The sequence below is a fragment of the Cajanus cajan genome, chromosome 4 (genome assembly GCF_000230855.2).
Source record: "Cajanus cajan strain Asha chromosome 4, NIPB_CcT2T_4, whole genome shotgun sequence".
Lineage (NCBI taxonomy): Eukaryota > Viridiplantae > Streptophyta > Magnoliopsida > Fabales > Fabaceae > Cajanus > Cajanus cajan.
This window is the reverse complement of record NC_138520.1, coordinates 76,847,187-76,985,479: the sequence shown is the minus strand read 5'-3', so window position 1 is coordinate 76,985,479 and position 138,293 is coordinate 76,847,187. Positions and strand designations below refer to the sequence as shown.

At 33.6% G+C, this 138,293-nt stretch overlaps 5 protein-coding genes, 2 long non-coding RNA genes and 1 other non-coding gene across 12 annotated transcripts; 4 read left to right on the top strand and 4 right to left on the bottom strand.

Moving 5' to 3' along the window:
• Positions 1 to 21,503: 21,503 nt before the first annotated feature.
• On the top strand, positions 21,504 to 23,610 carry LOC109803004 (transcription factor DICHOTOMA). The gene is made up of 2 exons (XM_020364450.3): positions 21,504 to 22,935; positions 23,043 to 23,610. Exons 1-2 carry the CDS (start codon positions 21,894 to 21,896, stop codon positions 23,096 to 23,098), a joined length of 1,098 nt encoding a protein of 365 aa, XP_020220039.1. The 5' UTR covers positions 21,504 to 21,893; the 3' UTR covers positions 23,099 to 23,610.
• Positions 23,611 to 35,435: 11,825 nt separating this feature from the next.
• On the bottom strand, positions 35,436 to 35,507 carry TRNAE-UUC (transfer RNA glutamic acid (anticodon UUC)). The gene has a single exon. It is a non-coding gene; the product is annotated as a tRNA-Glu (tRNA).
• A 336-nt stretch (positions 35,508 to 35,843) lies between these two features.
• LOC109801864 (uncharacterized) lies at positions 35,844 to 44,890 on the top strand. Its single transcript, XM_020363008.3, has 7 exons — positions 35,844 to 36,490; positions 39,922 to 40,068; positions 40,364 to 40,713; positions 42,857 to 43,601; positions 43,689 to 43,785; positions 43,870 to 43,924; positions 44,433 to 44,890. The coding sequence occupies exons 1-7, from the start codon at positions 36,049 to 36,051 to the stop codon at positions 44,493 to 44,495; spliced, it is 1,899 nt and encodes a 632-aa protein (XP_020218597.1). The 5' UTR covers positions 35,844 to 36,048; the 3' UTR covers positions 44,496 to 44,890.
• A 14,399-nt stretch (positions 44,891 to 59,289) lies between these two features.
• LINC1 (little nuclei1) lies at positions 59,290 to 66,243 on the top strand. Its single transcript, XM_083073131.1, has 8 exons — positions 59,290 to 59,763; positions 61,348 to 61,557; positions 61,675 to 61,928; positions 62,027 to 62,297; positions 62,389 to 62,472; positions 62,760 to 64,903; positions 65,019 to 65,184; positions 65,668 to 66,243. Exons 1-8 carry the CDS (start codon positions 59,563 to 59,565, stop codon positions 65,911 to 65,913), a joined length of 3,576 nt encoding a protein of 1,191 aa, XP_082929257.1. The 5' UTR covers positions 59,290 to 59,562; the 3' UTR covers positions 65,914 to 66,243.
• Positions 66,244 to 68,409: 2,166 nt separating this feature from the next.
• Positions 68,410 to 96,464, bottom strand: LOC109791223 (putative disease resistance protein At4g27220). 5 transcript variants are annotated; one of them, XM_083073134.1, is made up of 8 exons: positions 80,703 to 80,945; positions 79,922 to 79,976; positions 79,645 to 79,684; positions 78,459 to 78,715; positions 74,077 to 74,151; positions 72,027 to 72,104; positions 71,442 to 71,522; positions 68,410 to 71,155 (listed from the first exon to the last, which is right to left on the bottom strand). In XM_083073134.1, exons 4-8 carry the CDS (start codon positions 78,703 to 78,705, stop codon positions 68,523 to 68,525), a joined length of 3,114 nt encoding a protein of 1,037 aa, XP_082929260.1. In that variant the 5' UTR covers positions 78,706 to 78,715; positions 79,645 to 79,684; positions 79,922 to 79,976; positions 80,703 to 80,945; the 3' UTR covers positions 68,410 to 68,522. The 5 variants fall into 5 exon arrangements, with proteins under 5 accessions (XP_082929260.1, XP_082929262.1, XP_082929258.1 ...); XM_083073136.1 differs by lacking the exon at positions 79,645 to 79,684 and having other exon boundaries at positions 74,077 to 74,142; positions 80,703 to 80,944; XM_083073132.1 differs by lacking the exon at positions 79,645 to 79,684 and having other exon boundaries at positions 80,703 to 80,943.
• Positions 74,676 to 76,891, top strand: LOC114915301 (uncharacterized). Its single transcript, XR_014433421.1, has 2 exons — positions 74,676 to 74,994; positions 75,865 to 76,891. It is a non-coding gene; the product is annotated as an uncharacterized LOC114915301 (long non-coding RNA).
• LOC145956978 (uncharacterized) lies at positions 76,331 to 78,452 on the bottom strand. The gene is made up of 2 exons (XR_014433420.1): positions 76,633 to 78,452; positions 76,331 to 76,497 (listed from the first exon to the last, which is right to left on the bottom strand). It is a non-coding gene; the product is annotated as an uncharacterized LOC145956978 (long non-coding RNA).
• Positions 87,976 to 90,309, bottom strand: LOC145956977 (putative disease resistance protein At1g61300). The gene has a single exon (XM_083073137.1). The coding sequence runs from the start codon at positions 90,177 to 90,179 to the stop codon at positions 88,464 to 88,466; it is 1,716 nt and encodes a 571-aa protein (XP_082929263.1). The 5' UTR covers positions 90,180 to 90,309; the 3' UTR covers positions 87,976 to 88,463.
• Positions 96,465 to 138,293: the final 41,829 nt, after the last annotated feature.

Below are 138,293 nucleotides of genomic sequence, written 5' to 3'. Positions count from 1 at the left end.
TTTGTTCTTTTTTACCGTTTTATTCACCTTCTTGATTTGTCTCCTCTCACTCACTATTTCACAATGAATATCCCAATTTTTTAAATATATAATATATTCACACTCATTATTTTATTCTATTTCTTTCTTTATATAATATCATATCATCTATTATAGTTATAATTTTCTTTCTTTCTTTTTTCCTCTCACTAAGTGTTTAATAGCATTTTTAGTGTCTAGACATTATTTTTTATTTCATAAGACTTCCTCATTACATTTTTTTCTAAGAGTAATATTTTTAGATTTTTTTTTTGTTTTTTTTAACACTTCACCAATTAACACTTATTATTTATTTTATCTCATTCTTTTTAACATATTTACATTTTTATCTTGTCTCACCGGGTGTTAAATAGCATTTATTTGAGGTGTTTAAAAATCATTTATGTTTTATTAAATTCCTTGTGAATAGTTTTGTTACGGTATGTTCTAAATATTGTTACTGTGTGTGTTTGAACCCATGTCGAGACAGTGAAAAATTACATCCACTATAAGCTATGATATATAGGTAGCTTCTGCATTAACATGGCCTAAAGATGCGATTCTAAACATACTAACTGTTATTTTCATTTTTTTTTTTACCAGCATAAATTTGTCTTCGTTACTGTTGCCGTCTTTTACATAGGCTCTATCGTTAACTTTTTTCAGTTGCCAACAATAATTGAGACACTTTTTACAAGTAATGTATATATAATACGAAATGTATAGTATGAATTATTTCTAAGGACCAGCTACCGTAATATTTTACTCTATTGTATTTTTTTTTTAATAAAATAAACACGTGTAGCTCTATTCCTATTTTACACTATTCGAACATAGAGAACGTTTGCGTCGCCTAGGGCATGTTAAAAATATTTGTTAAAAAATAAATAAAGAAGGAGGAGTATTTATTGTGTAGTTCAAACTTTGGAGACATGAGGAAGCAACTTATCAAATTATTACAATGTTTTGGTGAGTTTAATAGACGATGTTATACCAACTATTGATAAGATTAGTGGGAGAGACAATTAATCTTATAAGTGTGTGTTTGTTATTACTAAATATAAGATCTACCTTTGTTCTTTAATTTTGCATAAAAAAAAAAAGTAAAAGACTGAACTACATTTATTAGACATATATTAGACATGAATTAAAATTGACGTGATTTAATTTTAAACACACTCTATTGTACTTTTTCTTTAAATCGTCATGATTAAGATAATTTTGTGATAAATTTCCTTAATTTAAAAATTAGTAACACAATTTGTAAAAATAAAAAAAATATAAAAAAACAATTGAAAGCAAACTTCGCAAGATTGTAAATTTAGCGACAAAAGTTGCAATTTTTCCTAAAATATCTTATTTAACATTTATAGATTTCCCCATTTGAAAATATTAATAATAAATAGTTTATAATTATTAAATATATATATATATATATATATATATATATATTAATATAAAATTAAAAAAAATTGATCATAGATAATAAATACAATCATTTACAATCTTTAAATTAACAATAACATATTATAAAAGAAAAAACTTATGAAAAAGAAAATAAATAAATGATACTTATTAAATATTTGGTCTAAATAGAGAGATAAATGCAGTTATTTTTACAATAAATATTAAAAAAATATTTATTTAAAAAATCACAATAAATATTGTACAAGATAATAAAATATTTTATAAAAAAGAACATATAACTTTTTTTGCCTGAAAAATAAATAAAACTTAAATATTACTAAAACTAAAAACTGTCCTAATTATTTTAATATTAAAATATATAATATATTATTTTTTAAAAATTACAAAAATTCATGGTGATGTCTCGTAAGAAATATACTTGTGGAAGAAAAAAATAATAGTGAGGTTATGTCTTTTACTTAAAATCATGCAAGAGTTACATAGGGTCTATTTGTTGTTTTTACTTTCATTTATAGTGATGGGATTTATCTGATCTTCATCAATAATTAAGACTCACATTTCAAACTGCCATGTAAAAAAATTAAATTAGCGTTAACCACTTAGTTAGCCTACATACTACTTATTATTCAAACAGAAGTAATACTTGACAACAAAGTTAGCTCTTCAGGGTTGAGAGTTGAGACATATATATTTGCTGTTAGAAAGGGTACTGACGACAGAATATGTTGAGCATTTGAGGTTCATTCTTTTTGTGTCTCTATTCTGAATATATGTTTCTGTATGAATATATGCATGTTTCAGATTATGTATGTTGTCTGTCAATCAATTCATGTTCGAATAAAAAATTAATAAATGTAACATATGCAGATCCATTAGAAAAATAATTAAGGACTACTTACAAACTTAGGGCTAAACAATGGGTGGAACGAGTTTTGTTTTGCTCGTCCACATCCAGTAAAACACAGGACGGATTTGAGTTTAAGTTTAACTAACTCGGACCAGTTTACATTTTTTAAAATTTATCTTCATTTTCATGAATTTTATTAGGTTCGGACAATTTCGAATAAATTTTTTATATTTTTATTATACTTTCATGTAAATTTAATATAACAAAAAATAATATATATATATATATATATATATATATATATATATATATAAAGATTGCATGAAGATAGGGACATAAACTTAAAAATGTGAAAAAAATTAAATCAATCTCAACTTATGATCAATTTTATCCAAATTAAAAGAATTTAATTCATTGTAAAAAAATTAAATTAATTCACTTTGTTAAAATCGTTTAATTACTCAATTAATTTTTACAGAGCAAATTGATTTAGTTTGGATAATTTTTTGAAAAAAAAATCTTATATAAATATAAAATAGATAATAATATCACGTTGAATCGTTTAAAAAATATTCATATTTTTAAAAAAAATCAAACTAATCTTAATAATCTACTTTAATAAAAATAAATTGATTAATTAATCTATTTTTATAAAATAAATTCATTTAATTCGTTTTGAATATTTTAAATATTCAATCTATAAATATGCTTGGATGAAACGAAAAAGAAAGTTACATCTTGTTTTCCGGTTTCACTGGCAAAAAAAAAAAATTAAACCCAGTTTGAACTGTATTTTTTTTATTTAAGTCAAATTTAAAATTAGATGGTTAATCATATATTTAAATATAATTACTTATGTATTTGAATATAATTATCATGTCCAATTATGATTTATAAAATATTAATGTTAATATGTGTTTGAGAATAAGTTATTCTAGCAGAAAAATAAAATATTTTTAATTATCTCAAGGATTTTAATTAATTTTTTAAAATAAACCATTTCATATGATAAAGGAAAACCTTAAAAAATTTCATTATGTGTGCATATTTTTATATTTTATATTGTACTTTATAAGAAATTAGGATCTTCAAAATAATCAATTACTGTTTTTAATGGTAAATATTTTATATTAATTTTATACATAAAGAATAAAAGTAACTAATTTGATGTTCGATTTGACATAAATTATAAACTATAATAAATTGGATTAACTCTAAAAAAGTTTAAATTAAATAAAAATTTCATTTTTTCCAAACTTTTATAGATTTTTGCAAAATAATTTTAAATTGAAAAATGACACTAGATTTTACCGACACTATATTGAAAATTTATAATAATTTAAATTTTAAATTTTAACAGACTTGAACTATCTTGAATTCCAAACTACTTTGTGATCTTTAAAACATTAAAGATTTAAGTTTAAAAATATATTTTTTTGTCTTTTTGTATAAAATGTAATTAAATTTATTTTTGTTTCTCAAATATAAATTAATTTTTAATTATTTATATAATTTGAAAAATAATATTTCAATTTTCCTATTCAAATATCATTAATCATCAAATCTGTCAAATAAAATTTATATATAACTAAATTATATAGAATAATTCATTATATTTTTATTAATAAAAATATTACATTAAATTTAGTTAATATCGTACAATTATCTCAATATAATTTAATTTCTTGTGAGAGATTAAAATAAAAATTTTAATTATAAAATTAAAAATGTTAATTTTAAAATTGAATAGTCAAAAATATATTTAATAAAATTTAAAAGATAAAAAAAATAATGCTTTCTAGACAGAAAAATCATCAAAAATAATTTTGTCTCTTTCACAATTTTTTTTTATGCGTATAACTAATTAAGAAAATATAGTTTGTTTGTTAATTCTTACATGTAACTAACAATGTTTTAAGTTAATTTTATGATAATCAGAATTAATTTTTAAAGGTATAAATTTATATTTAAATTATACTATAAATATATACATTTACATAATTCATAAATATATTTATATTTATACTTTAAAAATAATGACATTTTATTATTTTGAAAAGCATTTTAAATATAAAATAGCCATGTACTTTAATATTTTAAAATAATTCTATCTACTAATTTTTTATACAATTTAGAGTAAATATATCCTTATGTTCAACTTGGCTTAATATTTTATTATTTTGAAAAAATATTTAAAATATAAAATAGTCATTTACGTTAATATTTTAAAATAATTCAATCTTGTATCAAATAAGTTATTTTTTATACAATTTAAAGTTGAATTTGGCTTGTCTTTTCAAAATCACGTAACACGACAAGGTTGTATAGTATGAAAGTTGAAACACTCGTGCAGTCTAGTGCAGTGCGTGTGTATCAGAGATGGGTCAGATTTCAAACTTCAAACAGTACTATTTCTCTCACTGTTTCCTTTATTTTCATACCCTTTGAAGGAAAATCAAAAATATATATATATATTATTTTCAATATAAAAATATTTACATTTAAATTCTAATAAACTATAATTATATTTTTGTTGGCATAAAAAAAAATCATAATTTATCTGCAAAATAGAGAGAGAGAAATGTTGATGGAATGAAGAGAGGGAAGGTGATGATTCAGTGGAAAAAGGTTTGATTGGTCAAAGTGGCAGCTTTATGATGCACACATGCATCCCAAATCCAAATCCACATGCTTCACTCACACACCTTCACATTGACTCGTGGTCGCTTTCATCATTCCACACCCATTACTCTCTGTTTAGATGCTTTCACAATGGTCCCACTACTTAAAGATGTTGACCCCACTTCCATCTCCATCTCCATCTTCATTTCTCTAAAATCATGGACACTTTGCCTCACATTGCTTCTTCCTCCTTAAAACTACTTTTTCTGCATAAGATAAAACAGATAGTGAAAGTAAAATACCATCAAAGTATAAATCATAAATATTACATGCTTACATCAAAATATATAACCAATATTTAAAATATAATACTCTTACTCAATTCAAATAAAATTATCTCTATCATATAGATTAAAATGATATAAGACTCATTATAAAAAATTAGTTACAACTAATATGGTTGATAAAAGATTTCAAGAATACTAAGTAATACTCTCTTAGACTTTAACACATTTATTTTTGCCTTTAACATTTTATTTTATTGCTACACATTATTTACTAATAACTAATTTCTATCAATTATATATGAAAGATTTATTTTTAGAATATGTTTGATGAAAAAACACTTTTTCATGTCTTAAAATTAGAATTTCTAATAATCATGATTTATATAAATAATTAATTGATTGTAAATGTTTTTTTATTTTTTTTATTTTTGAGAACAAAAATTTTCACATTATTAAAAGTTTTAATGTTTAATATTTAAATAAAAATAATGGGATATTTTTGTTGTAGCAAAACAATTTTCTCAATTTGAAAAAATTATACTCTCACCTCTTCGTGAAAATGATTTTATGGAAAACACAAGTGAAGAAGCTTTTAGAAAACAATATTTATAGACAATATTATTTTTAAATAATAAAATAAATATAAAAATAAATATTCTAAATTTCAAGTTCTTGAAAAAATAAATACAATATTTTTAACACAAACATATAACTAGGTTTTAACCATATTAATATCAGAGTTTAACGAGAAAAATGAAAAATGATAGAGAAAAGTAAATAAAAAGGAAATATATAATTCGTTTTACCTGGAACATATATAAGGATAATGTTTCCACGCACACTGACATCCAATGTGGTATGTTAAAATGTCATTTATATATGGCTGAAAACTAATTGCAAATGATTGTAATCCACGATGATATCTTCATTTTCTTTTTATTTGTTTTGTGTTTAATCAAACGATTCAATGAATTATAATCACATGATATTTTATCAAAGAGGAAAAATGAAACAAGGAAAACAATGATAAAATATATATATATATATATATATAAAATCCATATCCATTGGTTATCATTATTCATTGGTTATATAGGGTTCTAAAAAACAAATTAATGATCAACATCAATGGTGGTAGGTTATCAAGAAATAGCTCCCTCTTGGAAAATTAAATGGAACACGACTGAAGGCCCAATAATCCTTCTCCCCTCCCAACCTCTTCCTGTATCTTATATGTATGCAAGCTCATTTATTTGCATAAACAAAAACAATCAATGATGCATATCAAAATTGAAACTCATTGTTAGATTGAAACTTCTTTTTCATGTAGGCAGCTACAAATCCGAAAAACTAACTATTTTTTATAAAATGAATTCTAAATTGTGGTTTTTATGTTTCTCATGTGATTAAATTTAATAATATAATAAATATACTAATAAAGTACAGGGCAAATAATTTAGAAAATCCAAATAAATAAACGAGACAGCAAAAGATGAGGAGGAAGATGACATTTCCTTTAACTAATAAATAAAATCACCAAATACCTCTATTATATCAAACTAACGTTAAAACTTAAAAATCTCAACAAAATAACCAAATCTACTATGCATACATAAATGAGTTGAAAAAAAATCCACATTTTAAACAAGTCTCATTTCACAAGAGCCGTATTAATTGACCAAGAATGAGATGTATTTTATATACCTAGCTCTATGACCACACAAACATGAAAAGAAAAAAAATACCGTACTCTTATCTTTTGGTAATAGTTGTCTCATTGAAATTACAAGTCTCTATCTAGTTGCGTAAGAATGAAAAAAAGCTATCTACAGTGAAAATGATTTATTGGTATGATACTTGCTCTAACCAGATTAGGATTTTTGGATCCTTGTACACCGTTAAGACTAGCCTAGGGTAGAAGATATGATTGGATCCATGGCGGTGCCTTCATTCTATTTTATTTGATGTTTTGATAATTATTATCTATTTTAATTTGATTGTTATTTTACATTATTAGTATTAATGTAGTATTATTTTTTTGATTATCTTAATTATTATTAATACATTTTTTAATTATTGATGAAAATTTAAAAGATTTAAAAGTATATTGATAAGTTACATAAATTATTTTATGAAATCAAATATATTAAATTTATTTTCTTAGATCCTATCAAATAAAATGAAATGAAAAGTGTATTATAATTCAGTACATAAGTAATTATTAGCCAAAATATACAAATTAGCTCACTTAAGTAATGTCATACAAATTAGTTCATTGTTTGAAACTAACAACTATTTCGATGATAATGGGCTTCGGTGTTTCGAACTGCTCTATTTTTTCTTGGTACATTAGCCCAAAGCACTTAAATGATAGTGTTTGATAGCATTAGTGGTCCCAATGGACCATATTTTTTCCTAGACTTGTGCAATATTGCCACTCTAAGTCAGTATAGTCAACAAGCCCAATCTCACCACCAAAATAATAATAATAATAATAATAATAATAATAATAATAATAATAATAATAATGGGTAATGTAACTTTACTTAATTTTTATACACAAAATTACTTTTAATTTAGTCCTAGTTAATGAAAATAGTATAGAAGCTAATAAAAATTATTATTAAGTTATAATGAAAAAATGCTATCAATGATTGTCGTTTTAAGAATTCAAAAGGAAATTTTTATTAAACTGCAGTTCATCTCTCAAAATTTAAATAATAAAAATTTAAATCTATCAAAATAATAAATTCAATGAACACATGGATTCTAAATAATAAATTCATAAGTAATTATATCAATTTTCATCAATCAAAATTTAAATCGATATCAAGGGATTACAACATCTCAGGTACCCTATCCAATCAATTAATTGTTAGATACTGTAGGTGGTAATGTTATTATTTTATATAATTCTCATTTTAAAAATTAACTTTTTCTTTTATTTTATAATTTTTAAGGAGACTTTATGCATAATTTTTAAATAAAAATTTAAAAATAATATTTTTTAAATAAAGAATTATAACTAAAAACATTGCTAAAATTATTTTTAAAATTTTTCTGTATTTTTTATTTGAAATTAAGAAAATATGAACTATTTTGTTTTTGCTGCGGCTAACATTGTTTCCGCTATAAGTTATAATCTTTGTTGTATATTGATATTTCAAGTTAAATTATTTCCTAAAATTTAATAAAATTACACTTTGACTCTGTTTTTATTTTTTTTATATAGATATCTTTCTATTCGTATTATAAAATAACAAGGTATATACTTTGTTAATGCAATTTCCCCTTCATTTCTTATGTTGTTACTTGAATTGAGGTTATTATTATAGTGTTGAAAAAGAGAGAAATATCAAGTATAGTTTAATTAAATTTGAAGAGGTAGTTGAATATTATTTATCATATGCTTAACTACAGATTGTCATCATTATTATTGTATGATCATATGGTTATCACAATAAATTTTTAAAAGAACTAATTAAGTGTTTTTTTAGTTGGTTCTTTAATTTTATTTTATTTTTACAGAAATTAATTCTTTATTTAGTGACTTAAATTTTCAATGATTTGCATTATAATTACGTCACCCTATTTTGAAATTGTCTACTACATTTTTTTTAACAACCAAAATGAAGATTATATATAAATATAAATAGTTACAAGAAATACCAAAAATCCTTTTACAGAAAATGATACCAAACATGAATAGTTATCGGCATTTCTAGTTTAAAGAGCACAAATATTTTGTACTAGATACAAAAATAATATATAAAAATTACATAAATATTAATAATTCAAAATTATTTGTTCATTCCCTATTTAACCTTATCTTTTGTTGAGTCCTATGCTTATCCAGAATTGTCTACTATATAGGAGACATTTGTTTATCAATGTCTTTATTAATTATTTTATTACATTTATTCCTAATTAGAAATATCATTAAATTAATATTTAGTAAAATGAAGTAATATAATTTATAAATAACTATATTCCTTAAATATATGTATGAAAAAATATTATTGTTGGGAGATATCAACTCTTTAAATAGATCTTTGTAAAATAATTGTGAAATGTGTATATTTCTAAATAATTTTAGACAATTATTGAGCATGTTTTGTGCTTTTGAATTTTTTTTATAAAATAATTAAAAATTAGTTTAAGTTGCTCAAACGTATTTTCTTAGTTTATTAGGTATTTTTAGTGGTTTTAGACACAATAAAAAAGGAAGAAAAAATGATAATAAAAAAGACCAAATTAGAAGATACAAGAGTTATTATCCTATGGACACTTACTCAAAAAAGTCACCAACATCCAAAGATTATGGACTCTTATTAAAGCGAGCCACATGACCAAGAGCAACATGTCAAGATCATGGACCCTTGCTCAAACGAGTCACCCTAATCACTTGCAAGAGCAACAAATGAATAAAAGCTATCGTGTATTTCTTAATGACTTTCTTCTTCATATTTATGTGATTCAATTAGTTATAAGTGACTAATTCACTTTAAGGATTGATGAAGTAGTTGATTCTAAATTTATATATCTCTTATTGATTATTCAATAAAGTTATTTAATTAAAAAATATTTTTCTATACTCTTAATGCTTTTTTGACTTAATCACTCATTATATGATTCCATAAAATCATCTAAGGTTAAAAAATTCAAATTAATTAGAATCAAATTAGATTAATTAATTATTTGTGATAATTTGTATGTTTACCAAATTTTATTATTTATTTATGATAATTTGTATACTTATCAAATTTTATAAGTGAGAATAATCTAATAGTGATAAAAAAAAATGTGTAATGAGACATATATGTAAAATCCTCTAAAATACTTGTATTTATAAGCAAAGAATAGTTTTTTTTCTCAAAATTATATAATACAAAGTAAACAAATCAAGAAGATAAGATAACAACTTTTAAATGACCATATAAAAAAAAGATAAAACTTAGTTAAAATACCAAATCAACAAGATAAAATTAATAAAAATAATTTTAATAAGTCATCAAAATAGTTTTAAATAATTTTTTAAATTACAATAAAATAAACATATTTATTTTTTAAAATATCACTCAAATATCCAAAAAAATATTAGTCTAATAGGAGATATGTTGACAAAAAAATAATATATTATATATATTTGTGATGGTGCAACATGGTAATTTATTATGGAAGTAGCCAGCCAGCTAGCATGAATGCGATGAAACAACCACCTGACAGTACCCAAAGTACCAAACTGTCTCCAGATCTTGAGAAATGCCTTTTCACTACACATGAACCTGTGTCTGATATATATATATATATGAGAGGTTTTCTGGTGTGGGGGGCATGCATGGTGATGGCAGTGGCATGGCAACAAAGAGATTAGCACAAGTTTCATTATGCATGGGACCTCTCATCCTAATATCTTTAGACCCTAGGCATGCACACATGACATGCAACTTACAAAACTGTGTTTCTTTGGCTTCTGTTCTGCATATTCTAAGATAGAAATTAAGAACTTCTTTCTTTCCTGTTAACACTGTCTACCACTTGTTTGAAGAACCAAAAGGTACCAGTCGCTTTCAACCAATGTCTCCATAGATCGGTCATGAATGACCAGTGGGACAACTTTCGTTTGGCATGGTTTGTATGATTGAAGTACACTTAGTTTAATTTTCTTACATTTGTAAATGTCTTCAAGACACCCAAGATATTTAACGTCTGTATTTATCAAGTGTGTTAATAATTGTTCATTTTGTCAAACTTATTGCATTGTATATGTATAACTGTAACATTAAAAAAATGGTTCATTTAATTTGGTCATAGAAAGAGACTACATAATACAGGAGAGCACGGTACCAAAATATATATATGTTTAATAAATATTCATGCTCCAAATTAATTGTACAATAAATCTAGTTGTTATCAAATAATTCTCAACCGAATCCTATATCTTTTAATTAGGAGCAATGCAAAGGCTAATCAACTTAATTAATTAATTGAAAAAAATTCTAAAATTTCTCGATCAATAATCTTTTAAAGCATTGACTATCTTTTATGTTAAGAAATTCAATATATTAAGTTTTATTATTTAGTACAAATTAATTATTAAAATTAGATCAACAAGATGTTATAAAACTTAATTCCATGGACAACTTCACTTTTGAATTTATCATCCTATTTAAATGTTGAGAATGTAATTTACTTCTTTATTTGGTAATATATTTGTTGGAAACGGTTATATTTTTTTCATTGCTGAATAGATAATATTAATTGATCTCGACCGATTATTTTCAACACGTGGGTGAGCATTATTGATTTAGAAGCTTCGGTCCATTGCATACGTGATGAGTTATCACTAGGACCAAATTAATCCTACACTTTTAATTGCTTAATTCATACTCTTTCTTTTTTGGTACATAAAGTCTGTGGTTATGTTCAATTTGTGTTTCGTTTGGTGTAATTGGTGTTTACTAAAAATGACAGATTCAATCTAGTTCATTCATAATAATAATAATAAGTACGTGTCATCAATTGATATTCAATCTAGTTCATTCATTTCGAATTCTTACAGATTCCAATTTCTCTTATATAAAATAATCTTAAAGTATTTAGTTGTCAATAATTAATTTTTTCTTTCTTTCTTGTAGTGGTTAGTTACATTCTACACAATAATCTTACCAGTCCGTATTTCATTATGAGTTTTTCTGTATGCCCTTCTCAGGCATTAGTTTTCTTCATCACTATTTTACGTATACCATCCGGTTTGGTTTTAGGTCAATGTTTTTTTTAATTTTTTATTCTAAATGAATCAAATTTTACAAGTTAGTTATTAAATTTAATTTCAATTTACTTTTATTATCATTCCTAAGCTCACAAACCACAATATTTTAAATGATTATTTATTATTAAAAAATATAATTTTAATTCATGTAAAATTTATCTTATAGATTTCGCATTCTAAAAAATATTAGCAGTCAAAAAAATAAATACAAAATCTAAAATATTAGTATGGAGAAGGGGTCTAGATGTTCGGATTGTACTGACTTTCCGTATATCTATAGAAGAGGAAAATGTTCTAATTAGTTAATTAATATTGTACATATTGTTAGGGTACATGTATGGCATCATGGACGGAAACAAAATTTATGAGAGGGATCCATACATGTATTTCATGGTTGGGTGCAAAGAAAGTGAAGGGGACAGAAAAATTTCAAATTGAAATTAAAAAAAAAAAAAGGAAAAAGAATGAATTTTTATTCCTAAAAACATTATTTTATAATTAAATAAAAGAAAAAAAATCCATATTCATATTGTTTTTCACTTTTTCTAACCAAACATATAGTTAAAGTACAATTTAGTGTTAAAGTAACGAACTTTTCAATGGTATTTTTTTAAAGCACATAAATTTTAAAATATCCATTTGTTAAAATAACTCATATCACCACACAATGATATGCATAATTATAGTATTAAATTAAAAAAAACACACACTTTTTGAAAATTTGAAGAGGAGTGGGCCTATCCTTGGCCCGTTGAATTTGGATCCGTCCCAATAAAGCTTTGGGCGGGCCACCTTAAGATTAGAGTTTGTTTAAAGAAAAGGTTCCATATTACTCACTTTAAAAAATAAAACATATAATTTAATTGAAAATTTTTATTATGCTACTCTCATGGTTCTTTATTAAATATTTAGCATGATGTATGAAAGAGCTGGAGTTCTCATGTATGCCAAACAATTTAAAATGCTCATTTAATCGTTTTGTACATCATTTATATAAATTTTTGAGACTTTTTCAAACTAATAGTACAATTTTATTTTTTTTATTCTAGCTCCAAACATTGTTTATTAAAATGTTATTTTTAGGTGGAATTTAAATTAAATTATCATCAAACCAATAAATTATTCTCTTTATTAAAAAATAAATATCGCTTTACAGATTTTAATTTTGTTTCAAAATCAGTTGTTATGTAAATTAGTAACTAATTAAGGTATTGATTCTTTTTTCTAATTTAAATTTTATATTTAGTATCTCTATCAAATAGAATGATAAAATATTCACAAATTAAGAATATAATATAATCAAATAAACTTTTTAATTAAAATAATGGACAACTTTCTTAATTTTTGTGCACAACTTTGAATGACAATTTTTTTTTTAATGAATAGAGTAATTAAAATATTTAATAACCCCTGCACTAGTGTGATTTTAATGGTAATATACTTTCATTAATATTAATATACCATTGTAAATAAGTAAAATTTGAATTTATTGAGCAATATAATATTGAAAGTAAAAATTGTAAATAAGAGAATTATACAAGTAGGTAATGGTGTTGTTCATAGTCATGACTCATGAAGTGATAGCGAGTGAATAGGTTGGTGTTACACTAATGAGTGATGGTTTTTCATTATACTAAAGGAAAGTTAAGAAAAGATAACAAGAAGAATTGCAAATATACCAATAAATAAGACTTATCTGGATCGTGTTATAAATATTTTGGCTAAACACATTGACAATCCAAAAGAAATTTTATGGTTGAAAAATTAATGAAATATAGGTTGGCTCAACATGTCAAATAATGCAATTGTGAGTGTTTATCAAAAAGTAGACATTTTTTTTTTGTTAAGAATCAAAAGACAATTATAAAAATTATCACAAGCAGTTTCAAGAGAAGGAAATAATTCTACTAAAATCTCGATGGTTACAGAGAAAAAAATGCAGTTTAAAAGTTTGTCATATGCTAAAAAAACTATTAATCAAAAGAAAAACGAAAACTCAAAGAAGGACATTATGATTGATGCATGTAAGATTCATTTTGAAGATGTAGGTGAAAAAATAAAATTTGAGCACACATGACGGTTGTTGAGAGATATGAATCAAAATGGAATGGAGAAATGATGGAAAATTCTTCAAATAAAAGAAAAAGATTGTCTACTTCTATAACATATTTATCATCTTTTAACACAGAGACACCAATTAATTTTGCAAAATATGACACATCACTAGTGGCCGACCCTATTGAATATAAGGTAATAAAAAGGAAGCTCAAAGGTAAAGGAACAAAAACGTCTTCTAACACTGTTGTTTTGACTAACGTGAACTTAAAATGCTATAAAGAAAATAATGTTATTATGGAAAAAATAATTGAGACAAAGGAGATAGAGAACATTTGAATGTTGTACAATGTCCTCATGAAGGAGACATTTAACATTTTTTAGACTCAAAAGAATGACCATGAATTGTGTTCTTATTAGTTAGGAAAGTAGGTGAATGTTATAAAACTAGTTATTACAAAAACATTCTTTATGAAATTAATCGTCATAAAACTAGCTCATTCGATTGCCATATGAAATTTTCGTGAATAATGTATTTATTATGTATCGGTGAAAAGGACATAAAATATCTTGCAATTTTATAAACCACAAGTTAGAAAATTAGGCCAATGTTATAAAACTAACCACTACAAAACTAGTCGATTAGTAATATATGTAAAATTAGTCGTTATAAAATTAACTATAGTAAAACTAGTCATGATGTAATAGTTATTACGAAAGTAACCATTATGAAAACTAATTGATATAAAATTGGCAAAGTCAAGAATTAATATAAAATTATGTAAAACAAACATTTAGAGTGTTTCTAACTTTTATTTGTAATTATACGTGGTTCAATACTTGTTTAATATGTAAGTAAAATGAAAAATGTAATATTCACTCATCATTTTGTATAACATGATTGTTGAAACTGAATGGGATACATATAATAGTAATCATGAATACAAACATATAGGTGATGACATTTAACCAATTGAAGTATCAAATGGTCTTTTTTCAAATATTTTGCTACAACATATATACTTACAATGAAAAGTATTTTTTTAGTGATAACCAAAACCACCACTAAATTCATGTAGATTTTGTTGAACATATATGGAAAGTTTTTGGACACGAAAATTGATTTTTTGTTATATATTTTTTATTATTGTGTGTTTGTCATTTATTTTAATATAATGTTATGCTTTTCCATTATTTTTAACTATACAACATTATTAGTTTGTCATTATTTTTAACTAATTATGATAAAAATTAATTTAAATATTAATATATTTTATTATATAACATTTTATATGATTTGATTAAAATTAGAATTAATATTTTAATTTCATACAGAATTAAGTACAAATAAAAAATATAAGTATCTTAATAATTACTTAATATTTTATTATTGGAGTAAAGTACAGTGAGTTGGTTATAGATTGTTTAAATGTGATATTATAATGTAAAATTTAAAAAATTAAGATACATAATTAAATAGCTTTTCATCAAGGTTAATTTTCTTGAGCCGACCTTATATATAACGATATAAAAAAAGTTTTTAAATATTAAAAGAAATGGTAAATTATGAAAAGGAAGAAGAAAATTGAAGGGCCCAGTCCGGCGGTACCGATAGTGAAATTGGATACATTTTGAACGCTATTGGGCCCTAGATAGAGATCCTACTAATTAATTGATGCTACTTTGGTTCAACATGCTTCAATAATCCAATTTGTATTACGTCCACTTATTTTCACGGGACCCAATCACCTTAATGCATTTTATAGGACCAATGCCTATTCATCTCCTTTTTTTTTACTTAAAAATTAAGAAAATTAAACTCAGTTTTTAGCTAAAATACTACATTTATTTTTTTAATTACAAAAAAATATTACATACAGTGACATATAAAAAATGTCACTTTAAATACAAAAAGTATATATATATATATATATATTTATTTATTTATTTAACATATATTTATATACAATTTTAATGTTTATTTTGATTAAGACTTGATATAATATAAATTGTATATCATTATAATATATACTTACGCTTTTTAATAATTATGAGAATATAATTTTAGATAAAAATAATTTTTAGTAACAAATATTTTATCACTATAAAACAATTTTATTTGTAGTGTCCCTAAAACTGTAAAACAAATAAATATGTTTTTATATACATTATTCAATTGAGTTAAACTCTCATAATAAATAAATTATAAAATATAAATAATTTGTTTTGATAAACTAAGAGAAAAAAATAAGAAGACAAATTAAATTTTTTCATAAACTAAAACTAACTTATACATAATTTAAATAACGTAAAGTTTTGGAGAAACTAATAAAATTGAGTTTTTACAAATTAATTTATTTATGTTAATTTTAATTTATAATGAAACTTATTCTATTTTTTCTTCTCATTTTTCTCTCATAAAAATGCTTCTAAAGAAGTTTACTTAAACATACCCAAAATCAATTTACATAATCAAGAATAAGGGTTGTTTACCAATAAAATCCTCCCTTTCTTAACATCCCATGTAATTCATGCATAAATAATATATAATTCCCACAGATAGCGTTGTGATGACCCAACGAGCGACAAAATAGATAATACGTTGGATACACAGTGATCCTGACGATGCTAGTAAACTTACAATAGAAATATTAACATTAAAAAAGGATCTAGACTATTCTTGTCCTTTAGCCTCAATTAGGGTTTGTTTCGATATGCTCAAAAGTCTTATATCGCTTAAAAATAAAAGTTAAAGTAATTTATAAATACTTTCATTCCTTAACTCACCAAAACACCTTTTTAAGAATAAAATCATGATAGTCCAACAAAAGTCAAAATATATAATACCTCAAACTAGATGATCTTAACCATATCAACGAATTTACAGCCAGAATATTACTAGGAGGAGTGTTAGGTTGCTCTTGTTCCTTAACCTTGATTGTGGGTTTATTTCGGTATGCTTAAAAGTCCATATCGCTTAAGTAAGCTTGCTCTTGCCCTTTAGCCTCAATTAGGGGATTTGTTCCAGCTTAAAAGTTTCATATCACTTAGATATTAAGGTTAAGGATAATTGACAAACACCCTTGATATGCCTTTTTAAGGTTAAAATCAAGACAACCTAATGAGCGTCAACATGTAAACTACACTACTTACATTATTGATGTCACATTTTTATAATTTATTATTTTCTGATATATTTTCTTCATGTAAACTATTTTATCTTTTTTTTTTATTGTATATAATGTATTACAAAAGGTAGAAGTCTCTCATCAATTAGTATTGTCTTTAAAGAATGGTTTATATATCAAGTTGTGTTATACAATACAAAAAAATTAGTAAGAATAGAGAGATCCTCGTGCGTGTACATGGTCTAGTGGGTCTGTCATAGTTGATTTGTCCCCTACGTTTAAGATACACAGGCTTCTCACAATTTTTACGACTTTTTATTTTTAAAGATTTTTGAAATTGAAGAGCTTATAATAGAGTAATGGTTTTAACATCTTCAAAAATTGATTACTCATAAAAATTTATGTAATGGTTTTTATATTCTGGCCATTGGTACTTTATTACTCTCTATTTCCTTTACTTTTTAATATGCATCTACCTCCAGCCTCCTTTATTTTTTTGAAGGAAAGACACATCGAGAAGCACTACTCTCCTCTCTATCTCTGCTTTGGATATTGAACTTTTCTTCTTGTTAGTTCTAAAATGTTCCTGTTGTATCTTGGAGGACGCTTATGTAGATATTATAGATAAGTCTTTTAAAACAGTTTTAATCACATCTTAAAAAATTCATGTGTTAACTATTTTTACTACATTATGTTTCTTTAAAATTATACAAATAGAATTTCTTTAATTACATTTTGAAGTAAATGAACCATTGCGCGTGCATGTAAAGTATGCAGCAAATAAAAAAAGCATGCCTTTCACCGTGAAGAGTGAATCGTAAAGTGAATGGTGAAATGCAGTACTAGATTATACTACAAATGGGAGGCAAAAGAATGAGGTCAAGAGACAGCTGTATTCCGCTTTTGGATGGCTAGCTTCGGAGAAACGAAACCTGAATTCTTCCATACCTTTATTCACAAAGGGTTTGTTAGGAAGAAAGTGGACAGATGGAGAGGAGATTTTCTTAAATGAAAATTGTTGCTTGCCACTGTATAATGTTGTGCACCATGTATTTTCACACACATGTCTTTGTATTTAATATTATGATTTTTTATCATCATCCAATTTTTTTTTTTTTTTGTATTAATGATACTTTATTTATATTTCGATCAATAATTTTTTTAAATAAATTATCATAGTTTAATTTTTCTTTAGCGAAATTTATCATTTCATTTCACAAGTATTAAATAGGACATGAAATATGGTCTCATTATTGTGAGAAAGACTTTCGATATAAGGAATTTCTCACTTAAATTTATCATTTTATATTGTTAAATACTTATTTAAGACAATCACTTAATTAAATCATTAGATTCTTCTAGGTATCCAGAGGTTCTGAAATACTTGTTTTCTCATTTATATGATATTGATCACTTTGTATCTAAGTCCTTATAAATTTATTTTTGATTATCACTTAAAGGGTCTTATATCGATAGAGACATTCACTTGCTTTAAAATCAATATTCTTCTTTTTATTTGAATGATGTGAGATTTTGTTTATATTTCAACATATATTTAAAATATCTTTATTTATATTTTTAAATTATAAGGTTACCAAGATAAATTGGTGTTTAAAATCTCTCACCTCTTCTTGTGAACCGAATAAGAAAGTAGAGCTACTCCTCTCATCTATTTCATTAAAATATCATGTTCTCTTAATCAAACATATTTGCTAACCTTTTTTCCTTTTCCTCCCCTCTCCTCCATTAAAATCTCTAGGGGTGTTCATGGATCAGTTTTTTCAAAAAACCGATCCAAACCGAACCGAACCGTTTTATAAAAGTGGATCGGTTAACCGATCCATTTTTTTTATAAAGTGGATCGGTTTGATTTTTTTAAAATATGGATCGGTTTTTTTGAAATTGGATCGGTTCGGTGCGGTGCAGTTATTCACTTTTTTACTCATATATGGATCGGTTTTTTTAGAAAACCAAACCGAACCGAACCGATCCACTTTGTAAAAATGGATCGGATAACTGAACCGGTTTTATAAAGTGGTTCGGTTTGGATTTTTTTTAAAAATGGATCGGATTTTTCAATATGGATCGGATCGGTTATGGATCGGTTCGGATCAATTTGGATTTTTTGCACACCCCTAAAAATCTCTCATTTTCCTTCATTTGAACCAAACAGATTCATAGGTAGTAAGAGTTAAGTGCATGTTTGGTTTGGATTATAATTAAAATTTGCAAATTTAAGTCAGAGTAATTTTTTATTTTTCAAATTAAATATGTAAAAATCATTAGAATTGATCAAGTGGTGATGATTGAGGTAATATGAATAAGTCCTAGGTTTTAATTTTGTTTTGTCCTTTTAATTCTTATTCATAAAAAAAAGTTTATAAAAGAAATTTTGAGCTTGGTTCTAAGAAACTAATTTCTCATGTAAAATATAAATGAACAATTGAATTTTTAAGATTTAATTTCCCTGATTGATACTTATATGTTTCACAATTTAACAAATTTTATGATTTAATTGATTAACATTTAACTTTGTATATCTTATTATTCAACTTTCAAAATTATATATATTAAGACAATTCGTTAATCTCTTATCAAACATCATTAATTAACTATTGATTTGTAACTTTAACTATTAACATGACACATTTTATCAATACTACGTTATCATTTATATGTTACATTATCATTTCATGCTTATGATTAATTTGAGTACATGTGTGTAATAGATTATTGTCTCACATCAATTGTCAATATATTATAATGTGGTCAACTAACAACACAATCATTTAAAAAAATGAAAAAATGTAAGAAATTTTCTAAAGTTAAATAACAAAATGTATACATCCAAAAGTTGAGTAATAGAATTTGTAAAATTATGAATGTGATAAAAATGTTTAAACATACTTTTAAAATAACTAAAACATGTCAGGAAAGTGAATTTGGAGGAATATCCAAACATATCCCAGGACAATGGTATGAAAGCCTTCGTATCCGCTCAAACAGATTCAAAATTTCTACCATTTACCAATGCACACGGCTGATTTCATGTTGGGATACAGAAGTGTTACTATGTATAATATATTTTCTTTCTGATCCCTTTGGTCGTGGAGGACAAAATCAATAACTAGCTTACTATCAAAGGCAAAGCCATCATCATAATATTCATTTCATTTCTTGTTGTGACTAACAGCTTGACCAGTAAAATATTCGAGATTTGTGTCAACTGCAAAAAAGAAGAGGCAACCCCCACCCCGCTGTGCAGTAAAGCAATGTGTGTCAGAAATTGAAAGACCTTTCTAGCTAAATTGAAAATGACAGTAGATGATACGGCGAGTCAAAATAACACAAACCTTTGCAATTTGTTGTTTGAATTGCATTAACAATGTGCTTGGATAAAAAATTTAAATAAAATATATATTTTTTATTTTAAATATTATTTAATATTAATTTTTAAAATTATTAAATATTTAAAATTTTCCTAATATTTAATTTTATAAAATTTAATCTAAAAATCTTAATATATATATATATATATTTAAAATTAATTTTATTCATATAAATCAAATTACTATATCTAAATTAAAAATTTAAGAAATTTGAATGACTTAGTCACCCAAACACACCATAAGATGATTTTAAACACACCAGCTTCATGAATGCAAAATTATATTCATGAATGTCAAGTAACAACTCTTTCGGTATGAGTTTATATTTCATAATTAATTAAATTAGAGATTTTTACACTACGTACTATCTATTAAGTAAAACTTATTATTTTACGTATTTTAAAAATAATTATTACAAATATTAATATTTTTAACATTCGTACATGATATACTAATGTAGAAGAAACTATTAAAGTCGGATTTTGTAAAGTTGAAATAATATGTACACAATCTTGAATTTAAATTTAAATTTTACCGTAAAAATTCTTACCGATAAAAAATATTAATTAATGTAAAAGAGAAATTTAATATAAATTAAAATGTATTCTGTATTGATTGTATGATCAATAGAAATGTTGCAAATGAACGTGTTTAACCTAAGTATTATTGTTTACGTAAATCTCCTTATAAGTTTTAGCTCCTATTTCTTCAAAGTCTCCCTCTTACATCCCAAGTTTAACCCTAAAATTAATCCAACTCTTCTACGCCAGAAAGTCACACCATAGTACGTATATTCATACATACATAATATATTAACGGGCTCTAAAGCTGAATGATTTGACTCTCCATTGCTTACGTTGCTTCCACATAATGTGGCACACAATCCACCAATTATGTGTGTCTTATCCTATGCGTTACTGATACCAACACACAACACTACTACTCTCTCTTTAACTCACTCTCTCTCCGGTCCCCACCCCTTTGGTACCAATGACCATGGTCCTGCACCAGCACACCCTGATAAATATATGAACCTGTATTCTCAGTCTAATGGAAAATGTGTAAACCAAATACCAGTTCCATCACCACTTTCTTTTTCTCCACCGATGCATGTGTTATGCTATTAACTTAGCAATTAGTTAATTAGTTTCTCTTGCACAGAGAAAAAAAAACTTTATAAAAAACAGATGTATTAATTCTTAGAGGTAAGGAAGCTAACTAGGGAGATAGATATATACATGGCATGGCATAGATAAGAAACCTCTTGTGTGTTTGGTGTGGTCCTCATTCCACAGAACCTGTCTAGGGTTTCTGTCCATTGGAAATTGCAAAATCTGCTTATGTAAAATGTTCCCTTCTTCTAATTACACCTCAGGCTCTTACCCTCGTTTCCCATCTTCTTCTTCTTCTTCGCAGTACCCTTCTTTTAGTTTCCTCCACCCTGAAAATTCTTCTGCCAGCAACACCTTCCTCCATGATCCACTTGCTGTTACTTACATCCCCTCTCATTACCACACTCCAATCCCTGAAACACTAGCCAATTGGGCAGTTGCAGACTGTGCTGCAATGCTGAACCAAGATCTCAGTGGTGGTGCCCTTTACGGCATCGCCAAGAAACCGGTGAAAAAAACCACCAAGAAAGACAGGCACAGCAAGATTCACACTTCTCAGGGTTTGAGGGACCGAAGGGTGAGGCTGTCCATCGAGATCGCCCGCAAGTTCTTTGATCTTCAAGACATGTTAGGGTTTGACAAAGCCAGCAACACCCTTGACTGGCTCTTCACCAAGTCCAAGAAGGCAATTAAGGAGCTAACTCTGAGCAAGCAAAGTGCTGATAGCTTCTCTTCATCTTCGGAGGGTGAAGTGGTTTCTATGATCCACCAAGACCTTCGACAACAACAGCGAAGGGTAGATTTGGAAGAAAGGATGTTGAAGGAGCCTGCTTATTGTGTCAAAGCAAAGATGAAGGAGTCAAGGGAAAAAGCAAGGGCAAGGGCAAGGGAAAGGACAAGTAGCAAGATGTGCAACATAAGTGGCGAAGGGAAGGTGCAAGAGTTGAAGAAAAAGTGCCCTGCAACTGAAAATCATCCTCAAATCCTGAACCAATTAAGGACACCCTCACCCCTTCAGCTTCATTCGCAAGATATGGGTGGTGAAGTGCCAAGAGATGATGAATTCAACGTTATTGAGGAATCCATTGTCATTAAGAGAAAGTTGAAACACGCCTTGATGTCTTCCATTCACCAAAACGTTGTGATCCCTAAGGAAGCAAGTGTAAGCAACAGTGACTACAACTCCTTCCCCAACTTGTGTCCAAATTGGGAAGCTAATAATGCTTCCACTGGACGCCCCGCCTTTTGTGCAATAGCAAGCATGAATCTATCTACAGGTAAGTTTTTCTTTTTCATGAACAAATAGCTGATTTTTATATTTTCTTCCCCCTTGAAATCGCTTGTGATCTATGTGATACTTACAATCCTATGGCTTGGTTTTTAGGGCTTCATATTTTTGGAAAATCTTGGGAGGAGTGCACCAATCCTCATCCAAGCTAATACGTTTTGTTTTCAGTATTATCTGATGATCCGAATGAACTTGTCTCTAGTGCTTTGCCAAGGAATCATGGTCATGGAGGCATCTTTCTGCGTTTTTCCACCTGTAACTTTGTCTGTCCTATATTTCCTTTCTGCAATGTACTGATTTTTTTGCTCTAGATCAGCCAAGGGCATGTGACAGTTGGCAAAAAAGGATGCTGCGTGTGTAATTTCTGACCAAGATTTGAAGTGTGGCTGATATTATATAAAGGCCAACTATATTTATCAAGAGCCATCCCTTCTTGCAACCAGATTCAATGTTTATATAATTAGTAATTATGATCAATATGTTGCATTGTTGGAAACTTTTAAAGTAGATATATCCTTTGGTCATAGTAAGGAGAAGGATGTACAGAAGAAAATTCAAGATCTTTTAGCTTTTGATTGCAGTACTGAACTATACATGTTTGGCATGCACCTGCTGATTTACATTATAATAATGATCTTGCTGGAAGAAAATTTCCATTTTGAAATTTTTCAGACAATAAATTCAGATAAAACTATTCTTACACACAGTATAACACTTAAATATACATGAAACAAACATGGAAGAATGTAAATTGTCCTTGTCCACCTTAAAATTTCACAACTGATACTAGAGAAATCGTACAAGAACCTTTGGACCAACAGTAATTTGAAAGGTAAGCTTCTGTTTATATATTTCTTTAATTTCGTACACTATTTTTTGCTTCATCTCAAACACTGTCTTTTATTCGAACATGTTCAAGTTAAAAGCATTTGAACATTCTTTTTGTTTCCCTTTTACATTGTAAGTTTGTTCATCTTAATCATTGTGTATTTATTTAGTATATGAAGGCTTGGCGGACTAAGCTAATTAGCAAAATGCAAACACTAGTTAAAATAATCAAGAAAGTTCAATCCTAATATAATTGTTGAACATTGCTAATTAACAAGTATCGTAAATATATTAGTAAAGAATCATTTTACACACTTAATCATAATGTTTTCAGTTACATAAAAAATAAGTATTAAATTATTTTTATATTTTTAATATAATAAATGGATTTATTTTTATCAAATATTTATTTATATTTTCTTTACTAAAGTCTTATCTGTGAATCATCTTATCTCCATGCTATTTGTATGTCTTCATTTTATATTGGTATGCTCTTTAATTAACTAAGATTTTGAAGTCGTCTTTGTCTCTTTTACAGAGTCCATATATGATAGAGATTTTCATGTTCATGTCAATATATAGATAATAGTTATTTTCCATTAACTAGATTTATAATATATCTATTGTGAGAGAATCGACAACAATATATATTTCTTGATGGCCACTGAGCAGGGTAAAGGATAATCTTCTACATATTAAAGGATCTTTTTAGTATTTTTTTTGTAAACATAACTTCATTAAGAAGAGTACTTAGGTACTAGAATCCGACTACATCAGTGTAACAAGCTAAATAAGAAATAAAAAAGACTATTAATTAGCAATTGTTTTTAAGCATAATTGTTTTCATCTTGGCAGCTTATGACTTGGTTCTATCAAGTACGTGATCATTGTAAAATCTCTTTCTCACAGAGTGAGCTGAATTTATGAACCTCTGTGATATATTGTCAGCTACATATTTTGTATTCTAACCAAATAATAATTAGGTTAGCACTTTGGAGTCCATTCACTCAAGACTTAACAATGATTTTGTCAGAACTTTTTAAAAATCACAGACGTTATGGATCGATAACAAGCTGCGGAGAAAATAAATATTATCATATTCAAACTTAATTATTACAACACCCATAACTGGCTGTTCACAATGTCCCAGAAAGCAATTAAAGATACTCAAGATGCAAGTATATTCAATCTTTATTATGTTAACTAGCAGTATGTAGCCATTCTGTTAACTCTCTTTTTTCTCTTCCAATCATTAATTATAGGTTTGTATCTTCAAGAAATGAAATGTACTTAGATTGCTTTAGCAGAATATTACAGATGTAGTTGTACTGATTATAGCTATATAGGCATTTGTATTTCATATTACAAAGACAATTTAATGTCTGACAGGTCAGGTAGACTACTTTCTATAATGCTGATTTTCTACCTACTGTCAGCAGAAACTGGTTTATTATGTTATGATTTTCTTATATAAAAGGAATTATAACCATTAATTGACTGTTGAATCTGGATCACATTCAAGAACTAATGTGAACTTTTAAATTTAATAGTTAAGTATTTGACCAAGGGTAACAAACTAATTAAGGTTTGGAGGTGATACAAGAAGTTGCATAAATTCTTTGGTCTTTGGGTCTAACTCTAAAAGATGGGAAGTTTACATAGAAAAGTCTATCCATTTGGTTTATGTGGATCTAACTAAAATGATTATATCAGTGGAAGCCTAATCTATCATTTTCTACCATCAATATTTCCTGTAATTAGTGTAGTTTGAGTTTGATGGAGAAATTAGGGCGTTTAATAAGCTCAGAGGCAGCGCTCAAATGATTCCTATACTTTTGTAGCCCTATATACACAATGTATTCTTCTATTTATTTGTTTTGGTAGAGTTAAAATATATTCATGCATCAGCAAAGAACACACAGACTGATGACTTATCTAAATGTATCTATAAAGTTGTTGGTTTCTGTAAGGAAATTATAAGAGAAATTTCATTAAAAAAAATTAATAAGTTGTATACATTAGAGGCGTTTGGTAGAGAAAATTATTTTTACCCTAAAAATCATGATTTTCAGACATAGTTAAAATCTATGTAGTTACCCATGAAGATTTTGGAATATATTCGTGTAAGATTTTTGAGAATTAAAGATTTTATATTTGATTACAATTATATATTTTTGTGTATTTAAATATATTTTTTTTTATAAAAATATCCTTTATTAAAATAATCTTACGTTACAATAAATGTTACATATAGTGACATAAAAAAGTGTCACTATAAGTATAATATATGTAAGTATATATCTATTTGGCATATAGCTACACATAATTTTAGTGTTGATTTTGAATGAGATATAACAACATATTTTATGTGTCACTATAGCTTATACCCACACTTTTTAACAATATACCAACATATATTATATTTATTATGTAGGTAAAAGTAATTTTTAGGGACACTTATTGTGTCACTATAGGATATGTATCACTATATGATAATTTTCTTGTAGTGTAATTATTATTATTATTATTATTATTAATATTAATATTATTATTATTATTATATATATATATATATATATATATATTCAAATTTTTTTATAAATATGACAATAAACTTTTTTTTTATGATCTTACTTTGTTGAAGATAATAAAAAATTAATTACATGTATGAACAAATGTTTTATATTATAATATTTGCATTTGATAAAACTTAAACTATTTTAAAAAGTTAAAAATTTATAATTAAGATTATTTAAATACAAAATTCAACAAAAGAAACAAATAAAAAATGTTATCTTATAATTAAGAAAAGTATAAAATACATGATTTCATTTCATTAAAATAAAAATAAAAAAAAGTGTTAACAAATATCATTAAACTGTAGAAATAAAATAAATTTTAATAATATTATTAAAATTGACAAAATAAAAAATAATAAGATATAAGAAAGAAATTAAAAAAGAGTGAGAGAGGGAGAAGGAGGAGGAGGAGAGAGAGAGTAAGAAAGAGGGAGATTGGGAAAGGGAGAGAGGGGGAGGGGGAGTGAGAGTGAGAGTGAGAGAGAACAATAGAGAGATAAAGAGAGAGAAAGAGAAATAGAAAGCAATGTATTAAAAATTGGATCGGACCGGTCGGTTAGACCGGTTGAACTGGGAACCAGTGGTCTAGCCAGTTCGAATCTTAAGTTATATTGGTTATGTATTTGGCTTATCTCAAATTGAATTGAACCAGTCAATTTTTTGATTCGAGCAGTGAACCGATGGGTTAAACTGGTTCAACTACAATTTTTTTAAGGGATCATAAACTACAAAAATAACAATGAAAATTGAATCTTTTAATGAAAGAGTAAAAAGTCTTATTAAATATAACAATAACTACTTATTCTAATATATTTGTTTGTAAAATATGCAACCTTAAATAACTTGTATAGTATATTAATTTTAAATTATATATTTAATAATATAATATCTATGTAGATATTACATATATTATTTTGTGATATCAACTACAAGCATATTATATATGTACATATTATTTATATTTTTAATTTGTATTAATATATAATTTAACATGTAATTTTTTTAATGTATTTTTTATATAAAATAAAAATAAAGATAATTTTAAATAAGATAGAAAATTGAAATTTAAAATAGGATATGAATTTATTGAAATTTATAAGTATAAAATATATTTAAGATGAATATATTTTAAAAAAATTTTAATAAAAATCGAGTCATGCGGTTCAATTAATGACCTTCTAGTTTAACCTTTGACCCACTAACCCAGTACCCTAACTGATTTGAAGACCGATCTAATTTTTAAAACTATGATAAAAAAAAGAGAAAAAATGAGCAAGAGTTGGATTTCTAACCCTTCTCATAAGAATTCTTTTTTTGGGAAAGTGAGATAAAAATGATTTTCAAAAAAATAATATTTTCTAAGAATCTTATTTTTTAAATTGATATCAAATATGAAAATTTAATATTTTTAATTTAAGATTCTCAAATAAACTAATAACTTCTTCTCTATCAAACACCTTTTACAATCATCTAAAAAAAATATAATAAAATCTTAGACAACCCTACAGCGATAGAACTTTAATGTCTAGTTTAGTTAGGTGGAATATATATAGAGAGAATCTAGTAGAAAGGTTTAGTACATAGGTAGAACTCATGTGAATGTATAGTATTCTTTGTTTGCAACTCAGAATTGTAGGACAGAACAATTCAAAACTGGATCTGAAATTTTATTTGTTGAAATCCACTAAGAGAAATATATCAACATTTAATTTATAGTAGTGGACCAAAACATAGAGGAAATTTAATTTTCAACAGAGATTGACTTATCAATAAATTGTACTATATTAATATGGTTAGAACCACATGTTAAAGTAAAGGCTTAAATCGTTAATTTATATATGATTATCACTTTATTATCAATACATTGTGATATAGAAATTTTCAAAGAATGATTGTTTGACACTCCAAAGAGTGTATACAACCTTGGTAGAAAATAAAAAGGAAAAACAATGATAAATTTAAGAAGAAGGAAAAAAGAGATAATAAAATAATGTGTATTAAAATTAGAATGCAAAAAAGATCAAGATATTTTTTTTACTCATATTCTTACAACTCCTCTCTCACTAATCTAATTCCCAGTAGTCGTCATTCCCGTTTCCTGAGGCATCCAAAACATAAATTCTCCCGGATTTGTATTTTCCATAGAAGTGATTTGGCAGGTATCAAAACAAATATCTTAGTCTGTTAATTCTATTCTAAGAGGTATATAACTATGAGTCTTCAAACAAGATAAAGGATTTTAGCAGTTCCAAAGCTGCGTGAATCTGCTAATTAAGGTCACTAACTATATTAGCAGTTCCATAACTATCCGCTAATATTGCCCTATGCGCTCAGTGTTTGAGATATTACTAATAATGTACGCGTGTTAAAAAAGTACTTTTCTGTAGTAGTTGTATATCTACCCCTATGCATGATTTTAGCTTTCGTACAGAAAAAAAGCTTCTTAGTTAGTAGTTTCTACTTTCGGTAATACACATAAAAACTCGTGCACGTTGGATTTAGTCCGTATAAGCTAAAATTCACTAATTCAGTGATTAATTCATGTTGTCAATTTGCTGATAGACGTTTGTCTTTACACACACACACACGAACTTCATGAAACAGAACGTTTGAGTGTGTTTTCATTTCAACCTTGAACATTCCCTGTGCCCTTTTATATATGTAAAATTTCCATTAACTTCGGATACTATAAAATGATTAAGGAAAAATATATTAATTAATACTCATTTAATTATTTAAAGTAATTATTAGACAACTCAATAAATTTTAATTTTATGACTATAATTATTGCACAACAACACTTTTACATTATCAACATATGCATTCCAAATAAATTCTATATATAGTATAAACAACTTTTAATCCAATAATCAAATTTTTCTTTGGTAAAACTAATAACCCCATTAAAGTTTATAAGTTATACACTAAGATATGAAAATGTAGCTGATTGAATTGAAATTATTTAGTCAAATTAACCGATAAGATAATTAGTAAATGTAAAATGACATATTACAACGTTTTAATTTTTTTAAATAATATTTACTTACTTACATTTATTAAAATATTATTACAAATTAAATTAATAAGTTATTGTTTCTCAAAATTAAAGTTTTACATCGAATAAAATAATAATAACTAGTTTAGAATGTCTTTACCCTACATCAAAGGACTTGCAAGCGTTATAAATTATAAGTGATAACACCATCACTACTAGATTTTAATTCTTTAACAACATTTTCTTTCTTATATTTGTCAAAATTTTACTATATATTGAATAAATATGTTATTTTGTAACATTTTTTTTGAAAAATGTCATTATAGATAGAGTGACATATTTTATTTCAATATTATTCTTTCTAATTGTTTTCAAAATTAAAGTCTCATATCGAGTAAAAAAAATGTCACATTGGTTATTTTGCAACATTTCTTTTGAAAAATATTACTATAATTACTTCTAAAATCAAAGTCTCACATCGAGTAAAAAATATATATTTCTCTCATATCTAATTGTTATCCATAATTAAAGTCTCTACATCGAATAGATGAATGACTCATAAAAAGTATATATAATCATATAGTTATACTTAAGATAAATAAATTTTAATATTTTATACATAATTAGTGGTGACTAATTAAGAATGTCTTTGAAATTTTTTACCTAATCATGTAAAAATATTATTAAAAGTCTTTAGCAACTTAAAAACTACTTGTGTTATAGTGCATCTATGCCACAAAAATAAATTAACAATATTTATACATTATTAATAAAAGTAAGCTACTTTTGTTATAGTGATAAAATAGTTTTTATAATGAGAGAATGATATATTAAACAAAATCATTTCTAAATTAAAAAGAATATAAAAAAAATATGAAGTAAATTAATGAGTATAAAAAATGAGAAAGGAAAAAAAATAAAAAATTTATAAACTATTTGAAGTAGTTTATAAAAAATAATCTCTTGAACTAAATCAATCGATCAAACTAACTTTTATGAAATAACTTGTCAAACACATTTCTTTTTAAAATAATAATGGAGACTTAATTTTTAATTGCACAAGGGTGTTGTTCAATTATTTATTCGAGAGAATGTGCATTATTTCATTACCACCTTAAGCATTGAAGGACGTTTGGATAAGAAGTACGTTTTGTTAGTTTCTTGGTTTGCTCCTCGTTCTGAGGTGGTCCATGCCCGTCGCATTTTTAGATTATAGAGTTACAGGCGAACACAGACACAAATAATTTCATCTTATAAAACTTTCTAGATATATAAGCATCGTGATAAAATAAACTATACAAATACAACTTTATATATTTTAATTTATAATAAGATTTATGTGAAAGAAGAAAAATTTCTTCCTTTTATCAGTCCACCTGACTCAATATTAGTAGGGTATTACCGTTTTGATCAAATTCAAATCAAGAGAGGAAGAAGAACAATTCAAACATTTAACAATATAGTACCAAGATTTGAAATCTCAATCCAAGATTTGGATTTTAATATCTTTATTTTCCATTTCGCAATTCGCATATAGTGATAAGTAATTATTAGCCTACCCAAAAAACTGAAAAAGAGCATGGAATAATTTTATTAATTAAGTAAGTAAATAAATAAATAAAAAGATAATCATTTGCTCACCAGATGAAAGCGACCTTTAAACATGGTTCGCTTCCAAGTTGTCTCCTCCTTCTATCATCCAAAAGTCAATAACTTCACCTGAAAAGTTGTATGAGAGAGATTTGCAGTTTGGCTGTGACCAAAAGCAAGACAAAACCATAACAATAAGAACATATATATTTGGCTTACATAAAAATTAAAATATTTAACACATACATATATAATTGATTTCTTATTTTATTTAACCTATATTCTTACTTTTTATTTTTTTTTATTTTTATTCAAGACAGTAAACTTAATTGTCAATTTCACAGTAGAGAAAACTCCTAATAACAAAGTTTTTTCTTCTTCTTTTAATCCACCACCCAGGTTTTTAAGAAACAATTTGAAAGAATTTCAGCTCATGAAATCAATAAATAAAACTCATATACGGAAAGTGAAGGGGTATAACAATCTTCTTACATTTTGGTTTCTTATCAGTTAGATACTGAAAAAACGTTTTATCTAATTCTTCCGTTAACACTTCGTATGAACTGAAGTTGTACCAAGTCCCCAAATTGAAAAAAAATTCCATGGTAGACCCACATACATCCATACTTAGAAAATGAGGCCAAGTAATTAACAATGTAACATGATGCAACAATCAGTATTATATATATGTAGTATGTATCCTGCTATAGCTTCCACGATAAGACTTCATGACAGTCTCACTCTCACACAAACAAATTAAGAAAACAAGCTCAAGATATTGACAAGGAAAAAAAAAGATAAGAGAGAAAGAAGTTGTACGTATATAAATAGTTTACCTACAAGAAGAACTTGTTGACCAGAAGCAGAATAATATTCAGCATGGAAGCTTGGTACTGTACGTAAATAACCTCAACTCAAGAGAAAGAAACTCCTGGAAAGAACAGTTGAGTAGCAGAGTAGCAATAACCTCGAGAGAGTAAGAGTGAGAATGAGATAAACATCTAACTCTAAGCCTCACTAATTAAACTTCAGCTACTTACAGGTATACACAGCTGACAGCACATGAGGTTAGGTTACATATATATATATGCTATTTGCAGAAGTGTTCGATCACTGCCTGTTTTGGTTTCTTCTGCATGCTAGCTAAAGACCACATATTACTAGCTTAGAGGTTCTGGCATCCTACCATGAGTACCATAATAGGAAATAAAGTAAAGATTAGAAATGAGAAATTATTATTAGCCTCTCTTGAACAACATTCTGATGGGTAGAAACAAATAAAGTCTTAATTGATATGAAGTATTTTGAATAATGACAAAAAAATAAATATAAAAGTTTAAGTTTAAAATAGAAAATATCAAATCAAAAAATAAATAATTCCACTGAGATCATAAAAACTTGAACTGCCTCACAATTTCTCGCGAACAGAATCTTGAAAGATAAGGAATGATTTATGAAGTAGTTTTTGCAATTTACTGCTGTTACTAGTTCAGAAAAAATATATGTAGATCTGATCATTCATATTTCATAATCATGATGAGTGCATGGCATGCAGGTGCTGTAGTACTTGTACGTCTCTCTTTCTCCCTGGGCCGTATGTAACAGCAATAAAATAAACATGACATTGCTGCAAAGCTGATCTGAAGAGCACAGATACCCAATATTATATTGGAGAAAAATGATGTTCTTAGATCACTCTGACTGAAGTCTTCAGAAATTTCGAAATTGGTACGTTTACATGTATGTATGGATGCAGCACTGTCTCATCGGATTTTGTAAGCTAGACGTAGATCATGACCCATCCCTGTCTTCAGCTATTTTTCTGGGTCTCATGTGAATTAGGAGAATGCCAAGACTAGTTACCTACCCCACCTTATTCATCACTCTTTACCTAATCCCTCTCACCTACACAAGAACATAGTCTAGCACATTACTACGTGTTTATGGTATTAATCATTTCTATATTAATTAGGAAAAAAATACACAATGAACACTTTGATCTCTAGAATTAAAATAACCGTTTAATACATCAAGATTAATATAAGCATTGAGTGTTTTACAATTTTATGCTATAACATTTTCATAAATCGAGTTCAAATTTTTATAAGTTTAGTAAATAACTTTAACAACGTGCCCTGCCTATAACCAAACATCTTCGTCCAGTAAGTGTAAGCGATGTCCTGAAGTATGAAGAATTGATAATGCTCTCATGATTGATTCTTAATGTTGCTAATGAATATTTTTTTATGTAAATGTAGATTAATTTTTAGTTATTAGCTTTAGAATACTACTTAAATTATGTTTTTTTTATATATATTAAAAAAAAACTACCCTGAAATTTTAAAAAAATTACCCTAACCTAAAACGTGAACCTAGCTGCACACCATGCATGTCCATTATTTTAATATCAATTCCCCCTTTTTACATTAATTAACAGCACTTATATAGCTTATTTTTCTTTGACTGTCAGAAATACAATTTTGACTAATATCTTTGCATACTTTTAAATTTAGAAACATTAGCCCTAGCTATCTACAGGTCATGATGGATATCTCCTTTGATTAACATTATATGCAAAAGCCAAAATTAATTTGACCAAAACTATACTTGGTTTTGCATTGGACTATATATCTAGAGATGAATGCAAACTGCCTATTGAAGGAAACCTTCGTTCCAATCATGACTGAGATTCTAATTTGTCAGAGAACACTGCACCAGTACAACTTTACAGAATGAAGTATATACAATTTGACGTATAAACTTGTTATAATAAAACTGAATTAGGTTAGGGATCCAGTTATTATGTTTTTATTATTAGTTTATTTTTGTTAAGTGGATGCTTTTTGTTGTAAACTTTTAGAAAAAGAGAAAAAAAGTACAAATTTTATTTTCCTACAACTAATTATAATTAAAGACGTTACGTCATTAGTCAATTACGAATTTCAAATTTATGAAGACACATTGCCAGTAACCTTTGGGATAAGGATGCTGATTGCAAGTTAATTATTTGGGCTTGGTAGGGTCCAGTAGGTCTGAGGCAAATTGGCCCAGAGGCTGAATTCAGAGAAAAAAATATGGGCCTGATAAAAGCGGAAGGAGATATTTTAGGTTATGATATATACACTTCCTTTTTTTCTATAAGCACACCTTCTTTTTAAAAAAAAAAATTAAAATTTTAAAATATTCTTAATTTTTAAATTTTTAATTTTTAAATTTTTAATTTTACATTTATAACATTTAATTTAGTATTTTTTTTCACATATTTTCCCTTTTTTTTTTCTCAATTTTTACATGTACTCCCTTACCTTTCCTTTATCTCACCTATTTTAGTAGCATGTAAAAATTAAAAGAAAAAAGAAAAAAAAGAAGAAAGTAGCGAATTAAAAATTAAAAATGTAAAAATAGAAGATTTAAAAAAAAACTATAATATTTTATAATTTAAAAAAAAAATATAAAAGAAATGTACTTATAAAAAAGGAGGTGTATATATTATGAGCCGATATTTTATTGTGAGCGAGCCAGTATTTCGGACCCTGACAAGTCAAGTAAGGTCAAAGTTGAATCCAACCATGACACTGTAAACAAAAGTAAAAATGATAATTTATTTCTTAACCAATGCCCATAATTTCTGGCATAATATATCTGATCAATACAAGTTTAACACGTTAAGCATTTGGTTAGAAACTTAGAATATCTTAAATAAATCTTATTTCGATTCACCCACGTTTAATAGAATTTGCTCACATTCTTATTAGGGTATGTTTAAGAAAGTCGCGTTGATTTTTTGAAAACCTTATTGGAGAAGGTTGATTGCAATAGCAGAGAATTTGGCTCCACTCCACAGTAATATTTCGAAACCTTATAATGTAAGTTAAACGGTTATCTATAGCTATATTTAAGTTCATAATTAACTACTTTTTCCTCTTCATTTTTTTTAATTTTATCTTAAATTTTTAAATAATAAAAATATGAAAAATTAACCATTCAAATAATCACTCAAATAAATTAATTATCTCTAACCACTTAAATTTTTAAATCATTAAACACCTTTATTGTTTAACCTCAATTTTAAAATTTAGAGACATAAAATACCTCAATCTTACTAGTATAAGTAATTTAAGTTCTTAATAAAAAAAATTAAGAAGGATGCATACTTGAGTAAGTATTAGTTTGAGATAGATTAATGGAAAATTAGTTATAAAATGGAAAGAAAAGAAAAAGATATTTGATGCCCCTTAATTGGCAATGTGGTTTAATGACACCTTTATTGTTTAACCACTTAAAATTTTAAATTATTAAACACCTTTATTATTTAATCTCAATTTTATTTTATTCTTAAACCTTCAAATAAAATTTAGAATCTTACTAGTGTAAATAGTCTACGTTCTTAATAAAAAAATTTAAGAACTTGAGTAAGTATTAGTGTGAGATAGAGATAATGGCAAATTAGATATAAAATGGGAAAAAAAATTAGGATATTTGATGCAAAATATAATCTTCCGTTGCCGGGAATCGAACCCGGGTCTCCTGGGTGAAAGCCAGATATCCTAACCGCTGGACGACAACGGATTTGTTGATGACTATTGCAGAAAATAAGAGACTAGACTTATTTAGTTTACCTCTTTTAACTTCATTATTTTTAATACCAAATAAAATCTTCGAATGACCGAATTTAAACCAATAATGGTGAAAAAAATGTTTTAAAATAAATATATGTTTTATCAGCTAAGTTAATATTGAAAATTTAATTATTAATTTTAAAAAATAAATATATTTAAATATTACTCATACAAATAGAACATCATTTTAAAACATTAAAAGTTACGTCTGATATTTAAAAATGGACTTAAGGTAGTAAGATAACGTTGATGAGAGAAACGCATACTAGAATGGATGAGTTGGCCGCGAGTGAGACCCAAGTTGGAAAAAAGACAAACAATTTCCATTTTCTCTATTTTTAAATTTTCTTCATTTTCATCATTTGGCTGCTTCAACTTCTTTGGCGAGAAAAGAAGGGAAAAAGAAAAGAAAGGGTTATTTTCCTGCCACCTAAACATGATACCCTCTGAACATCATTTGACCCAAACCTAACCTAACCGGTTTTTCCGTCATGGACGCGCGTCGAGCTCCACGCGCCGTCATTGATCCTAAGGTTCGCAAAGTCGGGTTCTTCGCCCCGCCCGAAGCCTCTCAATCGGGTCCACCCGACCCGATCTCATTCCAACTCCCTCCCTCCTCCAACTCCCTCTCGCCGGTCATGATCCCTCCGCCGTGCCACGCAGCTGAGAATCTCGGCCTCCACGCTCGTCCCGACGCGACTTCTCCCTCCGCCGAGGAATCCGTCGCCGCCGGGAGCTACTCCAGCTCGTCCGAGTTCTTCCACGCTCCGATGTCTCCGGCGCCCTCCAGCAGGATCGTCCTCGGCAACGGAGACTTCTTCCACGGAGCTGCTTCGTCGCCGGGACGCGGCGGTGGTGGAAAGGTCGCGTCCTCGTTTCCTCGTGGCGGGTTTGACTTGACGGTGGTGAATGATGCTTCCCTTGCTATTCGCGGTGAGGCTTTGCTTCTTTTGCTTGGTTCGGTTATTTGAATCGGAGAATCGATATACTTAGAATTGGAACTTCGTTGTGAAAGTAAGAATGAAATTGCAAATTTATAGCGCTGATTGAGGTTTGTGTTAGCACATGGGAAACTATGAGTGTTTATGGTTGCATTTAGTTGAATGGAATGAAGACATGTGTGGGTTCTAGATTTAACTTTTGACAGGTTTTTGAGTGCTAGTCTGCTCTGTGTAGCTTATCAGTAGCAACAGCAAGAAAGTTTTATCAGATAGGTCTTTAATCAAATTGAGTTTAGAGTTATTAATTGACGTTTCAATTCATACTTGGCTCTGATGATGCATGACAGAAATGTTATTTGCTTCTTTATCAAATTGTTTTTAATACTTGAAATTGGCATGAATGCTACAATTTTATTCAGTATCACCACATTTTTTGCTGCTAGTTAACTTCTGGAGTGGACGATTGCAGGAGCTCCCTTGTGGAGCATATCATTTCATGTTAAGGACAACATAATGTCCTTGCCAAACAAGGGTCGTTTTGGCCTACATGCTGTCGTCTTACTCATTGAATTAATAAAATTCACTGCATCTCTTAAGTGAAGCTGCTGAATATCTTATTTTGTTCTAAATATCCTTTGCATAAAGTAGTGCAAATAATTTCTTTGTTCTTCCTATCTACTTATGACAATTTTTTTGACTTCACATATCAGTTACACTTTGTCAATAGTAGATTTGTAGTTGCTTTAAGTTTGTATTGCTGTTTAAACTTTCAGATATTTATCAATGGCTTTGTTTTACACAGCATCGGATAAAATCAGAGATTTGCAGTTTTGACTATGACTATCTTCTGTGATTTATACTAACACAGTGATAGAACTAGTTCTTACAAAGTATGCTATGGACCTAACCCAACCCTACAAAAATGTGATTCATACTAACACAATGACAGAACTAGTTCTTACAACCAGGGACGGATTTAAGTATTGGACTGTGGGGGCAGTTGCTCCCACTACATTTTCAGTTTCTTTTACTATATGTATATATATTATTATATTGCCCCCCAAAAATAGATTCCAACTTCTCTATAACTGAAACTTGTTACATATGCCTATAAAAAGAAAACAGAAAACTTAGGCGTGGACTCGTGGGTGTCATAAAAAATTGAACCTGCTTAGATGTGTATCAAGAAAAAATTAAATGCGAACTTTGTTATGCATATCAAAAACCAAACAGAAACATGTTATGAATTTCAAGAATAATAACTGCAACTCGCCATGCATCTCAAATAAAAACTAGCTCACTTCATCTTATAAAATTGTTATTTTATATTTTGAACACTGTAAATTTATGTATATAATTATAAATATTACAGTAAAAAAATGCATATAAATATTGTCCACTATTTAAAATTTTTATATCCATCACTTACTCAAACCTACAAAATCAACTTGTAAGGTGAGGGTTACCTCCCACTTATATACTTTTTGTTTGCTTTATCTCTAGTCAATGTAGGACTTAGATTTTTTCTAATACTAGTTATTAATAATCCAAGGGGAAGAAGTCTTTTATTGATGAACCCTAAATCCCAGCTGCTATTCTAAAGTGGTAGCAAACTTAGGCTTGGGTAAAAGATATATAATGAATGATTTCCCTGGATATTCAAGAGACCAGGATTCTCCCCACTCTTTAATGCAATGTTTGGATTATGAGGGAAATAGAAATGATAAAAATAAAGGAGAAATTGAATGGAAAAAATATGTTGTTTGGATAGATAGAAATAGGAACAAAAAAAGCAGGCAAATTTCTCTCCACATCTATGAGTGGAAAAGGGAGTGAAAAGAAATAAATGAATTATATAAAAACGATATTTTTATAATAATAAAAAATGATCTTTTAATCTAATATTTTTTCTTAAAATTATTTATCATTTTTTATTTTATAAAAATTTAAAAATTTTAAAAATAGAACATAAAGAGAGATAGATTCCACCTTATTTCATTCCAATTTGGGAGGAAAGTATAATCTTGTGGGTTCCATGGAAATAACTTCCTTATTTTCCCTCACAAACAAACCATGGAAATTTAATATTTCTATCCTAGTTGTTTTCTTCATATTTCCTTCCACTCTATTTCCATAGAAACAAACAATGGATAAGAGTGTAATTCTTTCTCAAATGACAAGATGTTTCTCCATCTCAACCCTTTTTCTTCTTTATAGGCAACATGCTTTATTTATGTGATTATCCCAGTCCCCAACCAACTAACTAATTATTCCTCTAACTAACTATGGGGTTTATCTAGCCTCGATGGGTGAAACGTTCATTGTGGCATGTTGTTGGCCTGAATACTTCCCTAAATTATTTTAATGTTTTTGTCATTCATATGTAGCCAATGCAATGCTATGGTTTTGCTTGTTATACTGTTAATGATGAAAATTAGGATAAGGATTTATATTTTGTACTTCACTTCAATGAATACCACAATAGCCTTATCCTACTGGATGAGGTTGTCCATGTGGGTTACACAACACCATTTAGTTCGGTTAGAAACCAAATTCTTAATTATTCACAATGTGATCCCTTTTAATAATTTTCTCCAACGTTCTTCTTAGTTTCCCTTTATCCTTTTTCACAAGGCTAAAACCATGCGATCTGTGCTTCTCATTGGTGCCTTCAGTAGCCTTTTTTCCACGTGTTGAAATTGCCTTATTTGATTTTCTATCATCTATTCCTCGGTAGTGCTATACGAATATATTCACATATACAATTATTCCATATCCTATCCTTTCTTTTGGGACCACACATCCATCTTAAAAGACTCATTTCTGATAGATGCTTATTTGTTGCTAACTAAATCTAAAATGGTTCACAAACAAACCAAATTAAAGTTTTTTTAAGTGAAATGGGATTCAAGTCATGTCTAGTTGACACCCAAAATAAAAGGGTAAAGTTGAATGTGAGATTCAAGTACTTGATGCGTACTAAAGCTATAGCAGTTCCTGATGTTGTGTATGCACTGTGGCTGCTTTTTCAGAAGTAGCCAACACTTCTTAAGTGACTCAAATTATGTTTTAAGAAAAAAATTCACAAAATCCACCCAATTCTATGTATGCAAAACTTGGTTTTCTGGTTTTTGATACTTTATGCTCCAATATTTATTAGAAAAGATACAATTGTTTATTGAAAAAACAAATAAAATTTGCTTGTGTTTTTTTCCATCTGTTAAATTGATTGCCTTGCCAGTCTTAAATTATGAGGAATAATTGTTGTATCCGTCTAACTTGCTTGTTGTCCATGTATTATTGTATTTGTGAATGTCTTTCACTTTGAAGGAATCTTAGACAATAATAAGTGATGATTAGGCATGGTTTGGTTCGGTATTTTAAGCATTTTTTCTACCTTTTTCCTTCTTTAATTCCCATTAGAAATAGAGAAAGCAGGCAAAGGAGGAGGAGCAATGGTGGAAGTGAAAGACCAAGCTCTGAATGCTAAACAGAAGAAAGAGAAGACCTCAAAAGCTGAAAGACGAGCTCTTCAAGAAGCTCAACGAGCTGCTAAGGCTGCTGCAAAAGGTGAGTATTAGCATTTAGCATTTAGCATGTTGATCTTGACTATTTTAGTCATGAAAAACTTTTCAGCTATAGCTCTTGAACATTTTATGATTCTTTGCAAACAAAAAAAAACTGAATTGAAACTTGTTTCTTCTTCAGATCCACTGTATAAAGACTGAAACATTGTTTTTCATAATGATTTTAGCTAGACTGAATTGGGAATTTATGATGAGATTACATAAATCCTCTTTTCTAATATAATTCACTGTGATTGACACTGCTAATTAGTTTGTGCTTTTATATAATGTGTTGTTAGCTGAAGGAAATAAGGCATCTGTAACTCTGGCTTCAGTGAATGTAAAACCAGCTAAAGCTGCAAAGCCCCCACAAAAAGTTGATAATGCTTCAGTTGCAGCCTCTGAGAAGAGGGGAGGTGATCGTCCACCAGAAAAAGATAGAAAGAAAGATGTTCCTCAGCCACGCATGCAATATGATGATAAGAGCAGAGTGGAGAAAGCCAAACGGCGTGCTGTGGTAAAACAGACTGAAGCTAGGAACAGAGTTGAACTGTTCAGGCATTTGCCACAGTATGAACATGGAAGTCAGCTCCCAGATCTTGAGGCAAAGTTTTTCCAGCTTGATTCTGTGCATCCTGCAGTTTATAAGGTCACTATGTGTTCCACTGTTTAATTTGTTATAATTCATGTTTCTTATGTGGTCAGGATCATGGTTGTCAAACTCGCGAGTTAACTTGTAAACTCGTACGAGTCTACGAGTCTAGGGTAGCAAAACTGGTTAACTCGCGAACAAAATCGGTTTTTGATAGACTCGGGTGGACTCGGGTAGACTTGGATAGACTCGCTCAGAATCGCAAGTCAAGGTTAGGTTAATTTTTTGCCCCCAAAACGACGTCGTTTTAGCTAGGGTTCCGAAGCACCTCTATTTTCTTCGATCTCTCCCTCTGTGCATACAAAAAGAACAATTTGCCTACTGTTTGTTCTTTGATCTCTCTCCCTTCGCCGCATACGAAAAGAACACTTTGCCTCCTCTTTGTTCTTCGATCTCTCTCCCTCCGCCGCATACGAAAACAACACCGTCCGACTTCGTCCAGTCTGCCCGGCACCGTCGTTGCAGCTTCCGGCGTCGTCCTTGCAGTTTTCGACGAGCTATTCGTCACGTTTTCCTGCTCCCCACCAGTCACCGTCTAACTTGTTCTATCCACCCAGCGCTGTCCTTGTAGCTTCCGACGAGCTGTTCGTGGTGACGTTTTCCTGTTTGTGGTCATGTTTTCCTTGCGCCGTACTGTTCGTGTATGGTTAACATTTGTATTATGACATTTTATTGTTGTTATTTGACTTATTTCAGACTTAGAATGTTGAATTAGTGATATCATATTATGTGTGTTCATGTTTTTTAATATATTTTAACATTAGGTAGACTCTTACGAGTTTACGAGTCGAGTCTACGAGAGTCCCACGAGTTTGTGTAGACTCTCGAGTTTGACAACCTTGGTCAGGATCTATCATTTCGAAATATATGTGTAGTTCTTGTGGCACTCTCATAACTTATGATAAATGGGGTTCCTTGCCCTTGAACCCTATCTTGACTTAAGATTTATTAAACTCAACTAAGTACCTACATTAAGTTGAAACTTAAAAACAAAAAGATTCAGCCACCAAATTAACTTATTTTGTACGTGTTTAATACAGCCCAGAGTGAAAAGATGCCAGAAACATTCAGTATACGAGAGATCATTTATTGTATTCAGCAGCAACATTTTCTAAGTAATTAAATGGAAATGGTTTCTTTATACCAAGCCTTGTGTACCATATTTAATTCTAATAGTTTCATTTGATACAATTGCAGCACTTAAGCCTCTTCTAGCATTTAAATTTTTGCTTAGTTTTCATCAATAAAAATTTATTGATGAAATTTTTAGTTTCATCAAACACACCTTAATGTGTTGTTAGTTGAAAATTTGTGTTGGTTGAAATTTTGCATGATGATACATCACATACACTGCTAGGGTAAAATCTATGCTATCTCCAAGCATTTAGGTATTTCACTCGCAGTTAAAGTTCCCAACAGTCTTCTAGGTAGTAAGGTCACATGGTTCACAGTTCTTAAAATTGACAGTTGATAAATAGTTAAATCTTTTGTTAATCTGTGCTTTACAATGATGACGGCACAATTTCTACCTCATTGGTTATATTGTGGACAGTATCCAACACTGCGTTGCTGCCTTCATTTCTTTTGTTCTGTTGATATCTAAACAAGAAGAGGGAGTCAAGTGGTAGGGAGGGAAGGGGAAGTTAAATACAAATCAAGTACTTTTAGATTTAGTGTAATTGTATGTTTGAAGCAAAATGTTTAAAGGTTAAAGCAATTATTCTATGGTTCATATTAACAAATGGTTAAAATTGGACGTCTTCTGGTTGGAATGTTTGTTTACTAGAATTGCCACACAATAGGAAGTATATTAAATAACATGAAGAGATACAGTCTTTTCACTCTTAACAGGACTCAACTTTATGCATCTTTTATTATTAATTGCACTGCGTTGTCTTGCCCCCTATACTATTTGAAAGATAAGATGATCATCCTTAATAACATCTAAATTGAAAATAAATTGTAACTAGGCACCTATTGTATGCATGGAGATACTATGAGCTGAATCATGATTAGAATTTATTTATGGCGTTGCAGTGGATACTGTGATAGGTTAGTGATTAAGACCTGGTTCAATTTGTTTTGTAAATCAGGCCCTTTCTATATGTATTTTCCTTTAACCACATATTATGATTATCAGGTAGGTTTGCAGTATCTGTCTGGAGATATATCTGGTGGCAATGCTCGTTGTATTGCTATGCTTCAAGCATTTCAAGAGGCCATTAAAGACTACCGAATTCCATCTGAGAAGACTCTTGTGAGAGACTTAACAGCAAAAATAAGTAGTTATGTTTCTTTCCTCATTGAGTGTCGACCACTTTCTATCAGTATGGGGAATGCAATTAGATTTCTCAAAAGTCGAATTGCCAAGGTACCTCTGACACTGTCTGAGTCAGAATCAAAAATCTCTCTTCAATCAGATATTGAGCGTTTTATAAGTGAGAAAATTATACTTGCCAACAAGGTGATAGTTAAGCATGCTGTCACAAAAATAAGAGATGGTGATGTTCTTCTTACTTATGGGTCATCATCGGCAGTTGAAATGATACTCTTACAGGCACACGAGTTAGGGAAACAGTTTCAAGTTGTAGTGGTAGACTCTCGTCCAAAACTTAGAGGGAAACTTTTACTTCGTAGGCTGGTGGAGAAAGGTCTTAGCTGTACATACGCTCATATAAATGCTGTATCCTACATAATGAACGAAGTTACTCGAGTCTTTATAGGTGCTTCGTCAGTGTTGTCAAATGGAACAGTTTATTCAGGAGTTGGGACTGCTTGTGTTGCAATGGTTGCCCATGCATTCCGCGTCCCTGTTTTAGTATGTTGTGAGGCTTATAAATTTCATGAAAGGGTACAGCATGATTCCATATGCTCAAATGAACTTGGTATGTAAACAATGACAGATGATGAGATTGTGCTGAGCTGTTGCCTTATGTCTGGAAAAAGTTGATGCTTATATGATTTTCTTACAGGTGATCCAGATGTCATCGCTACAGTTCGAAGTAGAGAGGATGTGAACCACTTGGAAGCGTGGGCCAATACTGAAAATCTGCAACTTCTAAATCTGATGTGAGGCATTTATATTTACATAAATACAACGCCAAAATTGTCATTTTCATACTCTGACCCTGCAGTTCTCTATGTTGATGCCAGCTATGATGCAACACCTTCAGATTACGTTTCCATGATAATCACAGATTATGGCATGGTAAGTGCTGGAATTTAAATAAGATCTATTTAGTTTCTGCTAGTAGATACCTAACGTGTGCTTTTTCCAGGGTAGTACCCCTATGTTAGATTGTTGGTATGGATTATGATGTCGCAGTCGCACTATTTTTACTAGAATGATACAATCAGGATAAAGATAACAGTTTTGACTAAGAAAATCCATTAGGATAAAATAAAAACAAGTTTTATTTGCATCCTTCCTCCTAAATATTAAAACAATAAATAATAGTCATCGACAAAGTTGATAGATAATTTTGTATCTATAACATGATTATAAAAAAAAAAAAAAATACTAAATGAAAGAGGTACATTAAAATAGTGGACTAGAATTTAAACTAGGTAAATGCTCGTACCCTCTAGTTCTCTGGTAAAATAAATGCATTTTGTAGTCTTATGGAGCATTTTCCTTTTACTTTAAAGTTTTAACACTTAGTCACGATTGTTACGATTACGGAAAAATAAAAGATTTAACAATTCAACCTTGGCAGGTTCCACCCACAAGTGTACCTGTAATTGTAAGGGAATATAGCAGAGAACAGGTGTGGATATGAATGCTTCAAATGTGGATGATCTCAATTTTGTATGCATGCAGAATCACTATTTTGGCAATAAAAATTTGGTGAAGGTTGTGATGATGCATATTTTTTGTATTATTTTCTCATTCTGTAATAATGTAACGGTCCTTTTGTCCTTTTCAAAATTTTGGACGGTTTCTCTGTATTCACCTGTCGCAGTGAAGAGTGCGAGTTGTCGCCTCTCCAGACAGATTTTGGCTTTGCATTCTCACTTGTAACAGTGTTTTGTTTATTTATTTTTGGTTCTAGAGGTCTTCAAATTTTGTTGAGTTGTTGAGTCACAGTTTTTGTGGTTAGCTATTCTGTACCCAAATTTTGTTTCTTTGATTATAATTTAAAAACCACAAGCATCACCATTAGTTACTGTTGAAGTAGTCACTTCAATTAGATGTGTATTAAACACATTGTCCCGATATAATTAGGATGCTGTTTAATGCAGTTCCATATTAGCTTGGCATTTGCGGAGGATGCAATGCCAGCATACGTGGTTGTGTAATCGCATTATCCAAATAGCTAGAGCCACAAAGTACTTAAATTATCTTGTAGGGAAGTTACGTTGAAAATGAGATGATTGTTATCGGATAAGTGTGCTCTTAAATGCAGTACCCAAGTGAGAACGAGAAGCGCAACTGTATGTCCTATCCTATCACTCATTGTCGCAGTGATCGGGAGCTTTACAACCGTACAACTGGGAGTCGCTATTCTTCTCCATCATCTAAGAACTTCTTTATAAAATACTTATTACAATTGTGTTAGGTTTATGAATGACTGGGGTTGGTTTAGTGATAAAGTAATAAGTATAATATTTTTGGTTTAAATTTTGTTGCTGTTAATTCTTATTGGTTTTAAAATAAATTAGTTAGGTTTGATAATTTGGTGTCCAATTTTGTAATAACAAACGGTTATTGGTGTAACATTAGGATGGGGAGTAGTATTTCTAATACAAGTTTTTAATATACTTCTTTCAACATACTCGTTTATAAGATCTATTAACATTTATAAAATTATGAGGAAATTGCCGACTTTTAGTAAATAAAGAATGAAACTCCTGTAACTGGTTTTTAATAAATTTCACATCTAATAGTGTGTGAACAAAAAAAAGTGTCTTTAATTAAGTGCTTTGAAAATATAAGTCAAGAGAAGGGTATAATTCATGTTAATAAATTATTAAAATTATTATTTAGATAATATTAAATATTTTCAAGTTCTTAAGATGTTAGCAAAATGTAAATTTTAAAACATTAATATTGTTTCATATAACTTTTTAATTTATTAAATTAACATGGCATTTTTGCCTAAACATTATATTAGGATTTCTTGATCAGTGTCCTTGTAACAGTCATGTTAATTGTCTCCTTTAAAAGTTATTTTTGTTAGCAAACAAATAAAAGGCCATAAAAAATTGTTTGATGCTAAGCAATTTTTTCCCCTTTTCTTTTGTTTTTTTCACTTGTTTCCCTCTTTTTCTTCGTCCAAATAATACATACAATATATTTGAATTATTAGAAGGGGAGACTAAACAAAAAAGAGGCAAAGCTAATTATGATAAAATTGGGAAGACAAACCAATCGCTCATAGTTAATGTAGTTACACATTGCAGATTTTGAAGAACAAGAGAGTAGTAACAAGTAACTCATTGTATTGATTGAAATGATAAAAGATTAAGTGAACTCTAGGGAATCTATTTATAGAGTTTATGACAATTAACAACTATTCCTAACAAACTAATTTCTCTTTAACACCCCTTGCAAAGTTATAATTGGTAATCACCTTAATAACAAACAACTGAGAAAAGGAAATAATGGGCAAAAAATAGTTCTTTTTCTTTGCTCTACTCTTTTGATTTCCTTCTTCGTATATACACCTTTTTTTCAGAGATGAAATATGATTAACATGTTTTTTTTTTCTTCATGCATACAACTTCTAATGGAACTAATGGGTGAACCGTGAACGTGTAAAGTTTTTATTAATTAAGAATTTTTTTAATGATAAAATATGACGAGAAGAATGTCTTGAGAAAGATCACAATTCTACCTAATATGGAGACTTATCAATATTTTGTTTATTGTTCCTAACTTATGTAGTGTCTTTATAATTATATGTTAATTAAGAATATGTTGAGATACAAATTTATAAATGTTTTCGAGAGTTTTTTTTTACTTAAAAATAGTCTTTATTATATTTCTAACTTATATTTAAACACACTCCAGACGATTTCTTTATAAATATCCAACCACCATATATTAAGGATTGAGGCAAATTTAAGTTCGTAGAAACAAATAAGAACAATATAGTCTGTCTTTGTTCGGCATTTAGGAACACAATTAAAACTGTTTTTACACGATTCACGTTTTGTGTTTTAAGGGGGAAGTTATGCTTGGTTATATACTAGTTCCCTTACTATAAGTCTATAATGCAGTTAATGCTCTAGTTGATATCTCAAAATATTATGACATCATTTCCAATTCTTAAAACAAAACAATTTTATGTGCTAGAGTAGATTTTGTATAAACTGAGTGTTTTTTTTTTTTTTTTTGGTTTAAATTTATAGCACAAACATATATGGTAACATTATTATCGAGGTAAATTTCTATTAAACTTAGAGAAAAAAAATCAAATTATCCTTTTTTTTTGTAATGCTGCATAATTTTTTTTATATTTATAATTATAATAATTTAAAATTTAGTGATAATTATAGTTGTTATTCGTAAGGAATTCATACTAACTTTTCAAAATAATAAAAATTTTAAGCAAACACACTAATAAATTTTAAAAGTGAACGAACTCTAATTGTATATATTTTGTTAATGATTTAGTGTCCAACTTCGTACCTTTTAATAATATTATTATTTTAAACACTCTTATATAATAATGACTAAATAGTAAAAGAAATATACTATCTTTTTTTTATTTATAGATATAATGGTATAGGTTTAAACTATCGTGTGAATTTAAATCCTATTGTCGGGGTTATTTATAATGGTTTTGGTAATCTCTATGCACAAACTATTTTTTTTAATGAATGCAAAGTGTAGTTATATATGACTTATGATAGTCTTTTTTCCCAATATGAAATAGACTTTTTTTCTATAAAAAAAAACTAATATATATGTATTCGTAAGTGAATCATAATAATAAAAGATGAATATAGTTAGAGCAAACTTGTAAACATGAAATGTCTTATATAATAATAGTTAATATTTTACATTATAGGCATGAATCATATGACATGTCCAAAAAGAGTTCAAAAACGTAAGAATGAGATGTATTTTTTAAACAAAGAGGAATTTCGTACCACTAGCACTGATTGTTAATAAATATATTATACGATATAAATGTGTTATAAAAAATAATTCTTTTAAAAAATAGATAAAAATTGCTTCTTAAAAAAATAGAAAATTTATTTTAAGAATAAAGCTAAAATAAACACACTTAAATTAAAAAAAAAAACTATTTTATTTTTTTAAAAAAAGTATTTGTACAATGTTATATGGCATGATATTGAATATTTACTAAAATAATGTAAAGTAGTTATATGCGTATCAGTAATCGTCAAGGTTCAGGATAAATTTTGAATTCTTTTTAATCAATTGCTTATGCAATAACTTAACCCATGAAAGTTTATATCACAATAATTGTTTAACTAATGTTTTTATTTTGTTAACTTTTAGTTTTACAGCGATTTTTTTTGTTAAAATAAGTTAAAAATGAATTATTTAAAAATCACAAATTATTTTTATAACTTTAACCAAACACCTTTAACTTTTGATTGAAGTACTTGTATAATAAGATGAATTTATATAAACTTTTGTGTTAATTATTCTAAAAATCCTCCTCGTATGCTTATGTATCAAATTAGTGCAATACAATGCAATTTAGATTTATGTAATCATATTTAACACCATCATTAAAAATGATAAATATTTTAAGAAGGAGTAATACTACTACATTCTCTTACAAATTTTGTATTTTCTCATTAAAAATTATTAAATGGAAAAGTAAATACATTTAATATTTTGAAAATATAAAATATATTCAATATTTATTATATAAAGAAAGTAAGAACGTTGGATTTTTTTTTAATAAAAAAGGAGTAGGAATAGGAAGATACATTAAGATAATCTATATTTATAAAGATTATATATTTTGATAATCATATTTTTTATTTTTATTTTTTAGTGAATTATTATATTTTTTAAATATAAAAAGATATATATTATTTTTAAATAATTATTCATAACTTTTAATATTTATTTATGTATAATTATCAAAGATATGAAATATTTTGTGACCGTTATTTTAAAATTATAGCAGTAGTTGTTAAAGGAGACAGAAAAACAAAATTAGCAATTTAATGCATTAATTGTTGACCACAAAAGGAACTGAATAATAAAAAATCACCGGCTAACATTTACTAGCAGCTGAAATTATTTCTATATCATAAATAAAGTTGAAGCATTTTTGTGCATTTTCGGTTAGGTACAATTACTACACTAACATTCAATTTCAAATTTTCAGGTGTAATCATAGTTAAATTAGTCCATCTCTAAATGTTTTGTATTGTTTTAAAATAATTGTCAATTTTTTTAAAATATACAAGTAATATGTTGTCATAATTTTTTAAAACTATTTTTACAATTTTTAATAAGTTTAATTATAGAAAATGTATTAAATAAATTTGTTAGAGACTATATTTGTTAAGCATATTAATAACGACTAATATTGTTGATAAATAGTTGAATTTGTTAAATATGTTGTCGGAATTTTTATTATCTAGTCATAGACAAATTCACTTCGGTGATTTTTATGATAAAAAAAAATTTAATAATTGGATGAAAAATATTCTCAACACAAATAAAAAAATACATAAAGTATTCTTTATACATTTTTTTTTTATGGATTTCGCTTCTTAAAACGACTCCATTCATGATTTTATAACTTTTAATAAATTTTAATTAACCAATATGCCTTGTTTTAAAAAAAGAAAAAATACATTCAGAAGAAATAAAATATATGTTAAAAGGAGTATATATGGAATATATATATGTATATATATATATATTAGAATATGTTGTTATTACTCATTTTTATAAATTTTTTAATAATATTCTCATTTATTGACAGATATTTTAAATGTTTAAATGAATCCATAATTATTAGTTTAGCTCTTTAGTAAAAAGGTATTATCGACAAAGAAAATTATTTAATTATTATAACTTTGATTAGGTTAAATATCCGAGTACGTGGTTGACTAGATTGAATATCCGAGTTCGTGGACGACCAGGTCGAATACCCGAGCCCACCAACCACTCACAATCTGAACGGAACGTGTCGGTGTGCTCGGCCAAGTCAAGGATTTACGCCAGGATAATTATGGAGAGGTTAATTTATGTAATGCACTGGATTAGCCCCCTAAATTCCCGGGACCCAGTCCTTAATCACGACCCAATAAGAATCACTATAAATAGGACCCAAGTGAGGTACGTAACTAATTTTTAACTACCGCATTTATTACGCCGAGCACTTACTTGAGCGTTGGAGTGTCTTTGCAGGCACACCCCCCTCACTTCGGACTACCCGGATAGGAACGAGAAGACCGAGACTCGGGATCAAACCTGCTACAACAAGGATAATTGAAGTGTGTATCCTAATACAGGAACATTTGGCGCCCACCGTGGGACCGAAGAGACGTTTTCAGCCCCTTTGAACTCTACGACTGAGACCGAGACATGGTAGTGACACGAAAAGGACCATCAACATCGACTCAGCCGATCCATAACCCCAAGCACAATCCCGTCATGACCAACCAAGAACGTTATCTGTACAGAATGCCTCAGACACAACCGGAGCCTGTGATATAAGAGGTCCGGCCGAACGCCGACGGAGCCCAGCCCGACCTCCACGATGACTTGCACGCATTGCACAAGGAAATGGCAGCCATCCGAAGACAGAGAGAAGCCGATGCCAAGGAGTTGGCCGAACTGCGCCGACAAAACGCCGAGCTTAGAAGTCTGAACCAAACCTACTTGCCGTCAACTCCCACACTCCCAAAGGAGTCGGCTTATCATGCCCCCACCGACCATGTAACCCGAACACCGGTTACTCCTTTGATTGGTGGCAAGGTCGACACCACCACCCACTCGTTGAGACACCCCTTCTCCCGAAGGATAATGGAGGCAACCCTGTTAGACCATTGGAAGAGCATGCCGATCGAGAAGTATGATGGGTCCACCAACCTCGAGGAGCACTTGAATGTTTTCCTGACACAAGCGACCCTCTCTACTCAAGATGACTCAGCCTTGTGCCGGATATTCCCCACATCGTTGAAAGGGAGGGCTCTGAGCTGGTTCACGCGATTGCCGAGTGCTTCCATTGACTCGTTTAGCGAGCTGTCGTCCCAATTCGCTCTTCAGTTCGTGACGAGCAAACCGTACAGGACGACCTCGCTAGCATTGGCGGGGGTTCGTCAGGAGAAGAAGGAAAGTTTGAGAAGCTTCATGGATCGATTCAACAAGATCGTCATGGAGATCGGCGACCTTAACCCAGCCGTGGCAATGGATCAGCTGAGCACTGCCCTCAGGCCAGGGCCATTTGTGAGTAGCTTGTGTAAGAAACCGCCCGGTGATATGAACGATCTCTGACGCCGAGCCGAGAAGTACATGCAAATGGAAGAATTGGCAGAGACTAGAAATCAAGCCAGAGTCGAGGAGGGATATGGACGAAAAGAACCGAGTCGAGACCCGATGAGAAAGGCGAATGCCGAGCCCTCAAATGCTCGTCCCCCGAGAGGACCACGTTACACAATGTCCAATCTTGAATAATGCACACGCCGACGCCGAGCAATCCTCGGTCGATCACTCAAAATGTGCGCTCGAGCCTGACAGGTTTCCCTCCCGAGTACCTTCCTTGGCTAAGGATGTACCTAGGCCGAGCATTACGCACATACGCCGACGCCAAGCAATCCTCGGCCGACCACTCAAAAAGTGCGCTCGAGCCTGACAGGTTTCCCTCCCGAGTACCCTCCTCGGCTAAGGATGTACCTAGGCCGAGCATTACGCACATACGCCGACGCCAAGCAATCCTCGGCCGACCACTCAAAAAGTGCGCTCGAGCCTGATAGGTTTCCCTCCCAAGTACCCTCCTCGACTAAGGATGTACCTAGGCCGAGCATTACGCACATACGCCGACGCCAAGCAATCCTCGACCGACCACTCAAAGTGCGCTCGAGCCTGACAGGTTTCCCTCCCGAGTACGCTCCTCGGCTAAGGATGTACCTAGGCCGAGCGTTACGCACATACGCTGACTCCAAGCAATCCTCGGCCGACCACTCAAAGTGTGCACTCGAGCCCTACAGGTTTCCCTCCCGAGTACCCTCCTCGGCTAAGGATGTACCTAGGCCGAGCATTACACACATATGTCGACGCCAAGCAATCCTCGGCCGACCACTCAAAGTGCGCTCGAGCCTGACAGGTTTCCCTCCCGAGTACCCTCCTTGGCTAAGGATGTACCAAGGCTGAGCATTACGCACATATGCCGATGCTAAGCAATTCTTGGCCGACCACTCAAAAAGTGCGCTCGAGCCTGACAGGTTTCCCTCCCGAGTACCCTCCTTGGCTAAGGATGTACCAAGGCTGAGCATTACGCACATATGCCGATGCTAAGCAATTCTTGGCCGACCACTCAAAAAGTGCGCTCGAGCCTAACATGTTTCCCTCCCTAGTACCCTCTTTGGCTAAGGATGTACCTAGGCCGAGCATTACGCACATATGCCAACGCCAAGCAATCCTCGGCCGACCACTCAAAAAGTGCGCTCGAGCCTGACAGGTTTCCCTCCTGAGTACCCTCCTCGGCTAAGGATGTACCTAGGCCGAGCATTACGCACAAACGCCGACACCAAGCAATCCTCGGACGACCACTCAAATGTGCACTCGAGCCCTACAGGTTTCCCTCCCGAGTACCCTCCTCGGCTAAGGATGTACCTAGGCCGAGCACTACGCCACGCGCCGAGGCCGAGCACACTTCGACCGAACACTTTCAAACCAAGCACTCTCGCGATCAAATACACCGCGTATCAAATCGCATGATCCGACTCCGAGGCCGAGCACACTTCGTCCGAACACTCTCAAACCGAGCACTCTCGCGGATCAAATACACTTCGCGTATCAAATCGCATGATCCGACTCTGAGGCCGAGCACACTTCGGCCGAACACTCTCAAGCCGAGCACTCTCGCGGATCAAATACACTTCGCGTATCAAATCGCATGATCCGACTCTGAGGCCGAGCACGCTTCGGCCGAGCACTCTCAAACCGAGCACTCTCGCGGATCAAATACACCGCGTATCAAATCGCGTGATCTGACTCCGAGGCCGAGCACGCTTTGGCCGAACACTCTCAAGCCGAGCACTCTCGCGGATCAAATACACTCCGCGTATCAAATCGCATGATTCGACTCCGAGGTCGAGCACACTTCGGCCGAACACTCTCGCAGATCAAATACATCATGTATCAAATCGCATGATCCGACTCCGAGGCCGAGCACGCTTTGGCCAAACACTCTCAAACCGAGCACTTTCACGTATTCCAGTATTTCGAGGCCGAGCACGCCTAGGCGGAGCACTCCTGAGCCGAACTCACACTAAGCATTAATTCGCGACAAACATGAATTTAACCCCCCTTCGGCTGAGCATACAATTCGGTTGTGTTTATGTTACTAGGCGTTAATGAATATGGCAAAAAATTGGAAAGTAAAATAACATTTCATTAAAGTATGGCCGATCAGTACGACTACTTACACAAAAAATCATCTTTGTCCACGACGCCAATGGCCGATCACAAAAGGCACTAATGGCCTGATTACAAGCAAGCAAAAAATCCTAACCCTAACCTACTACCACCAGAGCCGACCTCTTACACCGCGGCCGAGTCCTCCGGATTCCCATCGCCGACCACATCAATGATCGGCTCCTCCTCCCTTGCCGGTGGCGCTGCGATCTAAGTTGAAATACCTCGACGTGGGGCCTCTTCGTCAGGCTGGGGCCCCTTGAGGGAACTCGGCGTAACTTATGAACTTTACACCGTAGAAATCCCGACTAACATCAAAATTGAAGTCAGTCGGGACCTCACAACATGTTGGAAGTCGGCATCGTGCTGGTCGAGAATCTTTTTGGTGGCCTCGGTTTCGAACTTGGTAGCGGCCTCATTTAGCCGAGCAATCTCGGCAGCTGCAACGGTGGCCTCGGCTTTCATTTTCTGGACTGTCAACTTCAAGTCATCGGCCTCTCTCCTATGCGCGTCGGCTGCCCTCTTCAGTTCCTCGGCCGACTCGGTGACCTTTGCGTTGGCGGTCAACGCTTCCTTCAACGTCGCCTCGGCCTCCTTAAGCCGCCCCTACAACCTCTCCTCGGAGACAACTGACCTCATCATAACTAGGGGTGGTGATGGAGAAGGTAAGGAGGAGTGATGAATGTTCTTCTCCTTAGCTCTCCTTATGCACGGATCTTCTTCAAGGAAATAGAAACCAACGTGATGAACACTAGATGGAGGAGATTCTCGGATAGGAAGAAGGCTTAAGCCTTGGATGGAAGCATCCAAGCTTAAGGTGCAAGGGAAAGCTCACTTCAAAGAGGAGGAAATCCTAGAAGGGTTCCTAAGGTGAAGCTTTCTCTCATGGTGACTCTTGAACGAAATTTGGCTGAATAAGCTCTCAAATTTCATTATTCTCAAAAGTGAATACAAAGAGTGGAAGAATCACTTAAGTAGGGTTCCAAGTGTGCAACTTTGGGCGCCTAAATCCAAGGCTACATGTGGCGCCCAAAATTTGAATTCAAACTTGAAATTTGAATTCAAATTTTGGCTCCCATGTGCTAGTCCGAAAATTTAGGTGCCTAGATGCATTTAGGTTTGATTTGAGAGTTATTTAGGGTTAATTTGAGTGGCACATGTTCAGCCACCCATGGTGCTAACACATGTGACTCAAATGTAACTTAAATGACTTCCAAATTAAACCTAGTTTAACCTAATTTACCTATTTAAGTAATTCTTGTATATTCCTAATCTAATGACCTAAATACAATGGTCAAACAAATACAATGGAAAGGAAAAATTACAAGAATGAAAATGAGCCCAATATTAGGTACCAAAAGCCCAAAGGCCCATGAAGCCCAAAACTAGGCCCAACTAGCCTATAACCTAAAATGCTACTCTATATGGTCCAAAATACAAGACCAAAATATATTCAAACTAGGTTAACAAAAATATAATAAGGATGTTAATAACAAGATAGGCCCATGTTGAAACTTGGTTTGGGCCTTCCAAGCCCATAGGGCCCATTGGGCCTGGACTGACCCAATCTTCCATGTCTAGCCCACTCCTCTTGGATCTTTGAGTATGTCACCTCTTGCACTCCAAAGCATGATTCCATCAGGTGGGTATATGGACTTGAGTCCGCAGACCGGTCCGTAAGTCCGCGGACTTCACAGATAATGGACCCATTTTTTTTAATCCGTATAATCATACGGACTTTTTAGGTCCGACCCGTTTAGTCCGCGGATTTTGCGGATTTAATCCGCGAGCCCACGGATTACCCGTTTAAATGTGGACTCAAATTTTATTATTGAAGATGCTTAATTATATTTGATAGATGTAATTGAACTTACAAATATTTTATGTTTGTTTTTAAGATATTAATTAAGACTTTGATGTTTTAAGGTATTTAGACTTTGATGTACTTGGACTTACAAATGTTTTATATTTGTTTGGTTGTGTATTAAGACTTTTAAAGTTTTAAGGTAGAAAGGCTTTAATATTTGGTTAATAGTTGGTATGCTTGGACTTTAAATTTTAAAGGCATTGAGACTTAAATATTTCTATTAGAAATTTAGAATGTGTAAACTTTGTTATTTAAGACTTTGATTTATTATTTACAATGTTTGATGTTATTATTAGAAGTATATTTATATCATTTTATATGTTTTTTTTCCTCATGTTTTCATAGGTTAAATAAAGGAAAAGAAATTTAAAATCTGAGTCAATATTCATTTAAACAATTTAGATTTAATTCGGCCCGCGTATTTCTCCGTTTATCCGCGGGCTTCACGGGCCGGATACGGACTTGAAGATTTAAGTCCATTTATTTCGCGGACCGGATTTATCCGGCCCGTTAAAAATGCGGACTTCACGGACCGGGCCTTAAACGGGCTGGACCGGTCTGCATACCCACCCCTAATCATAACATGCTTAGCAATTAGGGAGGTCCGAGCATCAAGCTCACAGAAGAGCTTGTACTCGGCCTCCGAGGACATGCCCTCCAAATACTGATGCCCGCCGCCGAAAGTGAGGTCCAGATCGACCAAGTTCTCGGTCTGGACGTTTGGCACGAGGAAATTCGAACCGGCCACGACCGCTGGGATAGCAAAAGCTCCACACCCCGACTACATTGGGAACATGCACACTACTACTAGCGGTCGGAAGCAACATCTGCCATTCCACGCCGAGAACCACAACCCTATACAATTAAACTGTCTTCGTCTTTCGCATCCTTGACGCTGCGGGGGTTGTATACCGTATGGTGGCCGACTAGGCCGAATACTCGAGTACGTGGCTGACTAGACCGAATACCCGAGTCCGTGGACGACCAGGTTGAATACCCGAGCCCACCGACCACTCACAATCTGAACGGAACGTGTCGGTGTGCTCGGCCAAGTCACAGATTTACGCCAGGATAATTATGGAGAGGTTAATTTATGTAATGCACCGGATTAGCCCCCTAATTTCCCGGGGCCCAGTCCTTAATCGCGGCCCAATAAGAATCACTATAAATAGGACCCCAGCGAGGTACATAACTAATTTTAAACTACTGCATTTATTACGCCGAACACTTACTTGAGCGTTGGAGTGTCTTTGCAGGCACACCCCCCCTCACTTCGGACTACCTGGATAGGAACGAGAAGACCGAGACCCAAAATCAGACCCGCTACAACAAGAATAATTGAAGTGTGTATCCTAATACAGGAACAACATCACTATTAGTTTTATTTCGTTTTGATGACAGAACTCATAATTATTAGTTAATCCTTGAAACGAAGACAACTTAAATCATGACGTAATTGCTTTACAACGTTGTTTCAATAAAAAGCCACGAAGACGAACGTATTCATTTTAGAATAATGACATTTCAAATGATGTAAAATGATTACATAGAAAAAAGATACAGAATGAGAAAAAAAAAGTATAAAAAATGTAAGAGTAAGAATATATGATGATATAAAAGAAAAGAATGAGTGTAATAAAATATAAAAAGAAAGAGATATGTTGAGGCGAATTTTTTTCTGAAATAATATTTTTTTTAAAAAAAATTACAAGAATGATCACTGTGCAGGATTATTTACCAAGATAGAACCATTTACTGTTCAAGCTCAGAATTCGGTTCCCCGGGAACCGAATTCTGAGCATCAAAATGTAATTTTTTTTGTTTTTTCAACTCAGAATTCGGTTCCCGGGGAACCGAATTCTGAGTTGGTTTTAAATTTTTTTTTTTTTCGTGTATGGGGGCAAATGTGGGCTGATCTGGGAAGCGAAACGGCCCGTTCCAAAAGCAGAACGGGCCGTTCTGCTTAAAGAAACAGAGTGCAAATTCTTTAAGCAGAACGGGCCGTTTCACATTCAGAATTTGCACTCTATTTTTTTAAGCAGAACGGCCCGTTCTGCTTTTGGAACGGGCCGTTCCGCTTCCCAGATCAGCCCACATTTGCCCCATACACGAAAAAAAAAAAAATTTAAAACCAACTCAGAATTCGGTTCCTCGGGAACCGAATTCTGAGTTGAAAAAACAAAAAAAATTACATTTTGATGCTCAGAATTCGGTTCCCCCGGAACCGAATTCTGAGCTTGAACAGTAAATGATTCTATCTTGGTAAATAATCCTGCACAATGATCATTCTTGTAATTTAAAAAAAAAAAAATATTATTCCAGTAAAAAATTCATGTTGAGGCAATGTGTAAGGTTTTCCATGGTAGTTTCTAGTTGCATGTGAAGTATTCCATACTCATTCAACAAGAAACCGTTCCCAAAAGACAAAGGGTGGCTTCCTAGTAAGTGTTTCAGTTGACATGCTCATTGGTCACCTTCCTCCTAACCTTTTTGGTGGATTGAGGATATGATAGTAATTACGTTCATAATTATCCATCAAATAGTAAAGTCACACATCCTCTTTCATTTGTGGTGCATTAGCTCAATGGTTTCCATTTCCCAAAGTCCCTCTTCTTTAATTCCCATGTTTTAGAAACAAGCAAACGACAGAAAAGAGACATGGTTTTATGTTGGTAAAGTTTTTTTTAAGATAGTTGAAGAATGGAAGAAGAGATGTTGTTGAGTGAGCACAATGATTAAGTGAAATGCGACAAAGGCATGCTTATCTCTAAACCCCAATTGGCCAACTCTCTTTTCCAACTTAACAGCTCTAGCCCACCGTGGCATTCCCAATTCCACTCCAAACAGCATATTCTCTTTAACTCAATAACCATCCATTTTACCAAAACACCCCCAATTCCTTCTATATTTTTCAAGGATAAATACCACACTCTTTTATTTATTTTTAATTTATTATCTAAAATTTATTATAAATTCACACATTTTAATTAGTTATATTTTTTTATTAATAAGTGTCACTTATAATTTCTTTTATAAGAAGATATAATTTCTTCTCACCAAATCAATTTTCATAAAAATAAAGTGTATCTCCAATTACAATTTTATACTCAAGGGAAGATTAAATTCTAATTATGAAACGTAAGTGATAAATTATTTAAGTTAACAGAAATTTTTTAATTTCGACTTATTGATTAATAATAAATAATATGTAAAAATATTTTGTTTGTCTTTTATATAAGAGATATATGGATATTTTATTTTAATCCTATTTAGTATCAAAAATATAGATTCATTTTAAATTTTATTCCTTTTATCTTATAATAAATATAGTTTTAAATATTTTTATATATAGAAAATATTAATAAATAGATAAAAGATAATAATATTTTTACAAAATTAATTTTATTATTGATCTTCATCTCTAAAAATAATGCAAACAAGAATTTTAGTAAAATGTTATTAACAGTATTATTTTAAAAGATTAATTAATATCATATTTTTTAAAATATTACATTTAAAAAGTATTTTTAAGCTTTTTTTTTTCTTTTTATACTAATACTTATTATATGTCAAGGAAAATATTAATTACTCACTGTTTATATATCAATGAGATATCAATTCATTTGTTATATAATGGATGAATTTATCTATCTGAAAAATTAACTTAATTACTTTTATCATTTACTTAATTTGTTTGTTATATAAAAAATTGAATGAGTATATTCCTGGTACGACAATTAGCATACACTAATTAAGGAATACATTCTTTACTATTAATAAAAAATTTATTAAAATTTAAACTTTTATAGATTCCATTTATTTAATAGTTTGGCTCATGATTTAATAATTTACAATAATTTTTAACAATTAATAAATAATAGGTTAAGAAATGTATAGATACTTCTCTTCTGAGCACTCCTCACTCTACCAACCATGGGCAATACCGTCACGACGAGAAAAGTACACGCGAACCCACGTTTCAAACCAAAAAGCCACCACTCGAATCCCCATATTACCCTTCACAATGAGGCGCGACATTGACAAAGCCAAGGGTAATTTCATACTTTACTAACGGTCCAGACATTAAACCAATAAAATAAAAACAAGGAACGTGAGCGATCCGCTCAAAAAGCATAAAGAAGAGAGAGAAAGTGAAAGAAGTAGAGAGAGAGAAAGAACCGTTTGAGAATTTTGGAGACGTTATCGGACTTCAAATCCACAATTCGCCGCAATTTGGGAACCGCGGTCGCGTCCGGAGCCTTCCTTTGTTAGGCTTTCGTTCCTCTTTCTTCGATTTCGCTTTCGAATTTTTAGTTCGCGATGGTGGCGTGAGGTTGAGGTCCAATTCGAAGGTTCGGGTTTCTGAGGAGCGCGGGATTCGACTGTGGTGGCGATGTTTACGCCGCAGAGAGTGTGGCCGGGTTGGTCCCTGACGCCGAACAAGAGCGGGGCTCGGGGCGTAACCGGGTCGGGTTCGGATTCGGGTCCAAATTCGGGAGATGGAGCGGAGGGGAAAGGTGTCGCCGTTGTTGAGAATGGAGGCAACTTGGATCGCGAGGTTTTGATTGAGAGAGTTTCAAGCCTCGAGAAGGAGGTTAGTTAGTTTATTAATTTGTTTTAATTTTGAGCGATTCGTTGTCGTTTTTCTGTGAAACTTTGAGGTAGGTGTGTCTTGAGGATTTATATTTTTGGTTTTGATTTTAATTTCTTGAGTGTATAGTTATTACGATGGAAGTTGAACTATTGCTACGCGAGTGTTTTTACTAAAAAAAAAAAAAAACTTTTGAGATAAGTTCTGGCTTGGTCCTTTGTTGAATTTGGATTTTTTGTTTACTTGGTTTGGGTACTGGAACTTGAATCTTGATACTGGGGTGGTAGCCTTTGTTTTGCAGAATGATGTTGGGAAGATAGTTTTGTTGGGGCTTTAATTCTTAATTTTTATTTTTGGGTTAATTTAGTTCTTAAGCCTCTCCCGCTTTTCATTTCATTTCGTCTTCTTCTCCCTTGTTTATGAAACTGTTTGGCAATTGTGAAATTGTTGAAGGAAAGATGGAAAGTCAGTTTTGGTTAAAGGTTCACCGTTGGATATGTTCAATCGTTTTGGTTAAACTGTTGTTGGATATGTTCAATCGTTTTGGTTAAACTGTTTAGGGGTTGAAATTAGAGGTAGGCGGTAATGGTAAATGTGAAATGTTCTCTTTGGATCTGTTTTTTTTTTTTTTTTTTAGATTGAGGGGAGTGCTAGAATTTTCAAAAGTTAAATTTCAAATTCACATTAATTTGGAGCGAAATTGAAATGTTTCATTTGGCTTCTCTCGAGTGTTTGACCAACCCTGGTCTATTTACTATGAATTCAGAGAGACTGGGGGAATTTCATTATATATATATATATATATATATACTTTTTTTTTGTTTTTTTTTGGGTTCTTGGCTGTCTTATCTTCATTTTTGTATCCTTAATTATCCTTCTTTGTTGCTGACATAAATTTTTTTGCTTGGTCAAATAAGGAAGGGAATGGTTAGCATTATTCTAACTAACAATATTATTGATATTGAGTATCTGGAGATTCTAATCGTTGAGAAGTAAGATGTTTCATGTTTGTTTGTGTGAATATGCCTGTAAAAGTAAATAGAAAAGAGACGCATTTCAGTCTTCAAATTTTATTCTACTTTAAGTTTAAAGTTGAGAAGCAATGTTATATGCATTGTTTAAGTTGTACTATCATTAAAACTAGTTTTAGACTTCTATGTTTGGTATATCGTAGTTTTACTTTATAGGCTGTTTGAAGCAGTGCATTTTTTTTTTCAAAAAAAAGAAATTATCTCCCAATTTTGGTGGCTCCAGGTGTTATTCTTTCATTTTCATTCACCCAGGGTTGTCCATTTCTCTAGATTTTGTACTGGGATAAATACTGATTGGCTTTAGGATGATTATGTGATGTTAAAAGGGATTTTAGCATGAAAATGAAATATTTAAAATGGGAGCTTAGTGAATAAGGGAAAACATATGCTACTACTTATCTTCCTTGTCATTCATATTTGTGCTTTTTATCAACAATTAAGCACAGTGGGGCACTTGATAAGCATGTGTGCCTATGGTCCTGTGCAACTTTAAGTTTTATTTTTTCCCCCAATTATATTTTGTGGTCGGACCTGATTATGAGTTATTTTTGGCCAGCTTTATGAGTACCAATTCAATATGGGACTTCTCTTGATTGAGAAAAAAGAGTGGAATTCTAAGTATACTGAACTAAGTCAAGATTTAGTAGAAGTGAAGGATGCTCTAGAGCGAGAAAAAGCTGCTCATTTAATTGCTCTATCTGAGGCAGAGAAGCGAGAAGAGAATCTGAGGAAGGCCTTGGGTGTTGAGAAAGAGTGTGTGCTTGATGTAAGTATTTTCACCTATATGTTTACATATGAATTAAATTCTTTAATAAAAAAGGCATGACTCATGTATGAAATATGGTTATTTCGTACTTGCATTTGAAAATTTATGCGTCAACAGCTTGAGAAGGCTCTGCGAGAAATGCGGTCAGAACATGCCAAAATCAAATTTACAGCAGACTCAAAGTTGGCTGAAGCAAATGCTTTAGTAGTTAGCATTGAAGAGAAATCTTTAGAAGTAGAAGCCAAATTACGTTCTGCTGATGCCAAATTTGCAGAAATCAGCAGAAAGAGTTCTGAGTTTGATAGGAAATCACAAGACCTGGAGGCTCAAGAATCTGCACTTCGAAGGGATCGTTTATCCTTGATTGCAGAGTACTCATTATTGTTCTCTCTTTTTAATTAATTCGTTTTTTCTGTTATCTTTTTAATTTAATTATTTATTTTGGCTAATTTATTTTGATCTGTGACAGACAAGAAGCACATGAGAGTACATTGTCTAAACAGAGAGAGGACTTGCGGGAATGGGAGAAGAAACTACAGGAGGGAGAAGAGAGGCTGGCCAAGGGTCAAAGAATTCTCAACGAAAGAGAGCAAAGGGCTAATGAGAATGACAGAATGTGCAGGCAAAAAGAGAAGGACCTTGAAGAGACACAGAAGAAGATTGATGCAACTAATATAACACTGCAAAATAAAGAAGATGATGTGAACAATAGGCTTGCGGATTTAACTCTTAAAGAGAAGGTAAATATTTGTTTGTGTGATAGATATTGTATATCTTTATTTTTATTTATTCTGGTGTCATGTAATAATTGCTCCATATCCTCAAATTCAGGAATTTGATTCCGTGAGAATAAACTTGGATCTCAAAGAGAAGAAGTTATCTGCATGGGAGGAAAAACTTGATGCTAGAGAAAAAGTATGTTATGGTTCCTATTCATTTCCTTATTATTTATTCTTGGTAATTATGGTAGCCAACGATTGATCCAATGTAAGTTGCTGAGTTTTGTTGATTTATTTTTTCCATTACTGTTTTGCAACTTTTGGTTATTCAATAGTTTGCAGTGATTTAGTGTATGCATTTGAATAATCTGGTAATTGGAATATTTGTATTAAATTGTCAGTCTGATCATAAAATCAATGTGTTGTGAGCATACTCTTTTCCATTTTCTTTCTTCTGCTGAATACAGCATGGACTCTATGCAGGTTGAGATGCAGAATCTTCTTGATGAACACAATGCTATTCTTGATGCGAAGAAACAGGAGTTTGATGTGGAATTGGATGAGAAAAGAAAATCCTTTGAGGATGGATTGAAGAATAAATTGGTGGAAGTGGAAAAGAAAGAAGCTGAAATCAATCACATGGAGGAGAAATTTGCAAAACGGGAACAAGCCTTGGAAAAGAAAACAGAGAAGCTTAAAGAGAAAGAGAAAGAGTATGAACTAAAAGTCAAAGCTTTGAAGGAAAGGGAGAAGTCTATTAAATCTGAAGAAAAAAGCTTGGTGACTGAGAAAGAGAAAATAGAAAGTGAGAGAGAGGAATTGCTCACACTTAAGGCTGAAGTTGAGAAAATTAGAGCCAACAATGAAGAAGAGTTGTTGAGGATAAACGAAGAGACTAATTGTCTTAAAGTGACTGAGGAGGAGAGGTCTGAATATCTACGTTTGCAGTCACAATTGAAGCATGAAGCTGATCAGTACAGACACCAGAAAGAGCTACTTCTGAAGGAAGCTGAAGACTTAAGGCAACAGAAAGAGACTTTTGAAAGAGAATGGGATGAGCTGGATCTGAAAAGAGCAGATGTTGAGAAAGAGCTGAAAAGTGTGATTCAGCAAAAGGAAGAAATATTAAAACTACAACAATTTGAAGAGGAAAAGTTAAAGAATGAGAAGCAGGCCACACAGGACTACGTGCAAAGGGAATTAGAAACTCTTAAGTTGGCTAAAGAGTCATTTGCTGCAGAAATGGAGTTTGAGAAGTCAAGCCTAGCTGAAAAAGCTCAGAGTGAGAGAAATCAAATGCTTCTGGATTTTGAGCTGCAAAAAAAGGAACTTGAAGCTGATATACAGAATCAGTTAGAGCAGAAGGAAAAAAACTTGATTGAGAGTAAGAAGTTATTCGAGGAAAAAAGAGAGAGTGAATTAAGCAACATTAACTTCTTAAGAGAAGTAGCTAATAGAGAAATGGATGAAATGAAACTTCAAAGAAGTAAATTAGAGAAGGAGAAACAAGAAGCTGATGAGAATAAAAAACATCTTGAAAAGCAAAGGATTGAAATGCAAGAGGACATAGATGTACTTGTTGACCTCAACAAGAGGCTAAAAAATCAGCGGGAGCAATTTATTGTGGAGAGACGACGCTTTGTTGAGTTTGTTGAGAAACTTCGGAGTTGCCAGAACTGTGGGGAAATGATCTCTGAATTTGTGCTGTCTGATTTACAATCCTCTGTTGACGTTGAGAACTTAGAGGTGCCTTCTCTTCCAAAATTAGCAGGTGATATTATACGGGGAGATTCTGATGAAAATTTAGCTTCTACAAGGCAAAATACTGGAGTGTCTCCTGCATTTGATTCAAAGTCACCTGTTTCTGGTGGCACTATCTCTTGGCTACGTAAATGCACATCTAAGATTTTAAAAATTTCCCCGATTAGAAAGATTGAATCTGAAGATGCTGGTACTTTAAGAGATGTTGTGATTTCTTCTGCTGAGAAAACTAATGTGGAAGATTCACCAGGAAGAATTCCTGGCACTGAAAATGAGGCAGAGTTGTCAATTGCTGTTGTAAATGATTCTTTTGATGCACGTAGGGTACAATCTGGTAGGGTACAATCTGGCAACGATATGACAGAGGTTGAAGCTGACCAAGATCCATCAGTTGAAAACCAGAGCAATGTTGACAGTAAGGCACCCGAAGATATACAACCTCCTGATTCAAAGGCTGGGAAGCAGAAACCTCGCAAGGGAGGGGGAAGAACCAGAGTAAAACGTACCCACACTGTGAAAGCCGTTCTCAGAGAGGCTAGGGGTATACTTGGGGAAGCTGCTGAAGCATTACCTGGGGAATCTGTGGATGATCATGAGACTGAGTTTCCAAATGGAAATGCTGAGGATTCTGCCAATGTGAATTCTGAAAGTCAGAAACCATCCAATAGGAGAATACCTGTGAATGTCAGGAAGCGTAACCGGGTTCAAACATCTCAAATGACTGTAAGTGGGCATGATGACAATGCCAGTGAAGGACATTCTGATAGTCTAATACCAGAGCAGCGCAAAAGGAGGCGGCAGAAGGCTGCTGCTGCCCCTCCACAAACTGCTGGTGAAACAAGATATAATCTGAGACGACCCAAAACGTGAGTACTCTGATTTAGTGCCATAATTTCCGTTTTATTTATGAATGTGATAGTTGTCAAATGTTTATTTGCTTTTTTGCCCACTTACTCATGGATGCCCACTGAATTTTTGTAGTGGAGCAACATCATCTGTTAGAGCTATGTCTGGTGGTGGCAAAGAAAGTCAGGGAGAGGTTGATCGTGTAAAAGATACAGAAGAAGGAATTGTTGACGCAAAAGCTTCTCATTCACATTCAGTGGGTATTACTAATGAGAATGGTGGAAGCATACATCTTGAGCAGGTAAGCTTGGTGTAGTCTTTTAATCATGCAGATAGTTCCAAGTTCTATTCCTTGCCACTTAAACCTCTCTCTCTCTCTCTCTCACCCTATATATGAAATGTATTAAATGAAAACTGTTGTTATTGTGAAAACTGAAAAGAGAACTATAGGTGTAAACCATTAAATCATTTTTGAATAGTCCTGATTATTAACAGATAAAAGCACATGATCTTTTAAAGTGGTCACATGATCACTAACTTATAATCTTGACCATCAATGTCAATGTATGATTGTACGATTCAGATTTATAGTTCTCATTTTTCTTGATAATCAAGAGTTCTCACCTTATATGTTCAGTAAATACATATATCATGGATCTATTGAAATTTGAGATTTTGATAGTGGGATCTGGATCTTGAGTTTGGGATTTCAGTTTAATATTTTCTTCCCTCCTGGCGAGGGGTATCAAGCTAATGTTAAATTGCTTGTTATTGTTTGTTTCAGTCTCTGAAAGGTGTGGATACGAGGGATGGTTATGGTGGTGATACTGCAGGGACCTTTGGCAATAATATGGCCATGAGTGAGGAGGTGAATGGAACAGCAGACGATGTGGAGGAGAATGATGCTGAGTATAGGAGTGAATCCCATGGGGGAGATGCTGCTGGTGTTGACAATGAGGACGATGATGAGTACCAACAACCTGGTGAAGCTTCAATAGGGAAGAAGCTTTGGAATTTTTTTACAACATAACTCCAGCTTCTTGAAAATGAAGCTTGTGTCTTGACCTCATCAACTTTAGGGATGATGTCAGAAGTTATCTTCTATTAACAATTGAGAGTAGATCTCTAAATTATAACCACGAGGGGTAGTACTTAGAGGTGATTGAATTTCTCTAGGGTTTTATTCTTCATGTACGGTTTTCATGGATATTTGAATGGAACCTCTGGTATTTTGTTGATAGTTTAGGCATTCGATAGTGTAGCTAAAGTTTAGATATTGGATTTTAGCTACCTCCCCTTGGAAATTGATTGTATCCAAATGTTTGTATCTCATCTGCTAAATGTGATTGTTTGAATTTAATGAGGGTGCTTTTGTATCCCCATTGTGAGTTACGGGAGTGTATTTGGGTTCGTGAGTCAGGCAAGTTCTATTTATTTATTTATTTTTAATAATTCTTTTCTATTGAATTGATCTCTATAGGGGTAAAGTGATATTTCTGAGTCGCAGCTCTATACTCAAGGTTGAAATTGAACCTTAGTTCTTGATTTAGAAGCAAAAGTGTTGAACTAATTGAGTTAAAGACTTTGGAATAATTTTAACTGAACACACAAGTAATTGTTTTAAAAATATATAAGAACTAAAGAGTGTTTAGGGAATGGGTTGGAAGGGATTTACTAATGTTCTTACTTAATTTGAAAGTTGGATTATTTTTAAAAAAATATATAAGGACTAAGGAGTGCTTGGGGATGAGTTGAAAGGGATTTATTAATGTCCTTACTTAATTTGAAAGCTGGACAGGAGTAATTTTGTGAATCTAATAAAAAAAAACCTGAATTATGAGATGATTGGATGAATTTGACTTGTAAGTATAATATATATTAATTTAAATTATAATATTATATGTAGTTAAATTGTAAAATTAGAATGCACAACTAAAAAATATATATTTTACAATATATAAATAATATTAAAATTGATAAAATATTATGTGAGATAACATAATTTATTAAGCTATTTTATTGAAATATAATTATTTTTAAATTATTAAATGCATAAATTTAGACTAGATTAAGGTTATTCAAAAAATAACACAAATCTGTTTTTAAAATCCATAGCAACTAATTATTTGGTGAATTTAAGCTTGTCAAAACTCTCTTTTGTGCTGATTCATTAGAATGATGTATTACAAACAATGGTTACTTGAACATCTATTTTAATTCTTTTTTTAGATTAATTCAAAATTGGTGCAGATTACACAATAATGCGACTTACATTGATTAAAAAAAGGTTAGGTAATCCAAGTACTTTGGATATAAAAGTACTTTTTATTGGTCTAATGTCGAAAATAAAATGCAAGTATTCATGTTAAAAGAAACAGTTTCTTCACTTTTTATCATGGATTACCTCAAGGAAAATACTCTTTTCTTTATGTCTACCTTCATGCATAGACATATATTAATATAATTTCACAATTTTCTTTTTTCATAATTGAGTATAACAATCCCACACATGATCGATGGAGGCTAATTTATGTGTAAGGTTTTCCCATCCATTCTATAGTATTATTCAGTCATCTGGTTGTACTATAGATATAAGTATATGAATTGATTAAAGGATATTTTTTCAACAAATATGATGTTGATTCCTAAGAAAAATATTCATCTTATGGAAAATCACAGGCTTGGGAAAAGGACAACATCTATACTCTGTATAATTCAGTAAAATCAGTAATAGTAACATTTTATTTTAGAGTACAGTGTTCTTTGAACCAAGGGAGGGAAACATATTATTGCTAAGCAAATGATCATTGGTGCAAAGGTTAAATCTCCAAAAATTGAAATTGACAACACGCTTACACTGTTCGCTCTAGTCTTAAATGGTAACGAGCAAGGTGTAATTTGTTTTGTGTGAAATATTTGAATTATACTAGCTTGATGTGTGATTTGTAGTTTTGGACCCTTGAACAAATTAGACTCTAATGGTCAGTCTTTTTTTTTTTATTTTAAAATTTTAGGCAACTGGTTAAAGGTATCAAAGGAAATTATTTTTTTAATATTGAATGTTCTCTAGTAGATAACTTGAGTTTGCTATCAAAAAGGTTTTTTACAACAAAGTGGCAAACTAGTTGAATATCAACACCTAATGTTTTGTTTTAAAAAGTGGTCATATATGGAAAGAGGTAAAATATGAGAATTTAATGTTTATTATTAAAAATTAGATTGTGCTATGTAACGAAGAGTGTTATAAGAAAAAGCAAAGGTATAAGAAGAAACGACTAGGCTGATGATATTGATTTTATTAACTGGAGAGGTGAAGTCCTTGAGAACAGGGTAAGAAAAAGTACATAAGAAAAGGTCCACTTGCACATGGTTGAAGAGCACAAATTTAAGTATCCTCAATACACGAACGATGGACTAATCTTTGAAAAGGCTGAATAAAACTTTATTTTTTAAATATAGCAATATTTAAATATCTTTATTTATGATGTTTGATTTGAAAGAATGATAAAATTGAATTAGTCATCCATTTGTAAGACAAGATTTATTTATCCGAAAGGGAAATACATTCTTGCTGAAACCAATAATGATAATAATGATGAATGTAAAAGTAGAAGCGGAATAACAAATTAGCAGAGTGAATCACACGAGTTTTATTTTAGGCAACCTTAAATTGGGACAATAAGCTTGGTCGAGTGCATCCAGAGATGCACAGACTAAAACTCCTTCGTACACTGTATGCAACTGTGGTAGATAATACAATTTCAATGTGGTCAACTTGGGGAGTGTAATACTACCATCACCTCTGTTACTCGCTGCAAATATCTCCTTCATTGAATCACAATCCCGTACTTGAATTGTCACCAACTTTGCAAGTGATGGCACTAACTCTAATGTCAGCAACGTCTCTATTTTATAGCATTCTGAGATTTCAAAATGCACAAGATGACGGAACACCTCTGTCCCAGTCCGAGGAGTAAGCATGTGAAAATCAGCAACATATTCCTTACGAATGGTCGTTTGGATAAACGTACACGAGGAGCAAGGACTAAAACAAAACAAGCTCTTCAGTTTTGTGCAGTTTTTAATTGAAATGTTTTCAAAAGATGGAGGATCCTTAGACGACAAAGCAGCACATAAGTATTCCCATTCATTATTATGATGTACATTCAAATCCACAAGGTCTCTTGGCAGTAAATAGGGTTTTTCTGTGCAGTCTCTAAACCATAATCTTCGACAGTTAAACTCTTCAATAATTCCCCTTTCGTACAGGTCTTGATCAGGCTTTCCAAAATATATACGATAAGTTTTAGGTCCATAATCCTTGTTCAAGATTTGTTGCACGTAATGATTGTAGTTATGCTGGTCCAGAAACACTCCTTGAAAACATTCAAGCATAGTCATCCCTTTTGCATCTTCTACTTTTTTAATCGACCAACCGCGGAGATCCAAATATTGCATATTGGTCAAACGGGATAGTACACCTTCTGCTATTGGTAATGGTATTAAACGATTCTGGGACAAGTCAAGCCATTTCAAATTTACTAGATTTTCCAAGCCTTGCGGTACTTGGTGGATGGAACACCATGAAATGACTAATGTTGACAATGCTTGTAGCTTCTCCAGTGGAGGTATACTTTTTAATTTTGGACATCTTCTAAGCACTAAAGAAATAAGAGACCTGAGGTTTGACAGTGAATTCGGTAATGATATTAATTTTGTATTATATGATAGGTCAAGTACTGCCAGAGCATTCATGCGTGTAAAAAAAGAGTCCGAAATATGAGCAATGGAATTATAAGATAAAATTAAGGTGGACAAGCGTGGACATTCAGGCGATGCACCCTCTTGGATTTCTTCTATTTTGTTCGCTGCCAAAGAAACTGCCTCCAAATCATCTCTCCATTCCCCCATGTCAGGTATCTTTTCCAATTTTTTATTAATTTTTACCATGTATTTGTCTTTCATTATATCGCATGCCATGTTCCTCACCAGATCATGCATTCTTGGATTCAACCCATCCTGCAACAACAAAGAATGGTTTATGAGTTTATCTAGTATCACATACCCCTCATCAATCATTTCCTCCAAACTCCTCTTTCCATTCAATAGTCCCCTGTCAACAAGCTTTTTAACCCAATTCTCTTTATTACCATGAGGTAATAGTGCACAGTATAAGAACCAATTTTGCAAGTCCTTGTCAATAAAATTATCATAGCTACGCTTTAGTACAGTTTTCACCTCTTCTCCCATTTCAAAATTTTCAACTTTATACAATGCATGCTTCCACCAATGAATGTCATCGTGCCCCTTCATGCTTCTAGCCATCACACTGATTGCAAGTGGTAAACCATCGCACTTCAGTACAACGTATATTGCAATCTTTTTTACTTCAGGGGGAAGCTTTGCAGGTATTCCATGGTGTCCTAGTTTTAGCAAAAATAACTTCCAATCTTCAGCTAAATATTCCTCATCTAAATATTCCTCATCTAAATATTCCTCCTCAATCACATGATTCACATTTAAAGGATACACTGTTATCATATCTTTTTTCAAACAATCCATTTGTTGGCACACATGTTTCGAACGACTTGTGATAATCAATTTAATGCCATTCATTTTAAGAGGAATTCCCACCTTCTCTAGATCAATATATTTCCAAACATCATCTAAAATAAGTACTGATTTTTCTATTTTCTCCAACTCAGATGCCAAAATTGTTGCTCTACTTCTCTCATCATCTCCGTAAAGCTTTACCCTCATTGTTTCCGCAATGTGGTGTTGCAATTTGAGAATGGTGAAATCATGGGAAACAGTGACCCAGAAGACATGCTTGAAACTTTTCTTTCTTTTGATCTCATTCTCCATATAAGTTGCTAGGAATGTTTTCCCCACTCCCCCCATTCCGTGTATGCCAATAATCAAAACTTTATCATCCCCCAGAAGCTTCCACATCTTGTCAACATTTTCCTCAAAATCCTCGCCAACAAATTCATTTGACACCACCAGAGGCTTCTGTTCCTTATGCCATTCCATTTTAAAAATCAAATCAAGTATTTCCATCGATCCTAACTGCTGCATATGATGATCAGCTCTTGTTTTGAGGTCCTGTAGTTCATTCAACCAATGGTCAACTCGACTCTTTCGCTTCTTGCCCCGTGACTCCAACAATTGTAATTGACCCTTAATGTCTTCTTCCTCTCTTGTTAGATCGCAAACCAACTCATTTAACTGTTTGAAACCATTGCTGCTTCCACTCACTTCACGCTCACCTCCTACAAAACCTCTATGCATTGTTTTTGTCATTGCTTGATTAAAAATTATATATACTCAATCTCATGAATTTACTTTTTCATAACATGCTAACCTTAACCATTATAATAAAAATGTACTCAATTTAAAATTCAGAGTAGTGTTCAAGTGCAAAACCTTTATTGTGTTAAGTAATAAAACTGATTAGTGAACAAAATTGTATATGTTATATCAAATAAAAAAAATTAGAAAAAAACACGTGTATAAAGAAGGACAATAACAAAATGAATTGGTGTTCAGAATAAGTACCTTCTGGTAAAATTATTGATTGTGCATTGTTTTCATAGTTAATTGAACCACCAAAATTCATTCCGTCGGGCCATTGAGTCGCTTCAATGCAACATGAGATAAATAAATTATAATCATCATTTTTAAACTTCAACAAAAATCAAGGAAAAAATTGTAAAATAAAATAATAATTGTAATAATAATACCATTAACTTTTTTTGGCTGCAGACCTCAAAGATGAAAAAATACATACAATACTATATACTTTAATATATTATTATTAGTTACAATTTATTAAAAATAACAAAATTATAAGTGAGATGACTAAATACATGCAAAGTGAGATTCACAATATATGGTTTCAAATATAAGTAAAAAAATGTGTTAAAAAAAGCGCGTAAAAATGTATGTTAGTAAATATTTCTCAAAGTAATGATTGGAAAAAGTTTCATATGAAAGTTCTTCTCTCACGCAGACCCACACTCAACGAAATTTATAACTGAAAAATAAAAATAAAAAAATTAGGTTGTATCGCCTAAATACTGAAAGTACAAGTGTGAAGTGGAAGAAAAGAATACGGTAAGTAGGAATAGGATGCATATATACCTCCGAGTGAAGATGTCGATTCTACATTTATTTGATAGTTACCAAAAGTCTCAATCATTTGGTGATCACCTTCCGCCACTTCAATGCAACATGGGATACATTAAAAAAATTCTCATCATTTTTAAACTTCAACGAAGAAAAAGTAAAGCAAAATATATGAATAACTTACTATCCCAAAGATGAAAAATAACAAAGCTGGTAATCAAGGAAATATTTGTTCATCAATAGTAGAGAACATAAATATCAGCACATACACACAAATGTTATTATTATATCACTATTATAATATCACTTCATATTTTTATATTTTATTTAATAAAAATATTTAAAAAATTATGAATATTTAATAGATTAATTAACGTTACATTTAATTTTCAAATTTAAAATTCTTGAATTTGAATCTTATCTTTACAAGAAAGATTAATTTTTAATATTATTTTTTATTATTTAAAAATTTCAGAATTAAATTGTTTAAAAAATATATACACCAAATGAGACAATCTTATAAATAACTAGTTATGACTAAAATATTATATATGTTTATCCTCATACTTTATTAAAACTTTTCATTTATCACCACTTTTAATATTTTACTATTTATTTTAACTAGTAATTTAACAGTGATAATTTATATGCTAAATATTTCTTATATATAAATATATTTTATAATAAATTATAGGTTTAAATATATTTTTTTGTTTTTGCAAAATGGATGATTTTTAATTTTAGTCAATGTAAAAACATTTCTTCATCTTTCATCTTTTTAAGATTTTTAAATATTAATTTTGGTCTTCATAAAATATTTTTGAGCCTTGCAAAATAAGTAAATTTTGATTTTAATCTTTGTACAATATTTTTGTTTGAATATCATTCTTCTAAAATCTAAAATTATAATTTTTGATCCCTATCATTGATTTTAAGATAGATAAAAATATTTATTTTAAGGAAATATACAAAATTTTAGAGATAGCCACATAACTCTTTAATAAAAAAAATAAGTAGTTAAAAATGAATACATAATAATTGAGACTAAAAATAATAATTCTAAATTTTAAAGGATGAAAAATAATGAAGACTTTTTATATGGACCAAAAAAAACCTACTTGTTTTGCAGTGACTAAGAACATATTTGAGTCTAAATTATATATATAAATAATCACTATTTTGAATATAGAAATTATATTTAAAATTTGTGTATAAGTAGACATTTTTAAATATATAAATTATATTTTTATTTTAAAATACATAATTTATATTATGACAGAAGACTGTATTTAAGTATTAATAATTTATTTTTAAAATGTTAAATTTTAATTTATAAATAAAAAATTAAATTAGATAAAAAAAAATTAAAATAATTCCTAAAAGTGCTCCATCGAAAAATAGTCCATAAAAACCCTTTCATTCAATATAGTCATTCTCGTTTAATGTATAGGATTTAATTAATAAATAAATATGATAAATAAAAGATGAATAAGATAAGAAGTTAAAAGAATTTTTAGAAACATTCTCGCCAATTAATAATCTCGCTCTCATGCAAGATTGTTATTTGCATTTAATATATAGGGATTGATTATTATACTATTTATTTTAATTTTCAATAAAATATTTGATATTTAAACAAAAATTACAAGTTTAAAATTAATTAAAAACAGTCAAAAACATAATTTCTTAAATATACTTTCTTTTTATTTTTAAGTATTTTCTTGTAAAAGGAAAAAAAATAAAATTAAAAAGAGATTTCACTAAAGATAATCAACTAAGTTTCAATAGAGTGGTTCCATGTTGGTTCGAGTAATATTGAATTCGATTCCCTTAAATAAATAAATAAATTGCAAGAATCAAAATTAAAACCCGTTCATTTTATTAGGACTAAAGTTATATTTAAGAAAAAAAATATAGCTTTAGAGATTCTAATTGTTGGAAATAATAAAACTGATGTATTAGAATTAAAAATAAAACTGTTATATCATCAATAAAAGGCATATGTATAAAATAAAATTAAAAGAAAAAGGAAACAACACAATAAATAGGTAACGAGGATGAGTACCTCCGAAAATATTAATTTGACGGGGAAGTGAATCACCAACAACGGGGTCCAACATTTGGCGAAAACCTTCATTTACTTCAACAATGCAACAAGAGATAGATAAGAAAAAATTGAGTCATATTTTAGAAGTTCAACAAAAATGAAGAAAATAATATGTAAAATAGTAATGTTATGATGCCACAAAGACGATAATAAAGTTTATTGTAAAGGAAAAAAAGTTAGGCATCTTGATTCCATCCCATCTCCTCTGACGTGGATTTGGCAGACCCAACTCACAGTCACAGTCACAACAGGCATAACAACATATTTGGTTTGCACTACAAAAAAAATAGGTAATTATTGGCGGGTTTTTTTTTTGCGGTTTCCATAAACCGCCAAAAAATGTTACTAATGTACAAATTATTGACACTTTCTGGCGGTTTTAAACCGCAAGAATGTAAACATTACAAGTGTTGGCACTTTCTGGCGGTTTTAAACCGCCAGAACGTTTAGTAATTTTTTTATTAAAATTAAACTTAAAAGAAAACATTTTTAAAACGAAATCCGGCAAGTAACGGTAAGTATGCAGGGTACTTTGGGAAGAAAACCAATTCGGAAGAGAGTGAAGCTTCGTTTCGTTTAGTTTTCTTCTTCCACTGAATCCCATGGCGAAACTGAAGCACACGCCAGCTTCTAGCAAGCCTGGTACATTTCAATTTCAACTTTTTGCTTTCGATTTTCGCAAAACCCTCATTTCCGCAAACTTCGTTCAGTTCCTCGATCTCAATCTTGAACTTTTGAAGCTCAACAAGAGCTGATTACACCAAGATTTTGAATTCTCAATCTGGATCTTCGACGCTCGAAGCTTGATTAGCCAAGGTCTTCGACGGGTTCCGGAATCTAGAAGTCGCGGAGCCTTTCGAGGAGCTTCACAGCATGGTGAATTTTCTTGCTGAGTTTTTATTTATTTATTTATTTGCCTTAGGGTTTTAACTTAATGTGAACTGGAATAATGAGTGTGCGTGCTTATTGGTGTTTTGGTTGAAATCCAGATTCGATTTAAGAATATTTGTTCTTTGAACTTGACTTAGTTTCTGGGACCTTTCCCTTCTAATAACTTAACTTTTGTTTCGTTAATTAATGAAAATTATTGATTCTTTTTTAATTTTTTGCTAATGTGGTGTTGCTTCTCATCGTCATTATCTTGCTTATAATTAAATTATTCATGACTGAATTGAAAACAAATTATTTTGAGGGAAATATCATGTAGATATTGCTCCTTTGACAGTTCTAAAAAATTTATGCACCAAGAAAATTGAAATAACAGGGATGAATATGCTGAGTCCTACTAGAATTTAGTTGATATTATGGTGTATTGGTGAATTTACTTTTTTCAGCAAGTTGAAATTAATTAAATTAGTTTTGAGAATATTTTGTTTAACTTAGTTATGGATGCTAAAGAGTAAAGATTGTCACTTAGTGGAGTGTTAATGAAGTTTGATTTATTGTTGCAAACGGATGGTATATGACCTTTCACAATGCTTGTTATGAGACTTTCTTGCATCGTCTTGGAAAGAGTTCCTGTCACAATGACCAAAATATTGAGAATTTGATGAAGAAATTTAATCAAGATTTAGTATATTGTCATGCACTTGATGACATAAAGCTAACAAGCTATGTACATGATATGGTATCGGTTGATAGCTCATAGCTTGATATGTCTTTAAATGATGAGACGCTAAATTTAAAGTATAATAGGAAATTGTTGAAGCATATTGGGAAATTAAATCAGTTTGATTAATCTTGCAGGTGAGAGAAACCCAGCATACAAGACTCTGTTTAAATCTTTGGTAGATTTTGGGGATGTTTGATCGTATTTGATTGTCGGTCAAGTGAGATCCCTATATTATTGATATTTGAGGTGGTACTGGTGGTTTTTAAGTCAGAAATAATGTTGTTTTATGTCTAGAATAAGCTAAAATATCAGTAATTTTTCTGCATTAAAAATTGTAGTTTATAGCAAAAAAATGGAGGTGTTCTTAGATTATTGTTGAATTTTGTTGCTAATGCTTAGCATGATATGCACCTGGTTTTTACCCTTTAATTATAAAAATATGTATTAATATGGAGGTGGTCTTCAAGGTTGATCTTTTCAGTTTGGTCTGTTGTTTGGGTGTTGTCATTGTCCTAAATTCAAACTGAAATAATTTTGAACAAGTATAATTTCTCAAGAAATTGGTTCCCATTTATTTGAGATAATTTTGGACATGCAAAATTAAAACGTGTTGATCCACATTGCAAGTCTATATATCAACCATCTTTATTCCATAACTGACAGCTTCAGTGGCATGCATCTCAATGCATTATTTAATGTTTATTCTTGTGTGGTGATGTATTTCCAACCTTATCAATGCAGGATAGCCGAGGTAGCTGGTACTTGCCCTGTTTGTCGTAGGAACATGAAAAAGGTTAGGAAGATTTTCACTGTTTGATCAGTGCACTGCCTAGTGTAGAGTAAATAAACTAAAGTAAACTAAAGCATAAGAAGCTCCCATATTCTCTTAGTCTCTTTCTCACCCTGCCTTGTTGACCTTCTAGATTTAGTTTCTGCGATGTTGGTGACTTAAGGGTTGTTGCTCATAGCAGCTCATGGAGTTGTAGGAAACATGATGTGTCACAACATTGGCTTGTTTTTTCAAAACATTTCCAGATCCAAAACATTGGTTGCAAACGGTGGGCAGCATCATGTAAAAAGAACAAGTTAAATGTAATTTTTTCAAAACTTGGTTTTGGTTATTTTGAAGTCTTAAATAATAACTTTCTGATTTTCCTCTTATTCTTTGTCACAGCCTTGCAAAGGTGCACCAACAGTAAGAGCCACTTTTTTAAACATTCTTTTCTTCAATATGTGTAATGAGTCAATTCTTTTGAGTTTCAAATGTTGCTTTGAACATTTAGGACGAAGTGAACCATGGAAACATGATTCATTATCAAAATTCATCTTTAGTAGACATTAAAATAAATTCATCTTTTTGGTTTTATATCAAAATTAGTAAAATTATTATTTAAGAGTTACTTGAATTAAATAATAATATAATATAGTCATTATTAATTTTAAATTATTAATATAATTAGTAACAATTTTAAATAATAATTTGATAAATACCTATAGATTATTATTTCTCAATTTATAATATGAATGTGTTTTTAAAATAATTTTTAATCTATTTTTTAAAATAAGAAAAATGTATTGATATAATGTAGAATGACATTAAACTGTTATCAGAAAATGTGAGGAAAAAAAAATGCAATTTTGTGGCGGTTTAAAACCGCCAGAAATGTTAAATCATGAAAAATTTAGATGAATTTTGTAGCGGTTTTAAACCCTCAGAAACCGTAAAACAAGTAACATTAAAATGCATTTTATAGCGGTCTAAAACCGCCACAAAGTGATTGAATTTTCTGACGCACAAAACCGGCGTTTACAAAGTATACGCCACAACCCGTTTTTGGCGACTGTGGATCCGGCGGTCATTAATGACGCTGGTAATACCATTTGTGGAACCGTCAAAGTAACCGCCACAAATCGCACATTTTTTTGTAGTGTTGGCAGTCAAACCATCGTGGATTATGATAACTCAAACATGTTTTAACTAAATATTAGGATGTTTGGTTACCAAAATAGAATTAGGTTCAACTAGGAAAAATTATAGAATATATATGGAGCTGCTTTTACTTCATTTAAAATTCATTTTGAATTTTTAGTTGTTGAACTTTTTCTTATTCACTTTCACACTTATTTATTCTTTTAATTTAGATATCTTGTGTTTTTTTCTTTTCCGTGTATTAGATATTTTGTGATTGATGCTTATATTAATTTAATATGTATATTAATTATGTTGGTACAAATGATAATAATTTGTTTTATATCAAGTTATTTAAAGTTTGAATAAATTATATTGAAAAGAGTATTTATTTTATAAAGATAAAAATTAGTAACTAATTTAATACATTTAAGAAGTTTGAATAGACTATATTCTGGACTTATCTAAAAAGAAACTTTATATATAAGATCAAATATAAATATATGATTGAACTTATATTCAATTAACATTATTTAAACTACATTTTGTAAGTTTTATCATCTTAATTTTGTTGTGTAACTATAACTTTTTATATTTAAAGGATATTTTTGTCGTATTTTTCGTATTAAAGTTTACTCTTCCAATTAAACTATGAAAATTGAGTAAAGGAAAAAGATGATTACCAATTAGAAGATATTCAACATTTAAATAGGATAAAAAAAATGCAAATCTTTATTTAGAGAAGTTTAAGAAGCGTAAAAAAAATAAAAGTCATCATTTCAATTCATATCTAAAAAATGTTAAGTACATATTACTTACCTTGTAATGGATTCAATGCACCCTGTGGATCCATTGAAGAGGAACCAATGATGTTTTGCCTTGCTTCGTTGCCACAATAAACTGAGCATATAGCAATGCCTTTCCCTGGTGTTTTGTCTAAATGTGCTTTAATTCTTGAAAAACCTCCACTAAATTCAGAATTACAATGCTTACACTTCCACCTCTTGTTTTCTTCAATGATGATGACTTCATTCGTGTACTTTGGATCACCTTTCCGTCGACCCATGATTTATTTCCTAAACACACAACTAATTTTAAATATTTATGCATCATATGGTCCTATTATATGATATAGGAACAACTTGTATTTGTGTTTGACTTAATCGTATAATGAGTCTATTTCTTAAACTTCATAAAAATAAAAATAAAATATTTAAAAAGTAGATAAGAATTATTTATTAAAAAATATAAGCATAATTTATCTTTACAAAAGCTAATACTTTAGAAAAATACATTTAATAAATCCAATTACTGTTGATGGAGTTTAATGAAAGTTCGATTTGGTGTTATCATATATAGTGGGGTAGAAATGATCAAATTTTTAACACCAATTACTGGAGCCGAGGCTCTCGAAAAGTAGTGATTTACTCTATTTCTATGCTTGCCATTAATATGGTAAGTTAAACCATGGTTGTTGCTGTAGTACGCATACACATGTTACAATTTGGTGTCAAATGTTAATAGTATCCACAAAAAATGAGGGAGGTAAGTTGGATTCATATATACTAACTACAGTGAATCTAAGTAAGTTGTTGTTGATGCATTAGTAAAGTATGGGATGTCATGTCAATTTTGTCTTTCTGTTTCATGTTGCTCCATCTTATATTTATAATGCCTTCAGGGCAAACTCTACCTGTATTTCTTTCTCTAGAGGGTTTTAGTCCCTTCCAATAAATGTCCTTTTCAACAAAAAATAAAAAATAAAACTTCACATGATATTGCAGTCTAATTACACAACCAACATTTTAAGTCCTCTTAATTTTTATAATAAATGAATTAGTGTATTGAATGTTTTTGTATATTATTGACACATATTTTTAAGGCTTAATTAATTTTTTTTGTCCTATAATATATAATTAATTATTTTATTCTTGTTATCATACAGACAAATTATTATGGTCTAAAGGATTGTAAAACTCAGTTTAATTAGTATTATATAACTAACCGAATATTTTTCTTGATATATAGGATATAAAGTCATATAACTGCAAAAATAATTTAAACACCAGATTAGGATTTGGATAATTCATGAGATTCTAAACTGTAAGTATTTAAGTAACTATTTACAGCACCATTAACTTTGATTTCCAATCTACCGTATCCAACTAATATCAAAAGCAAAAAATTGATAAATAAAGTAAAATAAAATAAAAAGAAGCTGATGAAAATCTAAAGTATGATCATAAAATACTACAAAACCAAAGAAAAAAAAATGCGATTACCAAATAATGTCCTCCCAGCAGCTGGTGGTTGTGATTGCTGATTAATACTGCAACTCTGTTTGAATATCTCAAAAAAAAAATTTCAAAATTGTTGGAGAGATATGAGAAATAAAGAGGAAATTAGTAGATAGATCTGGTTTCCAAAACTTGCTAGCGAGATCAGAACCTCACTTCTGAACCAAAACTTGGGAATAGGTATTCTATTCAGATTAAAGAACCATAGGGTTAAATATTGTTGCTTAGAGACAATAAGACCAATGCATATTTTCCGTGAAGATTAGTTCCTTCTAAGAATTTAGCAAATTCCTTAGCAATGTATCATAAAAGTAAGACACCAAGCTTCAAAAGTTGATTTCTTTACGGTAGTTTGCGGAAGGATAAGACTACTAAAACTTGAGTTTTAAACAGAGTTTTGGGTCCGCACTGTTTGCAAACTAATTATTTCATAAATTACATAGTTTTTAAGTTAAGTTCCTTCATAAGTTTATTATTAATATTTAATGCACTCATGAGTTTAATGAATACTAATTTTTTTTATATAGTTAATGAAATCTATTTAAAGTGAATTAGAAAACAATGAAAAGAAATTGTATTTTTATGGAGTGAATCAGATTAAATTTCATATAAACAGTTAAAAGTGTTTGAGCAACTATTTACTTTGATTTTTCAGCTACTTTATGAAATGAAAAATTCGATAAATAAAAATAAGTGAAAGAAAATCTCATCTCAGGTATGACAAGCAATTTTCATTACAACATAAAAGAAGAAAAAAAGAAATTACCGAATGATAGCGTTGGAGGTGTGGAGCACTGTGTTTGAATATTTAAAAATTGAAGAGTGGATTCAGAAATAAAGAGGAAAGAAGAGAGATTTGAGGATAACCTGAAGGAATAGCAATTCAATTCACTCTGTTATATAGGCTATTCCAGAGAAAGATACAATTTCCTGGAAAGTGCAATACACATTCATAAAGTAAAGTAAATTCAAAAGTTGAGGACAATCATGACTTCAATTGTTAAACATATCTTCTCAGATTCCATTAACTTGTACTAGTAATACTTAAATCGAAGGAAGCATTGAACTCCAAAAAATAGAATTAGCATCAAAATTCATTTATTTGTAACAAAACTTTATTTAAAAAGAAATATGAATTTAATGCTTGAGTCTACTAAAAAGTGATTGTACAAGTTGAAAACAACTTGAAAAAAAAAATCTGGAAATAGAATACAATTTTAAAGATTGCATTTAAGATTTATAATACAAGCAAGTTGTCCCTCCCGCTTAATGGAATTGAAGAGTTGATAATAGTGTGTGAAATGAGGTGTTGACCGTACTACTTTGCAGGAAATGTCATGAAGAAAGGTATCCTACATAAACGCGTGATTGAAGGAGACTTGACCCCACTCAACCTTTTTCTTTTTTAATTATTATTATTACATATGATAGAAACATAAAAAAAGAATAAAAATAAATAAAAGATTTGAAGTAAAAGTAACTAGAATTCTGTCTGGGAGAGACTTGACTTAACAAATAAATTTTCAGTATATAAGTAAAAGATATAAAATAAAAAAATAATAATATATAAATATAAAAAAGTTAGTGAATATTTGTAGTATTAACTTTTCTATCTTACAAGTTAAATTTTTAAGATTTGAAATTAAATTTTTATTTAAAAACTTATTATTAGTAAATATAAATATTACATGCAAATACATATACCGAGTTTTAATATAATTCCATAATTTTCTTTTTTCATAATCAAGTGCAATAATCTCCACACATGATCGATGAGAAACTAATTTATATATGTACAAGATTTTTCATCCATTCTATAGTATTCTTCAGTGATTTGATTGTACTATAGATACATGTATATGAATTAATCGAAGGATATTTTTTTTAACAAATATGATGTTGATTACTAAGAAAAAAATCCATCTTAAGGAAAATCACAAGCTTAGGAAAAGGACATCTATACGTTGATTAATTCACTAAAATCAGTAATATATAGTAACATTTTATTTTAGAATACAGTCTTCTATGAACTAAGGGCGGTGTTGAATTCATATCAGCCGGTCACAACTCATAGATGGTATAAATACATTGCGTTATGTAACAAATAACCTAATTTACAAAGAATATAAAGCATAGGAAGCAAAATATGTTAGCAAAATGAGATTTACAACAAAGGAAATGCATTGGCAAGTGAGTCATCTAACTCAAACATTCCAAGGCCCAGATTTATTTTGTAAAAATTTAGTTGTTGAGTCGTGATCTCTACTCCTCCAGCTACTCTGAGACTCATTGAAGAAAGATGAACTATCTTGGCTCCCAAAAGCCATCCTTCTAAACATTTTGATTTGTGTAGAATCGAAAATCGAACTCTGCCCTGGTTTCATGCCATTGTTGATATCCGTAAACTCATCTAATATATATCTTCAGGCACTAAATGCCATGCAGCATGTCTAGTTCAAGAGAATAAAATTACCTGACTCATACTCTGAGACCCGCTACCCTTCTTTCACTCTCTCCCTCACTTCATTTTCACTCTCAATTCTCACTCACATTTCCTTACCCTCTCTTTTCCATGATTCTTTTTCTCTGATCTTGGGTGGCTGTGGTGATCTTAGGAGCTGAGTAGTGGTGTTGGAGGCTTTAGCTGAACGCGGATTTCTTTCTTCCTTCTCTGTTCACCATCTTTTTCAAGCTTCTTCTCCATTTCTTCTTCCCGGAGCTCGAAATCTTCACACCGAGGTAAGGGAAGCTAGGATTCATGCTGGCTGTACGAAAATGAGTTTAGCAACTCATAAATGGTTGGATGATTTGATGATGGATGGCTGAAATGATGAAAATGGGTTTTCGGGGTTTCGGGATTTTTGATGAAATTTGGGGATTTTGATGATTTGTGGTTGCATGCTGAAAATGAGCTGGTGTTTGTATTGTTGGGTGAAAATGTAGAGTTTTGGGCCGATTGCATGTGTTTGGATGACTTGATTGTGCAGATTTTGAAGAAATCTTCGAAGTTGAAGGGTTTCTGGTTGAGAGCACGTCGGGAGCGTGACCATCAGAGGGCTCCATTTGTCAAGCCCGTTGGGCGCAAGGTTGTGTGCGCCGGGCAAGCTTGATGATGGATGCCCCTGAATGGCTCACGCCGGGCGTGGTTGGACCACGCTGGGCGCGTTATCCGTCAGTGACCCACTTTGTTGTGATTCTGGTGTGGCGCCGGGCTTGACCTTGTCTCGCTGGGCGTGGAGACTCCTTGGGAGTTTCTGCCAAAGGAGGCACCGGGCGCAATTGTTATTGCAACGGGCGTGAGACCTTGGGGAGGTCTCTGCCTACCTTGCGCCGAGCGCGGGTTTGGCACACCGGGCGCGTGAGGCTCTTTGGAGTCTCTACCTCCTAGCACGCCGGGCGCAATTGGAATTGTGCCGGGCGGGTTTGAGCCTTGGTGCTCTCTGGTTGGGCCACGCCGGGCGCGACCATGAGTGCGCCGGGCACGGATGAGTGTTTTCTTATATGCTGTTGTATGTTGTTATATGATGATATAAGTTGATGTTTGCTGAGCTGAGTTGTTATTGATAAATGTTGTTAAGATGATTAATAATATTGTTGTGCTGTGAGTTATTTCTGCTGAATTATGATGTTTAAGTTATGTTGTATAAAGATGAGCTGTACCATATGCTATATGCTATTATTGTTGTTATGTTGTGCTGTGCTGCATGCTGATATAAACTGTTGTAGGCTGTAGGCTGAGCTGTTGTAGGAGATCTCCAAGCTGATATGCTTGACGATGCATTGTGTGTTTACCGATGTTTTTGCTTAATGATGTGAGTTGTATATGTGATGAGTTGTATGCTGATGATTGCTGAACTAGATGATGTGCTGATAAGCTGTAGTTGTTTCTAATTGTTGTACTTATATATCTATATATACTGATTCTTTTTACTAGCTTACCCTTTGTTGTTTCCATGTGGTTTGAACTGCAATGATCATACTGTGTATAGGAGCAGAGCAGGTTTAGGATTAGTGTCTTGAGGTGGGTGTATAGCTGACAGATGCAGTGGATGTATTTTTGATGTTTTTGCTGTTTTGACTACTTAGTGTAGCATTGCTAGATGTATTTTGTATACTCTAATTTTTAAGCTCTCAAGCTAGACCTTGTGTGTATATTTTAGCTGCTTATATATATATATATATATATATATATATATATATATATATATATATATATGCATGCTCTTTCCTGCGTGGTATTGTTATTGTTGTGAGCTATGTGACAGCCAGGTGGGTCGTTACACATACGTAGCCTCTTCACCAAGGAGTGGCGTACACAGGCTGCAACAGCTTCGATCATCCAAAACATTTCATTTCTATCATAGTTCTTTCCCAGTCTTGGATCCACCAAAACTTCTAAATCTTCATTGTCAAGTGCTATCTCGATAATAAAAGATGTTTGATGACTTGATATCTCGATGAATAATGCGTGGATGGCCTGATAAAATAATTAAAACGAAATAAGAAGATAAACAGTGTAATATGCTATAAAATCCAAAAAAGATAGTGTAAAAACATAAGTAATTGTGAATGTAGAATCAACAATAATGCAACCATGTCTGATGTTAGCATCTTTATTGTGGTTGCAAAATTTCTAAAGAACTTGGTGCACTTAGTTTAAAGAAAAATATGTACTTAAAAGAATGTCTCCAACTCCAAACATAAAAAGAACATGTAGTACTATGGATATACAGTGTCTTCAGTTTATAATTATACACATGAGAATAATATGGAAAAGAAGAAACTTACAGTCTTCATGCAGGTAAGCTATTCCACGAGCTGCACCAGCAGCAACCTTGACTCTAGTAGACCAATCCAGAACTGGTCTATTTTCACCTGAGAAATTTTTAAATTTACTGGTCAAGTTTTAGATCAAGGTTTAGGTAAACAATAAAGTCCTTAAACCTAAAACATGGGTTTATAAGAGCATGAATTGTATATTCAAGTGCAACAACGATGGTGATAATAATTAATTCATGGAAAAACAATAAATTCTGTCTTTCTTTTCTCGTGTTATAGTGAATACTTATAAATCCATCATTTTTAATATTATTTAAGTTCACTAAAATATTAAAATAACATAAAAAGAAGTGTTCAAATCATTCGTCATCATGCCAATAAATGAACTTGAAATGATACTATCGGGATTGATCGAACACATTTTTAGCCTAAAACAAATCCTGAAAAAGACTTTTTTAAAATTAATAATAATATTTTTGATAAAAAAAATGTTTTTTTATATGAGCCTCGTAAAAAAGTAATTATATTTGCATATTATTTAAAGATGACCTTTTTGGGTGAAATTTTAAAAATACAAAAAATGATTTTTGAGTTATAAAAAAATATATAAATATTAATAATATATATATATATATATATATATATATATATATATATATATATATATATCTTTTTTAAGAGGCACTCCTAAAACAGTGTAATTTTTGTACAAGTTTTCTTAAAAAAAATATTCGCAGAATATTTTTGTAAATTTTCTTGCAATAATAATCTCATAAAATTTTTTTACGAATTTATTTGCGAAAAATAATTTATAAATATTTCTTACAATTTTTTTATGAAAAGTAATCTACAAGAAATTTTTGTAAATTTTGCTACAATTTTAATGATCATAGAAATTTTTTTTCATGGTAAAAATTTGCAGAAAATATTATAAGAATTTTATTTTGTTTCTTGCATATTTTTTTGTAAAAATGAATTCGCAAGTAATGTTTACTAGATGGTAGAAAAATTTTGCAAGTAACTTTTCCTACGAATTTTCCTGCCAATTTTAATCCGCAGGAAAAATCAAAAAAAATTTAAATTTATAAGTTTAATATTTTAAAAAAATTTCAAGTCTCACATCGATTGAAAATAAAATAATTAAAGAGTATTTAAGTTGGGGCAACACTTACCTTACAAGTTGATTTGTGTGGTGGAGTGTTAGTCTTATAACCTACAATCTTAGAATTTAAAAGATTATGTATCACATGTTAGAGGTTTGAAAACAAATGCTTCTGATGAATTTATTGTGAGCATTTGAAAGTTGAAGAATTATTGATATAATTTATAATAATTTCTTTAATTTTTTTCATAAAAAATATTACTGTAGAATTTTTTGCAAAAATATTCGCAGGAAACTTTCCTGCGAATTTTTTTCGCAGTAAAATTTCTTGTGAATTTTAAAATTCACAAAAACATATTATTCACGAAGGTATTACCTACAGAAAAAATTTCACAGAAAAATTTGTAGGAACAATATTTCCTGAAAATTTTTATAAAAATTAACAGGAAAAGTCGCATGTAATAAAAGAAATTCTAGTAGTAAGGATCTAAAACAAGGATTTGATTGACCTTATACTTGGACTTGTCCTCATAATTCTTTCATGGTTTATCAAAAGAATATATCAAACAAATCTATTGTATAAAGCATGGAAAGCAAGGGAGGGAAACATATTCTTGCTAAGCAAATGATCATCAGCGCAAATGTTAAATGGTTCCAAAAATTGAAATTGACACCACACTTGATGTTGGGATACAAACAAGTCCCACATCGATAAAATAATACAAGAAATAACAACTTATATAATACAAATATACTTCAATGATAGAGAAGTCTTTTGGGTGATGACCAAAAGCAAAATCCTGAGAGCTAACTAAAGCCCAAAATGGATAATATCTTATCATTGTAGAGTATATTTGTGTAATAAACAAATACCATAAAATGACCCCATCACTTGACACTGTTTGCTGTAGTCTTAAATGGTAAGAGAGGCAATGTATGAGTTTTGTATGCAGTATTTATACTAGCTAGATGTGTGATTTGTAGTTTTGGGCCCTTCAACAAAATTAGACTCTAATGATCACTCTTTTTCTCTTTTGAAATTATTTTTCTAAGCTTTTAGTCATCACCCAAAAGAACCATCAATCATTAGAGTATATATGTGTTTTATAAATTGTTATTTTTTTTATTTTATCAATGTGATACTTGTTTGTATTCCAACAGTCTTAATTTATTTTTTATTTTAAACAACTGATTAAAGGTGTCAAAAGAAATTATTTTAATAATATTGAATGTTCTCTAATTGATAACTTGCGTTTGCTGTCAAAAAGGCCTTTTCCAAAATGGAGAGCAAGTTAAATATCAACAGCTAATGTTTCTTTTTAAAAAGTGGTCATATATGGCAAGAGGTCAAATCTGAGAACGTAAACTCAGCAATATGTTTAAGATCTTTATCTATTTCTTGTTTCAGGAATTATTTCAATATATTTTTAAAATAGTGTAACAAAGAAAGGCACTTGACATTACGATATAAGAAAGGTTTAGCTAATTCTACACAACACATGGGGAATTATGCGGGAATGAAAATTCTTTTATTTATCCTGATTCCATATACCTGATTTGGCAATCTCAGCAAAAAAACGTTATATCTTAAAGTATGCGCGCATTCACAAAAAACAATGTAATTGACAATCTACTTAATAAAAAACAACAGAGTTAAATATTGTTTCTCTCTAAGATAATGAGACCAAGACGCATGACTTCTAGTTTGATGTGGAATGTATTGTAAAACTAATATAATTTTTTGTGCATTATGATTATGAACATAGTATTCAATCATATGCAGAGTTGGGTGATTTGGCTTTAATTAAGTTCGTTTCAAATTTATGGAATTTTACAGCCTCATGTCATCAAACATGATACAACTTCAATGAGAAGTTGTATAGCTACAAAATAGATCTTCATGTTTTTTGCACCCATTCAATATTAAAGAATGCTAGTTATACCGCAGGGTTTCATTTCATTTGATACACTACTTAGTTCCTCTGAATATAATTCTAACGAATATGATTGTAAGTCATAATATCAAGTTTACTTAGTTCAAGTATGAACTCTTGGGTTTGGCCCCACTTTATATATCATTGGATTGCATCTAGACGCTCTCAATCGTAGAATAAACATGTCAGCCTATACACAGTGCTGGTGAAATTAATAAATTAATGAGAGAAATTGTCAACGTGGCATTGTATTAATGTTTATTATTAAAAATTAATTAGATTGTGGTATGCAACGAAGAGTGTTATAAGAAAGTGTAAAGGCCTAAGAAGAAACAACTAGATTGATGATATTGATTTTATTAACTGCAAGAGGTGAAATCCTTGATAACAGGGCAAGAAAAAGTATATAAGAAAAGGTCCAGTAGCACATGGTTGAAGAACAAAAATTTAAGTATCCTCAACATGTGAACAATGGACTAATCTTTGAAAAAGGCTGAATAAAACTTTAGTTTTTAAATATAGCAATACGTAAATTTCTTTATTTACGATCTTTGATTTGAAAGAATGATAAAATTGAATTAGTCATCCATTTGTAAGACAAGATTTATTTATCCGAAAGGGAAATATATTCTTGCTTAAACCAATTACCAATTACGATAATAATAATAATGAATGTAAAAGTAGAATCAGAATAAGAAATTAGCAGAGTGAATCACAGGAGTTGTATTTCAGGCAACCTTTCTAAAATGGGACAGTAATAAGACTTCAATACTTTCTGAGATGCACAGACTAAAACTCCTTCATACACTGTATGCAACTGTGGTAGATCAAACAAATACAGTGTGGTCAACTTGGGGAGTGTAATACTACCAACACCTCTGTTACTCGCTGCAAATATCTCCTTCATTGAATCACAATCCCATACTTGAATTTTCACCAACTTTGCAAGTGATGGCACTAACTCTAATGTCAGCAACGTCTCTATTTTATGGTATTCTGAGATTTCAAAATGCACGACATGACGGAACACCTCTGTCCGAGTCTGAGGAGTAAGCATGTGAAAATCAGCAACATATTCTTTGCAAATGGCCGTTTGGATAAACTTACACGAGGAACAAAGACTAAAACAAAACAAGCTCTTCAGTTTTGTGCAGTCTTTAATGGAAATTTTTTTGAAAGACGAAGGATCCTTAGACGACAAAGCAGCACATAAGTATTCCCATTGATTATTGTGATATACATTCAAATCCACAAGGTCTCTTGGCAGTAAATAGGGTTTTTCTGTGCAGTCTGTAAACAATAATCTTCGAAAATTAAACTCTTGGAAAATTTCTTCTTGGTACCAGTAGTAGTCGCACTTTCCAAAATAAATACGATAAGTTTTAGGTCCATAACCGTTGTTAAAGATTTGTTGGACATAATGATTGTGGTTATCCCGGTCCAGAAAGCCTCCTTGAAAACATTCAAGCATAGTCATCCCTTTTGCATCTTCTACTTTTTTAATCGAACAACTGCTGAGATCCAAATATTGCATATTGGTCAAACGAGATAGTACACCTTCTGCTACTGGTAATGGTATAAAACGATTCTGGGACAAATCAAGGCATTTCAAATTTACTAGATTTTCCAAGCCTTGCGGTACTTGGTCGATGGGACACCATGAAATGACTAATGTTGACAATGCTTGTAGCTTCTCCAGTGGAGGTATATTTTTTAAATTTTCACATCTTCTAAGCACTAAAGAAATAAGAGACCTCAGGTTAGACAGCGAATTCGGTAATGATATTAATTTTGTATTATATGATAGATCAAGAACTGCCAGAGCATTCATGTGTGTAAAAAAAGAGTCTGGAATATGACCGATGGGATTATAAGATAAAATTAGGGTGGACAAGCGTGGACATTTAGGCAATGCACCCTCTGGAATTTCTTCTATTTCGTTCAACGTCAAAGAAACTGCCTCCAAATCATCTCTCCATTCCCGCATGTCAGGTATCTTTTCCAATTTTTTGTTAATTTTTACCATGTACTTGTGTTTCATTATATCGCATGCCATGTTCCTCACCAGATCATGCATTCTTGGATTCAACCCATCCTGCAACAACAAAGAATGGTTTATGAGTTTATCTAGTATCACATACCCCTCATCAATCATTTCCTCCAAACTCCTCTTTCCATTCAATAGTCCCCTGTCAACAAGCTTTTTAACCCAATTCTCTTTATTACCATGAGGTAATAGTGCACAGTATAAGAACCAATTTTGCAAGTCCTTGTCAATAAAATTATCATAGCTACGCTTTAGTACAGTTTTCACCTCTTCTCCCATTTCAAAATTTTCAACTTTATACAATGCATGCTTCCACCAATGAATGTCATCGTGCCCCTTCATGCTTCTAGCCATCACACTGATTTGCAAGTGGTAAACCATCGCACTTCTTTACAACGGATCTTGCAATCTTTTCTACTTCAGGGGGAAGCGTTGCAGGTATTCCATGGTGTCCTAATTTTAGCAAAAATAACTCCCAATCCATATCTTTCTCAAAATTTCCATTTAAAGGATACACTGTTATCATATGATGTTGCAAACAATCCATCTGTTGACACACATGTTTCAAACGACTTGTGATAATCAATTTGATGCCATTCATTCTGAGAGGAATTCTGACTTTCTCTAGATCAATATATTTCCAAACATCATCCAAAATAAGTACTGAATTTTCTATTTTCTCCAACTCAGATGCCAAAATTGTTGCTCTACTTCTCTCATCATCTCCGTAAAGCTTTACCCCCATTGTTTCCGCAATGTGGTGTTGCAATTTGAGAATGGTGAAATCATGGGAAACAGTGACCCAGAAGACATGCTTGAAACTTTTCTTTCTTTTGATCTCATTCTCCATATAAGTTGCTAGGAATGTTTTCCCCACTCCCCCCAAATCCTGTATTTTAATCGATCCTAACTGCTGCATGTCATGATCTGCTCTTGTTTTGAGGTCCTGTAGTTCATTCAACCAATGGTCAACTCGACTCTTTGGCTTCTTGCCCCGTGACTCCAACCATTGTAATTGACCCTTAATGTCTTCTTCCTCTCTTGTTAGATCGCAAACCAACACATTTAAATCACGTTCGCAATCATCGCTGCTTCCACTCACTTCACTCTCACCTGCTACAAAACCTCTATGCATTGTTTTTGTCATTGCTTCATTAAAAATTATATATACTCAAATCTCATCAATTTACTTTTTCATATCATGCCAACCGTAACAAATATAATAAAAATGTACTTAGTTTAAAATTTAGAGTCAAAACCTTTATTGTGTCAAGTAATAAAACTGATTATTGAATAAACCTGTATACTTACAATAAATTATATACTTCACCATATGATTATTATTAGTTAAAATTTATTAAAAATGAAAAATTATAAGTGAGATGACTAAATACATGCAAAGTGAGATTCACAATATATGGTTTCAAATATAAGTAAAAAAATGTGTTAAAAAAAGCGTAAAAATGTGTGCCAGTAAATATTTCTCAAAGTAATGATTGGAAAAAGTTTCATATGAAGTTCTTCTCTGACGCAGACCCACACTCATAATGAAATTTATGACTGAAAAATAAAAAGTTTATGACTAAAAGCACAAATGTGAAGAGAAAGAAAAGAACACGGTAAGTAGGAATAGGATGCATATATACCTCCGAGTAAAGATGTTGATTCTACATTTATTTGATCGTTACCAAAAGTGTCAATCATTTGGTGATCACCTTCCGCCACTTCAATGCAACATGGGATACATTAAGAAAATTCTCATCATTTTTAAACTTCAACGAAAAAAAGGTAAAGCAAAGTATAGGAATAACTTACTATCCCAAAGGTGAAAAATAACAAAGCTAGTAATCAAGGAAATATTTGTTCATCAATAGTAGAGAAGATAAATATCAGCACATACACACAAATGTTATTATTATATAATTAGTATAACTTTTATATTTTATTTAATAAAAATATTTAAAAATTATTAATATTTAATAGGTTAATTCACGTTATATTTGATTTTCAAATTTAAAGGCATTGAGTTTAATCTGATCTTTATAAAAATGATTAATTTATAATATTATTTTTTATTATTTAAAAATTTAAAAATAACAAAGCTGGTAATCAAGGAAATATTTATTCATCAATAGTAGAGAAGATAAATATCAGCACATACACAAATGTTATTATTATATCACTATTATAATATCACTTCATATTTTATATTTTATTTAATAAAAATATTTTTAAAAAATCATAAATATTTAATAGATTTATCATTTAAAAATTTAAGAATAAAATTATTTAAAAAATATATAAATAACTAATCATGATTAAAATATTATATATGCTTATCCACATACTTTATTAAAACTTTTAATTTATCACCACTTTTAATATTTCACAATTTATTTTAACTAGTAATTTAACAGTGATAATTTTGGACACATGTTTACACTTTCATGAACTCTATGAGTTTTTATATTTCTAGGGACTAAAGTGTCAGTAACATATGCTTTTAAGAATTTTAATGGTGTTTCACTCAATATATGATAGGATAATTACTAATATTATGCTATAATCTATTTTTTATTATGTCAGTAAAATATGATAATTTTATTATATTTTTTATCATATTATATTAGTTTAGTATATTTTTTTTATTTTATCGTGAGAGAAGGTTTTGTTAGGAAACAACAGTATAAGATAAATTTTCTCCCTCTACTTTGACATTTTCTATATACATTATTGTAATATTGTATAATATTATATTATATTATATAAATTACAAATTATATAATAAATATAACATATAGTATTAAATTTTAATCTATAAAATATATAATAATATATGTTATATAATAATATTTATATGATAATATCTACAATATTATATTATATAATAATGTATATAATATATATTATAAATTTACATTCAACATTTTATCTTATAATTTTGATATGTAAATTTAAAGTATATTATTAACTAAACTATTAAAATAAAATTTTATTATTTAAATATTTTTAAAGACAAATGTTTGAATAATAATTATAATTTTAAAAAATTATATTTTTTAAACCTAAATATTAATGTTGTATTATGATTTTAAAAATATTGTATAATTTTAAGAAAAGTAATTACATATATAAAAATAATAATTTTGTATAATATTATTAATAATAATTAAGTTATCATCTCAAATACTACTCTCAGCTATATTTAATTAACATTATTCAAACTACATTTTTGTACTTTCTATCTAAAGTTTACCTCGTAACTATAACTCTTTATATTTTAAAGATATTTTTGTCAAATTTTCCGTATTGAAGTTTACTCTTCCAATTAAACAATGAAAGTTAAGTAAAGGAAATAGATGATTACCAACTAAAAGATATTAGGACAAAAAGAATAAAAATCTGTATTTAGAGAAGCTTACGAAGCGTGGAAAAAGTAAAAGTCATCGTTTCAATTCATATCTAAAAGATGTTAAGTACATATGACTTACCTTGTAATGGATTTCATGCTCCTTGTGGATCCATTGAAGAGGAACCAATGATGTTTTGCCTTGCTTCGTTGCCACAATAAACTGAGCATACAGCAATGCCTTTCCCTGGTGTTTTCTCTAAATGTGCTTTAATTCTTGAAAAACCTCCACTAAATTCACAATTACAATGCTTACACTTCCATCTCTTGTTTTTTTCGATGATGATGACTTCATTCGTGTACTTTGGATCACCTTTCCGCCGACCCATGATTTATTTCCTAAACACACAATTAATTTTAAATATTTATGCATCATATGGTCCTATTATATGATATAGGAAGAATTTGTACCTATGTTTGACTTAATAATTGTATAATGAGTCTATTTGTTAAACTTTATAAAAAAAATCTTTTTTTTTTGATCAAGTAAAAAAAAAATCTTTAAAAAGTAGATAAGAATTATTTATTAAAAAATATATGCAAGTAACTATTTACAGCACCATTAACTCTGATTTCCAATCTACCGTGTATCCAACTAATATCAAAAGCAAAAAATTGATAAATAAAGTAAAATAAAATAAAAAGAAGCTAATGAAAATCTAAAGTATGATCATAAACCACTACAAAACCAAAGAAAAAAAATGGGATTACCAAATAATGTCCTCCCAGCAGCTGGTGGTTGTGATTGCTGATTAATGCTGCAACTCTGTTTGAATATCTCAAGTTTTGTTTCAAAATTGTTGGAGAGATATAAGAAATAAAGAGGAAATTAGTAGATAGATCTGGTCTCCAAAACTTGCTAACGAGATCAGAACCTCACCTCTGAACCACAACTTGGGAATAGGTATTCTATTCATAATAAATAACTATAGGGTTAAATATTGTTGCTTAGGACAATATTTTCCGTGAAGATTAGTTCCTTCTAAGAATTTAGCAAATTCCTTAACATTGCAGTTTTCTAGGACTGAAAATTATCTCAAACTTAAGGTTCAAAAGTTCAAGTAACAAAGGATTCGTCCTATTTTATCATTAAAATTACAATTGATAAGTGTTATGATTTCACTAAGTTTATGGCCTAGTTTGAAGCACTTATATCAATTTTCCTTGCTTTAGACTTTGTTTTTAACTCAAAACATATCTAAATTGTTAGGTGATCACATTTTGTTTTTGAATCATGTTTTTAGGTAACTTACAAGTATTTGGTTGTTGTTTTGTAGTTTAGGAGAAAGCTAGGAAAGAAGGAAGGAAGTCAAGCACAAAGTGGTGAATTTGAAGTTGAAGGAATTTTTGGTTAAGTCTCCAGGCTAAGCCCCAGATCCACGCTTAGCCTCAGCATAGTAGAGAATCCCTAGAACAGAATTTTGATCTCCACACTGAGCGTGGAACTGATGCTGAGCGTGGGAGTCCTAGAACTTCATTTCACTCCAAATCTATACCCAAGCTTAGCGTGGCTCTCACGCTTAGCGTGGATTGTGCTGACATGTCATTATTCACATAAGACAAAATCTTTTATGACCTAAAAGTGGGATTTTCGAAGATAGAAGCAAGGAGGATCATTCTTGGAGTGTGTGTGGCGGCTGGAGAGCTCTGGAACCTGCAAGATCAAGCTTCTTCCTTTCTTCATCATTTTGTAGAGTTCTACATGTCTATGTGTAGCTAAACTCACCCTTGTTGGAGTTTGATGTAACTAAACTCATTCTCATGTGTAAACTCTAAGCTATCAATCTAAGTTGTTATTCAGTTTTATTGCTCTTTTTCTGTGCATAATGCTTGTTATGGCTTGACCACCCTTAACTTGAACTTAAGGATTTTAAGAGATTGAGAAATGATTTTAAACCTTTGACTTGAAATAGAGCAGCTAATGGTGCTTATTGCTAGAGACAGAGTAAATGCCATTAGTCTTTCTTAAGCTCTTATTTTTAAAGCTGGTTTCTTGGTTAAACTATGCAAGAAATTGATAGTTTAAGTTAGCAACTTAGATGCCAACTTGTAAGAGATTAGGGTTGATTACTTTTGAGAGTGATTGATAAATTCTGAATAATAACTATTGTGAACTTAGTGATAAAATGAGAGGAAGGTTTAGTGAAGTCAAACCCCAACAATTTATTAATATTGTATTAGAATCAAGTTTTGTACTCTAAGTGTTTACCAAAATACAAAAAAGAATTGTTATTGCTTGTTTACATTATTTATTGCAACAAATCAAACTCTTATTGTTTTTCGGTAGCTTAGTATAACAAGTGAAATTGCAAAGTGTTGCGCAAGTCCATTAGGAGACGATACTCATACTTTCATTGAACTACTTATACGATTTGGTACACTTACCAAACCAGATAACAACAATCACAACAATAGAAGTCAAACTTAAAAATCCTGAGAAAGAATATCATAAAGTAAGACACCAAGCTTCAAAAGTTGATTTCCTATAAAATGCAGATCTTTCCACATAGTTTGCGGGAGGATAAGACTACTAAAACTTAAGTTTTAGACAGAGTTTTGGATCCGCATTGTTGCAAACTAATTATTTCATAAATTACATAGTTTTTAAGTAAGTTCCTTCATAAGTTTATCATTAATGCAAATGGATATTTATTAGTATTAATGAATTGAAAACTACTCGTTCCTGCAAATGGCTACGGGACAAGGTAGTCCTGCAAATGAATACTCGTTCCTTCTCCCGTTTAACATTTCTACGGATATTTATTATTAATATTTAATGCACTCATGAGTTTAATGCATACTAATTTTTTGATATAGCTAATGAAATCTATTTAAAGTGAATCAGAAAACAATAATGAAAAGAAATTGTATTTCTATGGAGTGCATCAGATTAAATTTCATATAAACAGTTAAAAGTGTTTGAGTAACCACTTACTTTGATTTTCCAGCTACTTTATGAAATGAAAAATTCGATAAATAAAAATAAGTGAAAGAAAATCTCATCTCAGGTATGACAAACAATTTTCATTACAAAATAAAAGAAGAAAAAAAGGAATTGCCGAATGATGGCGTTGGAGGTGTGGAGCAACTGTGTTTGAATATTTAAAAATTGAAGAGTGGATTCAGAAATAAAGAGGAAAGAAGAGAGATTTGAGGAGAACCTGAAGTTGAGGAATAGCAATTCAATTCGCTGTTATATAGGCTGTTCCAGAGAGAGACACAATTTCGTGGAAACTGCAATACACATTCATAAAGTAAAGTAAATTGAAGGAAGCATTGAATTCCAAAAAATATAATTTAAGACTTGACTCTACTATAAAATGATTGTACAAGTTTAAAACAACTTGCAAAAAAATAATAATATCTGGAAATAGAATACAATTTTAAAGGTTGTATTTAAGATTTATAATATAAGCAAGTTGTCCCTCCCGCTTAATGGAATTGGAGAGTTGATAATAGTGTGTGAAATGAGGTGTTGACCGTACTACTTTGCAGATAGATGATGTCATAAAGAAAGGTACCCTACGTGAATCCGTAATTGAAGGAGACTTGGCTCCGCTACAACTTTTTTTTTCTTTTTTGGTTACAGGTGGAAACATAAAATAGTCAAGGACAAATCTCGATCCAAAGTAGCTAGAATTTCATCGAGAAAAGGCTTTGACTTAGCAAAGAAATTTTCGGTACTTCCAGTGAAAATATAAAATAAAAAATAAAATTATGTTGGTGAATATTTGTAACATTAACTTTACTGTTTTATAAGTAAAACTTTTAAAATTTAAAATTAAATATTTATTTAAAAACTTATTATTAGTAATTATATATTAAATATAAATATTACACACGCATATATTATACATGCTAATTATTAATCTCATTATCATGGGATATTGTATAAATATTTATCTATTATGTTTAAATTTTATTTTGGTCTAATAATACATAAAGAAACTAAAATATAATGAGATTAAGAATTAAACCAACTAAAGTAATAACTAAAAATTAAAATACAACAACTCTGGTGGAATAACTACACTATTACAATTTAGAATTCTAAGTTAAGAATTTACATAATAATATAAAATTATTTTTTATAATTAATTATATATAAATAAATGTTAGACAACAGGATAAATACTATAGTTCTTATATCACATCTACATCTCCATTGAATTTTGCCGTTAAATTCCAACCCTATTCCCATCCCCATTTATGTGAGATTTTATCCTTTCCATTAAAAATATTTTTTGCAATTATTTATAAGACTCAAGCACAGTTTTCCATCCTTAAGTTTGTAATATTCAATAAATTTGAATTGATATTAAAGTGTTAAAAAGAAAATGTTACAGAAAGTATATTGCTAATACTTGTGCATTTGTATCACATTATATTAATTTATTATTAAGTTATATTGTTTCATAGAGGCATATTCAGAATAAAATGTGATTTTAAGGGCAGTGTTGAATTCAAATCAGCCGGTCACAACTCATAGATGGTATAAATACATTGCGTTATGTAACGAATAACCTAATTTACAAAGAATATAAAGCATAGGAAGTAAAATATGTTAGGAAAATGAGATTTACAACAAAGGAAATGCATTGGCAAGTGAGTCATCTAACTCAAACGTTCCAAGGCCCAGATTTATTTTGTGAGAATTTAGTTGTTGAGTCGTGATCTCTACTCCTCCAGCTACTCTGAGACTCATTGAAGAAAGATGAATTATCTTGGCTCCCAAATGCCATCCTTCTAAACATTCTGATTTGTGCAGATTGCTGTGCAGAATCGAAAACCAAACTCTGTCCTGGTTTCATGCCATTGTTGAGATCCGTAAACTCATCTAAGGAATCTAAAGCTCTCACCACTTGGCAAGCAAGCATGCACAGTTAATAAGTATCTTCAAAATCACAACTAATATATATCTTCTGCACTGCATGGCATGGCATGGCATGCAGCATGTCTAAAACGAGGCAAGGCTGCGGCAGGTCGGACCGTCCGGACTAAGCCAAAGGTTGACTATGGCACCATGGAGATGCCGGGATATGAGTGGGTGGACGGAGAGGTCGATATATACTTTTCGAAGTTGTCCGACCAAGGCCTGTTGGACACCTTCATCTCTTCCGAGAAGTGTTTCGGGGGTGGGGGCGAGGAGTTTCCATTGCTGGCCGAGGCGTGCGAAGACGATGGGCCGGACACCGATTTTGTGTTCTTGGAGGCGGGTCCTAATGAAGAAGACTACTTCTACGCGTACATTTGTTGGTTCGAGGACCTCGGCATAGAGTTGCCCTTTGACGATTTTGAGATGGGGGTTCTCCGAACACTAAATGTGGCGCCGACACAACTGCACCCTAATGCTTGGGCGGCCATGCAAGCATTTCGGAACTTGTGTTTTTGCCTCGGCCTAACGCCTCGGTCGCTCGCTTTCCTTTACTATTATACTTGCCGCCCGAGCAAACCGGTAAAGTGGGTTTCTTTAGCCCGGGTGCCAAAACGTGGATTTCTACGGGCCTTCACCTCTTCGTATAAAGGATTTAAAAGTGGATTTTTCAAGGTTCGTTGGGGGTCGGATATGTGGGACTGCTTTTATGACCGAGAAGACACCCCGCTCTTTCCCTTCTACTGGACGAGGCGTCCGACGCGCTTTGAGGCGTTCCCTGCCTCGAAGCTCCCTGCCGAGGAAAAGGAGATCGTGGGTTTGTTAGATCAACTGCCGAAAGAGCTTCCTGTCCGAGACCTATTGGAAATCTTTGAGACGTCTCATTTTGAGCCGGTCTTGCTAGGTATGTGTAATAGGGTTCGGTTGCTTAATCAGTTTAAATTGATGTTAAAACTTGCTTCGTTGTAGGATTGATGGCCGGAGGCAAGTTAGACGTGACTGCGATGCTTGCCAAGAGGGCGAAGGAAGCGAAGGAGAGCGGGAAAGCACCGCCGGCTAGGTGTTAAGATTTTAAATAGGCAAGCGCACCCAAGTCTCTGTAGTAAAAATAAAAGGTTGTCGAACCTCAGGGACTTGTGAGATAACTTAGATTTCTATTTTATTAGTTGATGCTTATAAATTTAAAACTGGAATAGTTACACATATTCAGATTTGAGATATATGATTTTCCAACTTCAAGAAACCAAAGAGTAATTTGATTTAAAGAAAACAGATATAAGAAACAGTTGGGATTTGACTTCATCAATCTCCCTCCTATGCATTCCTATTGATTCTTTTCAAAAGTTCCATTACCCATTGTCATTAAGTTCACTAAATTCATTCCAACCCAATCCCTTGGCATAAGAAGTTCTAAGATATCTAACTTAATGAATGATTCCTCACTTCATTTAGTTAAACATCCCGCATTAAGAACTAGAACTTGAAATAACTATTAATCTCAAGACCATTCCTGGATCTCAAAACTAATAGGTGATTCGTTCCAAGTCTAGGCTTGGAAAACGTCTTCCGACCGAATCCCAAACCCCAAAAGCATGGATAAGTGATCAGTTTATCAAAGCATTAAGAACAGGAAGAAATCACTAACATCAAGTAATGGATGATATATATATATGAATCAAAGAGAATACATAGGAGTTTGATGATTACATCTATCCCAACCCTGGAGATTAGCTCTCCATATTACAAGAAATCACCAAAACAAGTTGAGAGGTAGAAGAAGAAGATCCTTTGAAGATTCGCGTTCCCACGAGCTCCAGAGTACTCTGTTTTTTTCTTCCTCTCGTGTCTGTCCATCTTTCTCTCTCTTTCTTTCCTTATATATGAAAACAGAGTAAGCAAGAGAGATATGAATCCGCTCAGCGCCTTGAAATGGCTGAGCGGATTGAGAGTTCTTCACCATGAAGAAACCTGAATTCTTCACCATGAAGGAACCTAGGCGCTGAGCGCCGTAAATCCGCTCAGCGCCTTGGAGGCAGTAAACATACTGGGACCAATCCGCTGAGCGGATGGTGATGGCTGAGCGAATTGGTGGCAGAGAGTATCATTTGTTTCTGGATGCAAATCCGCTGAGCGCCTTGTATCCGCTGAGCGGATTGGAGGCAGAGAGCACCTTCACATTTCTGGATGAAATCCGCTGAGCGGATTGGAAATGGCTGAGCGATTTTTCTCCAGGTTTCAACTCCTACAAAATAAGCACAAAATTAGATTAAAGGCTTCCTATTCTATGTGCTAACATTGATCAAGAGTATCTCTTTGATTCCATGCCTATATAAATCAAAATAACATTAATAACAACACAAAAACTATTAGATAAGTGTCTCAAATGAATGTTAAATTAAGCTAATTAGACACTTATCAAACTACCCCCAACTTAGAAATTTGTTTGTCCTCAAACAACAATCTTCGTTGAGAATAATATGACTGACTCATCTTTCCAGTGAATACAAAAGTTTCACCCAACAAATATATCAATACATTTTTCATGATTTCACAGAATACAATGAACTTATTTTTCAAAATCCAGTGAGTGATTGCTACAACAATTGATACCCAATTGATGACAAACATTGTGAACCTCAAGCACACTCAAGGAAAATATCCAATCATCTTCCATTGTTTTCAGCCAAGAGCACTCAAATTTCCTCACTAGTGTATAACTCTCTTAGTATATTGTGCAGATGAGTGTTTCTCTCCTTTCATGCACCAAACAAGCTAAGTCTGATTTGTTACCTGTCTCTCACAAGTCTATTGTTAAGACTAAGCATGAATTACTAAGGACTTAAGAGGGTTGTAACATGGCCTGGCTATCAGAGATTTGGTTTTTCTTTGGGAATCTGATCTGAAAGCCTGTTTGACAAGAGACATTCTCACTCATATGGTTAATCAAATCCTTGCTCTAGCTTGAATTCTCTTGATTCTTCATACCTCATCCCTCTTTGAATGACTTACTGGTTCCTTCTCTTTTGAAATATTGCACAAATTAATGGAATGATAACAAGGAACCTTGATTACAAAATTAACTCAAATTTTTTTTTTTTTTTTTTTTTTTTTTTTGGAGATATACATAATAATACACTGTAATAGAGATATACAATCCAGCTTCAACCACATGATCTCTCCATGCAAACTACCCCCAACTTGGTTCAAACCCACTTGTTTCATAAAAATGTCTCTTACCAACAAGGCTAAGGACAATCATGGTTTTCCATTTTGAGCTTAAGAGTTCTGTTTAAGGTCAGATTTTATGTTCAAGGATTCATGGGTTGGCTATTTTTTTTTTTTTATTTTTTTATTTTTATTTTTATTTTTTATTTTTGGCTACTGGTTAAATTAAACAACTGCCTTAGAAATTTCATGCATAGCATAACTGTGACTAATGAGAGACTCAAACAAAACTGACCGCATGAATTAGTGATGACTCTCCAAGATTGTATTTTAACTGTTTGGCTCACTCACTCACACGGTTTGGTTAAGTGCCCTAACATCAACAACTTTAGAATCATTTCAACTTCACTTGAATAAACTTGAAGCACACAATCAGAGTCAAAATTGTAACCACTTGTGCAACAATGTAATTTCCCAGATTAGAAAATATTGATCATTGAAAACTTGGAATCATAAATTTGCACTTTCTAGAAAAATTTGTCAGTTGAGTTAAACCAAAGCAAGCAACTAATGTATCCAAAATAAAATGCACAATACTGATAATAAATAAAACGAAACAAAATAAACTGCACAAAAACCCTCAGATGTCCTCATCATCATGGTCATCTCCTTCAGCTCCATCTCCTCCTTCTTGCTCCTGCTCATCCTCTCCTCCTTCAAAATGTGGACTGTCCCCAGGCCAATAAAAGTGTTGCTGAAATGCCTCTGGGGATGGCCATTGGAAAGGAGGACCACCCTGAAACTGTTGCTGATGGGCATGATACATGCTAGTGTTGAGTGACATCAGCGCCAGATGGTTGGCCAGATTCTGCTGCTCTATGTGATGAAAGTGTGCAGCCATGAAGTCCTGAGCAGGTACTTGGGAAGAAGAAGAGCCTTGCCCATGCCTCGGGGGTCGAGGTTGTGAAGCATCTCCATGCTGCTCACTTTTGCAATGTATTTTAATATATGCAACATTGATGGGAGGTCGGAGAGCTTTATTTAAATTACCAGGCAAACGAGAACCACTAAATAAACATAGCCCAGTAATTAAACCTGGAAAGCCCAAAGGTCTAGAAACACCTGTTGAAGACGGAGAAGATAGCACGATCTTGTGTATTTCATCTGAAATAATTGTAGGTATATCCACCTCTGTCTTTTGCAAAATAGAATAAAGAAGTGTTGCTCTGAGCATGTTTAGATCAGATATGTGGGTGATGCAGTACACATTACAATATAAGAGATTCTGCCAGATACGTGCAGTGGTAGTCAAATTCTTCCTAAGGAATGAAACTGGGTTACCTGTGAGTCCCACTGTGTATGTACATCCAGGCAAACATAACAGCTTAGCCATTTTGTCCGCATTAAAAGCATGGGCTTTCTTCAATCGGCCAAATTCATCCAAACCATTGTGACACCCTTACTACCCCAACATGTATATTGTAATAAATCTTTTCAGTTACAGTAAAAGGGTTCACATAAGAAACTTCAACAACTACACTAATTGAAATATCAAACATAAAACACAAGATTCTTTACAAATTGTTTTCAAAATAATATTACAGTACCAAATTCACATAAATATTTCATCCTAAAAATCCTTTGCCCCGATGTCACAATATCAGAGCATTTCCCAAAATAAAACAGTTGGCATTCTAGATGCCACTCGTAGCCGGATCTTCTCCACCTAAAATATCCACAATTTATACGGTGAGAAAAGAAGATATCTATATGCAAAGTACATCCAAACACACCATGTTAAAATCTCATCATATTTCTTTATTTAATAAATTATTTACGATCATGTATCATAGTTTATCAATTCATCATAATCCACTTAGATTTTATAATTAACAAAATCATTTATACCTTTTTTCATTCACATCATTAAAACAATTATTTCACCATTCATAACTCATGTCAATCTCAACATCATCAATAATTCGTGCCAATCTCAACAATTAACACTATGCCAAGGCCTCGCCACATCTGACACAAGTGATACAGGTTAATTGCCTCACTCAACCCACACCAGACCAGGGGTCACGCCCTCCCTGTAGCATCACTTACCCAGGGGCCGTGCCGTCCCTCGCCATTTTGGTGTGAGGAAACACAATCACATTACAATCAATACAATCTCTTGCAATTAACCCTATGCCAGGGCTGCCATAAACGACATAAATGGTGGTGTTAACTGTCTTACTCATCCCACACCATGCTAGGGTCACGCCCTCCCTGTAGCACCACTTACCCAGGGGCCGTGCCGTCCCTAGTCATCGATGTGAGACACCACAATCACAATCAAAATCACATTCATACATCCTTTCATCTTATAACTCAAATTCATATCACGTACGCAATTCCATATCACATAGATAACAGATAAGCTCAATATAATAGGGTTTACATACCCCTCAAGCAATTCACATCAATATCATTAATTCTTAACAAGTAATATAACAATAACTTTCATTAATATAATAATCAATAGAATAATTAATATAAACAGTAAAACCCCTCATTATTCCAAAATCTAGCTCACCGCATTTTCCTTACAATTCATTCTTCTTCACAGATCATCATTCCTACACTTAGGCATATTTATAAACCTCAACACAGATAATTTTAATAGAACCAATAATTCTCCAAATCAAATAATTGTAAAATCAATCATAATCCTAAGGAATTCTTCCTCTACCCAATTCCCTCATGTACTATACATATAAATAATCCCCTTTTCCCCCGTACCTGGATAAATAGGAACTCAGGCAGAACCTCCTCCTCTTTTTCTTAAACCGGACCGGAACTAGAGTAGAACCTCCTCTATCTTCCTCCTCCTTTCTCTCCTTAGACAGAACCTCCTCTACTGGATTCTTCTTCTTCTCTCTCCCCTTTTCCTTCCCCTCCTCTCTCTCTTTCTCCCTTTCTCTCTCTTCTTTCTCTCTCTAGGACCTCTTCTCCAAGTTATGAATTTCCAAATACCCTAGGGCCCTATTTATAGGCATTCTGATGCACCCGGAACGGCCCGTACTGAATTCGGAACGGCCCGTTCCGGAACCTTCGAATCTGTGCAAATTTTTGAACTGGAACGGCCCGTTCTAAAACCAGAACGGCCTGTTCCAAAACCCAGCAGAGCGACCCGTTCTCCTTCCGGAACGGCCCGTTCTGCAAGGAGAACGCCCCGTTCTTCAAGCAGAACGGCCCGTTCTTCAAGCAGAACGGCCCGTTCTCCTTTGGAGAACAGCCCGTTCCAGACCCGTTCCGAAACTTAAAATTTAGCCACTTTCTTTATTTCAGAACGGCCCGTTTCACTTTTGAAACGGCCCGTTCCGGGCACGAATTGGGCCTAAGGCCCAGCGAAAAATGGGCTGTTACAATACTCCCCTCCTTTTAGAAATTTCGTCCCCGAAATTTTTTGTAAGGGTAGACTTCTCTCTTCTCACTTTCGAATCCTTATGCAATCTCCCTACCTTACTGATATACAACTCTATCAATCTCATCAAAGGATTTCTAATGGTAAGACAAGTAAACTTGGCGAGTCTATCCACTAAAACACAAATAAAATCAATCTATAAAATCAATCTCTTAAACGTCTCTGACAAACCTACCACTAAGGTCTATCCACTCACCATCTCAAATCCAAAATGGAGCATCCAAGTGTTACAAAATTCTTAAAGACTTCTAGTATGCTAATCACAAGTATACAATTGCTTTATTCCTCTTTTCATCTTTGGTCACTACACTTCCGCTGCGCTACTCTGATACATCGTAGTAGCTCTTAAATGAATGCTAAGAGTACTATTACGTCCTTTTTCTAAGATCATCTTTCTTAATTCAAGGTTACTAAGCACCCAAATTTACTCTTTGCACTTCAAAACAATGTCGATTTCTATTTAAAAAAAATGGTTATCTATACTTCTACCAATCTTCTCCATTAGATTCCCTAATAAAAGATCTGACTCCTAGGCTTCTCTGATCTCACCCATTAATTCACTAATCACTTTCAACATAATCAATTCAATGCCCCTAAGGATAATCTCACACATCAAGCATAAGTCTTTAAATTCTTCAATCAAATCCAATCCTTAAATAATCAAAAAAATATTATATCAGTGATCATCATAATCAAAGCATCTGTCACAATATTGATATTACTTCTATGATCATCTCTAAAAATTAAGCACCTAAGCGTTAGTTCACTTCGTATGCATATGAAATCTCTAATTTCACCACTCCATTTACACCCAAGTTACTCTTATTCATCACTTTATCCTATAGCCTCATATCTTGTTACCACAATGAATCAAATAATTATGCTTCTCCAATTTCTTTCAACGATCCACTTGTTTCTCAATTCCTATTTAATCTCACTACTAAAGGTAACTTTATAATCCTATCATAAGTCTCTAATTTGAGTCAAAAGGATTCATCTTTCTAATCATGAGGGAAGATAAATATAAAGATTTTCTACACAAAACTTCGGTCACCACAATAGCTTTATTCAATTAACAACTAAGTTTGAAATATTAATCCTCCAGAATTTAAACTATCTCCTTAGTCACGTAACTAACTGCTTCAGTCAACAAATAATTAAGGCTCTAACGATCAATAAATACCTCAAGCTTTGAATAGTGTCTCCAAAATCTTAGTATAAATATTAAAGCTGCTAACTCAAGGTTATGGATAAGAAAATTTCTCTCATGAATTTTCAATTGCCTAAAATTATACCCTATTATCTTTCCTTCTGACCACAACACTCTTCCCGAACCTATCTATAGAAGCATAATTATATACCTCAAAAGTCTTACTAAAATTTATTAGTATTAAAACTAATCAATTTTTCCTTAAGAGTTTGAAAACCACCTTCTCATTTGTTATCCCATACAAAGGTAACTCTTTCCTAGTCAATCCAATCAATGTAATAGTAAGCCACACAGGGAAGTAAGCGACGAAATGATTTGGGTAGTTAAAATAAACATAGGTCCAGGAATTTATGATATAGGTTAACGTTTCAAACTACTATTGAACTCAGGGGTAGGCAAAAGATAACTTAGTGAAATGAAACATCTTAGTAGCTAGAGGAAAAGAAAGCAAAAGCGATTCCTGAAGTAGATGCGAGTGAAATGAGAGCAGCCTAAACACTCTCTTAAGCACAACTTCTACCTTAGGTAGCTCTATATTATACCTTCGCAAGAAATTACATGGCCTAAAATTTCTCACCTCATACAATCCAAATTCATACTTAGACAATCTAGTCTAAATCTATATTGAATATATCTTTACACTTAATTCTAATATGATGATCTCACATTCTAAGGTCAAAACCTCTTATTAACACAAACATCCACTAATCGATTCATAAGGTCATTTATTCTCATACCCACATACATGCATATCAAATCACATATATCATCCCTAAGCATGTATGAATTGATCACCATGAACCAATCATTTCATTTTAATCAACCTTTCAATGACTAAACCTCAAAACATCACCAAATCCATTTTTATCCTTGTAATGCCTAAAATCTCATAAACATCATGATAACATATATCTACCTTCAACAACTGTCAAAGTAAATGACACATAGAATTATACTCATCCAAATGATCTCAAACCTATCTCAAAAGAAAGCTAAATGAATAAGCTACAACTCTTATGAAGACATAAGATTTCCAAAAAAAAAAATCATCTCCTTAGCCAAAGATTCAAAAATCACCACAAATAAATTCAGCGCTTACAACTAAATTTTTAATCACCAAGGCAGTCATAACTGAAGTGTTTCATCTTATTCCAGTTCTATTGGAAAGATAATCTCCCAAGCCACAACTTTCATGAAGACCACATAATTTAATTCTGTTAATACGATACTCATACTGGCACAACAACTGCAACGAAAATATCCCCTATACCCTACAATAATAGTGTACTAACATACCACAAAATACCTCAACCATTCCAAACTTTCTCCTTTCCACTTTAAAATCATATTCAAGCTTTCCTAAATCAAAACAGCTCACATATTCAGTACTAAAGACTTTAGAGAGTAAGATTCACATTCTACCCAAAACCATTAAAAGGTTAACAGGCAAGTATCAACACTCAAGGAAATTACCAACGTTCCAATCAAAATATCAAAACTCCTATTCTCAGGTACAACCTCCTTGGAATCAATCGCTACCTCTATAGATTCTAGAAATTCCATTAATCGTAATCTCTTAGTACACTCGACAAAATAATGTATCACCCAAGGTTATAATAGTTCTAGTTGGTTAGCAAAATACCTTATCTTTTACCACTACTAGTACCTATGCTCACAACACGAGCAATTCCACCCAACCACTACTTCTTATATAAGCAAGAAGTACCAAAACAATTAAGCAATCCTGAGAATAACAAGAGTAATCAAAAATAGCATCATCAATTTATATCACATCTATAAGATAAATCCTAAGAACACAATGCACACAAGTAAATAAACAAAATCAATCATCACATCAGCACATCAATAAGTTACATTCAAATCATCACATAACTCATCTACCAAACAAGCATAGTAGACTCATAACTCACGGCTGATAGAATCGATCTGCTCTGATACCACTAAATGTGACACCCTTACTACCCCAACATGTATATTGTAATAAATCTTTTCAGTTACAGTAAAAGGGTTCACATAAGAAACTTCAACAACTACACTAATTGAAATATCAAACATAAAACACAAGATTCTTTACAAATTGTTTTCAAAATAATATTACAGTACCAAATTCACATAAATATTTCATCCTAAAAATCCTTTGCCCCGATGTCACAATATCAGAGCATTTCCCAAAATAAAACAGTTGGCATTCTAGATGCCACTCGTAGCCGGATCTTCTCCACCTAAAATATCCACAATTTATACGGTGAGAAAAGAAGATATCTATATGCAAAGTACATCCAAACACACCATGTTAAAATCTCATCATATTTCTTTATTTAATAAATTATTTACGATCATGTATCATAGTTTATCAATTCATCATAATCCACTTAGATTTTATAATTAACAAAATCATTTATACCTTTTTTCATTCACATCATTAAAACAATTATTTCACCATTCATAACTCATGTCAATCTCAACATCATCAATAATTCGTGCCAATCTCAACAATTAACACTATGCCAAGGCCTCGCCACATCTGACACAAGTGATACAAGTTAATTGCCTCACTCAACCCACACCAGACCAGGGGTCACGCCCTCCCTGTAGCATCACTTACCCAGGGGCCGTGCCGTCCCTCGCCATTTTGGTGTGAGGAAACACAATCACATTACAATCAATACAATCTCTTGCAATTAACCCTATGCCAGGGCTGCCATAAACGACATAAATGGTGGTGTTAACTGTCTTACTCATCCCACACCATGCTAGGGTCACGCCCTCCCTGTAGCACCACTTACCCAGGGGCCGTGCCGTCCCTAGTCATCGATGTGAGACACCACAATCACAATCAAAATCACATTCATACATCCTTTCATCTTATAACTCAAATTCATATCACGTACGCAATTCCATATCACATAGATAACAGATAAGCTCAATATAATAGGGTTTACATACCCCTCAAGCAATTCACATCAATATCATTAATTCTTAACAAGTAATATAACAATAACTTTCATTAATATAATAATCAATAGAATAATTAATATAAACAGTAAAACCCCTCATTATTCCAAAATCTAGCTCACCGCATTTTCCTTACAATTCATTCTTCTTCACAGATCATCATTCCTACACTTAGGCATATTTATAAACCTCAACACAGATAATTTTAATAGAACCAATAATTCTCCAAATCAAATAATTGTAAAATCAATCATAATCCTAAGGAATTCTTCCTCTACCCAATTCCCTCATGTACTATACATATAAATAATCCCCTTTTCCCCCGTACCTGGATAAATAGGAACTCAGGCAGAACCTCCTCCTCTTTTTCTTAAACCGGACCGGAACTAGAGTAGAACCTCCTCTATCTTCCTCCTCCTTTCTCTCCTTAGACAGAACCTCCTCTACTGGATTCTTCTTCTTCTCTCTCCCCTTTTCCTTCCCCTCCTCTCTCTCTTTCTCCCTTTCTCTCTCTTCTTTCTCTCTCTAGGACCTCTTCTCCAAGTTATGAATTTCCAAATACCCTAGGGCCCTATTTATAGGCATTCTGATGCACCCGGAACGGCCCGTACTGAATTCGGAACGGCCCGTTCCGGAACCTTCGAATCTGTGCAAATTTTTGAACTGGAACGGCCCGTTCTAAAACCAGAACGGCCTGTTCCAAAACCCAGCAGAGCGACCCGTTCTCCTTCCGGAACGGCCCGTTCTGCAAGGAGAACGCCCCGTTCTTCAAGCAGAACGGCCCGTTCTTCAAGCAGAACGGCCCGTTCTCCTTTGGAGAACAGCCCGTTCCAGACCCGTTCCGAAACTTAAAATTTAGCCACTTTCTTTATTTCAGAACGGCCCGTTTCACTTTTGAAACGGCCCGTTCCGGGCACGAATTGGGCCTAAGGCCCAGCGAAAAATGGGCTGTTACAACCATCACCTCCTATAACATCAGGACTACCCAAATACTGCTGAATGGCATCCCTAGAATAACTGACCACAGCGCCTCTGACCCAGCTGTTTCTAGTTTGATCAGTCCTCTGGAGCGGGTAAGCATTGGCATAAAACTCCTTGATGATCTCTTCATTATATTTCTTTTCAGGAGTAGCCAATTTGTTCCATTTCCTGCGAGTCAGCTCCCTTTGGAAGTCCATATATTCTCCGACTTCCAACTCCACCCGCCTTTCAGTTACTATCTGTCGAGGCTCCAATTCTGCATAACGTTGCTGCTTGGACTTGGTCATGAACCTGTGTCTATCCAAACGAATGGGAGCGACAGGTGGAGGAGAAGGATTCTCATTGTCAGAATCTTGTGGAGGAGGATTTGAAGAAGCAGCCCCCTTCCTTTTCTTGCTGGCTGGGATCTCATGGGTGGGTTTAGGTTTTCCCATCTGCAAATCACAAGTGTTAGGTAATTTCAAATAATTCATTCAATCATAAAAACAACATGAGTCTCTGCCTCTGATCCGCTCAGCGCCTCTGATCCGCTGAGCGCCTCAAACAAGCCTGGGTTTCTGGCCTCAATCCGCTCAGCGCTTTTGAAGCGCTGAGCGCCTTGCTCTAGAACTTGAAAATTTTCAGTTTTTGAACTTAAAACCCAACAATCAATAAAACCTTCTCACAAAACACAATTTTGGCTTTAATTGAAATGACAATGAATTTACAAGCCTAAGCCCTTAACATGGATTGCAGAAACTCAGGAACCCTAACACAGTCTATGAACTTTGATGTAAAATTTGAAACCCCAACATACATTATTAAGAGCAACCTAATGGGATTACAAAATTTAAAGAATAGAGCAGAAAAAGTTAAACCCTAGTCAGCATAGAACAATGACAGAAAAATTCATCCATGAAAGCCAAGGGCTGGTGCAAAAGAAGAACATGCATGGACATACCTGAAATCTGTTAGATGCACAAAGAAAAATCACAGAAGCAAGGGTATAGAGAGCAGTTATGTGAGAATAGGAATAGCAAGAGGGAGAGGGAGAGGGAGAGGCTCAAAACGTGAAGAATAGGAGAGTGAACGTGGGTTATGTGTATAACTCCTTTTCAGCTGAGACTTTTAATTCAATTAGAGGCCCAACCCGTGATCCATCCGCTCAGCGCTTGGAATGCGCTGAGCGATTTTCCTCCAGAGAGCTCACAAACCTCAGGCGCTGAGCGCCTTAATTCCGCTGAGCCATTTGGCTCCAGAGAGCTCCAGGGATTTTTTTTTTGCCATTCCAGGCGCTGAGCGCCTTCCAGGCGCTGAGCGCCTTCCCTCCAGGGACTCATCTGGTTTACTTACTGATATAAGGGGCTGAGCCCCTTCAGAGTGGCTGAGCCACTGAGTCCTGGATCAGAAATTCTTGATTCCAAATTTAACTAAGTGTTGGCCTAAAAATCGTAAAGTTCTTTTCCTACAAGCATATAAGCAAATTACCTAAGTTTTCAATCCCTAAGCTCAATCTCTAAAACAACAACACTGAAATTAAAACTTGCAAATACTAAGTAACCAAAACTAATTTCAAAACATGTTGGCTGGGTTGCCTCCCAGAAAGCGCTTCTTTATTGTCATTAGCTTGACATTTCTTGAGGTCATGGATCATTGAAATGAGTGACAGTGGTGAGCTTCTCAACCTCACCACCTAAGTATGGCTTGACTCTCTGACCATTCACCATCCAAGATCTCCCAGAATTTGGTTCTTCCAACTCTACTGCTCCATATGGCTTAACTGATTTAATCACAAAAGGTCCTGACCATTTGGACTTTAGCTTCCCAGGGAACAATCTCAACCTGGAATTGAACAACAACACCTGTTGGCCTGGTTGAAAATTTCTTTGAACAATCTTCCTATCATGATACGACTTAACCTTGCTCTTATAGATCCGGGAGGATTCATAGGCCTGCAACCTTATTTCCTCGAGCTCATGTAGCTGAAGCTTCCTCTTTTCACCTGCGGCCTTCAAATTAAAATTTAAAGCTTTTAAAGCCCAATAGGCTTTATGCTCCAACTCAACTGGGAGATGACAGGCCTTCCCATAAACAAGCTGAAACGGAGAGAGTCCAATTGAAGTCTTGTATGCTGTCCTGTAAGCCCACAATGTATCATCTAATTTCAAAGCCCAATCCTTCCTTGAGCTGGCTACAGTTTTTTCTAAGATCCTCTTTAACTCTCTATTGGAAACCTCTGCCTGTCCATTTGTCTGAGGATGGTAAGGTGTAGCTACTTTGTGCCTCACACCATAATGCTCTAACAACTTCTTCAGCTGTGTGTTGCAGAAATGAGAACCACCATCACTTATGAGCACTCTCGGTGTTCCAAATCTGGTAAAGATGTTCTTTTTCAAAAACTTGATCACCGTTCGTGCATCAGCTTTCTGAGTCGCTACAGCTTCCACCCACTTGGAAACATAATCCACAGCAACCAAAATGTACTCATTGGAATAAGATGATGGAAGGGGTCCTACAAAGTCAATTCCCCAGCAGTCAAAAACCTCAACTTCAAGGATATTCTGCAATGGTAATTCATGTCTCTTGGAAATTCCTCCAGTTCTCTGACACTTATCACAATTCTTGCAGTGTTCATGAGAATCCTTAAAGATAGAAGGCCAGTAAAATCCAGACTGAAGAATCTTTGCTGCTGTGCGATCTCCATTGTAATGACCTCCATAAGGTGAATTGTGGCAGTGCCACAAAATATCCCTGATCTCTGCACCTGAAACACATCTTCTCAACAAACCATCAGCACCAATCTTAAATAAATAAGGATCATCCCATACATAGTAAGTGGAATCCTTGAAGAATTTCTTTCTCTGCTGCCAATTTAAATCTTCTGGAATGACCCCAGCTGCTTTGAAATTTGCCATATCAGCAAACCAAGGCCTTTCTTGCACAGAGAACAGTTTCTCATCTGGAAATTCTTCATTGATTGCACTCTCAAGTATGGTCACCTCTTCATTTTCTAATCTTGACAGATGATCTGCAATGTGATTTTCACAGCCTTTCTTATCTTTTATCTCTAAATCAAATTCCTGTAGCAGCAAAATCCATCTTATCAACCTTGGCTTGGAATCAGATTTAGTCAGCAAATATTTAATAGCTGCATGGTCAGTGAACACAATGATTTTCGAACCAATCAAATAAGAACGAAATTTCTCAAGTGCATACACTATTGCCAGTAATTCTTTCTCTGTGGTTGCATAATTCATTTGAGTTTCATTTAAAACTTTACTCGCATAGTGTATGACATGAAAAATCTTGTTTTTCCTTTGACCCAACACAGCACCGACTGCATAGTCACTAGCATCACACATTAGCTCAAAATTAAAGTTCCAATCAGGGCTAGTGATTATGGGTGCTGAACACAGCTTTTGTTTCAAAAGTGAAAAAGCAGACACGCAATTATCATCAAATTTAAACTTAACATCCTTCACAAGGAGATTGCTAAGCGGTTTAGCGATCTTTGAGAAATCTTGAATGAACCGCCTATAGAATCCAGCGTGTCCAAGAAAGCTTCTAATCCCTTTCACATTTGTTGGTGGAGGAAGCTTAGAAATGACCTCCACTTTAGCTGGATCCACCTCGATACCCTTGTCAGAAATCTTGTGACCAAGCACTATTCCTTCAGTCACCATGAAGTGGCATTTTTCCCAATTAAGAACCAGATTTGTTTCAACACACCGCCTCAAAACAGTGTTGAGATTCTCTAAACATGTATCAAATGATGCTCCAAACACAGAAAAATCATCCATGAAAATCTCAATACACTTCTCAACAAGATCAGAAAAGATGGCCAACATGCACCTTTGAAACGTGGCTGGTGCGTTACATAATCCAAATGGCATTTTCCTATATGCAAAAACACCAAAAGGACATGTAAATGCTGTCTTTTCTTGGTCCTCCGGATCCACTGCTATCTGATTATAACCAGAATAACCATCCAAAAAACAGTAGTATGCCTTACCTGCCAACCTTTCTAACATCTGGTCCATGAAGGGTAATGGGAAATGATCCTTCCTTGTGGCCTGATTTAGTTTCCGGTAATCAATACACATCCGCCAACCAGTGACTGTCCGTGTAGGGATCAATTCATTCTTATCATTCACCACGACCGTCATACCTCCCTTCTTAGGAACCACCTGAACAGGACTAACCCATGCACTATCGGAGATAGGGTAAATCATGCCAGCTTCAAGCAACTTAATCACCTCTTTTCTGACCACCTCCTTCATTGTTGGATTGAGGCGCCTTTGAGGTTGTGCTAAAGGCCTATAATCCTGTTCCATCAGGATCCGGTGCATACAATATGAAGGGCTAATACCTTTCAAATCTGACAGCGTCCAACCGATAGCTCCTTCATTAGCCTTCAGAACTTCAATTAGCTTCTTTTCCTCCTCAACAGATAGGGAACTATTGATTATAACTGGTTTGCCACCATTTGCTTCAAGAAAGACATACTTGAGATGGCTTGGCAATTGCTTCAACTCTAATTTCTGAGGTTGAAACTTTTCCTCCTTGTTTAAATCTTGAACACTTGTTGAACTAGGAGAAATTTCCTTTGCTTTGTCCAGCTCTTCCAAACACTTCTGCATTTCTTTTTCATCCTCCTCATTGATTTCACTGACTGCATTAACCAGTGCTTTCTCTAATGGTGTAGCTGCTGAGAATGACTTTTGAGCTTCCATACACAGCTCATCAATCACATCCACTCTGAAGCAGCCTGACTTATCACTTGGATGTTTCATGGCTTCAAATACATTAAAATTCACTTCATCATCCTGAACTCTAACCTTGAGTTTGCCATCATCAACATCAATAATGACCTTGGCTGTCTTCATGAATGGTCGTCCTAAAATAAGAGGAACTTCAGAATCTTCCTCCATATCCATGATAACAAAATCAACTGGGAACCAAAACTTATCAACTTTCACCAAGAGGTCTTCAACAATACCATGAGGATACTTAATGGATCTATCAGCCAGCTGCAGGGTCATCCTGGTAGGTCTCACCTCTACTTGGCCTATCCTCTGTAACATAGACAAAGGCATCAGATTGATACTGGCTCCTAAGTCCAACAATGCCTTCCCCACAGAAACATTGCCAATAGTGACTGGCAAGGTAAAACTCCCTGGATCTCTAGACTTTTGTGGAAGTGACTTCTGAATTATAGCACTGCAACCTGCCTCTAGCTCCACTGTTCCATCTTCACTCAACTTCCTTTTTTTTGTGAGAAGCTCTTTCATAAACCTTGCATAAGATGGCATCTGTTCCAAGGCCTCTGCAAAAGGTATGTTGATCTGTAACCGCTTGATTATATCAAGGAACCTTGCAAATTGTCGTTCCTTGTCTTTCTTTGACGGAGCATGTGGGTAAGGTAAATTCTTCACAGGAGGAGGCCTAACAACTTCTTTCCCTTTCTTCTTACTCTCCTCCTTCACCTCTCCATTTCTACTCTCATTTTTTTGACTTTCTATTTTATTTTTTTCATTTTTGTCAGCCTCATTATTCAACTCCACTCCTTTCTCACTTTCTAACTCAACTCCACTCTTTTTTTCTTCTTCTCCACCATTATTGTCTCTCAAATTATCACCAATCCCTTTTCCTATCACAGTGCCTCTCCTAGTTGTAATTGACTGACAATGCTCTTTAGGATTGACTTGTGTATTAGCTGAAAAATTTTTGCTTTGTTGATCTGCCAATTGCTTGGCTAGCTGCCCCACTTGAACCTCCAGGTTTCTGATAGACGCTTCAGTGTTTTTCTGGTTAGTTGTGGAAACCTGCATAAATTGTGTAAGAGCATCCTCCATTTTTGACAACCTATCTGGCTGATAAGAAGACTGATTTTGATATGGCTTTTGTGGAGGCTGCCTTTGTGATGGTCCTGCTTCTTGTTTCCACCCAGAGTACTGATTTTGATTATTTCTCCAGCCTTGATTCTGATTATAGTTACCAGAGAAATTCCCTTGCCTTCCTGGATTGTTCATATAATTAACTTCCTCCTCCTGTTCTGATTCAGATATAGAACATTGCCCATTTGGATGATCACCTGCACAAAAATCACATCTCATTACTTGTTGAGAGCGTGAAGATGATCCTACTTGAAGTTTGGACATCTGTTTCCTTATCTCTTCCATCTGCTGAGAAAGAAGCTTATTCTGAGCCAGAATTGCATTTTGAGTATCCAATTCTAGAATTCCCCGTTTGGAAGGCTGGCTCCTGTCATGGTGAGCTTGGTAATCACTGGCTGCCAAAGCATCAATAATAGTGATTGCTTCCTCAGAATCTTTCATCATCATAGAACCACCTGCAGAAGCATCCAATAACATCTTTGTTTGAGGCCTTAACCCATTACAGAACATGTTGAGTTGTGCAACATCATCAAACCCATGATTTGGGCATTTCCTCAGCAAGGATTTATATCTCTCCCAGGCCTCACACAAAGGTTCATCAGCTCCTTGAGAAAATGTTGCAATTGCTGATTTGGCACTTATATATCTAGAAGGAGGAAAGAATCTAGCTAAGAACTTCCTTTCTACGTCCTCCCATCTAGTTAGGCTCTGGTTTGGATGAGCCTGCAACCATGTCTTCGCTTTTCCTGTCAAAGAGAAAGGAAATAATCTCAAGTAGACAGCTTCTTCATCTTCTCCAGGAATGCCCATAGTGCCAATAAGCTCATAGAAAGTTGACAGATGTGTGTAGGGATCTTCATGGTCCATCCCTGCAAATTGATTGGCAGTGATGAGAGATAATAATGCTGGTTTCATTTCCACCCCCTTAGCTGGTCTGGCTATACTGGAAAAGTGCCTAGGACCCAATTGATGATTGTATTCTCCAAGGAGTCTCCTTGGCTGATGATGAGGTTCATGACCACCTGGTCCTTCTTCAGCCATTGATTCAGAATTAAAGTGTTGAGCTGAAACTGAAGTGGAAGTACCCTCCTGTTCCCGTCTCTCCTGTTCAAGCTTCCTTTGTCGCCTTCTTCTGCTATTATTTTTCCTAGCTGTTTTCTCAATCTCTGGATCAAATAACAGCTGCTCAGCAGGAATTTTTTCTCGCATACAAAGACTGACTTAAACAGAAAAGTTAGAACAACAGGTAAAGAATATATTCAACAAAATGAAAACTAAACAATATATACAATAAGCTCCAACTAGTACAATAGAAATCACAACTATCTTGACACAAGTCCCCGGCAACGGCGCCAAGAAACTTGTTAAGATTTTAAATAGGCAAGCGCACCCAAGTCTCTGTAGTAAAAATAAAAGGTTGTCGAACCTCAGGGACTTGTGAGATAACTTAGATTTCTATTTTATTAGTTGATGCTTATAAATTTAAAACTGGAATAGTTACACATATTCAGATTTGAGATATATGATTTTCCAACTTCAAGAAACCAAAGAGTAATTTGATTTAAAGAAAACAGATATAAGAAACAGTTGGGATTTGACTTCATCAATCTCCCTCCTATGCATTCCTATTGATTCTTTTCAAAAGTTCCATTACCCATTGTCATTAAGTTCACTAAATTCATTCCAACCCAATCCCTTGGCATAAGAAGTTCTAAGATATCTAACTTAATGAATGATTCCTCACTTCATTTAGTTAAACATCCCGCATTAAGAACTAGAACTTGAAATAACTATTAATCTCAAGACCATTCCTGGATCTCAAAACTAATAGGTGATTCGTTCCAAGTCTAGGCTTGGAAAACGTCTTCCGACCGAATCCCAAACCCCAAAAGCATGGATAAGTGATCAGTTTATCAAAGCATTAAGAACAGGAAGAAATCACTAACATCAAGTAATGGATGATATATATATATGAATCAAAGAGAATACATAGGAGTTTGATGATTACATCTATCCCAACCCTGGAGATTAGCTCTCCATATTACAAGAAATCACCAAAACAAGTTGAGAGGTAGAAGAAGAAGATCCTTTGAAGATTCGCGTTCCCACGAGCTCCAGAGTACTCTGTTTTTTTCTTCCTCTCGTGTCTGTCCATCTTTCTCTCTCTTTCTTTCCTTATATATGAAAACAGAGTAAGCAAGAGAGATATGAATCCGCTCAGCGCCTTGAAATGGCTGAGCGGATTGAGAGTTCTTCACCATGAAGAAACCTGAATTCTTCACCATGAAGGAACCTAGGCGCTGAGCGCCGTAAATCCGCTCAGCGCCTTGGAGGCAGTAAACATACTGGGACCAATCCGCTGAGCGGATGGTGATGGCTGAGCGAATTGGTGGCAGAGAGTATCATTTGTTTCTGGATGCAAATCCGCTGAGCGCCTTGTATCCGCTGAGCGGATTGGAGGCAGAGAGCACCTTCACATTTCTGGATGAAATCCGCTGAGCGGATTGGAAATGGTTGAGCGATTTTTCTCCAGGTTTCAACTCCTACAAAATAAGCACAAAATTAGATTAAAGGCTTCCTATTCTATGTGCTAACATTGATCAAGAGTATCTCTTTGATTCCATGCCTATATAAATCAAAATAACATTAATAACAACACAAAAACTATTAGATAAGTGTCTCAAATGAATGTTAAATTAAGCTAATTAGACACTTATCACTAGGTCAGCCCTCAGGGTACAGCGGGATAAACCCTCACAAGTACTCATTCCCCTGGCCGACCCCAAGAAGAGGGGGAGTACATCTCGGACGCGTGTTGCTGAACAGAATATCGAGCCGGAACGTCCGAGCTCCTCGTCCAAACGTCCGAAGCAACTGTCGTTGGAGCAGTTGGGTTGCGGGGCCTTCGCCATTCCCGCTGTTGTGGCCGGGTCAAACTTCTTGGCCTCGGACGTGCAGGTCGAGAACCTCATCAACCTGGACATAACAACTGGTGGGGGACGTCAGTACTTGGAGGGCATGTCCGCGGAGGCCGCGTACAAGCTCTTTTGTGAGCTCGATGCTCGAACTTCGCTTGTGGCCAAACATGTTATGATGAGGTCGGCTGTCTCGGCGGAGAGGCTCCAGGCCCGACTGAAAGAAGCCGAGGTGACTGTGAAGGAGGCTTTGAGTGTTAATGCCAAGGTTACGGAGTCGGCCGAAGAGCTGAAGAGAGCGGCCGACGCCCACCGGAGGGAGGCCGATGACTTAAAGTTAACCGTGCAGAGGATGAAAGCCGATGCCGCTGCCGCTTCGGCAGAAATTGCTCGCTTGAAGGAGGCTGCTGCTAAGTTTAAGGCCGAGGCCACCGAACAAATCCTCTCTCAACATGACGCCGGCTTCCAGCATGCAGTCCGACAAGCATATCACTTCTGTGAGGTTCCGGCTGACTTTCAGTTTGATGTTAGCCGGGACTTCTTAGGTGGGAAGTTCATGAGTTATGCTGAGTTCCCCCAAGGGGCTCAGCCCGACGCCGAGGCTCCAGGTCAGGGCGTATCTACCCGAGCTCCTGTACTCTCAACCGAGGAGGAGGACCCGGTCATCGACGTGGTAGGCGATGGGGATCCCCCGAGCTCGGCCGTTGCATAGTGGTTGGCTTAGGTGATGTTAGGGGTACTTAGCATTTTTTTTGCTTCTTTGTAACCGGGCCATCAGAGCCTTTTTGTAAGTAGCCGTTCTTGTCGGCCATAGTTTAAATGAAATTCCCGATTTTTTTGACGTGTCAGTTTGTATGTTTACTCGAATGAGGAAGTTAGTGCTCGGCTAGTTAATGCTCGGATAGGATTGAATTGAATTAATATACTCGTGGGTGTATGATTTTCGTGACGAGTGCGCGCCGCAAGAATACTCGGTTTCAGTTTTACAAGTGTGCCACGCGAGTTACGTTAATACGAGTGATCGGCATGGGAGAGTTCGCTGCGAGAGAGCTATAGTGCATTCGAGTTTCGGTCCCGGTTGAGTATTGTTCGGTTGCAAATCGTTCGGGAAGTGAATTACTTCGGATGAGACGTCTTAGGCGCAGGCTTGGCCGTAGGGGGTGTTCGGCTGGGAGCTGCTGTTGAGATTTCCGTTGAAGTACTTTTTATTATAATTATAGATTAGGTTACTTCCCTCAACGGACTCAAACACGGCAAGTGTACCAGCCGTACAAGTAGTAAAAATATCGTATCCACAGGGATTAGAAGGTAAACTAAGTATTCATTGGCTACTTGTGACTTGAGAACAATCCCAATAAATATGAATATGAATTTAAGAACAAAACTACTGGAATTGTTAAAACACACATAAATGAATTAGAAATGAAATGGGGTGAGAAATGGTAAAATGGACACTTGAAGTTGTGGGGGTTTGATTTCACCAAACAAACACTAGTGAATCCTATGTCTCTTGTTACATCCATTGTTCAGTCAACCATAAATTTACTCAGACCTAATTCCTTAGAGAAAGAGCCTAGGTGCAAAATATTGAATATCAATCCCTTGAGTACTCAATACCTCCACCCGCATTACCGGTTAGGGTTTTAAGACTACTAATGGGTCAAGCCCTATCCCTAGGTACAATTCCCACTAGGCATATGTTCATAACTAGTTTCAAGGATATTTCCCAATACTCAATGAAACCTTAAATCATGCAAAGGGTGATCAAGCCAAAGCAAGCATTAAGCATAGAATCATACACAACAAGGAATGAAACAAAACATATATATCATTAAACACAAAGGGATTACAATAGAGTTTGTTGGTTACATCAAAACCCCAATACAATGGATAGAACCTCTCAAAACAAAGAGGGGAAAACTAAAATAGAGATGGAAGAGGAAAGGAAGAACCGAAGGAATGATCCACCATGGGAGGCTTCCGAAGCCTGAGAATCCCTCCTGCAGAGCTCCTGGAGGCGCCCCTCGGCGAATGAGGGAGAAAACCCTCGAAATTTTCCTTTTATGCAGCCTGAGGAGACAAATTAGGGTTATTGCGCCCGGCGCGTTACACTTCGCGCCCGGCGCGGGCTTCCCTTGATGCTCAATGTGCTCGCGGCCTTGAATTGCGCCCAGCGCAATTCCAAATTGCGCCCGGCGCGAGGTTTCCAAAGGCTGAGAGTACTCTATTTTATGCCCGCCCGGCGAGATTAACACGGCGCCCGGCGCGGTTGCCTGCTCTGCTCCTTAATTCTTTTGATTTCCACTCCTTTGGCCTTTTTATCCTCAATTCTCTACTTGAATACCTGCATATACAAAAGAAACCAAAATGAGAACAATTAAAATGCAATGATACAAAGAATGGAAGAATTTGATCATTAAATCTTGTATAAAAACAAGTATAATTTAGGCTCATCAAATTCCCCCAAACTTAGAACCTTGCTTGTCCTCAAGCAAAAGGTAATTAATCAAGCAGATAACAAGCAATGCATGTGTGTCAAATTCCTTATTCTTGGTTCACTTACAATTTCATTTCACAAGCATGAACCTTAAACGAATTTTCAGCCACAATTATTGCAAAGGAACATGACAATGTGCAAACAAAAGTTTCAAAAGAGATCAAAGAACTGAGAAAAGCTAATGACTATCTATGAATGCATCCTCACTAGGAAAGTGTTTCTCTCTATGCACACTAGTGTATAGGGGTGAGTGTTTCTCTCATATCTACTACTCACGCCACAGGATTCAACTTTGCTCTTCGTTTCCAAATGAAACCAATGGTAATACACATGCAGGCACTTATCACAAGGGCTTTATTGGGGCAATTTAAGGTAATTAGGGTCAAGCATAGCGGTTTCATGGTTTTTCAAGGAATAAGGGTGCTATAGCTTAAGAGAGTACTTGAAATTTCTTCAATAATTTCTTTCTCCATACCCCAATGTATCATTTTAGCACAGGCCCTCAACCAATTCCAGCCATTAGCCTTTATATGATGCATCTGTACACTTTTGCATCTTATTTCATTTTTTTTTTCTTCTGACCACATACTTCTTCTTTCTCAAATTTCTTCATTCTTCAACTCCCCCAAACTTATTTGATGTCATCAATATACTCTCTTAACCAAAACAAAGGTTTATGGTTAATTTTTCAAAGTTGGGATAAGTGGAAGGTTGAGTGTTTAAGCTTAGGAAGATATGGGTCAAAAGAAAAATAAATATGGCTTTTTGGCTTAGATGGTTATCAAAATATAGAAATGCCTTGATCATGTAATTGCACTACACTAGCAAACCACCCGGGAAACTCAAGCAAAGTCTATCATGCAACATAAGTGTAGTTTCTCTCATCAGTATTTAGGCTCAGACCTCACTTGGTTGGCATCCACAGATTATCACACTCAACTCAGTCTATGATCAACATTGAAACTCGTATGCAACTAATCATGAACTAAAGCTCTAATATGACTTGAAAATGTCTAAAGTACACACACCATCAACATTAAGCAAACCTCAATCCAAAATTGATCACATACAAAACAAGTATTCAACAAGATTAAAAACCATGCTCTAGCAGGATATTCAAAAAGATGTACCAACCAGAGTAATCCAAAAACAATTAAAATACTGAAAATAACAACAGAAGAATAAATTGCAAACAGAGGTGAACTAAGGTGAGCTTCATCTATTTCCATCAAATTTGGTCATCTTCCTCAGTAAGTGCTCAACCGCATCTGCATCAGCAGCTCCACTCCCCCACATTTAGAAGCCTGGTCCCCAGGCCAACCAGTATATGCCTGCAAGTCCTAGTAACCAGAAGTTGTGAAAGAGTATAATCATGAAGAACATGGTGAGCATTGTATACAATGATGACCATACAATTATATCAAAAATGAAGAACAACCTTAGACCAAAATTAACCACAAAGAAACATGCTTGAAAACAGAGAAATATAGGTTCAGGAGAGTGCTCGCGCCGGGCGCAGCACAAACTCGCGCCGGGCGCCATATCAGTAAAAGGCCAACGAGGTTCAAATTCTGATACCGCGCTGGGCGCAGCACAAACTCGCGCCGGGCGTGGTACTCTGAAATGGTCACATTTTGCCTAAATTTGCTTTGAAAGGAGCCTTGTAACCAACCAGAACCAGAATTACCTCATTTCTCACACTCCAAACAAAGTATAACCTATATTTACTCATTTCAAACATTATTCACACACTTAACAAATAACACAAACAATACATAACACAAACAACATATAACACAAAACATATTTACATATAAACAAACAAGTCACAAATAGCTATAAATACTCAATTTGCCATTCTAATCCCCGGCAACGGCGCCAAAAACTTGTTGAGATTTCCGTTGAAGTACTTTTTATTATAATTATAGATTAGGTTACTTCCCTCAACGGACTCAAACACGGCAAGTGTACCGGCCGTACAAGTAGTAAAAATATCGTATCCACAGGGATTAGAAGGTAAACTAAGTATTCATTGGCTACTTGTGACTTGAGAACAATCCCAATAAATATGAATATGAATTTAAGAACAAAACTACTGGAATTGTTAAAACACACATAAATGAATTAGAAATGAAATGGGGTGAGAAATGGTAAAATGGACACTTGAAGTTGTGGGGGTTTGATTTCACCAAACAAACACTAGTGAATCCTATGTCTCTTGTTACATCCATTGTTCAGTCAACCATAAATTTACTCAGACCTAATTCCTTAGAGAAAGAGCCTAGGTGCAAAATATTGAATATCAATCCCTTGAGTACTCAATACCTCCACCCGCATTACCGGTTAGGGTTTTAAGACTACTAATGGGTCAAGCCCTATCCCTAGGTACAATTCCCACTAGGCATATGTTCATAACTAGTTTCAAGGATATTTCCCAATACTCAATGAAACCTTAAATCATGCAAAGGGTGATCAAGCCAAAGCAAGCATTAAGCATAGAATCATACACAACAAGGAATGAAACAAAACATATATATCATTAAACACAAAGGGATTACAATAGAGTTTGTTGGTTACATCAAAACCCCAATACAATGGATAGAACCTCTCAAAACAAAGAGGGGAAAACTAAAATAGAGATGGAAGAGGAAAGGAAGAACCGAAGGAATGATCCACCATGGGAGGCTTCCGAAGCCTGAGAATCCCTCCTGCAGAGCTCCTGGAGGCGCCCCTCGGCGAATGAGGGAGAAAACCCTCGAAATTTTCCTTTTATGCAGCCTGAGGAGACAAATTAGGGTTATTGCGCCCGGCGCGTTACACTTCGCGCCCGGCGCGGGCTTCCCTTGATGCTCAATGTGCTCGCGGCCTTGAATTGCGCCCAGCGCAATTCCAAATTGCGCCCGGCGCGAGGTTTCCAAAGGCTGAGAGTACTCTATTTTATGCCCGCCCGGCGAGATTAACACGGCGCCTGGCGCGGTTGCCTGCTCTGCTCCTTAATTCTTTTGATTTCCACTCCTTTGGCCTTTTTATCCTCAATTCTCTACTTGAATACCTGCATATACAAAAGAAACCAAAATGAGAACAATTAAAATGCAATGATACAAAGAATGGAAGAATTTGATCATTAAATCTTGTATAAAAACAAGTATAATTTAGGCTCATCAGCTGCTCGGCAGCGTCGCGCTCATGCGTGGTCTCGGCTTAGGTTCATCCTTAGCCGAGGAGGTTACTCGGGAGGAAAACTGAGAGGCTGAGTGCATGTTGGAGTGGACGGCCGAGACGTGCTCGGTGCGCGTTGTGCATTGTACTCGGCCTAGGTGCATCCTTAGCCGAGGAGGTTACTCGGGAGGGAAACCTGATAGGCTCGGTACATGTCGGAGTGGTCGGCCGAGTACTTGTTCGGTGCGCATTGTGCGTTGTACTCGGCCTAGGTGCGTCCTTAGCCGAGGAGGTTACTCGGGAGGGAAAACTGAGAGGCTCAATACATGTTGGTGTGGTCGGCCGAGACGTGTTCGGTGCGCGTTGTGCATTGTACTCGGCCTAGGTGCATCCTTAGCCGAGGAGGTTACTCGGGAGGGAAACCTGATAGGCTCGGTACATGTTGGAGTGGTCGGCCGAGTACTTGTTCGGTGCGCGTTGTGCGTCGTACTCGGCCTAGGTGCGTCCTTAGCCGAGGAGGTTACTCGGGAGGGAAAACTGAGAGGCTCAGTACATGTTGGTGTGGTCGGCCGAGACGTGTTCGGTGCGCGTTGTGCATTGTACTCGGCCTAGGTGCATCCTTAGCCGAGGAGGTTACTCGGGAGGGAAACCTAATAGGCTCGGTACATGACAGATTGGTCGGCCGAGCATTTGTTCGGTGCGCGTTGTGCGTCGTACTCGGCCTAGGTGCATCCTTAGCCAAGGAGGTTACTCGGGAGGGAAAACTGAGAGGCTCAGTAGATGTCGGAGTGGTAGGCCGAGCAATGCTTGTTTTAAGCGCGCGTTATCGCTCGTCACTCGGTCTATGCGCGACCTAATCATGAAAAAATAGGACTAAGTGATAAAAATTTTCTTTATTAATGAAGTGTCTCGTTAAAAACCTTACCGACCCAAAACCCTCCTTAGGGAAAAAAGAGTCGGTCAAGGAAAAGAGTGCACTGATACATCAACTGTAATACACTTTTAAATGCGAGGAGTTCCAAGTTCTCGGAATTGGTTCTCCTGATAAGTACTCCAACTTGTATGCCCCGTTGTTCAGGTTATGCCGAACACGGTAGGGTCCGTCCCAATTTGGGGCGAGTTTTCCTTGTCTCGGATTCTTTCATGCCTCACCCTTAGCTCTCCAAACGAGATCTCCTTCTCGAAATTCCCTAGGCTTCACCTTGCTGTCGAATCTTCTCTTGTACCGTTGTTTGGTGGCCTCGGCTATGACCAATGCTCGGTCACAAATTTCTTCTATCACGTCCAGGTTTGTTCGTAGCTCGGCTTCATTACCTGCCTCGTTGAAGTGGACTCGGCGAAATGATGGCTCTCCGATTTCCACTGGGATCATCGCGTCGGATCCGTAGACTAGACGAAAAGGTGTTTCTTGGGTGGTCGACTGGGGGGGTGCACCGATAGGCCCATAACACCTCGGGTAATTGCTCGGCCCATGCCCCCTTTGCTTCCCCTAGCCGTTTTTTCAATTCTGCAAGGATGACCTTGTTAGCCGACTCGGCTTGACCGTTCGTCTGTGGGTGCTCGACTGATGTAACCTTGTGTTGTACTCCTAAGTCGGCTAGGAACTCGTTTAGCTTTCGGTCAGCGAACTGTAGGCCGTTGTCGGTTAAAAGAGTGTGCGGGACGCCGAACCGGGTGATGACATTCTTCCATAGAAATTTTTGCACCTGATGGGCCGAGATACATGCTAGGGGTTTGGCTTCGATCCATTTGGTGAAGAGGTCCACAGCCACGATAAGGAACTTGCACTGTCCTTTAGCAGTCGGGAAGGGTCCGAGTATATCGGCCCCCCACGTGGCGAACGACCATGCAGGAGGAATGCAATGTAGTTGCTCGGCCGGTTGGTGGATCAGGTTGCCGTGTTTCTGACATGGCTGACACTTCTTCACAAATGTGTCGCAATCGGTGTTCATGGTCGGCCAGTAGTATCCGGCTCGCAGTATCTTTGCGACGGTCGTTCTTGCTCCCGAGTGAGTTCCACAAATCCCCTCGTGAACTTCTCGTATCACGTATTTGGCTTCGGTCGGAGCTAAACACTTGAGCAGGGGGGTGGAAAAGTCGCGCCTATACAACAGACCCGCGATGATGACGTATCGGCTGGCCTGTGTTCTTATTCTCTTGGCTTCGGTGGGATCGGCTGGAAGCGCGCTATCGTTGATGAAGGCCTTGATTTTATCCCTCCAGTCGGAGGGGTTATTATGGTCATTCTGGTCGGTGTCAACAGTTGCTATCATTTCCTCATCCACACTCGGGTGACTGATTTCTTGTTGGATAATTGTTCTCTGTTGGCCCAGCTTTTTGGTTGCCGCCAATCTGGCCAATTGGTCGGCTCGTGCGTTGTTTTCGCGTGGGATGTGCTCGACCAGCACCTCTTGGAATTTTGTCTTTAACTTTTGATAGGCGTGGTAGTATCTAATCATGTTGTGGTCTTTCACTTGAAAGCTCCCACCGACTTGTTCGGCCACCACTTTGGAATCAGTCAGGCATTTGATTCTCGAAGCTCCCATGTCTTCAGCTAGTCTTAGGCCGGCGAGCAAAGCCTCATATTCGGCTTGGTTGTTGGAGGCTTTGAATCTGAAGCGTAATGACTGTTCCAGGGTTATCCCCCTCGGTCCTTCTAAGATCACCCCCGCCCCACTCCCCTGGCGGTTTGAGGAACCGTCTACATGTAGGATCCACCATTGCTCCTCAAAGTAGCTGTGTGGGTGTAGCTCGTTGACGAAGTCCACCAGGCATTGGGCTTTGATCGGCCCTCTCAGCCTGTAGGTGATGTCAAATTGTGAAAGCTCCACCGACCAGGCCATCATTCTCCCGGCAAGTTCGGGCTTCCTCAAAACCTTGGAGATCGGGCAGTCAGTATGTACTACTACTGGGTGACTTTGAAAGTAGTGGCGTAGGCGTCGGGAGGTGTGGACCAATCCGAGTGCGACCTTCTCTATCAGCTGGTACTGGGTCTCGGAATCCTGTAAGAGTTGGCTGACAAAGTATATTGGAGCTTGGGTGCCCCCCTTTTCTTGCACTATGACCGAGCTGATTGCCTCGTCGGATACAGCTAAGTATACCGATAGCGGGTTCAAAGGGTCCGGTCTCGTTAGTATCAGCGGTGTCGCCAAGGCTGCTTTCAATACTGCGAAGGCGGCTTCGCATGACTCATTCCATGAGAAATTCGAGGCCTTCCGCAAGAGTTTCGTCATCGGGCTGATTTTGTCACCTAGACGTGGGAGGAATCGGGATAAGGCAACCAATCTTCCCGAAAGACGCTGCAGTTCCTTGAGATTACTCGAGCTCCTCATCTCTAGCACTGCCTGGCACTTTTCTCGGTTTGCTTCTATCCCTCTTGCCGAAAGCATAAACCCCAGAAACTTGCCTCCTCTGACCCCGAAGGTGCACTTCTCGGGATTCAGTCTCATATTGTGCTTGCGCAGTTCACCGAAGATCTCTGCTAGGTCGGCCATGTGATCGGTTAAGGAGCCAGACTTGACCACCATGTTGTCAACATAAATCTCGATGTTTCGGCCGATTTGACCTTGAAACACCTTGTCCATCAGTCTTTGGTATGTCGCCCCGGCATTTTTTAGTCCGAACGTGATAGACCATGGGCCAAGGGCCCAGTGACCAGAGCTATGGCTAGGAAGATACAGGAAGAGCTGGATCTAGAGAAGACTAATGGGCTTGTCAGGCCCAAGATAATCTTCACTTGGAATGCTCTATCATGAAGAGAAGGCCTTAGTTCTACTTGTTTATATTGTACAGTTTATACATAGTCGTGTGTATAGGTTATTTTTGCCTTTGTATTTGTGAGGCACTTTACTAGCTTTTTCTAGTGTTTGTATATTGATTTTGAGGTAGGTTACTTGGAGAGTTTAACTCCATTTAACCTCCCTAGTTGACACACTCATTCTTTATTTTTTCAGTAGGGAAAAGGGGGTGACATTTAGCAAAGCTTGGGGTGTGACAAGTAATTGGGCCAGAACTGGGCCTAGGCAAAATTTTACATATTGGACTCATTTTGCTCCTAATTTTTCATAGATTTGATTTAGCTAGGTCTCATCATCATATGATGAACCTAACTAAACCAAATCAAACATTTTTGAATTAATTCAAGGAGCAAATATGAACCAAGGCCGCCTAGCTCTCCTACTTGTTCTTTGGCCGAAATTCACTTGTTACTCTTCAAGGTTTGAAGCTTGCCTTGCAAGCTTCTAAACCTTGGAAGGTTAAGGCAACCTTACCATGGTTCTTAAGTGAACCATGGTCAAGGATGGCTTCTCCTACAAGTTTCCTAAACCGTGGGGGTTAAAGCTTACCCTACCATGGTTCCTAGTGAACCATGGTTTAGGATAGCTTCTCCTACAAGCTACCTTTCCCTATAAATTCCTAAACATTACATTTGTAATCACTTTTGAACATAAATGAGATTAAATCTTCAGATTTCTCTCAACTCAAGAGTCCCTAAACCGTAGAGAACTTCCACTCTAGGTTTCCCTCAAAGTTTATTCAAACTTTGTCTTGGTTCCTCAAGCTTCTACAACAAGCTAGGGAGAACCGAATCATCTTCAAAGACTTCTACTCCATTGGAGCTTTCTTCAAGGAGTCTCGGATCTCTTTCAAGGTCAACTCAAGAGCATTTTCGGTCCTAAGCATGGAGAGCTTGAAGGAACTTCAATCTCCTCCAAGTAGCTCCATCATTTTTGGTATCAGAGCCTAGTGCTCTTGAGGTTTTTTGTTCTAACTTTTTCTAATAGAATCCGTGTTGTATCTTCCTCCTATGACATGTCTTCTTATGTTTGCTGAATGGATCTAGATTTTATACATACTTTGATGGATCCGAAATGTCACATAATAATTGTTTAATTCATATTTGCTTGTTCTTCTAATTCTTGAATCAAACCGGTTTTGTTGTGCTTTAGGTTCCTTGCTTGTGCGTTTTAAGTTTTGCTTGAGTATCTCCATTCATTCACATGTGTCCGTGATTGGACAACATGCATTGAGTATAGATTTTATTTCTTAATCAATTGTTTTGTCCTAGTAAGTCATGTGTAGTCCTTTGTATGTTGTAATTTCCTAGAATAGCTTGTTTGACCTATTTTTGCTTTGTGTCTTTGTGTCCGAAATTTTTTGTGTATTTTCCTTATTAAATCTGAACCTTACTACATGTGCTTTTGCTTTACATAATTGAGTTCTTAATTTGCTATTAGTTCTAGCAAATTTCCTAGAGTTAGGTTTCTATTATGTCTTGTTAAAAGTTTGTCAAATAAAATTGTTAAACATTTTCCTATTAGGTTTTTCCTTGAGTCTTGTGTTGGCTGAAACCTAATACACTTTTATAAGCATTAAAACAGAGATTAAACAGAGGTGTGATGTCTTAAGTGCATGAGAAAAACAAAGGAAAAAGTGCATAAAAATTTGACCTAAAAATACTACAAAATTGTGAAGCACTAGTGAAAAACATGCATGTGAACACCTCTTGTTTTGTGTCATAATTTTGCTGCAGTTTTTCTATATTGAAACCGAGACATATAAGTGCTTAAAAGGCATTGAAACTCCTGAAAATACAAAGAAAAATAAGTGAAAAATAATTTGCAAAAGAAAAAGAAAGAAAATAGCAAAAGAAAAGCCAAAGGAGTGAAAATTTGAGAAAATATTGCTCTCGGTTTTGGTCTATTTTGTGTGACATTTTTGTGTTGGTCCAGCCACATATTGTGTCTTGTTTTTGTTCATAATCTTAGCTTTTAATTTTGTAATCCATTCTAGTGCCTTTCCTAGGTTACTCTTGTGTGTACTAGCTTCCAAATTTGCCTTAATTTTTGCTTGTCAATTTGTGGAACTCTTTCTAGTCTTGTCTCATTTTCTTCTACCAATTGGTGTAGCTTTCCTAAATTGTTCATTTTCAGTTTTAGCACTAAAATTCAGTCTTGAAGGTGGTTGAGAGCTTCTTGAAAGGTGTAGGAGGCCAAGGCAAAGGACATCCACTTGAAGGCTTTGGTGGTTGCTTAGGGAGTTTGTTCTCTCTTGGTGGCTAGGCTCTTGGAAACACCTAGAAGTGACTAACATCAAAGTTGCTTCTAAAGAGAGGAGTGAAACACCTTGTGAGGCTGCAGTTGGTGGCTGATTTGGAGCAACAAGAAACTAAACCAATTGTGAAAAATTTTTGTGAAAATCTAGAACTAAATTTAGTGACGGAAATTTTGGTTTCTAAAACCTAGTTTTTCATTACAAAATCCGTCTCTAAATTTGTTCTAAATTAGTGGCTAATTTGTTTTCCTTGAAATTAGGTGCAGCCACTAAATTCATTTGAGAGTGAATTTACATTTCATTTGGAGTGTAAATTTACATTTCATTTGAAGCAAATTTGAATTTCATTTATCTTGTAATTTTTTGTTCTCTAAATTTTTGTACAAGGCCTTTATTAAGGAGTGTCTTGGAGTGCCTTTGGTGTATCTCCATCTCTCCTTAAGAACTTTTATAGTAATCCACGTGTAGTACTTGTGAGAGTGGTCCTTGAAGGTCTTTGGTACCTTTCAAGCTCTCACTTAGGTTTTATTGCTTTAAACGTCTAGTTTAAGTTTTCTTGTCTTTTAGTTTTCAAGCACTTTATGTTTTAAGCAATTTATGTTTTCAGTCATTTAAGTTTTCAAGCAATTTATGTTTTCATGCTCTTTATGTTTTCAAGCATTTTATAAATTGTACACATAGGCACTTGTTTGTTATTTTCCTTTAGAAAAGTTCTTTGTGAAAATGGTTTTGTGCAAGACAAGGTACAAGGGGGTTTAGAGATTTTTACTTGAAGAGGCTTGGTTATTAAGTGGCTCTTTAGTAGCTCACCTCCCTCCAAAGTTCAATTTGTACTCTTAGACCTCTAAGTGCCAAGTTTAAAGCACTTCAAAAACTTTATTTTCATAAAAACTATTTTTGTGTGAAAAATCTCTTGAATTAAAATGTCTCAAAATTCCTCCAATAGTGAAAGTGATGGCTCTCCAAAAAGTCTTTCTTACATCACTAAAGAGATTAAATCACTTAAACTATGGAAAAAGCAAGAGTCCATTCAAAGAGAGAAGGAAAGAATTGAAAGAGAAGGACAACTTGCTTATCTTGAGGAAGAATTGAGAATTTTAAGGCAAGAGGAAGAAAAATTGAAAGAAGATATGAAGAAACATAGAAAAAAGAGTAGGAGCTCACATTCCCACTATACATCCCCTAGTGAAAGCATGAATCAAGGGGATCACTACCAACCTCCACCTAGAAGGACACCCAAGCCTAGGGAAGTCAAAGTTGACCTCCCACAATTTTTTGGAAAAGATGATGTGGAGGCATATTTAGATTGGGAGATGAAGGTTGAGCAACTCTTTACTTGCCACAAGGTAAGTGAAGAGAGAAAAGTCTCTTTGGCTGCCCTTAGCTTCCAAGGGCATGCCATGTATTGGTGGACAGCCCTAGAAAGAGAGAGACGCCTCCACAATGATCCTCCAATTCAATATTGGAATGATCTCAAAAGTGCAATGAGAAGGAGGCACATCCCCACTTACTATGGGAGGGAGCTTATGAATAAGCTCCAAAGGCTCCAACAAAGAGATATGTCTGTAGAACAGTACAGGCAACAAATGGAGCTTTTAATGATGAGGGCTTGTATTAGGGAAGAGGAAGCTACTACTGTAGCTAGATTCTTAAGTGGTCTTAATTTAGAAATAAGAGATCAAGTGGAGCTACTACCCTACAGGGACTTAAATGACTTGGTCCAACTTTGTGTAAGGGTAGAACAACAAAGAATGAGAAAATCTTATAAAAAAGATAGCTCCCACTCTTCATTTCTAAAGAAAGATTCCAAGAAGGAGGGAAAGACTTTTGAAAAGAAGAAAACTTTTGAACCCTCCAAGAATCTAGCCACAGAAAAAGACAAAGGAAAGGGGAAGGACACTACACACACTAGTTCTAGGACTAGTGACATTAAGTGCTTTAAATGTTTAGGGAGAGGCCACATTGCCTCCCAATGCCCCACAAAGAAAGTCATGATCATGAGGGGGCATGACATTTATAGTAGCCAAGATGAGGCTACTACTTCCTCTAGTAATAGTGAGGAAGAAGCAAGTGAACAAGAGGAAGGTGTAGAGTCTACTTTTCCTTATGAAGGGGAGCTCTTAATGCTTAGGAGACTCCTTAACAACCAACCTAGTGATACTCTATCACAAAGAGAGAACATATTTCATACTAGATGCAAAGTTTCTAACAGTGCATGTTCTCTCATTGTTGATAGTGGCTCATGGTGCAATTGTTGTAGCACTAGGCTGGTTGAGAAGTTGGGTTTAACTACTAATCCCCATCCTAAACCTTATCAACTCCATTGGATTAGTGAGGATGGTGATTTAGCAGTTGACCAACAAGTAAAGGTCAAACTTTCCATTGGAAACTACGAAGATGAGGTGCTATGTGATGTAGTACCAATGGAAGCTTGTCACATCTTATTAGGAAGGCCATGGCAATTTGATAAGAAAACCATGCATAATGGCCTTACTAACGAGATTACCTTTACTCATAGGGAAAAGAAATTTGTGCTTCATCCTCTTTCTCCTCAACAGGTGGCTGAGGACCAAGCACAAATGAAACTCAAAAGAGATAGTGAGAAAAGGTTTAAAAAAAAAAAGGAAAAGAGTGAAAAAAAAAAGTCTGTGAAACATGAGGATAGAGAGGTGATAAGTGTCTAATTAGCTTGATTTAACATTCATTTGAGACACTTATCTAATAGTTTTTGTGTTGTTATTAATGTTATTTTGATTTATATAGGCATGGAATCAAAGAGATACTCTTGATCAATGTTAGCACATAGAATAGGAAGCCTTTGATCTAATTTTGTGCTTATTTTGTAGGAGTTGAAACCTGGAGAAGAATGGCTCAGCCATTCTGAGGCGCTCAGCGGAATAAGAACAGAGAGTTTCCACAATGAAGGCGCTCAGCGGATCATATCCGCTCAGCGAATTGGTCCCTGGAAGAAAAGGAATGCTCTCTGCCTCCAATCCGCTCAGCCATTTCCAATCCGCTCAGCGGATTTCATCCAGAAATGTGAAGGTGCTCTCTGCCTCCTATCCGCTCAGCGAATAAAAGGCGCTCAGCGCCTAGGTTCCTTCATGGTGAAGAATTCAGGTTTCTTCATGGTGAAGAACTCTCAATCCGCTCAGCCGTTTCGAGGCGCTGAGCGGATTCATATCTCTCTTGCTTACTCTGTTTTCATATATAAGGAAAGAAAGAGAGAGAAAGGGGACTGACACGAGAGGAAGAAAAAAAACAGAGTACTCTGGAGCTCGTGGGAACGCGAATCTTCAAAGGATCTTCTTCTTCTACCTCTCAATTTGTAACTTGGTGATTTCTTGTAATATGGAGAGCTAATCTCTAAGTTTGGGATTGATGTAGTCATCAAACTCCTATGTATTTCTCTTTGATTCATATATATATATGATCTGTTACCCTTTGTTAGTGATTTGTATTCCATTCTTAATGCTTAGATAAACTGATCACTTATCTTTGATTTTGGATTTAGAATTTAGTTGGAAAACATTTTCTGGATCTAGACTTGAGTCAAATCACCTATTATTTTTAAGAGCCAGGGATGGTCTTGATCTTAATAGTTGTAACAAGTTCTGATTCGTAATGCGGAATATTGAACTAAATGAAGTGAGGAATCATTCATTGAGTTGAATATCCCAGAATTTCTTATGCCAAGGGATTGGGTTTGAATGAAAATAGAGAATGCAATAACAATGAGTAATGGAAATTTTAGAAAGAATCAATAGGAATACATAGGAGGGAGATTGATGAAATCAAATCCCAACTGTTTCTTATATCTGTTTTCTTTAAATCAAATTACTCTTTAGTTTCTTGAAGTTGGAAAATCATATATCTCAAATTTGAATATGTGTAACTATTCCAGTTTTAAATTTATAAGCATCAACTAATATAATAGAAATCTAAGTTATCTCACAAGTCCCTGAGGTTCGACAACCTTTTATTTTTACTACAGAGACTTGGGTGCGCTTGCCTATTTAAAAATCTTAACAAGTTTCTTGGCGCCGTTGCCGGGGACTTGTGTCAAGATAGTTGTGATTTCTATTGTACTAGTTGGAGCTTATTGTATATATTGTTTAGTTTTCATTTTGTTGAATATATTCTTTACCTGTTGTTCTAACTTTTCTGTTTAAGTCAGTCTTTGTATGCGAGGAAAAATTCCTGCTGAGCAGCTGTTATTTGATCCAGAGATTGAGAAAACAGCTAGGAAAAATAATAGCAGAAGAAGGCGACAAAGGAAGCTTGAACAGGAGAGACGGGAACAGGAGGGTACTTCCACTTCAGTTTCAGCTCAACACTTTAATTCTGAATCAATGGCTGAAGAAGGACCAGGTGGTCATGGACCTCATCATCAGCCAAGGAGACTCCTTGGAGAATACAATCATCAATTGGGTCCTAGGCACTTTTCCAGTATAGCTAGACCAGCTAAGGGGGTGGAGATGAAACCAGCATTATTATCTCTCATCACTGCCAATCAATTTGCAGGGATGGACCATGAAGATCCCTACACACATCTGTCAACTTTCTATGAGCTTATTGGCACTATGGGCATTCCTGGAGAAGATGAAGAAGCGGTCTACTTGAGATTATTTCCCTTCTCTTTGACAGGAAAAGCGAAGACATGGTTGCAGGCTCATCCAAATCAGAGCCTAACTAGATGGGAGGACGTAGAAAGGAAGTTCTTAGCTAGATTCTTTCCTCCTTCTAGATATATAAGTGCCAAATCAGCAATTGCAACATTTTCTCAAGGCGCTGATGAACCTTTGTGTGAGGCCTGGGAGAGATATAAATCCTTGCTGAGGAAATGCCCAAATCATGGGTTTGATGATGTTGCACAACTCAACATGTTCTGTAATGGGTTAAGGCCTCAAACAAAGATGTTATTGGATGCTTCTGCAGGTGGTTCTATGATGATGAAAGATTCTGAGGAAGCAATCACTATTATTGATGCTTTGGCAGCCAGTGATTACCAAGCTCACCATGACAGGAGCCAGCCTTCCAAACGGGGAATTCTAGAATTGGATACTCAAAATGCAATTCTGGCTCAGAATAAGCTTCTTTCTCAGCAGATGGAAGAGATAAGGAAACAGATGTCCAAACTTCAAGTAGGATCATCTTCACGCTCTCAACAAGTAATGAGATGTGATTTTTGTGCAGGTGATCATCCAAATGGGCAATGTTCTATATCTGAATCAGAACAGGAGGAGGAAGTTAATTATATGAACAATCCAGGAAGGCAAGGGAATTTCTCTGGTAACTATAATCAGAATCAAGGCTGGAGAAATAATCAAAATCAGTACTCTGGGTGGAAACAAGAAGCAGGACCATCACAAAGGCAGCCTCCACAAAAGCCATATCAAAATCAGTCTTCTTATCAGCCAGATAGGTTGTCAAAAATGGAGGATGCTCTTACACAATTTATGCAGGTTTCCACAACTAACCAGAAAAACACTGAAGCGTCTATCAGAAACCTGGAGGTTCAAGTGGGGCAGCTAGCCAAGCAATTGGCAGATCAACAAAGCAAAAATTTTTCAGCAAATACACAAGTCAATCCTAAAGAGCATTGTCAGTCAATTACAACTAGGAGAGGCACTGTGATAGGAAAAGGGATTGGTGATAATTTGAGAGACAATAATGGTGGAGAAGAAGAAAAAAAGAATGGAGTTGAGTTAGAAAGTGAGAAAGGAGTGGAGTTGAATAATGAGGCTGACAAAAATGAAAAAAATAAAATAGAAAGTCAAAAAAATGAGAGTAGAGATGGAGAGGTGAAGGAGGAGAGTAAGAAGAAAGGGAAAGAAGTTGTTAGGCCTCCTCCTGTGAAGAATTTACCTTACCCACATGCTCCGTCAAAGAAAGACAAGGAACGACAATTTGCAAGGTTCCTTGATATAATCAAGCGGTTACAGATCAACATACCTTTTGCAGAGGCCTTGGAACAGATGCCATCTTATGCAAGGTTTATGAAAGAGCTTCTGACAAAAAAGAGGAAGTTGAGTGAAGATGGAACAGTGGAGCTAGAGGCAGGTTGCAGTGCTATAATTCAGAAGTCACTTCCACAAAAGTCTAGAGATCCAGGGAGTTTTACCTTGCCAGTCACTATTGGCAATGTTTCTGTGGGGAAGGCATTGTTGGACTTAGGAGCCAGTATCAATCTGATGCCTTTGTCTATGTTACAGAGGATAGGCCAAGTAGAGGTGAGACCTACCAGGATGACCCTGCAGCTGGCTGATAGATCCATTAAGTATCCTCATGGTATTGTTGAAGACCTCTTGGTGAAAGTTGATAAGTTTTGGTTCCCAGTTGATTTTGTTATCATGGATATGGAGGAAGATTCTGAAGTTCCTCTTATTTTAGGACGACCATTCATGAAGACAGCCAAGGTCATTATTGATGTTGATGATGGCAAACTCAAGGTTAGACTTCAGGATGATGAAGTGAATTTTAATGTATTTGAAGCCATGAAACATCCAAGTGATAAGTCAGGCTGCTTCAGAGTGGATGTGATTGATGAGCTGTGTATGGAAGCTCAAAAGTCATTCTCAGTAGCTACACCATTAGAGAAAGCACTGGTTAATGCAGTCAGTGAAATCAATGAAGAGGATGAAAAAGAAATACAGAAGTGTTTGGAAGAGCTGGACAAAGCAAAGGAAATTTCTCCTAGTTCAACAAGTGTTCAAGATTTAAACAAGGAGGAAAAGTTTCAACCTCAGAAATTAGACTTGAAGCAATTGCCAAGCCATCTCAAGTATGTCTTTCTTGAAGCAAATGGTGGCAAACCAGTTATAATCAATAGTTCCCTATCTGTTGAGGAGGAAAAGAAGCTAATTGAAGTTCTGAAGGCTAATGAAGGAGCTATCGGTTGGACGCTGTCAGATTTGAAAGGTATTAGCCCTTCATATTGTATGCACCGGATCCTGATGGAACAGGATTATAGGCCTGTAGCACAACCTCAAAGGCGCCTCAATCCAACAATGAAGGAGGTGGTCAGAAAAGAGGTGATTAAGTTGCTTGAAGCTGGCATGATTTACCCTATCTCCGATAGTGCATGGGTTAGTCCTGTTCAGGTGGTTCCTAAGAAGGGAGGTATGACGGTCGTGGTGAATGATAAGAATGAATTGATCCCTACACGGACAGTCACTGGTTGGCGGATGTGTATTGATTACCGGAAACTAAACCAGGCCACAAGGAAGGATCATTTCCCATTACCCTTCATGGACCAGATGTTAGAAAGGTTGGCAGGTAAGGCATACTACTGTCTTTTGGATGGTTATTCTGGTTATAATCAGATAGCAGTGGATCCGGAGGACCAAGAAAAGACAGCATTTACATGTCCTTTTGGTGTGTTTGCATATAGGAAAATGCCATTTGGATTATGTAACGCACCAGCCACATTTCAAAGGTGCATGTTGGCCATCTTTTCTGATCTTGTTGAGAAGTGTATTGAGATTTTCATGGATGATTTTTCTGTGTTTGGAGCATCATTTGATACATGTTTAGAGAATCTCAACACTGTACTGAGGCGGTGTGTTGAAACTCATTTGGTGCTTAATTGGGAGAAATGTCATTTTATGGTGACTGAAGGAATAGTGCTTGGCCACAAGATCTCTGAGAAAGGTATCGAGGTTGATCCAGCTAAAGTGGAAGTCATCTCTAAGCTTCCTCCACCAACAAATGTAAAAGGGATTCGAAGCTTTCTTGGACATGCTGGATTCTATAGGCGTTTCATCCAAGATTTCTCAAAGATCGCCAAACCGCTTAGCAATCTCCTTGTTAAAGATGTTAAATTTAATTTTGATGATAATTGCTTGGCTGCTTTCTCACTTTTGAAACAAAAACTGTGTTCGGCACCCATAATCACTAGTCCGGATT

Coding starts and splice junctions, on each gene's coding strand:
- LOC109803004 (XM_020364450.3), top strand. CDS start 21,894: ATGTTCCCTTCTTCTAATTACACCTCAGGCTCTTACCCTCGTTTCCCA. Junction 22,936..23,042: donor AAGCATGAATCTATCTACAG/GTAAGTTTTTCT, acceptor CTTGGTTTTTAG/GGCTTCATATTTTTGGAAAA.
- LOC145956977 (XM_083073137.1), bottom strand. CDS start 90,179: ATGGTTTACCACTTGCAAATCAGTGTGATGGCTAGAAGCATGAAGGGG.
- LINC1 (XM_083073131.1), top strand. CDS start 59,563: ATGTTTACGCCGCAGAGAGTGTGGCCGGGTTGGTCCCTGACGCCGAAC. Junction 62,473..62,759: donor AACTTGATGCTAGAGAAAAA/GTATGTTATGGT, acceptor GACTCTATGCAG/GTTGAGATGCAGAATCTTCT. Junction 65,185..65,667: donor GAAGCATACATCTTGAGCAG/GTAAGCTTGGTG, acceptor TGTTTGTTTCAG/TCTCTGAAAGGTGTGGATAC.
- LOC109791223 (XM_083073135.1), bottom strand. CDS start 78,705: ATGGGTCGACGGAAAGGTGATCCAAAGTACACGAATGAAGTCATCATC. Junction 74,152..78,458: donor TGCATTGAATCCATTACAAG/GTAAGTAATATG, acceptor GCATTGTTGAAG/TAAATGAAGGTTTTCGCCAA. Junction 71,156..71,441: donor ATCAATAATTTTACCAGAAG/GTACTTATTCTG, acceptor GAGGTTTTGTAG/GAGGTGAGCGTGAAGTGAGT.
- LOC109801864 (XM_020363008.3), top strand. CDS start 36,049: ATGGACGCGCGTCGAGCTCCACGCGCCGTCATTGATCCTAAGGTTCGC. Junction 36,491..39,921: donor TGCTTCCCTTGCTATTCGCG/GTGAGGCTTTGC, acceptor AATTCCCATTAG/AAATAGAGAAAGCAGGCAAA. Junction 40,069..40,363: donor TGCTAAGGCTGCTGCAAAAG/GTGAGTATTAGC, acceptor ATGTGTTGTTAG/CTGAAGGAAATAAGGCATCT.